At 41.8% G+C, this 144179-nt stretch overlaps 1 protein-coding gene and 1 long non-coding RNA gene across 3 annotated transcripts; one reads left to right on the top strand and one right to left on the bottom strand.

Annotated features, from left to right (window-relative positions):
* Nucleotides 1-52956: 52956 nt before the first annotated feature.
* LOC128135225 (uncharacterized) lies at nt 52957-64771 on the bottom strand. Of its 2 annotated transcripts, none has more exons than XR_008233013.1 (3): nt 64451-64771; nt 56142-56277; nt 52957-53953 (listed from the first exon to the last, which is right to left on the bottom strand). It is a non-coding gene; the product is annotated as an uncharacterized LOC128135225 (long non-coding RNA). The 2 variants fall into 2 exon arrangements; XR_008233011.1 differs by having other exon boundaries at nt 56142-56274; nt 64451-64746.
* TECRL (trans-2,3-enoyl-CoA reductase like) lies at nt 64763-130654 on the top strand. Its single transcript, XM_052773952.1, has 12 exons — nt 64763-65087; nt 78863-78914; nt 100837-100881; nt 102155-102258; nt 114299-114414; nt 117064-117169; nt 118897-118969; nt 121020-121063; nt 124807-124864; nt 126158-126243; nt 126669-126714; nt 128268-130654. The coding sequence occupies exons 1-12, from the start codon at nt 64854-64856 to the stop codon at nt 128393-128395; spliced, it is 1092 nt and encodes a 363-aa protein (XP_052629912.1). The 5' UTR covers nt 64763-64853; the 3' UTR covers nt 128396-130654.
* Nucleotides 130655-144179: the final 13525 nt, after the last annotated feature.

The following is a 144179-nucleotide window of genomic DNA, read 5'->3' as shown; positions in this document are numbered from 1 at the left end:
CACAGGAGGCCAGGTTATAAATATATTTTTCAGAGGGGGAATTTAATCACCTTATGACCGTGGTATGCAGCACGTGTTTAGGAATACTCTAAACAGTACAGCTGCACTTATCAGTGGGTTTCAGTGAAACAGTTTTGCATGGGTAAAAATACTCCTGTCAAAACACTTTGGAGGAGGGAAGGCAAACTTTTTTTGACAGATGACAAAAGCACTACTTGAATTGATGATTCAGTATTTGGAAACACCAAAAAAGTCTATGCTTAGAAGCAACCAACTCTTTAATAAAGTATCAGAACTTAAACACTTCTTGTTTTCTTCCTTTGCAGAAAGATCAAAAGTTTAATCTAATTTTGGAATTTTCTCTGAGCTCACAGAACAGATACACAATATACTTACTAACTCAGCTGTGCTTTCTGTATTAAAGGATCAACATATTTACTGTTCAGTGCAATCTCAAAGGCTGACCATGCCTTACCCAATTCTGGCAAATTTCCTGCCACTTGCATATTTTATATTAAAGGAGATTCTGATTCAGCAAGATAATTCAAACACGTACAACTAAACATATGCCAATCATTAAGCAATACAATCAATGCTAAACTTGGGTTTCAGAGTATAATCAAAATCTCTGATTTGAATCTAAAAAAAATACCCAGTCTTTAACAGGACTTCTTAGTCTTTAGTATTAGTTCTGCTCAAATACTGAATATGGATTTGTACACAACCAACAGAGCTTGCATCCTAAGTTCAGTGAGACAACACTATGTGGGATAAAGGGCATGCTGAGAGAATTTACATGCTGCACCCCTGGCCTTATCTGCTCTTCCCAGCTTTGGCTATGGCAAAACTGCACTCTAGTGGAACTGAAGCAGAAACACATGCTCTGGGCCGACTCCTTCATATCTCCTCAGCCCCTTTGCTTGCCTACAGCTCCACAGAGATGTTTCGGGTGCCTGACAGATTTTACAGGCCTGGAGGTCACTTAGAAAATGCTCCAGCCTGAGATCATCCCAAATGACACGCCTGATGTATGATTAAGAGAGAAGTTTGCACACCGTTTTTACCGCATGGCTACTCACCTCACTGGATTAGAGAGCAAAGGCATTCACAAGCTATGCTGTAGAGTCCCTAAATCTCCATGGGGTGCAATACCATTAAACCACCAGAACATCTGGGGTTGTCAAGATTATGGACAGGTTATTTTCCCAAAACATCTCAGCTCTGCAGACCCCACTGTTTTTAGTGACCACTAGTGTCTTATTATTTAAAATGTTCACAGATTTTAAGTGCCTTAATAGGACCTGAGTTCTTTATAATATCTGTCCCAAGACCACCTGACCTTGAAGCTGGTTAAATCAGCATTGATACACAAAAGTCAAGTAGTAGAGCCAAAGCTGGAGTTATTGCCAGTAACTGAGATAAAGCAAGGCTAAGATCAGTCCCTGTTATTTGAACAACACAAGATGTGCCTTGGATAATGTCCAAATCTCACCTGACAGGAAAACAGACTAGAACTAAAGGGCTTTTTGTTGCTACATATAGCCAATAGCCACCAGGAGGAACCCATTCATGTCATATTAACTTCACTTGTGTGAACTGTATGTTCTGAACCAAAGCCAAAGGTGAAATGAAAGCATAAGAGGACCAATGTAACCATACAAATGACACAGGAGATAGTATAGAGTTATTAAAAAATAAAGGAGGGAGCAAGTTTGGGGGCTCTATTTGGCTTTACAAGTACAGATACCACTGTATGTTCTGTTGCTACCTTCTTTTACAGAGGCCAGTATAGACATGCTGTCACTGAGTCGGTCTGGACTCTGGATTGCTGTGCCACAGAGCATGGTAGGCAATAAGTGAGGATGCCAAAGAAGCTTCTGTTCTCAGAGAAGCTTGTGAACACTTCTACACAATGGAAATTAACTTTGTTTCACTTTCCAAAATGAATGTAAAATTTCAGTAGAATTTGGCAAGTATTCTTGGCCTGAAAAGTCGAAATGAGGAAACATTTCTTTTTGGCTCTTTTAAAAATGAAATACTTAAAGACTTTGTGAAGTAACTTTCTGGTTACCCATTATCTTAATTTCATTTTTGAAGACTGAAAAAATAGTCAGGACAAAATATATGAATGAGAAATTGATTGTTTGACCACTGTTTTTGTAGAAGTACTCATTCTAAAGGTTATGGAGTTTGTGGCCTGTGCCATGTTTTTGTTGCTGGTAGGCCCTCACCTTTTAGATGAAGGGTGCATCAGGCAGGTCATGGTTACATCTCAGATATACCCTTGGTGTGTGCAGAGCAGAAAGCCTTTGAATCTTTCCTACTACCTGTGTGTGCCACGCAAAGCACAAGGGGACTGTGAACTTGGTTTGATGATCTAGGATTCACGCCAGTACCTCCAATAACAAAGAAACATTCATTGTGTGTATATCAAGACCACATTTTGTGCTTTACATTTTAACCTGCACACTGAATTGTAGATTTTGTGATAGAGGCAGCACTTCAAGATGCTAGTTTCAAAACTACAAAGATAATTTAAAAGCTGTTCACAACTGATTTAGAAAAAAAAAGAAACACACAAGGGACTGTATTTCCATGATAGCTGTGCCTTCATCTTGACCGTCAGCGATGTGACTCTGTCACAGGCTTTCTTTGCAAAACATCAAAATACCTCCCTTTGCAGGTGAAATGTTAGCTACCTGTTTTTGAAAAGGCATCAAGGGAATGTGTTCTTCTAACTTCAATTTCCAGAATGAGAAGCTAAGGCTGAGCTCTTCTGCTTGCACTAAAGAAAGTGACTTAATATCTTCTGTTTCAGAGAAAACTCTCCTTTTGTGCTTAATATTCCATGGTCTTGATCATTAACTCTTTTTAAAAACAAAACAAACCAAAACCAAACCAAAACAAAACAGAAAAACCCCACAACAGATCTCTTTTTTCCCCTATTACCATAAGGCTGTAGACCATACATCATCAGTCAGGTGCATGAATAAAACATTCTGAAGCAATTCTTCCATGTGCCTTGTCCTGTTTCGGTCCATGTTCAAGCTGTTGGCTTCAGGCAATAATTTGTTAATGCAGGTATCTCATGTTTTCTTGTGACTGCACAGGCTGGAAAAGTGACTTTGACTAAAGGAGAGTGGAAATTCTAAGACTGTAACAGAGCCGGGCCTAAAGGTAGGACTGTGGACTGACAGGGACTATCATCTTATAGCCATGCCTGTAGAAAGAGATGTTTTTCTTCAGAGAAGGGAGAAGATTTATTTCAGTAATTGATTGAAACACGGTAATGTATTCAGTAAAGGCAATAGTAGTAATAGGAATAAGGCTGTAGTTTCATATCTGTCTGTTGTGGCTTAACCCCAGCCGGCAACAAAGGACCACACCGCTGCTCACTCACTCCCCCCGGTGGGATGGGGGACAGAACTGGAAGGCTAAAAGTGAGAAAACTCATGGGTTGAGGTAAAGACAGTTTAATAGGTAAAGCAAAAGCTGTGCACGCAAGCAAAGCAAAACAAGGAATTCATTCACCACTTCCCATTGCCAGGCAGGTGTTCAGCCATCTCCAGGAAAGCAGGGCTCCATCATGTGTAACGGTTACTTGGGAAGACAAACGCCATCACTCTGAACGTCCCCCCCTTCCTTTTTTGTCCCCCAGTTTTATATGCTGAGCATGACATCATATGGTGTGGAATACCCTTTTGGTCAGTTGGGGTCAGCTGTCCCAGCTGTGTCCCCTCCCAACTTCTTGTGCCCCCCCAGCCTCCTCACTGGTGGGGTGGGGTGAGAGGCAGAAAAGGCCTTGGCTCTGTGTGAGCACTGCTCAGCAATAACGAAAACATCCCTGTATTATCAACACTGTTTTCAGCACAAATCCAAAACATAGCCCCATACCAGCTACTATGAAGAAAATTAACTCTATCCCAGCCAAACCCAGCACATTCTCCACCCCTTATTCCATACCATTTACATCATGCTCAGGTCCCACACTCTCCAATACATCCTCATTACCCTTCACTCCCCTTTCCATCCTTTGATATAATACACAGGTATCATTCCCTTAGTCTATGGACCACCCCTGTAAAATGTCCATAAAATGCCCAGAGATGTCCACCGAGTTCATTTAGTCCATGAGTTTGGGCTCCATCTCTTACGGTGGTCACTCAGGACAGGAGAGGTTGTGTGTTACAGGCAGTTATTGGGCACCAAAGCCAGCTCAGGTCAGGTCACTGCTGCACTTGCACTGCTTCTTGTAAGGCTTGTTGTCCATTGGCTCAGGTGGTTCCTGCTATAGTAATTCCTATAACATGCAACTCAAATCCTGCATTACAAAAGTTCAAAGGTATTTCCATTATAATCTCCACGCCTGGTTGCTTTGGGCCAGACCATAGGGTTTAACATTGCAATGAACTCCTCCCCTTGCCCCTGCTCTGGCTTGGACTTACCCATAGACTGCAGTCCCTTAGGGGAGTACCTGTTCCAAGTGGACCCTTATCCATGAGCCACAGTCTCTTCAGGGGTATACCATGCTGCAGCATGGACCTATCCACAGCCACAGGTGCTTCGAGGTCTACCTTCTCCAGGGTGGACTTATCCTTGGGCCACAATCCCTTCAGAGGTATACCTGCTGTGACACAGACATAAGCACGGCCGCAGATGCTTCGAGATGTACCTGCTCTGGTGTGGACTTATTCACAGCCACAGATGCTTTGGGGTGGCCTGCTCCTGCGTGGACTCATCCGCAGGTCACAGTCCCTTCGATTCGAGTTCACACTGGAGTTCCAGCCTGTCCAGTGCAACAGCACAGAAGCGGCAGCAGTGCCCTGGCCATCTGCCAGCCCAGGAGCATCGCCATTGCTGTTATCAAAATGTTCCCAGGCACAGAAGAGTAAAATGATAAGCAGTACAGCAAGCAGTGAAAGCAAAAAGCAGCCACCAAGAAGCACTAGACTCTAATATACAGCAAGGCAAGCAAGCCCCATGCTTGCAAGCACAGAGGCCTGTCAATTAAAAGCTAAACAGCACTAACAGCTATAGACTTGATCTAGCACATTCCAATCAAATCTGTCCTTATTTTGAACCCTTCGAGCCCCACGTTGGGTGCCAAAAAGGAGTGCCATGGTTTAGGCCCAGCCGGCAACCAAGCACCACATAGCTGCTTGCTCACTCCCCCCTGGTGGGATGGGGAAGAGAATTGGAAGGCTAAAAGTGAGAAAACTTGTGGGTTGAGATAAAGACAGTTTAATAGGTCAGGCAAACACCATGCATGCAAGCAAAGCAAAACAAGGAATTCATTCACCACTTCCCATTGCCAGGCAGGTGTTCAGCCATCTCCAGGAAAGCAGGGCTCCATCACGTGTAACGGTTACTTGGGAAGACAAACACCATCACTCTGAACGTCCCCCGCCTTCCTTTTTTGTCCCCCAGTTTTATATGCTGAGCGTGACGTCATATGGTGTGGAATATCCCTTTGGTCAGTTGGGGTCAGCTGTCCCAGCTGTGTCCCCTCCCAACTTCTTGTGCCCCCCCAGCCTCCTCGCTGGTGGGGTGGGGTGAGAGGCAGAAAAGGCCTTGGCTCTGTGTGAGCACTGCTCAGCAGAAACGAAAACATCTCGGCATTATCAACACTGTTTTCAGCACAAATCCCAAACATAGCCCCATACTAGCAACTATGAAGAAAATTAACTTTATTCCAGCCAAAACCAGCACACTGTCTTATACTCTTCTAAACATGGGCAGCTCCACTATGCTCTCACACTACCTTCCCATGGTTAGGTAGGGAGGCAGAGCAAGGAATGGATCTGGCACTTTGACAGCAAATTAATTTGTCTTAATGAGGCCATAAAACCACAGTCCAAGATACAAAGATGTCCACTTTTCCTGAGGTTTCTGGAAGGCTGAAACCTAAAGAAGGGTTTAGATATTACTGATGGATCTTCAGATGCTGATGCTGTCCTAAATTATATGTCCCTATTGCTCATTTGCTTCAAAATCTGTCATCAGCACACTTTGAATCAGGCCCTAAAGTTCTGCTTTAATCTTTTTGTAGTGAGCTTTGAGTGGGAGATGTTTGCCTCTTGCAGGAAGGAAAACTGTCGAAATAAAATAGGAGGAGAAATAGAGGGAGAATATCAAAGATATTCACATTTAAATAAAGCCTATTTTGCAGATGCTAGGGTTAAGGTGCACAACAATCAATACAGCTGACATGTTTTCCTCTAATTGTCATCCTTGTTGTTCTTTTATATCAAGCCCACATGCTATGAGAAGTAGTGAAGAGACAATTTCATATCTACTAATTATTATCATGATGTTATTAATTTAGACTGAGGATAATAATAAGATAGGGCGTGTGTAGAAAGAATTTATTATGAAATTAATTGCTCTGATTAGGGTCAACACATAAGATAAGGTTTATAAAGCATTTCAGAAACAATTAGTTTTGATGGCTATTTGGCATCCTAAGACATGTAAATCCAGAGCATGTATTTTACATTTCTCCCCCCTCCCCATTCATATGCTAAGTCCTCTGAAAAACGCTGCTTGTTCAAAAGAAAATTGAAATCAGTGGATTGAAGCAAAGCTGGATAATGAGGTATTATTGATATATTCTGTAAATGCTTCAATTATTCCTGCCTTCGGTTTTGAAATTATTTCAGAGAAACAAAAAATAAATAAAAAAATGGCTTTTTACAAAGTCAATTTTAATCTCTCCATTGCTTTTGTGGTTGTTGTCTTTTCCCCTTAATAGACACAGAAAGGGCTTGATTATAGTTATCTTTCTGAATATACTGTTGCTCTTTGTAATTCCTTTCTCTTGACTCTCAAGGGCTCTCTCACAGAATGGTGCCCCTCAGTTATGTGAAGCACCTGTTCCCAATTCATCTCTGTAAATGAAACTTAACATGGCTTTGTCTCCTTGCATCTTAAATGCACTTTCTTCTTTTCTTTCTTTCTCTCCCCTGAATTCTTAAAGAAAACAACTGACAGAAGGAGCTAGCAGAAATATCCTTAACACGAAAGAGTGACTGTGCATTCAGGATGTTCTTTACCACAAAGGTCTGCAGCAGTCTACATTCCTTCCTAATGCAGTTGAGTTTTGGCACTTGATTTCAACATGACCACACTTGGTCAATCCTGACAGCTTTCAAAGATCCTATCATAAATATCGGCTGTTTACAGCAAAGAGACAGTTTAGCTAAGCTAACTGCTTCTGGCCCAACAGTGGGCCAGAACAGTGATCTTTGTCTGCCACAACACGTGGGCTCTCAGAGGATCACCAATGTAGCTGTCCTGATACTAGATATATCTATTTTGGTTTTGCTCATCACCTTTTCTCTCTGTCCAGTCACTCAAACTAACAATGGAAGCAATCAGCTTCTCTATGCAGCAAATGAGAAGTCCTCAGGCATTCTTTTTTTAAAAGAATCAACCATCATTATCTTTATCTTTGCCGATGGGGAAACTGAGGCCCTGAGGCATTTAACTAATGTACCCAGAAGACCAAAGTGCTGCTTGGATACAGCCTATTTCTCCAGAGCCCTGGCACAGAAAGAACATTAGGGAGCTGTGGGTACATGATCGCAGCATATCTAGCTTCCTGGATTCAAGTCCCTGGGAAGCACAGGAGGGTGCAATTAGGAAGGGAACCAGAGCTTACTGAAGTCAGTGGAAATCTTTCCAATTATTTCAACAGGTATCTGGCACAAGCCCCTGATGAATCCTCTGGGGCTGCCTGTTGCCTGCTCTGCGTGGCTCATTAACATCAAAATTCATCTTGAGCACTTAACTCCTCAACTGGCAGGTTTGCAGGTATCTGTGCTTATCTTTCCATTGCAAGCAGCAGCTAACAGAAACAGGATAGAGAAGAGTATAAGAGGGGAAAGATCAGTCATAGCAATACACAAGAGGAAGCAGCTTACAGGAATGGCAGGACCTCTTGTTCCCTTTTGCCTGTCCCCCAGGAGGTTGGCAGAAACCTGACAGCTTTGTGGCAGTTAGTAGAGCAAACACCATTTCTCAGCTTATTTTCTATTGCAAAGACGAGCGGCTTAATACTGTGATTGACTGATGCTCCTAGTGAGTCAATACTCAAATCACATGCTGTAAATCCCAGGAGCAGCGCCAAAACTGCAATGACTGACTACATCTTAGCACACTGCCAAATTCTCTTTCCCCTCCCACACCAGAAAACTCACCAAGCCGATGGAGCTGGTGCGAGTCGACATCAGCACACCAGAAGCTAGAAGCTAGCTCATTTCAGTCTCTGAGACATCATCATTGGATATATAGCTCCAGGGGAAAGGTCCAGAAAATGCAGCATATTCTCTAGAAGAGAAAATAGCACTGACAGGAATTTTGGAGAGCTGCAGTAATGTAGTGCACCACACCAGGTGATATGCCACTAGGCTATTTCATGAGTCTAGTAAAATGACCAGAAAAGAAAAAAAAAACAAACCAGATTATACAACAGCAGGCAGCCCTGCTGCTCAATACAAAGTAATAAAAATCAATTGAATGATCAATAGGCTTTTCTGTCCACCAGGGCTTTGAAGATTCTGCTGTCATGCTCTCTCTACTATAATTAGCACTTGATGAACTTAAAATGTTTAATGACTGTGAAATTGCATTCCTATAGAGACAATGCACATCTGGAATAACAGCATGCAATTCAGGGGTCTATGGAGTCCCACACCATTAAACACAGAACTTCAAACAGAGTATTCACTGTGAAAATGGAGCAGGCTCTTTGACATGCTAACATCAGCTCTGGTCCCCTTGCTTCTCAAATCACCGGCATAGCAGACAAACTTCAGAGCTCAGGATATGCTTTAAAGCGACTACAGTGTTTGCTTGTTTAGGAATGAATGGGCTCTCCTGGTGATAGATGAAGAGAGCCAGACCACCCTTACCTCAATTTCACCTTCACAGTCAGAATGAAGGCAGAATGGGGTGTATCAGTCTATATACCTCTATATATATATCTCTCTAGGGAGAGAGAAAAACTCATTGACCAATGAACCCATTCCAGCTTCAGTATAAAATAAGCTGCTTTGTGATATAGATTAGAAAATAGAATCTTTTGAGGGGAGAAAAAGGAGGAAATGCATTGCAAACGTGATTGACTCCAACTGACAGTTTTGCAAGGCTGAGAACGCAATGGAGATGTACAGGAAAGTAAATGTTTTCTTCTCCAGAATCAGTATTTTTCACTGTAAGCATTTCTGCCTTGCACACTAAATGAAAACAGCACTCTCTTGCCTGAGCTGGGGGCACACACCTGAAAAGGAGAGCTGAACTGGCAAAGACAAGACAAAGGGCAAGGAGAGGCTGACGTTTTCCTTCCCAAGTTCAGCAAAAACTTGGCCATGAGCTCAGTTTTTAACTGATCCCTTCATAGGACCAGGATAACCTGGAATAATGTTTTTAGCTGTGCTATTCATTATTCATCCTGGCAACTAAAACGCTGAAAGAGAAGACCCATTGTATCAGACAGCTATTTCCAAAGAGCATACACACAAGATAAATCAGGTAGTGTCATCAACCTTGTTTTAAGGGCTAATACCAATAGATTATGAATGTGACTTTCAGAAGACGTTCACCCTGAGAAGCTGGCAGTCTCAGAATAAGGACCCCATAATATGGGAGCACTATGTGGCAGGTCGTACTGGCCTAAGATGCCTTTCACTCTATGCAAAAGTCTAAAAAAATATAAAATAAAAAAAGGAGGCCTGCAAATGGATTTTGTCCTTCTAAGGCTTTTCAGGGCCAGTGTTCAAAACCAGAACCCTGGCTTTCAAGTGTCACACTGGGCAGATATTAAAAGAAGCTGAGGCAGAGTCCCAATCAGAATTATCTCCTTTAATGCTGTCTCCTCAATCATGGAACAAAATTCTCTTCTGTCTTGCTACACCTCCCACCATTGGTCCCAGAGTCCAAGGCCACACAAACAAAAGCCTAAATATTTGTAAATATCATGATTTCACTGACTACATGTGTGTCTGCACAGAAATTCAATAGGGATTGCTGTTTATAATCTCATGCTTGATGTCTTCAATTTTTAAAAGACTTCTATGGAAGGCTTGTCATGAATTTATTGTGAAGAAAGAAAAATAAAACTGTTAGCACTATGCTAGCATTCATTATGTGGACAAGGTTCATCCATGGTAAGATATGAGGGCTGGATATGAATCTATAGGGCTTGATCTCAGAATTCAAGCTGAACTGCTTAAAGCTTTGTCTGAGCTAACACTGCCAGAATTAGCCAAGTCACTCCCATTTCTGATCTGTAAGGTTTGAAAGCTAACAGTTCTCTGCCACACAAAAATGCAATGAAGATCATATGTTGCTGAAACAGAACAGTATCTCATATTTAAAGAAACCTGCAAAAATATGCATGAATATGCATTAAAAAAACCCACAACAAAATCCCTTCATATATCACATGAGAAGTACCGGTGTGTATTTTCTGTCTGCTTTTGTAAGGTACATGTAGAACCTCTTAAAGCTAGGGGTTAAACATTCGACCTTTACTTTGAGCTTTCCCACCTCTGAAGTGTTTCCATAGATACTTAATATATAAGACAACCTGACCTTTGAAGGGTGCTCTATTGAGTTTCAAGTATTATCTGATTGTAACACTTTATCCCTAACCTGCTCTTGGCTTCTGCTTCCTATTACTACGATGAATCTCTAGTTTTCACTCTGTAGGGGCAAGGTCTTTGTTTTTTTCTTCAAACTTTAGTGGCACAGCACTGGAGCCAACCTTTTCTTCACCAATTCTTTGATCACCTGAGTTCTTACAACAGAACTGCAGCAAAACCATAAGCACTAGAAAAGCTTTGTGAATTCAAGTCCCTGCTGCTCTTAAACACCCCACATCCCCCTTTGTGGTGGGTTGACCCTGTCTGGGTGCCAGGTGCCCACCAAAGCCGCTCTATCACTCCCCCTCCTCAGCTGGACAGGGGAGAGAAAATATAACAAAAGGCTCATGGGTCAAGATAAGGACAGTTTAATAAAGTGAAAGCAAAGGTTGCGTGCGAAAGCAAAGAAAAACAAATGATGTTATTCTCTACTTCCCATCAGCAGGCAATGTCTAGCCACTTCCTGGGAAGCAGGGCTTCAGTACGCGTAGTGGTTGCTCCGGAAGACAAAAATGCCCCCCTTCCGTCTCCCTTTACTTAGCTTTTTCTATCTGAGCTGACATCATATGGTATGGAATATCTGTTTGGTTAGTTTAGGTCAGCTGTCCTGGTTATGTCCCCTCCCAAGATCTTGCCCAGCCCCAGCCTGCCATTGAGGGGGGGGCGAAACATTGGAGAGACAGCCTTGATGCTGTGCGAGCACTGCTCAGCAGTAGCCAAAACACTGGTGTGTTATCAACACCTTTCTAGCTACCGATGCAGAGCACAGCACTACGAGAGCTGCTATGGGGAGAATTAACTCCATCTCAGCCAGACCCAATACAGAATAAGTGTAGGTGTAATTAGCTGATGTTTGCCACTTCAGCCATGACAGGCAGCAAGACAGCCTGAGGATATGCCACTTCTTTTCTTGGCTAGTCCTCAACCTATTACATGGGTAGCAAAGGGCAAGCCAAATTCTTATGGTCTCCTAAGAGCATATCCCAGCACACAGCCTAGAACATTAGTTACTCATCTACTGCACCTGGGTTGTTATATTCATCTAAAATGACTGGATTATAGTTTATGTTTCAGGGAAATATCACAAGTCACAAGAGCTGGAGGAACTGGGCCATTGACCTCGATGAAGACATGATAATTTACATCAGCCAGAGTAGCAGCTTGGTGGAGCTTTGCTGATTTAAACCAGTGGAGGATTTCACCCATTACCCCTGGAAATGTTCCACAAAAATACAATGTTCCCTCTACTCCCTGTTGTCATTGTCTTAAGCAATTACTGCACTACATTCCCAAGAAAGGGTATAGCAATATATATTTTAATCTCAAGGTGACTTACTGCCTGTTTTTCCATAACAAGAGATGACTGCTTTACTTCAATAGCTTTTATTAGTGGTGAAAAAAGAAAAGGCAGTGATCAGATTTTGTAATTGAATAGAGAAGGTAATTTGCACTCCAGTCTTCTTGGAAATGAGGCTTTTTATTAGAAAAAGGAAAAGGACTGAAAGGAATAACTGTCTTTCATGCATTGTGGTACATAAAAAAAAGCCAGAGCATAGTGGTGGCTGTCCCTTTCTTCCCTTGTGTACTTTTTTCCTGCAGAGAAAACCAGAGCTAAATCCTAGCCAGGTCTCTGTGGCACTGTCCAGTTTGTTGGCTTACTATCTCTCAGGGATCCTGAACATGTGCAGCCCTTGTAATTACAGGCCTTGTCTTGCACTGACAGTACCAGAAACAGCACTGACAATACCAGAAACAGCACAGGGAAAAAGAGGGATTAGGTTCTGGAAGAGCGTGTGAAGACAGTGTGAAGACCTGCATCGTGTTTCAGGCTGTACCTAAGGAGACATCCTCTCCACATCCTACCTGCCACCAGCCCACAGGAGCCAGCACTGCAGAAATTATAGAAATGGACAGTAAATACATCCTTCATTGCTGACATATTTGAGGCAGGGATACTGCTCCTGCAAAAATCAGATGTCATGAAAAATGAGCACTGTACTCTAGCTACAGCCCAGGTGGATGTCTGAAGAAGTAGAAAGCCTCAATTTTAAATAAAAGGCTTTGAATTAAAAACAGTGTCAAGAACTTCATGAATGAGACTGAAATCAGTGGCTCAGAGAGCTATGTTTCCACTTGAGTAGACTGGAAGGTGGTTGAAAGATCAAAGACTTTTGCTTCACAAAATATAAAGTAACAGTTTTGACACCCTTTAGTAAAGTTTCTAGATAAGGCAAAAAAGCCTGCTTACAAGTCAAATTTCCATTTCTATTTCATTATGAAATAGCAATTTCTTTTCATTTCCTTATTAAAATCCAGAATGAAACACAAATGGAATGCGAAAATGCCAATTTTATTTTGGATTTCTTCGAGGAAAAAAAAGAATAGCCAAACTGCAGAAGCAGTTGAAAATAAAGACTCCACTGTCAGAAAAAAACCTGCTCATCTAATTAAGGAACAAAAGTAAGAACAGTGATTTTTTTCATGGACTTTTTTAAAGAAAGAAAATGAACTACTGTTTCCTGACTGCATTTTATTCAATGGGATGGATTTTCTCACTGTTTTCCTCTCAGACTTTGCTCTGCCTGCAGGCCATGCCACACGCCCAGAAAAAAACAGATAATGCCAGTGATACATAACTAGAGAAGAACTCACTGGAGCATGGAGGTGTGAATGGTTGAACCAGCCTTGATGGGAGCTCAAAAGAAGATGATGACTTGTTGCTCAGAGAGGCACTACATGGTTGTGTAAGATGGGGATGGCAGGATCAGCTGTGATTTCAGATTTGAATCTGTCCTGAGTCTGGAGCAACCAGAAGCTGTACGACTGCAGCAGAAGAAAAAACTTCTTAAGCAACAACTTCCCATTTAGAAATCCTGGGTCACAACCTCTACTGAGACAGTCAGCTTTCTGAGATGAACAGAGCCCAGGATTGGGCCATCTGGACTTTTTGTTCATGTTTTCAGAGCATGGGAAATTCAGCAGTAGTAGCTGCCATCAGGTGCAGCTGAACAAGTACATTTTAAGCACCATTTCTGTATATATCAAGTTTTACAGTTCAAAATCACTTGGGGGATCTTCAAGAGAGGAAGGGAAGATGAACTGTAGATTTTAATAAACTGGTGTGGCTTTTGGTTTCTGCCTCTACCTTATTTGGTTGCTAAGTCTATGGCAAGAATAAATGAAGATAGATAACCTAGGGGGAAAATAAATGCATTGCAAAAACCGTTCAGCCAAGCTTTATTTTTCCATTGGCTGAAGAAGCAGCTTCTTAAACTTAATATGACCTAGAAACTGCACATTCCCCAACAGTCCCAGCAGCCCTAATTAGTTGAAGAAACTGAGCATTTTACCACATAACCTTCAAATCATCTCTCTGAATTCACTCTTTGCCTCTAAATCTCACTGGTTTCCCAAGTGTTTCCTTGTCTCATTTCATACAGCTAATGAAACAACTCAATCAAGGAGCAGGTTTTTATATGTGAGCAGATTCTGTCTGCATTCTAAAAGGCTGAAATTTGAAATAAATTACAACTCTCTGCTTTGTTCCTTAAAGTAAAATGCCTGTCAGCATCACAACCTCTTTCTGACCCACGAATGGTTTCTCAGGTACCTCACCTCCCTCTTTACTCTCAGAAGAATACTTTCACATCTCAGGAGAAGAAGAGTTTGGGCACAAGAATCCAAAATGCTTTGTTTCTCATGTACAGCTGCTATTTGAAATGTGTAGCCCCTCTCCAGCTTTACCTTTTGAGATGGAGTATTTTGCTCTGCACCCTGTGAAAGATCTTGTGAACAGAACTCAGTTCATACTTGTCAAGACACTGATGTTTCCAGACCTGGCACATACATACAGAAATAAAATTTTATCCAGGGCAGAGGGTGACAGGGGCATCCTGTTCACAGAAGGCCCCTCTTCCAGGAACAGACCTCTAACCTAAGACATCTAACCTAAATTGACCAAAGTGGTGTGATCCCATTCCAAAGTTTTGGAATTTAACCCACACAGAGGAAGTCTTGAATTTGTGCAGCATTTCTAGAGCTGCTTCTGCCTTTCTCCTTGTTTTCTTTCACTCACTTATTTTCACTATGACTAAGTAGAACAAATACAGTTGAAATTGCTATTGGTAAATTGCTATTATTGCCATTGGTAAATCCTCTACTAGAGAAAGAAACTGTTAAGAGTTCAATCTATTTGGAATATCAAGTCAATAGAATTCAGATGGTTGAAGTGTTCACATCCTATAGGTACCTGATAACCTTCAAAATTTGGGGTCTAGTTGGCTCAGTCAGCCACCCCAGAATCCTCAACATAGTTACTGTTTGCTTCTTGTTCTCATTTTGAACTGACCATAGTTAAAAACAGGCACTTAGTCAAGTGTTTGGAGGATAGCTGGTAAGCAAAAGAAAATTAAGTCAACTAGTCTGTAAAAGAATTTTTAACACTACTTTTTTATAAAAAAATTAAACTAAAAGCTTGTTTAAAATATGAAAAAAATATCACTGGATTTTCACTAAAAACCCCAAATTTGCTCCTGCTACAGTTGTGGGTTTTTTAGAATAACTGAAGAACATTGTGTGTGTGAAAGTGTTTCAGTGAAAAAATTTGGCCAGCCCCAACAGACTCGTAGAGAACTTCTTCCTTTGTCTTACTGTTACTCACGTGGGGATAAGTACATAATGGGGTAAAGAAATTACTTATTGGCCGAGGCTCTTATCTGCCTGCTTTCTGAAACAAGCACACGTTGTATATTTGATGGCTATAAAAACTATGAGAATGCAAGCTCACGGTCTACAGCATTATAACCAATTAATGCCAAGGCATAATGAAGGGAACAAAGGAAAACAAAAGGGAAGAGATGAAAGAAAGCAGGGCATAAAAATCTCACCTCAAGAACCAGCTGGGAATTTTCCATCAGGAGGATTCCCTGATAGAAAACAACTTCCACAAAAATCCAAATTGCATTTTTTACAGTAAATATTTCAACTCCACAGTGGGGGAAATTGCAATGAAGCTACGTGATTTCAACAATTTTCAACATTTTTAAATCCTACTTTAGGTCAAAGACAAATGCTTAAAGATTGGAATAACCCTTAGGAGAAAAAAACCAGTTGTCCAGATTTGCTCACTCACTTTGACCTTCCTGGGTAAGCTTTTCTTTTGACAACCAAACTTCCATCAGATGGAAGCAAACCCAATGGTTCAGAACCAACTGAGATGTCATTTGGCTCACAGCTTTGACAGCTTCTGGCTTCCTGGATGTTCTTGGAGGAATGTTAGTCAGAGAAAGTTTGCTCCAGGTTGCAATTCCTTTCAGATACATTTCCTTTTCAGATTAACTGAGGACACAAACAGAAACTGACACCATCAATAAATGACCTATCCCTGTTGTTCTGTACCATGTTCTGACTTCTCATGATGGGGTAACAGAGTAGGTTATTTGCTGGGCCTGGTCAGTATCGCATAAACATATAATACACCTCTTCTGCTACAACTGTTATTCCTTCCCTAAGAGCGGCTCATTTTATTCACGTGCAAAATTTCACAGCTGCTTGAAAACGTGCTTTTTTCTGACAGTATTTTTGCCTAGTAAGAGATCCACTCACACAACTAACTTGGAACTTTGCAAAAAATGCAATTGATTCTGGTTTTGTGTCAAAGTTCAGTATTGTGCACCTTCCCTGACCATTATGTTGAAGAATTAGAAATAGTAACATTTAGAATTATCAGACGCTTCATTTGCATATCTACCAACCAAACTCTCTTGCAAACCTAGCTCTAACTATTATGCTGAGTTCTACCAGATGGTTAGCAGAGCACAAGACAGTTCCGTATGCCAATGAACTGGTTATGGACCTCCAGTGCTCACCTTTCTGTTACCTGGTACCGATATCTTTAAGCGAACTAAAAATATTTCTTTAAACACTGTTTCATCATGAGAAAAATTTACCCTGCAGAAACTTTCTAACCCATTTAAAATGTATCTGTAGTGTAAAGCATGACTTGTTCAAGGGCACACAGCAATGCAGCTCTGTTTCGTTCTCAAAGTCAAACCAGTTCGGATTTGCCTACCTGGCCTTCTGCAAAACGAGCCGAGCTTGTCGACCTCACCCCGAGGTGTCCAGCCCAGGGCCGGGAACTGGAAGCTGGTGTTCCTTCAGGAGGCAAGAAGAGCAGTGCTGGAGCTGGTGGACTGCTTGCACCACCTAGTGATGCCTGCGGGCTTGCACAGCTCCTCCTTCCTGCCTGAAGCACAAGTGAATCCTGGCTGAGGATGCTAGAGGTCTCTGGAGGGAAAAAGGGAAAAACAACACTTAAAACACAAATACCATTACAAGGACTAGCGTTTTCTCGTCAGCATCACTATTTTTTAATTAGCTTTTCCTCTGACACTCCATGTAACACTAAGTTAAGTACATCTGCATCCCATTTGTATGGATATCAGATGAACTACACAGGGTTTACAGGGCGGTACTCAACTGAACTGGAGAAAGCAGGATGCAGTGGGGAGTGTCAGCAACATTTCCACAGGCATTTTTCTGTAAATCCAAAGTTTTCAGACAAAAAAATTCTAGGGGGTCATTTACATTCCCCAGAAACAACACTTTCTACATTAAAGAAACTGTTTTCTGTGCAAAAGCATTTTCACTACTTTCTTCATGCTCATCTATGAAGTGACCTTTCTCTAGAGATTTTCCAGGATCCAGCTCATTGCAAGGAGGGAGCAATGTCTACATGGCTATGTGACTTTGCAAAGAGCTAAAGTGCAGTGATGTCTAGAGGATAAAAGGCTGTTCCCATTTGTATTGGGTTTGCATGGCAAGGTTTTGGTAGCAGGGGGGTTACAGGGGTGGCTTCTGTGAGAAGCTGCTAGAAGCTTCCTCTATGTCCCATGGAGCCTATGCCAGCCGGCTCCAAGACAGACCCGCTGCTGGACAAGGTTGAGCCCATCAGCAACAGTGGTAGCGCCTCTGGGGTAACATATTTAAGAAGGGGAAAAGGTTGCTGCATGACAGAACCTGCAGCTGGAGAGAGGAGTGAGAATATGTAAGAGGAACAACTCTGCAGACCCCAAGGTCAGTGAAGAAGGAGGGGAGGAGATGCTCCAGGCGCCGGAGCAGAGATTCCCCTGCAGCCTGTGGTGAAGACCATGGTGAGGCAGGCTGTTCCGCTGCAGCCCATGGAGGTCCACAGTGGAGCAGATATCCACCTGCAGCCCATGGAGGACCCCACGCCGGAGCAGGTGGATGCCCAAAGGAGGCTGTGACCCCACGGGAAGCCCATGCCGGACCAGGCTCCCAGCAGGACCTGTGGATCTGTGGAGAGAGGAGCCCACGCTGCAGCAAGTTTTCTAGCAGGACTTGTGGCCCTGTGGGGGACCCACGCTGGAGCAGTCTGTGCCTGAAGGACTGCAGCCCATGGAAAGGATCCATGCTGGAGCAGTTCATGAAGAACTGCAGCCTGTGGGAAGGACCCACGTTGGAGAATTTCGTGGAGGACTGTCTCCCGTGGGAGGGACCCCATGCTGGAGCAGGGGAAGAGTGAGGAGTCCTCCCCCTAAGGAGGAAGGAGCGGCAGAGACAAGGTGTGGGGAGCTGACCCCAACCCCCATTTTCCGTCGCCCTGCACCGCTGAGGGGAGGAGGTAGAGAAAACCAGGAGTGGAGTTGAGCCGGGAAGGATGGAGGGGTAGGGGGGAAGGTGTTCTAAGGTTTGATTCTATTTCTCATTATCCTACTCTGATTTGACTGGTAATAAATTAAATTAATTTTCCCTAAGTCGAGTCCATTTTGTCTGTGACAGTAACTGGTGAGTGATCTCTCCCTGTCCTTATCCAGCCAGGGTCAACCCACCACACTCTTGAAGCAAAATCCAAAAGATCACTGACTTAATTTGACCCAGGAATTCACGCTTACATTGCTATACACTTCGGTGGGAACAGCAGTATGTTATAAAAGGCAGGTTTTGGTGGTTCTTTTAATTAGAAGTGGGACACAGGAGTCACAAGTCTCAGGATCTGGGCTGTAAGTTAAGAAGCATTTATTTTAATTTGAATTGTATTGCCTGTCTCAGTACATCTTTGCATAAAACAGGGGTAATTTTTACCTGTATTGTCAGAGTGTTTCCAGGCTTTGCTGGCTAATGCTTGAAAAAGGCTTAGAAATCTTTGAATGAAAATTCTGTAACATAGAAATTCAGGGGACCAGAATTAAAAAGGAATGAGAGAAAGAGCAGATTTGTGTAAAAAAAAAAACCAAAACCAAAACAAAACCATTTCTCCAGTTCTGCCATGTGGAGCAGGGAAGCTATTCACCTAAAAACGAGCTTATAGACTATTGGTGGCTTTATGGGGATTGTCATTCTTTCTATCAGTTTTGAGGGCAGCGAAGATGGGAAGGGATGTGAGAAGTGAGGTACACTCCATTGTTCCTGGTACTGTGTTAAAACCCAGGTTGAATTTTGAATTTGTGTTCCCAGAGATTAACTCAAGTGCGTATTCACAGTCCAATCTTTTATTACAATTACCCAAAGAGTTCTCACCTGAAGAGTTAAGCTGCTGAGTGACATCTATATACCAGCTGATATATGCACTTTCAGAGTCTGCATCGGCCTAGTAAAGAGCCACAAGAGCTTTTTCATTGCACTTTGGGCTATGAAGATACACATTGGCTTTTCTCTGCCTGAGCATTTCTCTGATGACTAGTCACTTAATTCTATTAGCAATTAATATTAGGCATTCTCCCATCTGTGGCTGCAAAAATGAAAATGCTATTACTTCAGGCAAGCCATAGCTAATTGGGCCTGAATATGGGCAGGGGGAGGGCGTGTGTGTGTGTATTTTCCTGTTTTACTTGGTCTTTTCTGCTCTTAATTTCTTTGGTTCTGGCATTTAAAAGGGCAAGCCAGTTGAGCTTTAAATCAATCCTTTTTTATTATTAACTTGCAAATCCATTAAGGATTTCATACGTTATTTGCTTTTCAGTGAGGGCATTATTAAGAATTAAACTTAAACCCAAGAAGAGCAGACTTTTCGGGATCCTCCAGCAAACACAAACCCAGACAATATTAACACTACTCTGCTTCTCTTAATACAAAGCTATTCCACTGCTGTTTCAAACTAATTGAATGTTTATCTGAAAGCCTTCATTATGCTAATATCAATAGGATCCATCTTGATGCCAGCTTCTACCGAGATGACTCATTTTAATCTAGGTTGTTGCAGAGCTCCATTGCACAGCAATATGAATTTAATGACAGAAGGCCTCAATTAAATCTCTGAGGTTTCCAGGAACATCTTCAGCTCTTCAGAAAGTTATTATCTCCCAACCATGTTGATTGGCCAAAGATATTTTAAAAGCAACCTCCTCCCCCACCTCATTATGAAGGCCCAAGCAAAACTGACATCAAAACAAATGGCAGTTAGTGAATCAGCCTTTTTGTAGCAATAGCAAGAATTAATGGAGTTTGGACATCTTGATTTTAGTATGTCCTTTGAAATGAATCTTCTTTTTTCTCCTGACCTTGCCACTTTGATGTTTACTTTCCCTTGCTGTCATTGTTCTTGCCCTTCTTTCCTTCCCCCATACTCACACAATCACATGGGTGTTCCCTTGAAGCATGTACTCCTCACTGGTATATGTCCTAATAAGATTTTCTGCATTTGTGTAACTGCCTGAGTGGGGTCTGCAGTGACAAAAGGGGATACTTGACCCCACTCTTCTTGAGCTCCAGAGTCTGATTACTAAAGCCTCCTGCTCTTAATGCTTACCCCTCTGATTCATTGGAACAAGCAGGGGTCCTCAAGACCCATCTTCTGCTAGCATAGCTCTTGTGAAGACAGTGGAACTGTGCCACAAGAATCCAGAAGTGTTAAATATCAGGGACAATTAGGTCCTTTCATTTCACCTCCTTTACAAACTCAAGGACAGAAAAGAGCCCAAATATTCCTATAACTTAAGAACACAATGCTCAAACAGATACACATCTGATCTGAGGCCATCCAGTAATGGAGAAACCCAGCAAAGATTCTCATACATTTTCAGTTGTTAATTGGCCTCACTATTAATAGCTGATCCTTAAAGTTTTTTTATCTAGAAGTACTGTCTTCCTAACCTAAATCAAGGTGACTCCCCCCATCCAGTTATTTCTACATTATTGCCAAATCGGATCTCAATTGGCTTTGTGTTTAGCAGAACAAATTGCATTCCTTCAGTCTCCCACTTTAATGCCCTATGGATATAATTACAACATGCAAAAATAGTATTCCTTGTTAACATTTCTGTGTCAATAAAACATGAGTGTGCTTGACAACTACTGTAATTTTACATCAAGGATCTGAAACTTGCCTTGAGACTGCTATACTTGAAGATGAAGTTGGGTACAGTTTCCGCTTGACATTAGTGGGATTTGTCTTGAAGACAAAAAATTCCCAGACAAGCTCTGCTGTCTGTCACTCCCTGCCCCACACACCTTTGAATGCAACTGCCTGCATTCAAACATCAAATCCCTTATTACTGTGCTTCACAGCCTGTGGCAGATATGAGAAGTTCCACGTCAGTCAAGAGACATATGAATAAATGCCTTGTCACCATTGAAAGCCAAGCCTGATGAATTCAAATTCTTTTACAAAGGCTAGATTCATGTATAAATCAAATTGAATAAAAGATTTATCACATCTATCTGCATTATATACATATCTTCCAGGAGTTGTACTACTTCAAACATATTTGTATCAGTATTTCTGACATATGCAGGACTTTTATATCAGTGTCATGGTTTAAGCCAGCCGGTAACAAAGTACCTTGAAGCCACTCGCTCACTGCTCCCTGCTGGCCCCGGTGGGATGAGAAGAAAATATAAAGAAAAGCTCATGGGTCGAAACAAGGACAGGGAGGAATCACTCACCACTTATGGTAACAGGCAAAAGATGGGCTCAACTTGGGGAAGAAATAAAATCAATTTAATTTACTACCAATCAAATCAAAACAAAGATATTAAGAAGTAAAACCAAACCTTAGAACACCTTCCCCCAACCCCTCTCTCCTTCCCAGCTCAACTCCACTCCCAGTTCTCTCTACCTCCTCCCCCCAGCAGCACAGAGGGACGGGGAATGGGGGTTGGGGTCAGCTCCCCACACCTTGTCTCTGCCGCTCCTTCCTCCTCAGGGGGAGGACTCCTCACTTGTCCCCTGCTCCCATGTGGGGTCCCTCCCACAGGAGATGGTCCTCCACAAACTTCCCCATCATGGGTCCTTTCCACGAGCCAATCTTCAGTCACAGACTGCTCCAGCACGGCCTTTCCCATGGAGTCACGGCCATCTTCGGGGGCATCCCCCTGCTCCGGCATGGGGTCCTCCCCGGGCTGCAGGTGGGCATCTGCTCCCCTCCATGGGCTGGGGGGGGGACAGCCTGCCGTCTCACCAGGGGCTGCAGGGGCATCCCCTCCTCCGGCACACCTCCTCCCCCTCCTTCTGCACTGACCTCGGTGTCTGCAGAGGGGTTCCTCTCACATCCCACTCCTCTCTCCACTGCAGGTTTCCCTTCTTAAATCTGTTATCCCAGAGGCGCTACCACCGTCACTGATTGGGTCAGCCTTGGCCAGAGGCAGGTCCGACTTGTAGCCGGGGAAGCTTCTAGCAGCTCCTCACAGGAGCCACCCCTGTGGCCCCCTGCTACCAAAACCCCACCACACAAACACAAAACAATCAGTAACAACACCTGAGTAGCATCAGAATATCACCAAACACTTTCAAACCTGTGGATCTTTATTAGACATTGCCAGAAATAACTTGGTTTCCAAAGACATTGCAAGCATGCGGGTTTCTTTAAGTAGCTGAGTGGATTTAGCCATCCTCAGAATCAAGCTGTGTGAATACAGATGTGGCACCTTGATAGAGACATGATGGGCTTGGCTTCTGTTCAGTTCTTGGGTGGGAACTTGCACAGACTCTTCAAGTTGTATCTACTCATGTGCTTACTCAGAAGCTGAGTGGTTCCAGCTCCTTCAGTTACTGTCACAGTTCAATGGCTGTCAAATACAATCTGCATTTCCTATACACAGGCAGCAAGTGTTTTCAGGGCTGCCAGGGTTTAGAGGAGTGATGGTACTCTAAAGCTGCAGGACCAGTGCTCAGACTGTAGGTTTGGTGGTGTTTATTACCAAGAAGTCGAAGTTATGACCCAGCAGCAACTGCTCCGTCTGTACAGAAACCTTGTCTGCAAGTCTTGTCTGCCAATTGGTTTGCTTTAACACGCGGAAGAAAAGGTCCTCAAACCAAAAGCTGTGCAAGCAGTCCAGCAGCAATTCTCGTAGGCATCTTTGAAGGACCACCAATGATCTCTTTTTGCCTTTGTGAATTGGACTGGCATGGACCTGAGCATGCAGCAGGTCCTGTTCCTTTAAGGTGGTTTGAAAATGGCTGTGAAAAATTTCAGCACCCTCAAGAGCTTTGGAAGTTTCCAAATCTGTGCCTCTGGAATATTTTAAATTACTAGAGCAGTAACAGCCCTAAAAATTTCTCAGGCCAAACAGCTGCTAGCTGTCATGTTCCCGTATTTTTCAAATGGTTCTGGGGACCACATATGACCAGTGCTTTGTAGTTTGGCATGGAAAGCAGACTGTAATTTGGGAACTACTGCACCTAAGCCAACAGGCATCAGCTAGCTGCTCCATTACTTCAGCATAGACACTCTTGCTGAGCTGAAGAGCTTAATTGGGACAGAGAACAGAATATCATTGTGCTACCCACAGAGATGATTGATAGCTTTGAAAGAATGATAACTGGACCTCCCCTTATCCCTTGGAAAAGTCATGCTGGAATGCCATCAATCTGTTTTGCTAGCAATTTAAAACTGACTCTGCATAGGCAAAACCAACTTAAGCTGTGAAAGGACAACATTAGAGCAGGACTGGAGATTTTTTGCCCTGAAGTTAAAGATTCTTGGTAGCATTTAAGCCAAGACTTTCACATCTACTCAAGGTATTCGGTATTTTTCTCTGCAGCCTTAAATTCTCCTGTTACTTATTTACATTGCTTCCACAGGTGGAGATATCATGTATCCTGTGGTACAGAAAAAAAAATTCCTGCCCAACAAGCTCAGAAAGGCCTAAATTTCTGGAAGAGTCCCTAAGAAAATAAGATCCCTTCATAGTGACCAAAACTCTGCAGCCCTAAGCAAACAGCCTTTCTGCAACACTTTCTGCAACTTTGAGACAGCAGCAGATGTCTTACCACATCAATCCATCTTTCAAGAGCCACCATACCGCCAGGGCAATGGGGTATTATTGGTGCAGTTAGCAGCACTTCTTGCTTGCAGAAAAAAAATTGGTAGTTGTAAAATGAACAGCCCACAGGGCACAACTGATGCACTGCTGAACTAAACAGGGCCAGATCCATCCTTAACAGAAGCAGGAAAAGCTCACCCAGGTCTGGCTCTGGACTGGCTTTCCACAGGCACGTAAGACATCGGTCGCAGGAGCTTCTCTCTATGTCTGCAAGCAGCAGTAAATAGTCACCCTGAGCCACTGCAATTGCTACACTGTAGTTGGAGGCATAGAAAAATGAGGTCATGTGAAAGGTTCAAAGGCTGAGTCAGGCCCACCAGAGCTTCTATTTTCCAACTCTCAGTCCAGCAGAGCAGTTTACCATGTCACACAACTGATCAGGTGAAATTGTGTTGGGGAAAACCCACCTGCTCTGACAAAACACCCCTCCAGAGAGATTTCTTGGAGAAACTCTGAATCATCACTAGTGCAGTTCCTCCAGACCTCTGCAAGGCTCCCCTTTGGGTTACATTTGTGCACTCTGCAATTCAGACTCGGACTTCAATCTTTTCATCCTGGATAAGTACCCTGCGCCAATCTGAGGTTGGTCTCTTACCCTCTCCCCCAAGCGTTGAATCACAAAGCATACAAAAAGAGATTGAAGCCTCAGACTTCACAGCACAGCTTCACATCTCTTAGCACATCAAGTCACCAGCCCAAGCAGGTGCATTTTACAACACCAGCATCAACAGAACAGCCAGTTACACCAGTTACCCTGCACCATGTGCCCATGCATGCTGGCCACATCTGCCTGGATCCCACCTGCAGAGCAAGACCTACCGATTATCAACACAGCAGTTGACAATGTTGCCAAATCTCACAATTTTATCACAAATATTATGGATTCTCCCCCTCCCCTCCTCCAGGAGACTTGACATTTGATTTTATGAAAGGTAGTTAGATGGCTAATTATCATCACAACCAGGAAGAAAAGCCATTTGCTCCTGTGCAGGTTCCTGCAATTCCCACAAGCAGAGTTTCTGCTTTCTTTAAACCCATCACTTCCTCTGAGCACTTAGCTGCAGAAAGACACTTGCAAGTGGCATATGTTTACACTTAATAGTCAATGAAAAGAAACACTGGGTTTCTTTTGCCAGACAAAGCCCCCAATCTCATCATCCGACACCTTCGATGATGATTTTCAAACAGCTAGGCTGCATGACTTGTGAAGGCTGGTAGTGCAGCAATACTACCCCCAGAACAGGGAAAAGGGAAGCACACCAACTCTTCAGAGAAACTATGCTTAAACATTGGTTAGACATGCATTCCCCCCCCAAACATCACAGGGCATACTTATAAGGATGACCTGAAATGGCTGCAAAGTGCTAGACCAGTGATCACACTAGCTACAGCCTCTTCCCTTCTGAGGTACTTGGATGGCTGAGTAGACCGAAACAGCAGGAAAACATGTATTGCTGATCAGCAATTGCTACACAGAAAAAGAGTCTGTTTTGGAGGTGATATTCTTACACATTAAGGTGCTATTTGGCACACATGCTGCCCTATGCAGCAAGACCTGTCTATATACTGCTCTATTCTATATGGTAATATAATCCTTTTTATCTGATTTTTTTCAGTGCTTCTTCCCCACGCTCAAAGACAGGTGACTGTATATACATTACAGCTTTTTAGATCTTCTGACTAAATGTCATTTCCCCTCCTGAAGATATATTTGTTACAGTCAATGCCTGCCAGCCAAACAGAGAAGCAGCTGGAATTTCCTCCTTTTGCTTTCTTGTTGTCCCATGAGCCAACCTCCTGCTATAATCTAGAATAAGCACAGGCTGCAGCATCAGTTGAAATGAAGGCAGCAAACATCTCTGGGGAAGGAGTTTTGGGTATCTTCTTGCCTAAATGTTGATAGCATCCATTCCTTTTTTAAGAGCACAGTATTTGCAAAATAATTTCAAGCCTATGAAGCATTCCCATGAATGCTTGCAGCATTTTTACAACCATCAATTAGACTGTATCACAGCATTCTATGTCTTTTCCTCATGAAGGCCATAAAAGCAGTTAGGTTGCTTGTCTACGGCCAGATAGCGGATCCGTATCTGAAATGGGAATGGAGTTTCAGGACTCCTTGCAGGAAGGCATCGCTATTTTCTTCTGCCAGCTTTCTGTAAGGAAACGACACCCCCGGCTCCTGCCAGCCTTGCCACCTCCACAGCCACCGGCGAAGGGAAGGCCGGGGGGGGGGCGCCGCCGCCATTACAGCCGCCCCCCACAGCAGGCCGCCCCTCAGGCCTCGGGCCAGCCTGGAGCCAGCCAAGACCGGCTGCGGCGGGACGGCTCTCCACGCACAGCCTGGGCTGGTGACCCTGTGAGGGCCTCTCCCCCTTTTCCCCCCTCCCTCGTTCAGCGGTGTTATCCCCCGAAGGCAGCGAATGGTGGGGCTGCCGCCGAGGCGGTTCAGTGAGTTCGTTGCCCTGCCAGGCCCGCCACTGCCGGCGGGAGAGCCAGCACCCAGCTGCGCGCAGCACTCGGGCCTTCTGCGTATCTGAAGGCCCTGTGCTGCGCAGTGGCCGCGGTGAAAGGAAGGGTGGGAACTGGATCCCCAAAATGCAGGAGACCCTGATCCTTTATCGTTGCTTCTCATTCACCAGGGAATTCTGAGCACCGGCTGCCGCTACATCTTACCTTGATGTGATTAAGGTGAGATACTGTATGCTTCACATGAGAGAGGAAAGTGACTGAACTAACAAAGTGTCTTGCTGGTGCAGCAGTAAGAGCTCAGATTTTTGTCTTCTAAATACCAGAATAGATCCAGAGTGACTTCAGTGGAGGAGTACAGACTTCACAGGTGAACGTGCCAACAGAATTTGGCTAAATAGTTTAATTTCAGTTCCCCATCAAAAGCTGCTAAGGATTTATCCGCAAATCCATTAACCCTAGGGAATGCATTATACTTACCTTTTTTTCTTCTCACTAGTAAGCCAAAGCATTGGCTCAAAGGAAGCCATGGGAAGAAGAACCGCACCTTTGGCAGGGTGGGTGCAAGGGAAGCAAGTTTGACATCAAACCATCAGGAATAATGGTGCTCTTAAAGAAAATGTTGATGCAACTTCATTTTCCAAAGAGAAAATGGCCTTCCAAGCTTTCCAACTAGTCAGGATGATGGATATATTAACATTACTCACAAATAACTGCAGGCCAAGTATTTCCAATGCTTTGCCTGTCAAACAGTCATAAAAATAAAAATAGCTAATCACAGAAACTGCCATATAACTCTGAACAGTTTTTCCAGTTCAGTGTCTTCACCTTCCTCTGACTGGCTCATGGTAAAATAGAGTTGAAACAGCAGCAAAAAGGTAGAAGTGCAGAACTGACAATAATTCAAAAGATGTCACTAATCACAGACATAGGAGGGACTCTCAAATGAGACAGAGTGGCAAAAACTGCCGTTTATGGTCACTTGGTTCTCTCTATGAAACATTAGTGTACTCTGGATCAGTAGAGATACTATGAATGAAGAGGGAAGACACAAGAATGAAGCATGGAAACAAGAACTATCCAGGCCAAGGTCATTAAAAGTAAAATTGCTCCTCCTTTTGTAGTTGCTTTTTCAGAACATTAGCTATTGCCATTTATTCAATCAAAAATGACATGGTGCTTCGCATCAGCCTAAGCATCAGTATAATCAAACAGCAAAATACAAGCAGCCCCAAACATGCCTGGGTCTCAGAGGTGCTCTAGGAATGCAAATGATAGAACAGGTGCAGAAAAAAATGCATTATAAGGGGAGTTTGTCTACAAAAGGAAGAGCAGAAAGAAAGATTTAATAATGTGGCTGATGAGCAACAGGGTATATACTATGTAGGATTGTGAGCTGATTTGGTATAGCTGGTAAGTCTGATGAGAAGATACTGCTTTTGTTTTAACTTGATTCCATTTCAGGAGTGTTTTAGGATGTACGTTAACAGGTAGCAAAAAGGCTTACCAATTTCTGAGGCTAGAAAGCTGCTGGGGAGGGGCTAATTAACAGACAAAAGCAGCTAATCTCCCACAGGTCTCCAAGACCTTTTAAGTGCCTGTTCACTCATCTCTGCAGTGTGCTGTAATCTTGACTGTTACAAAAAAACAGGAGCCACCATTTTAAGTTATGGGATGTTCATGGGCAGGGTTTGAGATATGCGAAAGGGATGTTCTACAGACCTTTCAGCATTAATAGGCTATCGCAGGCTGGCCTGTGGTGGCAGAGAACTGGAATCCATAGTCAGTGTGGCCTCTCCTGGTCCTTTTTTGCTGGCAGTGATCTACACACCCAGTACCCTCTCCTGTACTATGTTAGGACTCTCAGCACATGCTTGTAACTGAACTACTACCATACTTTAAAGGGGGGAAAAGGGTTGGAGAATGGAGATATTCAGAATTAGGGTCACACCTATAAAGCAGCACAGAAAACTTGCTACTCTGAGCTCTGCCAGAGGGAGCTTGCATTGCTGGCTGTGATGCTCCCTACAACTTCCTTAAGCTGTATACTGCTACTGACATTGAGGGACCATTGTATCAGCCTGGAAATGTCATGCAAATTTCAAAACTATTTTCACTTTTTTCTAAAAAAGTCTTCAAGAGCTTTTGAGTCTCCAATCAATGCAGTAATTTTATTCTACAACACATTTCATATGAGGTCTGTGAAAGGAAATATAATCCTAACATTTGCCTTTCAAATATTTGGTGCAAGTGAAGAACATTTCTGTAATATCCACAGCAATGCCTTGTTATTAAATTCATTGAATGTGGATATATTTTAGATCTGTAGATATTTGGATAATTAGCATCCTTGATAATTACTAAGTTACAGTTAATTGTCCAATTAATAATAAGAAAATAAATTTGGAAGTTCGAGAAGCCTTACAAGTTGCCACAAGAAGACTGAAGAGCAGATGAAAGGAAAAGGTAAATTCAATTAAAACCTCATCTAAGCCAACTTCTTCATTTTTAAGACAGTAAAAAGAGGCAGGCAATTGCCATCCTACTGCTGTGAGATACCACTTCTCTGCCATTGAGATTTCCAACACCATTACCTCTGATCCTCTGAACCTTTGCACGGTAGCTCAACCTGTTACATACAGACTGTTAGTCTCACTGAACTCTGGGCCCACTTTCCCTGAGGAAGGTTTACATACATAAACAGAGATGCTTGAAAGCTGCTGTGTTTAATAATACATGTTTGGGAACTAGCTTTCCATGAATTGGAGTCTTTTCATTCATTTTTGCAGTCTTGGTGTGGGGCTTACAGCAAATATAGCTAGATCATGAGTACATACAGGATGCTGCCTGTAACACTGCCTTCAGCTTTGATGACCCTTCTTTGATACAGATCTGTTAGCAGCAAACTTCAGACCAACTTCTACAGAAAGTGAGAGCCTGGGCCAATCTGGGTGTAGAGGACTGTGCATCACACCATTATCCACATTGGGGAGAACAGAAAAGCTCGTTTAAGGTTTGCTTTTTAAAGAGGAAAGAAAGAAGTCAGGGTGTTACAATAGAAGAGCTGAAGAGCAGAGGGTGAATTGCCCTTTCCGTGAACCAGCATTGCAGTCACTTGAGCCTGACAAGACAGGACTGCTCACCATGGTGGTGGGGAGGCAGCATCTTGGAAGAGGCTGGGAAGCTCTGGTGTTCACTTTCTTTGACCACTTTAACCTGAGAAGCAGAGTCTGTGCTTTACTTTCCAAGCCTCCCATGTCTTAGCCATACCCTCACCTACCAGCAGGTTTACTTTTCCAACAGCATTTGCAGTGAGGGGAGAATAACTGAAATTTTAATAATGAACGCTTTCAGCTGTGTTTTTATTTTTAGTAAGCACTCTGTTCCTCCCTCCTTTCCTTGCTTTCCCAGGTAATTGGGTACATATCTCCTACTAAATTACCTTTCATTCTTTGCCATTGTCTTCTGATGAACTTTTCCCCGTCACTCACACTTCCTTGGTAGTTTAGAAAGTCTGTCAGTATGCAATGTTTTACTGTTTCTTTTATGATACTAATAATGAAACTCCCTTTGGTTTTTTTCCCATTTTCCTGGACTACAAATTATATAGCATGCAAATACAGTCACTTAAAATCTTTGCAAAGTTTTTCTCTAGCCATTTAACTATTGGAAGCAACGCTCATCTGTTCGACATACAGTGTATTGCCATTTCCTCTCTTCCTGTGCTTTCCTATCTGCAGCTCCATGTAAATACTGGTAATAAAGAGAACACAACACCTGGATATTTCAGCATGCCAGTATTACAGATACTCCCCAAGGAGTAAATGAGGCCCCCCTTTATGCTCCTGTGACTTTTTTGCCAGGGGAGGTTGGCTGTGGGTGAGAAGACACACACAGACAGATATCCCAGCTCAGCTGACCATGGATAACTGTATTGAATGTAAGTCTTCACAAGTAGTGAAAAAGAGGAAAGCTGGATGTTTCCTAGTGCTTTTGACAGTGAGAACAAGCTGCTTTGGAAAGGTTTGTTTTGTTCGGTTTTAGAAAATAAATGATTGTGGTCCTGATTCAAACATCTCTGTTGCTAACCACAAATTACTGATGCTTTCCAAACAGTCTTTCAGTTATTGTTCATATTTTTCTTTTTCCTTGACATTTTCCTATTCTGTTATTTCAAATGACTGCTTCAACACAGCTGTGACTACCTGTTAACCACACACTGTTTGTCTTGCGGAGTTGCACTCTAACACAATTGCATTACCTTTTTTCATCGAAGGAAGCAGGCAGTGTGGAGATGTGTTTGGCATCAGGCAATAACCAGGGAAAAATTTGTTTGAGAGTGAAGTTCAAGGTCACCATAAGAGAAATTCAGCCTGTTTTTGGAAGATAACTTTGTCTCAATAATTTTAAAGAATCTTTACCTGAATGTTAACCAAGCAGACTATTATTGTTATTCATGGTGCAGGGCTGTATTAAAATGCTGAACACTTGCTCTTTCTCAGTTTTTTCTGTTTCATTCAGCAAATACTGGAAAGTTCTAATTAAGATGGAGAAAAAAGAAATCAATGGAAATTGTGCTGCATTAATCTCAGCTGCATCAAGCAAATGCTGAAAATCTGGAACAAGTGCAATTGCCAGAAGTAGGTCTGCATAGGGTAGTATCTGCTGCTCAGCTCCACCAGAACTGAAAATGCAGTGGTAACTCATAAGTGAGATATATATATATATATCTATAAGAGGTAAAAGCAAATATATGCCAGCCTAGTCTGAAAACTAGCAGATCTGCTTTGATGCTCTTGGTCTTACCATCCACTACACCTAGGGCTAGGGAAACAGTGGGTTTGTACAATGTATGTACTTGTACATGCTAAGGCATATCGCCTAATACTGTATTTGTAAAGGTATTTAGGGGCAGTTAACTTCTAGTGATTTTACTGAGTACGGGTGCCTTAACAGCTGTTGAAGCATGACCTTTCCCTTGTATGTGCTCAAGTTACCTGGATGTAAAAAAAAAAAAAAGGCAGTAAAACATTTCCTCATAGTAACAGAGGGATTGATGCATTCAGGTTTGAGATACTGGGGTAGTTTGGTGATGGAAGGGGTGTAGGTCCCTCAGAAATCCCCAGCAAAGATTCTTCATGTCCTTAAATTAATCCCTTCATATCCCTGACCCCAATCGGACATTTCTGAGCTTAACTCATCAGCTCCAGCATAGCTGGAAGCAATGCAAGGAGGAGAATGGAGGATCTCCTGGTATCCCCACACAGGTGTACAGGTCTTTCACCAGCCAGGCACTACCAGCAGGTCCCAGATGACAGTGGCAGTTTCCCTTCTGGGCTGAATTGAGCTGCACTGAAATCAGCATCGTCTGTCTGAACAAGTCATGCTGCTCATCAGTTCCTCAGAAGGGTCGTTCAGGAGCTGCTTTGTTCTGTTATGTGGGACATACACCACGCTGTATGATAATTAGGGCCTTTGGCAGGCTTTAAAAAGGTTGGATTTTTATATAAGCCTGTTACAAGAGCCTCAAAGCCTGTTGAATTAACAGACATTTGCCCCTGTAGTTACATGCCCAGTAACCCCAGCCATAGAGCTCTTTCCCACCTAGTGTTATGTGGCATATCGATATTTGTCACTTGTTATTTATGGTTAAAAACGTGGCATTTCAGGAGACACTAGGTCTCCTGTATTTAATAGGCTTAAGCTAGAGGATCAGTTCTTGGCCAAGTTCTTTCTTGCTGTACCACTTGATGGCACTCTTGCATTAGCACACTGCAGGCTGAAGGTAGGACAAATCAAGAAGCAAATCCTGTCCAAATTTGTTCCACTTAATTTGTTTTGCATCATGAATGTACCTGTTTAATTGATTCAAGGAATCTAGCACTGTAGTATTGAATAGGAATAAGCAGGGCATACAAAATAATTACACCAAGAAAGCCCTGTATTTTACAATTTTAATCCCAGATATTGTCTGGATAATTCATTAGTTTTTCATTCTTTCAGTAAGTTTGGTAAGAAATTTGCCTTTGCATTACTGACCCTTTTCTTCCAAGGGTGGCAAATTTTCTTTGCCCGGTATTTTCTTCTTTCTCTATCAGAAGGTTTGTAGCAGTTTGTTCATTGCATGTGTTCATGCATGGTTCAAGGTTTTCTTTTGTCCTTTTGGTTCAAAAGCAATGAATTGCTACTGAAAGTAAACAATGATACCTTCTGTTTGGCTAGATGGTAAATGGAAATTAATTTATGTCCTCTGAGTAATAAAATTATGATTCAACTTCATATCAAAGGAACATTCTCCAGTGGGCTATATGTGGTTACCAAATGAGTATGAAGTGCTATCACATATGCCACTTATCTCTAGATGGTTATAAATACATCAGTGAGTGCTGCAGATGGTTACAGGCCACAGGTAGAAACAACTTGCTGGTCCATTGGATTTTATGACTTCATGAAGAATGTATTAAAACATTTGTTATCACTTTATATGCAGGATCTTAATGGCAAATGTAACTGACCAGGATCTGAAGTTAAAATGTTTCAGGGACTAGAGTGAAATCTTCAGAGGGTGGCTTACCACATCTTCTGTTCAAGGGCTGGGATTCAAGTTCTGAATGAGAACCTCCAGGGGAAAGCTGGAAGCATCTCAGTACAAATGACTGAGTGCCAGATGTTCCTTGGATTTACCAAGGCCTAAATCCCACAATCTTTTTTAAAAAAAAACTTTACCTGGTCCACAATGCAATTGCTAACAATCTTTCCTGCCCATGACTTTAACGGTGTGATCCCTTACTTTGACACTTCATCAGCTTCCCTGAGGGCTAAATTTGTGAGTGCAGACCACTTGCCTTTGTTCTGTAATTACCCTTTGTCATGTTTTAACCCCAGCTAGCAACCAAGCACCACACACGGTGGGATGGGGGACAGAATCAGAAAGGTAAGAGTGCAAAAACTCATGGGCTGAGATAAAGACAGTTGAATAGGTAAAGCAAAAGCTGCGCACCCAAGCAAAGCAAAACAAGCAATTCGTTCACCACTTCCCATTGCCAGGCAGGTGTTCAGCCATCTCCAGGAAAGCAGGGCTCCATCATGTGTAAAGGTTACTTGGGAAGACAAATGCCATCACTAAGAATGTCCCCCCCTTCCTCCTTCCCCCAGCTTTATCTGCTGAGCATGACATCATATGGTCTGGAATATCCCTTGGGTCAGTTGGGGTCAGCTGTCCCAGCTGTGTCCCCTCCCAACTTCTTGTGCCCCCCCAGCCTCCTCACTGGTGGGGTGGGGTGAGAGGCAGAAAAGGCCTTGGCTCTGTGTGAGCACTGCTCAGCAATAATGAAAACATCCTTCAATTATCAACACTGTTTTCAGCACAAATCCAAAACATAGCCCCATACTAGCTACTATGAAGAAAATTTTTATCCCAGCCAAAACCAGCACACCCTTGTTTAACATTTTGAATTTGTTCCCTTCCTCCCCCAATGCTCCTTCCCTACTCCTTCAAATGCATGGGTAGAAGATGGGCTAGAGGTTTAAACCAGGGAGAGCTCATGCTTTTTGTTCTGCCTGGAACAATAGAGGAGCAGAGTGGGAGCCTCACAAATAAGTGTCATGGGTAGGTAGCACCTGAGAGGTTTTGAAGCATATACATACTGTCCTGACTTCCTCCATTATCCGCTGGATTGCATTGGCAGCGATAATTGCAGCTTCAGGAAAAATAACTGCTAAACAATGATAGCAGTAAAGCCCTACAGCCTCAGTTAAATTAAGTGGAAACGTAGTCCTTGAGTACTACTGCTGAAACTGGCTGAGCAGAATAAGAGCAAGTGCCCTGATGGGTTGGAGGATAGTTCAGGGCAGGAGAAGGACTGCTCGCTTTGCACTGTGACCACTCTCCCTATGCCTCCATCCGAAATGTGTGGCCACCTCTGCCCTATATCTAATGCTGGCATGAGAATAAAAGCAACAGATTGCAAGTTGAATCTACTCTAACCAAGGCCATGTAAGCTGGTGAATTTAGGGGAGGGCCACTGTCATCTCTGTAGCCATCATTTCTCTTCTGGTTTTGCATCAGCAGCTTGTACTTCCACCATTATTCATGTGTCTCAGCTGCAACATCTTGATCTTTGGAGGCTATTTTGGTATTGTTAGTATACCTCATTTATTTCTACCCTTCCTGCTTATCCCAGTATTTCTGGTTTTTATCAACACCATATGCAAACGCCTTGCATTTGTTAACGGGTGTTACAAACTTTAGTCTTACAAAGTAGAACTTTTTGTCTCTATACATTCCTGTGTGAAGGGGAACTGGAGTCATTTTCAGTAACAAAAGAAATATCTTTACATTGATTTGATGTAAACTACCCAAAATGAAAGAATGAAGCAAACAAGAAAGAAATCTTTGTCATAATATTCAGAGACTCTGGGAGATTTTCTTCAAATGATATCTAAGAGCATTCATTTCAACCTTCATAAAGGAAGGGGAAGTATTCCTTAATGAACATTATTTGGGATGAAGATGGGATGGAAGGACAAGTTTTTATGGAAGAGAACAGCTTGCAAATTGATATAGCCTTTTAGCCTCTTTCTGCAGTACTTAGAAACAATAACCCAAATAAGTAGAAAGGTTGTTAGCCAGCCTTTACATAATGTAGCTCTTTTAAGGAGTGCTGTCTCAAAGTGATGCTGTCACTTTAGTACCTATTAAATGAAGACCATGCAAAAAAAAAAGTGAGATGAATTGAATATGTTTTCCATTGCCACTGAAATGGGGTTTTCTGCAGCTCAGAGTATTCACCTGTGTGTACAGTATGCAAGATAGTGTGTGGGTTTGCATTCAGTTTGAGGTGACTTGTATCAATGCAAATACCTTGAGGGAAAAGAGCAGCACATGCATTTGTAGGATAAGGAGCAGTGGCAGGGCAGAATAATAGTGACTTCTGAAGAGTCTGCTCAGCATGCTGGAGACAGAATTTATTCACATCAATCTCCAGAGGACATGGGCTCCAACTGGTGCTGGGGAAAAGAGGCTAATTTCTCCCCTCCACTTCCTCATGGCATACCTTAGTTAAGGGTCCCTACCCTGGCACACAGGCTGTCTCCAGTGGCAAGTCAGGAGTTTTTATCATAATCGCCTTTTTGTCAGGGGATAGTACTGCTTCCCTACTCATGTGCATTAGGCCTTCCATAAAGCACAGAACTGGATGGATGCATGCATCTCTCTGCTGCTCAGTGCAAAAGAGGGAAGGAGAACATGGCCTTGAACTTTCTCCCTTGGGTCAGGCAATACTTATTCACTACAGTGCAGTTCTTATGTGAAGTATCTGGGCACAGATTTCTGTATCCAAATTCTTCACAGTGCTTAGAAAAACTATCTAAAACTTTGGAAAGCAGGTAGACACAGCACATGGCTGTGACCCAAGAAAACTGGGTGCATTCACCTTTGTCTACCATCCAAAGCTTTTCCACTGAATTGAATTTGTGCCATTCTCCCCATAAGGTGACCAAGCTCTTCACAGTGTTTGGGTCTAGCCTGAAGTTTCCTTTCTCCCTTTCATTATCACTTCTTGTGCCAGTTCCCCATTGCTTTTGGTGTATTTTGAGCAGCACTTAACCCCAGCACTCTGTGACAGGCACTTTATCAGTGTAACAAAGCATCTCTGGTCTTGTGGGAAACAGAAGTCATCATCTGTCTGGAAGCGGCCAAGACTTAGTGCAGGTTGTCATGCAGAGTCAGAGGCTGAGAAGAGAGAACTTGTCAGCTTTACCTTGATAAGCCCATGAGTGTGAAAGACATGCCACATACAATTTCCATTACAGAGATCACCAGGAATCCATAAGAAGCATGAATGAGTGGAACAAGTCAGGCATGCAGAAAATTATTCAGACCAGAAGCATTGGGCAGTTCCAGGTGTGGCTGCTTTCCATAGGAATCAAGAAGATTCTCAAAATTGTCTTACAAGATCAAGAGAAGATCATCCATTACAAAGTACATCAAGATAGCAAGATAACATTTTCAGATTAACCTTCCTATATTTTTTCACCTCAAGCAAAAAAGGCAATAAATTCTCTCACAGTAGGAAAACAGGTTTAGTATCATCCAAAAAAAGTTTTAGTGCTTTTCCACTTAGTTAGGACAACCTTCCTGGTTCACTTAAGCAGCGTACTACATCCTCCTTGTCTTTCCCTGACAGTGGCAACTTCCTCCACAGGTACAAGCATCCTCTCCCTTTGTGCTGGAGGAGGGATATGGACTGTTGGTGAAGTTGGCTTTCAGAGGCTGAAAACCACAGCTGTCCTGACAATGAGAGATCAGAAACAAGGATCCTATTCCTTAGCAGCATCTCAAATTCCATAGCTGCATGAGCCACTCGCAGCAAAGGAATTGGCATGCACCATGCTGCTGTGCAGGAAGATCCCATCCAGGAGCTGACTGCAACACAGCAATGAAGAGGACCGGCCATCAGCTGGACACCTACCACTCCTTTTCCTCCCTCTGAAGCACAGCAGTGAATAATGATCTACAGTAAACACTTGCACTGTGGCACCATTGCCAAGCAGTAGCAGATGTCACATCCTTGAATTTGGGGTTTATTGGATGAGAAGCCATGATTGGAGGCATGTATTTGTACAGCAGTCTAATTCATGCTTGCACCAGCCTACAGTGGAAGCTGATTGCAGTTAAGGAAGGGAACAAGCTTTTGTTACTTGCATTCACCCCTTCACACAAAAATCTTCTGCACCTGGAAGCTGGTAACAGCACAGCATATTTGTACAAGTTAGAAATACTGTTTTGCTTTGGAAAAATAACACCCTTTTGAAAACTGCAAATAGTTGAAAAAGTGACATAATATGTATACAAGATCTTTCAGACCAATGTTACCCCCAGACAAAGTGTTTGTTCATTGATACAGTGCTAAAATAGCATCACTGCAAAAGTTCAGTAGTCTAGTTTAAAGAACTGAAGTCAGATAATGGTTACTTTTGCAAGACAAGTAGAAGCAAAGCCTGCTTGTGTCAATCAGTATGAAAATGTAATTTAATTCAGTGCAACAGAAATCAATTTTTCTCCTAGGAGCTAAGATAACTAAATATCACACAGTCAGCCTAATTAGTTTCTGATATTTGTACAACTTCACCTTTAAACTCTGGAAAAAGCACAGTTCATGTGTTTGTTCTTTGTAATTCCTTTCTGTTCTGCTTTACTGCTTAGAAGAAGGAGGCTTACAAAGCTTCACAGTAGCAATAAAATCTTACTCCAGTTCAGACTTTCTTTTGGCAACCAGGAGATGGAATCAATGCTCCATCAGGCCATCTCATTAGTGTCACTAAAGCAAGTTCAACAAAAGGAAGAACACAAAACCAGAGGTCCTTAAACATTTGAAAAAAGCCTTTTCTTATCAGTTGCCTTTCCCTAGAGAAGCAGCACCACAAACTGCACAAGACCCTCATTCAAACAGTTATCTGTTCCCCCAAAAATGTATCTGTCCGAGTCTTTTTCGGTATCAGTGGCTTCTCTGAAGCTTCTGCTCTGCCACCTTGCAGTCCAGGAGCACCCAGGTCCCCAAGTTTGGGCTAGAAGCTCTCACAAAGCAACCCAAATCTCTCTACTGCAAACAAACAAGGGTCCTGTGCCTTCATGTCGCCCTGCCCCAGGCATTCCCCAGCTGCATTTTCTGGGCTCTCACACCACACGAGGCCCTGCAAGGAGCATTAAGTTACCAATACCAGAACGAGTCTTGGTACCTGTGGCACGGGCAGACCCCCTGCCCCAAGGGGTGCTCAGCCAGTCTGACCAGTCACTGGTGCACAGGGCACTTACCTTGGAGGTAGGAGGCCAGCAGCAGGGTGCTGGAAGAACAGGGCTGCTCTGTTGAGGACGATAAACGAGGATACACAGGTTACCATGCCACAGCAACTTCATCAGTGTGGGGCACACTGCCAAGCAGCACAAGCAGAGCAGGGTTGGTGGCAATAACAAGTCCCAACAACAGCCCAGTGACCATCAGACAAAAATGCAAAGATGAAGCAAGTCCCAGGGTAAGCTAGGAAATCCAGTAAGCAAGTCAGGCTCAGCAGAGAACAAGACTAGACCCAAACCCTCTCCACAACACAGTTCACAGAAAAAGCAGAAGTTGTCAGACCTGAACTTATATAGAGCTCCTGGGCTATGGGTGGATGCTGGAGGCACCAGGAGAGGTTGATGAGGGTTAATTAGAGTCTATTAGCACCCACATGCCCTGCCAGCTGGCTCTCCTTCTCAGGCTGTTTTGAGTCAAGAATTTTACCGCTGGTCCATAAGCCACAGTAGACACTTTGGTTTCTGAAATTTGGACTGCATTTCCTCAGTTAAGAGTTTACTTATTATAAATGTTTTAAGCAGACTCCTGCACTCATTCCGCAAGATGTGGTCTGCAATAGTTGAACTAAATTGGCTCTTGCACTTGGGTTTGCACCTCTAAGCCCAAGAGAAGGGTGATTTCTGAGACCCCTGTGATGTCTCTTTTCCAGTTTGCCCTGAAACACTATGCTTTTCCCTCATAAACCCTTCTGGCTCTGTAGTAATTTTCCAGGCTCATACGCTTGCCATGAGTGCTGTCCTTGAAGAACAATCCCAGGTCCCTGAGAGTTTCACAGGCATTTGGAACAGGTGTGGTCCTGCTGTGCCTGTAACACAACCCAAACAGCCCAAGGTCACACAGGTATTATGGGATGAAGCACAGATTTCAACCCCCATATGATTAATGTCTTGTTCTCTAGACCAAAATAAGCACTTTTATAAAGCCATGCTCACTGAAGGGGACTTCACAGCATACTGTAGCTATCCAGAACTTTCTTGGCAACTGTTGGTTGGAGAGAGAGGGGATGGTTGCTTTAGCAAAGCTATGTGCTCCTTTAAGTGCAAAGTCATGATGTGATAAAATGAAAGATGGAAATCTGCATGGCTGTGCAACGTGCAGCGATAAAGATGATTATAACCTCCAGTTCTCTTTAAACTTACCAAGGGCAATGGGGTGAGAGCTTAGTTAATCAATCCTGAGGAATCCTTTCCTGCTATCTTTTCCATCAGTGAAAGAATGAAAGCACAAACGATGAAGATGATTCATACCCAGCAAACAAAGACATATGAAGCTCAAAGTGCAGTTGGCTCAATGCAGCTTAATTAAAACAGGCATTGCAGGAGACTGTTGATAATGCCCTCTCAAATCTCTTCTGTTTGAAGGTGGCTGTGTCCCAATTAGATAGGGTCTTGAGGTTAAACTCCTCTAAAACTGAAGGCAAAGAGCGTGTCACTGTTTGTCCTACCCTAACACTTAGATACGTTGGGGCAGAAGGCAGCACTAGTATTCCAGGCAGGGTACATATGTCAAAAGTTGTATTGGGATCACTGTGGTTTCGCCACACATGTAGCTGCTTGAGGCTTTCAGAGGGATTACCTGAGAAGCTGGTTATTGGCAGAAGTGGCACAGTATAAAAAACGCAATCCTGCCCTCAAAAGCTTGCTGTTCTGAGTTTCATTATTAACTCTTGGATTAGTTGTAGGATTCCAGAGGTGAAGATGTTGAGAAAGGAGTGTATGCACGTGTATGCGTGTGGACTGATTGTAGAGGGAAAGAGAAAAGCATAAAAATATTAAAATCCAGACTGGCAGGGGAAGCAAGCTGGGGTGAGGCCAAGCCTCTGCAGCACATTTGATTGCCAGTGATGGCAAGACTTCTGTGCATGGTTGAAGGTCCTCATCTTCATATTGACACTGGAGTTGATCATAACATGTAAAATGAAGTGCCTTTCTAGAATCAGGGCTCCTGTCGTTCTCTGCTAAGAAAGACACTGCCCTACCAACATGGACATTAAAAATATCATGCATGGGCATCAAAGTTGAGAAGCCTAACTTACTGTAATGAAAGCTGATACTGTAGCATTAACCACTTTACTCCAAGATGTGGATTTTTCCAGGAAACCTCAAAACCCTCAAAACTTGCAAGGTTCTTGCTTAAAATCTCTGCAGATCTGATTTAGAGCAGAGGATGATTTTGGAGAAAAAAATCAATCCTGTAGCCATAATGGGGCTTGTTATTGTGAGCAGCAGAATTAAAACAGGTTAAGTGATGGAAAACAAAGCAAAGATCCCCCTTAGGAAGGATGACTTCTCTAACAGAAAATATACTTCATTTTCCCTGTATTTCATTAGTTTAAAAATTGGCTAGTTTCAGACTGCAGCCTCTATAGTCCAGAATAATTTGCAGTGCAGTGCACCGCCTTGTCAGAACTTCTGATGAGAGCTCAGCTCAGGTCTAGGTTTGTCATTTCAGCATTACTTGCAACTTTCTCTTCTTGTAAATTGCTGGGCAAACTGCTCAAATTTCAACTCTTTCCTGTATTGACTTGGCTCTTATATCATTCATTTTTCATGTATACTGGGAACTTGGCTGTACTCTGCTATATACAGCTTCCTTTATGCTACTCAAAGGGCATGAATTCAAATCACAACTTCCATGTGGATTATCCTTGGATTACAAAGACATCCAAAGGTCTTACACGTTTCGCAGCTGGAGAAAAATGAGGCTTATGTGGGGATGAGAGATATTCATGTCAAGAGTTAACAACAGCATGAATTTCTGGATTCGCTGTGGCTGTACCCACATTTGGCATAGATCAGGGCCAACCGTTTAGTGGCTGAGAGCAGAATTGACCTTTGAGATCATTGATGGGACAAATATTATCACCCGTTGTAATATTACTAGCATCTAATAATGATGAAGAAAAAATATGCAGCCCATATGGAAGGAAGGTACAGATCATATCTGTGTGGGGCTTGCTGGTTTTCTGCACCATCTGGTACTGTCTATATTAAGATCCCATATGCATGGTTGTCCTGGGATCGGCTGGGATAAAGTTAATCTTCACAAGAAGCTGGAAGGGGGCACAGCCTGGGTAGCTGACCCGAACTAGCCAAAGGGTTATTGGATACCACATGACGTCATGCTCAGTATATAAACTGAGGAGCTGGCTGGGGGGGCGGAGAGAAGGGATCGCATCTCAGGAATGGGCTGGACATCGGGTTCCGGGAGGTGAGCATTGTGCATCACTTGCTTCCTATATTCTATTATCATTATTATTATTATTATTATTATTATTATTATTATTTCTTCTCTCCTTGTGTTGTCCTATTAAACTGTCCTTATCTCAACCCATGAATTTTTACCTTTTTCTTCTGATTCTCCTCCCCATCCCACGGAGGGGAAGAAGGGGGAGTGAGTGAGCAGCCCCGTGGTGCCCTGTTTTGATTTGATTGGTAACAAATTAAATTGATTTAATTTTTTTTCCCCAAGTCGAGTCTGCATTTTGCCCGTGACCATAATTGGTGAGTGATCCATCCTTGTCCTTGTGTCCACCCATGAGCCTTTCGTTATATTTTCTCCTCCCCATACCGCTGGGGTGAGGAGTGAGTGAGCGGCCCTGTGGTGCTTTGCTGCCGACTGGGCTTAAACCACAACATGGTTTACTGGCGGCAAGATCGCACCAACTGGGACTCCTCGATGCCTAGCCATAAGGTGATTCGCCAACTGGAGAGCCAAGGAGTGATCACCAAAACTTGCTCACCCTTTAACAGCCCCATATGGCCAGTGCGAAATTCTAATGCAGAGTGGAGGCTAATAGTAGGCTATCGTGGCCTGAATGAAGTCACGCTGCTGCTGTGCCTGATATGCTAGAACTTCAGTATGAACTGGAGTCAAAGGCAACCAAGTGGTACGCCACAATTGACATCACTAATGCATTTTTCTCAATCTCTTTGGCAGCAGAGTGCTGGCCACAATTTGCTTTCACTTGGAGGGGCGTCCAGCACACACGGAATTGACCACCCCAGGGGTGGAAACACAGCCCCACCATTTGCCATGGACTGATCCAGACTGCAGTGGTACAGGGTGAAGCTCTGGAACACCTGCAATACATTAATGACATCATCATATGGAGCAACACAGCAGAAGCTGTTTTTGAGAAAGGGAAGAAAATAATCCAAATCCTTCTGAAGGCTGGGTTTGCCATAAAAGAAAGTAAGGTCAGGGGACGTGCACAGGAGATCCAGTTTTTAGGAATAAAATGGCAAGATGGGCGTCATCAGATCCCAATGGATGTGATTAACAAAATAACAGCTATGTCTCCACTGACTAGCAAAAAGGAAACACAGGCTTTCTCAGGCATACTGGGTTTTTGGAGAATGCATATTCCAAATTACAGCATAATTGTAAACCCTCTCTATCAAGTGACCTGAAGGAAGAACAGTTTTAAATGGGGCCCTGAGCAATGACAAGCCTTTGAACAAATTAAACAGGAAATAGTTCATGCAGTAGCCCTTGGGCCAGTCCGGACAGGACAAGATGTTAAAAATGTGCTCTATACTGCAGCTGGGGAGAATGGCCCTACGTGGAGCCCCTGGCAGAAAGCACCTGGGGAGACCCGAGGCCGACCCCTGGGGTTTTGGAGTCGGGGATATAGAGGATCCAAGGCCCGCTGTACTGCAACTGAAAAAGAGATATTGGCAGCACATGAAGGAGTTCGAGCTGCCTTGGAAGTGGTTGGTACTGAAACACAGCTCCTCTTAGCACCCTGACTGCTGGATGTTCAAAGGGAGAGTCCCCTCTATGCATCATGCAACTGATGCCACGTGGAGTAAGTGGGTTGCACTGGTCACACAACAAGCTGGAATAGGAAACCCCAGTTGCCCAGGAATTTTGGAAGTGATCACGGACTGGCCAGAAGGCAAAGATTTTGGAATATTGCCAGAGGAGGAGGTGACACGTGCCGAAGAGGCCCCACTGTATAATAAACTGCCAGAAAGTGAGAAGCAATATGATGGGTCTTGTCAGATTGTGGGAAAGCATCAGAGGTGGACAGCTGCTGTATGGAGCCCTATATGACAAGTCACAGAAGCTGCTGAAGGAGAAGGTGAATCAAGCCAGTTTGCGGAAGTGAAAACCATCCAGCTAGCTTTAGACATTGCTGATCAAGGAAAATGGCCAGCAGTCTATCTCTGTATTGATTCAGGGATGGTGGCAAATGCCCTGTGGGGCTGGTTGCAGCAATGGAAGCAGAGCAACTGGCAGTGCAGAGCCCAGAGGAATTGCATTGTACATCACTTGCTTCATATATTCTATTATTATTGTTGTTGTTGTTATTTCTTCTCTCCTTGTGTTGTCCTATTAAACTGTCCTTATCTCAACCAATAAGTTTTTACCTTTTTCTTCCGATTCTCCTCCCCATCCCACTGAGGAGTGAGGGGAAGGAGTGAGCGAGCATCCACGTGGTGTTTAGTTGCCGGCTGGGCCTAAACCACGACAATGGTGTAGCTTAGAGCAACCCCAAAGCAGCTTTAAATGATAACGTGGCCAGTTCTGGTCTTGAGAATCATTGCATTGGAAGCAGCTGTCTCATAGTCTGCAGTTTCTAATGTGTTAATCAGTCTGCCTCAAGAACCTGGCAGTGTTCAGTGTGCTGTATTTGAAGGTAAAGAACAGGATTTTCTAAAGCAGTCATGGTTAATTTTGGTTATTTAATAAGACATAGCAAGGAATCGTCTAATTAGCAAATATTGTCTGATACAAATTGTCCAATACCGAACATCTGATCCCCTGTCTGATCTTTGGCGAGCATGAAGGGCTGTTTAGTGCTAGTGCTATTTCCATTGTGTCTGAGAAGACAGTTTTTGTTTCGTCAACCTGCACATAGGTAATTCTCAGATAGCCATCCTCTTGTTCCTCTGTGGGATAGATGTGTATAGCTTATGGGATGCAAAAGGTGTTCAATTTTAGCGTGGAAGGGTGAGAAGCAAACTACTGTTGTCTTTCTAGAAACTGGCAGTCACGCCACTGTCCCTTATGTTGCTGTTCTGAGGGAATGGGTAGGATGTAATTCCCTTCATCTCACACAGAAACTACTTGGCCATGTTGACATTTGCAGCCCTCTGGGATAGCCCCAGCTACTGACCTGTTTGCTAAACACTAGTTCAGCTGTGTCAGTTCTGTCGAAAACTATTTCCTGGCATTTGTGTTCAGCTCACGCTATTTTGCAGTACCCCAGCCATGATTGTTTCCTTTCTTGAGGAAAATAACCTCTCTACTTAGGCCATTGAAAACCTGGGTGTTGAATGCCTTTCATGTCTTTTATCAGCACTGTGCGCCTACCTTCTCTGTTGTGAGAAATCATTGCTGTTCATAGCATGTCCATTTGTCATGCTTCACGTCCGCAGACTGTTAGCGGCGTAGTTTCTGAGAAGCTGCGTGGCACAAAATGACCTCTGAACACTCTGGACTGTGCAAGTGCATTTATGCTTAGAAGCAAAACTCAGAAGCACCGTCCCTAGCGCAGCAGAAACAGCGACATCTGCCTTGGGCTGGGAGGGAAGCTGAGTCCTCAGAGGCACAAAAGCCTGAAGCTATTTCTTTCTGTCAGTTAGTCAACTGAAGTCATTGCAAAATAACTGAGGACAATACATCTAATTAGCAAGATCAGTTCTGCACATCATGACAGCACTATGCAGTATGCATAGTTCCTTCAGTAGCAAGCAATAAAAGTTACGCACAGGCATGCCTGCAATTCTTTGAACATACTCACACTGCAAGCAGCATAGACAAGGACTAGCTTTCTGTTTGCATAGCAGCTCTAGCACTGCTAGATAGTAATTCATATTGGAGGACAGCACTTCTACTTCCTTCCTCCAGTTCTGTACTGTAGACATCTGTAAACTCCACAGGTGTTCACCACATCTCTCCTAGTGAGCAGGTTTGGATAGGAATTATGCTATTGCATTTCAGAAGCAGCTAATCCCATACACTTAACTGGCACACACTCCGACGAGATTCATTTGGGGCTTATATTTTACTCAGTGAGATAAACAGAGCTGAGATTCTGTGATTCAACATGAGAGACAAATGCATTGGAGCAGGTAGAAACTACAACACTATACATGGAAATGAGTTAAGTTGTATTAAATTGTGTTTTTCCCAATGATTTTACTGAAAACATCCACATGTATACAGCATGGGAAGAAAATATTGAAGGAGACAGAGTCTACTATTCTGATAGTAGACCAGAATTAGACACTGGTTTGCAACCTGTTTAGAAAAAGCTAGTGGCAACCTGGGCTGCCTTTACAGAAGTACTCTGCCTCTTACAGAAGTATTCCTTTCTTGAATGCCGTGCTGAGCCTAGGCATTGTGTTGTCAGTAGGGAGAGGTCAGAGCTGAAAGAGAAAAAATTGATGAGCAGGTCATTGACTTGGAATGAACGACTTGTGCAGTATGAGAAAGATTAAAAGTACTAAAGTGATTTATGCCAGCTGAGGATCTGAGCTGGGTAGTTTAGTTTTGGCCACTAGCCAACCTAAAGGGTGAAAATGGAGCTCAGCAGTCTGCAAATAACTGAAGGCTGTTAAATACCAAGGAGGAAATGAAATGATTTAATGAAGCACACAAAGGTGTAACTAGAAGTAGTTGGAGTTAATTAAGGAAAGGAAAATTGTAAATTAGTATCCAGAAAGCTTCTTGCTAATGAAATATAATAGTCTGCAAAATCACCTTCGCCTGTGACTTTTAAAACTGGGTGTGACAGAATACAAATGTCTTCCAGGTTGAGAAAGATTCTGTGTTTATAGCATATGAATTTATAGTTACCACGGGGCTAAGCTGGCTGCTGCTTTGCAGTCTTGGGCTCATCATGTTTAATACTTCCCAACAGACATGCCAAATTAATATGTGCATCTTACCTGTTGCACGCCATCATGTATGTTTGAGAGTCATAAGCACATACCCACTATATTTTTTTGCTCCCTTTAATGTGTATCTGCTCCTTTCACTTTTGACAGAAAAAAAAAAGAGAAAAAGCAACCCTAGCTGGTAAGGCATGCTCAGCAAAGAACTGGTTTTATGGTTAAATGGAGAAAAGTGATGATGATTATGTGGAAGAGTACCCAGGATAGCCCTTGCCAAAGTTCTTGGATCAAAAGATATTTTCTGAGCTGTCTCACGATTCTTAGAAAATGTCCACCCTGCGGTGAAGGCATTGCAAAGGGACTGCCTGTGCAGTCCCAGGCAGGAGAGAGACTTGAGCTCGGCTGGAGCGTTTAGGTACCTCTATGATGCAAAGAGAAGGTATAGAATTGTTACTGCTCCCTTGACATTAAAACCAGTAGCAACAGACTGGGGGAGTGACATTTCCATTTGCGAACAAACTGTGAATCATTAGCTCAGATATTTGAGAGATGGAGATTATTCTGAATTTGCTAAAATGGCCACATCTGAATTTATTTCACAGCTCATTAGAGAGCTGTGTATAATAAATTACCCAGCATGTTATGTTCAGCTAACCTAGTAGCTCCCTGGTTTGTTTTATGCTCTGGGTTGCTGAATGTGAATAAGCGAATAGTGCCTATTCGACCGTTGTTTCTTTGTGCAAGAGACAGTGACTTGACAAAGCTTTTTTTTTTTCTTTCCATCGAACTTAAAGTGGTTTCTCACAAACCTAGAGGTTATTTCCCGCACTCTACATCCATGAGGACTGTTTCCAGTTGATAAGAAAGGATACATTAGCAGAAGGACAGAGTTACCTAAGGGTAGGAGGGTCTATTTTTCTTTCTTAATTGGTGCCCTCAGGGATGGTTTCTCTCTGCCCAGTAATTTCAACTGCCTAGTGGGCAGGATTTCCAGACAGGCTTGAGATGGCTTGTAGACCTCAAGGACATGCTGGACACAGGCTCAGCCTTGTGGTTTTGTTATTCACTTAGGGCTGTGGTTTCAAAGGCTTCACTTCAGTTTCCATCTGTAATAGCTATGTGGGGGTTTTTTTACTTGACTACGCAGTCCCAGTTTGTGTTGTGGTCCCATCTTACCATCTCTAGAGTTGTGAGAAGGCACAGTTGCTGATGTGGGGGAGAGTGGCAAAGCAGGAAGAATTCCTGTGTGTAATTTTTTTTTTTTTTTTAACCAATTCAGCTTTTCAAAGAAGGGAGGCTTTTTAATTTTTTTTTTCATAATTTGAACCTTCTTAGCAAGATCTTCTTATTTTTATTTAATCTTTTTTCCTTTTCTGTTTTACAGCTTTTACCTAAAATAGGTTTCTACAGAGTGAGAAAATGTTTCATTAACTTCTTTGATGCTTCCTAGGAAAGAATAATTCATTACTGGAACTAGTGAAATATATATATGTATCTATAATAGTATTTATGCTTCCTCATAGCAAAAGCTTTTGATGATGAACAGGGAGCTTTTGTGAGATGTTTCACTGTGGAGCGCTTCCATTTTCTGTCAGCACCGCTCATCGGTGGGACTGATTTTTTTCACAGGCTGGCTGTGCCAGGCTATAATGCTGGCTGTATGAGAATGTGTGTGGGGACAATTCCTGTTTCCTGTTTTCTGGCATGTTTGCATTAAATCTGGTCTAAACACAAAACCATACTGACTATGCAGATTTCCCAGTTGATTTCATTAAATTAGCAACATCCATGACTTTGATATGTATTTTAGATTGGAGAGTGCTTTATTCAGTGTTCTGTGAGTTGTTAAAAGGAAAAAAAAAAAAAAAAGACAAAACCCCAGACAAGTATTGGATACTCTTATCTCATATAATGAGTGCCCTGTGAAAGAAGTAAGTGTGTCTTTACTGAATCAGCTTTCAAACAGATACAGGAAGATTGGTGCTCAGATGGACTCAGATTCTTCCATAAAGTAAGTCACCATGTAGACTTTAATTTACAAGCTGGTGTTAAGGGATCAGTAGCATTCACAGGAACATGAAAGCAATATGCAGGTGTTAAGGCACCTGAAACCAGTGGCCGCATTTTTAAAACCAGCCACTTCCATCTGCTGGGACAAGGCCGAGGTTTTGTCCGCTCGTGTGGGTGTATGGCTGACCAGCTCTTGCGCTGAGCTGGCATTTGAGAACCACAGGCACCTTGCAGCAGGCAGTAGCTGTGAGCAAAACTGGAGGCAGACTGTGCCATGCCTGCCATGCCTCTGTTTCACCAGCAGCAGCCAGGGAAAAAAATTGCACTCACTTCTTTATACGTGGTGCTTTGATGACAAGTGCTCTGTTAGAGCCAGGCACTGGGGCTAGGAAAAAATGGCCTGTTTTTATTCCCCTATGCAATTGGTAACACTACTAAACCACCACCCCCTTCAGACACATACTCCCAAACAGCTCTGCAAACTTTTGATGTTTTCTGACACTGACCTGAATAGGGGGTGGAAACATCCCGCTCTGTGCAACAGAATAGAGGGGTTTCCATTTTTTACAAATCATACAGTCTACCTTAATTGCTTTCCTGTAATAATATAGTGATACAGTGTTGGCTTTGTATGAATAATTCGGGGCAGTAAAATGATAAAGTTATCAACAAAAGATGGCTTACAGTGATTATTTAATGTATTTCATAGATACTTCAAAGACAAAAAGGTATCTGCAGGTGGAATGTGAAATACTACATTGAGAATGCGTACAAATGTATTAACTCTATTACTGGGGTAGAGGAAAAATAAAAGTCAGCTGAAGATAGTGAATAAAACATTTTTATATTCCCTGAATGTATGCTATCTTCTTCTATTAAATAATGAACAAAAGATCTCTGCACAATTCGGGTAATCTCCTGTGCAATAGTACACTTTATTTTATGAAAAGGAACGGGAAGACTTGAAGACACAGGACTCTCTTCTAGTGGGCTGGTTAATGAATGTGGCAGTATGTACGCAGCAGCAATATATAAGGGGGCAGATTTTATGCGAGGGCTACACATATCAGAGGCTGCTAGGGCTTTACATTAGAAAACATGCCCTGTATGCAAAAGCTCTTTTTCCTTTGTTCCCCTCGCTCCCCCAGTCTCCATGCCCTTCATGGTGTGGGAGTGGTGACCCGAAGTAGCAACTGAAGGTAGGTTTAAAACAAAACTTGAAATGTCGCAGCTCTGAGCATTCAGGCTGCGGTAGTGTTCTGTGCTGCCGCTCTGGCCCAAGCCAGTGCTAGAACCGAAGGAACTGGGGGAAACAGCTTTTCAGAGCAAAACTCAGTGGCTACTAAAACCTCCGGGTGGCTTCAGCTGTGCTAACACGTGCTAACAAATGTGAGTGATGGCGTGAAGAGCAGCCCACATTTCCACAGGTCCTCAGTTCCCAGAGCAGAGCGGGTCTGTGCATTTTGCTCCCTGCTGGGAGCACTGGGAAGGTGGGGATGGCCGCCCGGTGTGCTGCTCTTGCAAGCTAGCCACCAGGAAAACAGGCAAACCAAGATGTTTTATCTAGGAATCCTCCTGCGTGCTGAATCCTCGCTTCTGCCCTGCCCCCCCCCCCCCCCCCAAAGAAAGGCGATTTTCCCTTTTTGTGTCCTGGTATAAGCACTTGCAGAAGCGGGGAATGCATGGATGCACACTTTGAGAATTGCCTGAGGCTCTTGGCAGTTTGCATGTTCAACCACTGCCTCTGCTGTGGAGGCTCGAAGGACTGCAGTGTATCTCTCACTGCTCCGTACAGCCCACTCAGGAGGCAGCGTGGGCACAGCCAGCCTGCTCAAGAGAGCTGCAGGCTTTGCAGCCTGGACCTTGAGGACTGCTTGACCGAAGACCACAGCTTACCAGCTGCTGTGGAGAACAAAGACTGTAAGGATGGAGGCTTTAAATTTTTAGGGACAAGTCTCAAGTCACTCTTAAGTTTGGACCACAATTTGCTTTGTGTAAATAATTTATCCATGCATGCAGTGAAGTTTTTTGTGTCTATTTACCCTTGAGAAATGCAAGCATCACTAGAGATCTGCTCCTGAAATAAGCTTGAAGATTTCTCTTGTATTAAGTAAATTGCCTGGTTAAATACATCTGCTTTTTTTTTTTACATTCCTCCCAATTTAAAGCAAGTTAAAGAGGAATCTTTACTCTTCAGTGTCAGAGAAAAAGCAAAAAAAAGGACTTGACTTAATGGTCTTGTCTCTTTTTCCTCCCCATTCTATTACCCTTTACACTATTCATTTACCTGTTCACTATTAAAATAACTATCTGATGGTGGCATTACTTGGTGAAGTGATACTGATATGCTAAGTGGAGTGTGACGGATGAATTCCATAATTTGAAAACCTGCTAGCGATGAGGTAGCAAGCACTACCTCTTTCTGTCTTTATTGACTATTAAAGCTCCATTTTGCAGCGCATACTGTTCCAGTGACATGGTTTTCCATGCAAAAAGTCTTGATTTTTTTTTCTGAAACCAAAAAAATCTTCCCTTCTGAGTTTGGGTGGGCTGTGTAATATTGGGGTCATTTATCGAGGCCAGAGAAAATACTTTGTTTTGTTAGTAAAATGGCTTTTCATTAGCTTCCTAGAATGTAATTTTTTAATAGGTAAATTAAAACCTTGCTTATTAATTACAGTGCATGCAAGTACCATTGGCATTCTTTCAGTATACCTGTGCCAAAGCAGTTGCAGGCCAGGATGTGGCAAGGCAAAGGGAGAGATCTGAGGTTGTATGAATCCATCTGGTCTGAGTGATCCTGATGGGAGATCTGACCACAAATCCCTCTTAATTCCTTTCTGTGATTGCTTTCTGCTCTAATTGCTTTGTGAAAAGACAGAATGATTGTCGTTTCAATAAGCTGACATACTTTTAGATTGAAACTGTGAAGTGTTTTCCTTCGGTGGAGGCTTCCACTTTAATGGACCGGGAGTGCTCAGTTCAGCAACAAACAGCTGAGGAGTAGCTTCATTAAACATGTGCTGCGTGGCAGGGGAACATTGCTTTGCCAAAATCTATACTTACTGTGAAGTGTGTTATTTTAAAGAGGGAAAGCTAGGATTTCGTTATACATTTATTCCCATAGTAAAGGTAATTGTATTTGTCTCTCATACAGCAACTTTTATGGACTTGAATAGACATGAATTAAACCTAACCACAAAATGATAAATATTCATCTTTAAAAATCAACTCTTAAAATAGGCTTTTATTTTATATATGTATCTGTTGTTAATTGGACTGTGAGCTGAAAATGAAAGGCTTGATCTTGATTACCCACTAAGGAATGATGATATATGTACAGGGGCTAACAGATTTGTGCAGATGTTTTCATAATAAAAGCTTGTCTGCAATGTTGGAATGGTGGCCTTGTCCTTCACTCTGTGGTGGCAGGTGTGCACTTGCACTGCTCTGAGAATGGGGTAGTAACTTGTCTTAAGTCTAGTGAGAGTCCTGTGCTACTGGGAGGCTTTTTGTAGCTGAAATCTAAGGTGCAGTTTCTGATTATCTACAGCTTGACTGGATCCCTGCCTGCCTATTCTGAGAAGTCTGCTAATCCCAAAATTCAGGCCCTGCGGTGACTAAAGCAGATCAGAAAGCAGAGCTTTCATTCCTTGCAAGTTTCTGATGGCGGACATCTAGAAGAATATTTAGAGCCCAACCTTAGGCACGCAACTCCAAGAAAAGGGAGTGTTTTTCTCCCAGGCCCGATTTAGATGCCTTGATTTACCTTCTGTCCACTGACTGTGTATGTAGGAAAGGTATGAAAACCAGTTTCCTGTGCTGGATGGTGTGAATAGCTGTATTTTATTCATTTCTAGGCTAAAATCATCTGAATGAGACGACGACTAAACTGAAATCTCTCTAAACCTTTTATCCCATAAAATGTTACTATCTTTTTTAGGTTTCAAAATATTTCATTTTTTAAGTGCTTCATTGAGATACTTTTAACCAAGGACACAAAAACATGCTGGTGTTATTCAACCAAAACCAAGCTGCTTCTGGCTGCTGCAAAGAGTTTCATTTCGGTTTGTGTTTTTTCTGAGCTCAGCCTCCAGGTCACTGTCTGCTGAGCCCCCTGAGGCCTTCAGTTTTTGGTAAGCTCCCTCTGGCCAAACACCCAGTCCATGCTAATGCACTTGCTGTGATTTTCAAAATTCTACCCAGATGGTCTTTTCCTCTGGAATAGTTTGCGATGCTCAATCTCCCGTTTTCCTCAGCGGAGAAATATATAACTTCATTTGTGGGTTTCAGAAGTCTTACTAATGACTTTCTGCTTGTTCTGTTGTTTTTAAGTAGTTACAGATGCTTCACTGGCACTTTCATATTGTCCTGTATTGTTTCCATCAGTTGTTGGATTTCAGGAGGGAGAGATGTAAACTGTACTTCAGCATCTTTGAGACAAAGCTGACAGAGCTATTGAAAATGAGGCATATATGCTGCTGCTGAAGATTTTGCCTTTTCGGGTTGCATTTTGCAAGAGAGAGATGGAAAAGGATATCCATGCGAGAAGCTACTGATACTGAAATGCTTGTCTCTCAAAGTCTAAAGAGCATCAAGTAGGAAACCCTTAACTTTTGGCTTAGAACTTGCCCTTTAGCAATACACAGAACATTATTAAAACAATCTTTAAGGATTTTGCTGGTGAAGATGTCTGACTACTTCTTTATCAGCATCTCAGCAGTGCTAACTTCAGGCATGGGCCGGAGGAGCTCAGCCTGCCTCCGGATCCGACAGGTTCACGCGTCTCTGCGCAGTGCGCCGCTGGCAGTGAGTCCAGCCTGCGGGTCAGCTACAACAGGGGACCTGCTGGGCTGTGTGTGTGGCATTTCTGGGGCCTCTACTGTTCTTAAAAGAACCTCCCGCTTTGTTTAGGAGTGTTTTAAAAAGGTGTGCTGCAGTAGTTAGCATATAATAACAAAAAGGTTAAAAGCAGAACAAGCAGCAATTATTTCAACCTTACCTTCTGGTAAGCCACGTAAAAACAAGATAGAAGGTTGCTGTGTTCCTGTTCTGACAGATTCTTTTTTACCCTTGAGTGCTACGGCTAGCTGAAAACAGAAAAGTTTTCTGGGAGAAACATCAAGAGAAACTTCTTTTTTGGCCCTATTCATTAAAGCTGTGTTTTTATTCTTGCTGAAGAACCAAGTATTTAAGTTTAAATGGGTTTTAGTCTGCTAAGGGAGTGCTCTTAAAGAAATATTTTGAGGTGGAGTTTGCAGTTCCTTCTATGTAGGTAGTCCTGCGCTTAGCTTACATCAAGCTGACACCAGTGGTCAGTCTGCTTTGCTCCAAATGCTGTGAGTTCAGAGAAAAGCTGTGAATTAAAATGTTCATTAGAAACCTGAGACTTTGCAATATGTCCATTTTTTTAATTCCTGAAACTGTATACACCAACAGTTCACATTGCAGCTAGGTGCTGTAGTAGCTAAACCTACAAAGAAAAACTGCAACAGACAGTCATCAAGTCTCTTCAGTAGTTATTTTCCGTATCTGTTCTTGGCTTTTGTGCTTTTGCATGCAAAATCAGCTTTTTTGAGAACAGAATGAAACTCCCAATTCCTCTGTATTAACAGCAGCAACAGCAAAGCAGGTTATTTATCTGTAAAGAAACTTGCAGGCACAGCCAGTTCCTCTTGGGGCTGACATGACGCCAAGAGCTCTGGCACAAAGACCGCTAAACCGAATGGATGCAGATACAGCATCTGTGGTGCTTATACGTGGTTTGCTCTCAGTGGAAAGTCACAGCAGAAAGCAAGTTGGAGCAGGGTCTTTTGTATGGCAGTGACAACCACAGTTGTCTGGAGCTCTGGAGCAAGAGAAAAAGAAACAGAGACTGTGAAGGTACAGTGTGGCTGTCACACGTGCACAGCGAGTAACCCTGGTCAACTCACACCTCCCAGTCAGCACAATAGAGCTGTATGCAAAGATTATGCTTAAGTACATCTGCAGCAGTACATGGTTTGCCAAATGTCTGGCAGCTTGAGGTGCTGGGCATATGGAAAAATAGCTGATGGTCAGGAAGGAAAAAGCAAAGCTGTACCTCATTGCTTTTCAGACAGGACACAGGACCAATTATTTGTTAAGGCTGTATAGGATGCCTAGCAACCTGGCTGATGGGAGCGGGTCCTTTCAAATGCAGACATACTCCAGTCTTCTGCTGTAAGATAGCACAGATAAGCCAGGGTTCTTGGAGAGTTTCCCTATTTGTAAAAAAAAAAAAAAAAAAAAAAAAGAATTTATGTATCTCATCAGCTTGTGGAACTAGAGATAACTGCATCAAATCCCACTAGGCAACTGTGGATTTTCCCTTTCCACTGGTAGATTTCTAGCCCTGGAAGATTGCAGATGTAATGCTGAATCTTCCTTCATTTTTTTCTTATAACTGAGCAGCACCTTCAGCCTTTTAGAGAACTTCCTACAGTTGGGTACAGAAGGAGGAGGACATTGTTTCTACCCAGGGGCTTTATTTTACAGAATTTTTGAAGCTGCCTGTGGATCTGAGTTGCGTCTGCGACAGGCAGTCCTGCTGAAGCATGCTGGTATCTTACCTGTAATCCTTCAGTGTTGCTTCCCAGAGTGTTAAATGTCAGGTCTCTCCTTGTCACATCTATCTGTATGACCTTGCCCCCAGGATGGCTATGGAAATTGCAGGAATGCTTTATAGAGACAGCTGTCAGCCTATGAACGACATCAGCTTTTTTTTTTTTTTTTTAAGCAAAGATAATTCTGACAGCTGGATGTAACCACACGGTGGTTGTCCTGACATTGTTTGCAAGCTGGTCACAGTTATTCCTGACTAGGAGCTTGTAAACTGGAACTCAGACTCCAGAGGTGTTGAGTGACATGCTGTTGTCCTAATGTGTCAAGCAACAAGTGCTATGTTTTGGCAACCTGAGCTTACATATTGGTTCCTGTCAAGGTTTTGGAGTCGTCTATGGCAACTGTCTGCTTTGGCTTTGCTTGTCTTCAGAGCCAAACTACTTCGCGCTGAGGTGTCACATGCTAACTAATATAAGGAGCAAGCCTCGCTCCTTTCTGATTTGCTACAGGGCAGGGGAAGCCTGTGCATTGCAAACTTCACAGAAATCAGTGCACTCTTCCCTGCCAACTGTGCTGTACAGAAGCAAATTTTTTACTTTAAAATGCTTCTGTGCCAATGTTGATAAAACAAAGCATGAATAAATTGGGATGTGGCAGCAACAAAGCGCCAGGTGGAAAATGCTTTCTTCACTAGGAATACAAGTGCTTCACAAGAAGCCACAAAAGCGTTTATGGAGCTAACAGTACCATTTTTCCTTGGAGCTCAAGTTTAAAACCCTGTTCTTCTCAACTTGTTCCAGGTTGCTGTGTGCTATAATACCATTACGTAGATGAAATGCACACTTGTTTGCGTCTGCACTTCTTTCTGGTGGTTAACAATGGAAGTGAGGGGAAGCCTGGAGCTCACACAGGCTCCATCCTCTTGTGTGTGGCAGGATGCTCTGACGCTGTACTGAGATTCATCAACTTTATGGCTGTGGGCAGCTCACTTCCCCTACAGGTCAGTTCTGCTTTCTTCTCAGAGTAAAAACCTGTGGCATGGAGCATGAGAGCACAGGCCAGATCCTAAAAGGGACCCAAGTGCTACAGCACTGTGCTCTGAGGCAGGTGGGTCCCGGAGAGGGGTTCAGAGTCCAGCGTTGAGCTACCAGGGCACGCTGTACCTCGTGTAGGGGAGGCAGCTGTCTCAGCATGGGGTACTTATCTGGATCTTGTCCTTTGAAGTTACACGGCGACTCAAAAGCTTGACCTGCTGGGTGTTCTCCAAGAAGAGAGAGGTAGTCAGGAGGCAGGTCCTTCTGTGCCTGGTTTCTGGAGACTTATGCTTAGGCATGAGTGAAAGGGCCAGGTTGCTCAACTAGCTTGCGAGAGAGCCAGCTCCCACGATTCAGCATGGCACATGTGGATGTCATGGCACATGTGGATGTCGGGCTCCCCACAGCGCTACTACTTACTGTGATTCTGTCAGTATCCTCCCATCTGGCTGGATTTCCTGATGAAAGGCAGGTTTTATTTCAGGGTATGTGGTGGCTCCAGGTGCTGTGAGGATGGCAGGTTTGATGAGGTGGTAATCTGGAGCATCCGATCCTGCTAAATTGGAGGTAGTAAGTCAGTGACATTTTCATCTAAACCTGCTGCAAGCAGAACTATCTGGCTGAGCACTGCTTCCCATGCTGGACCAGACCCCAGCCCTGCAGAAGAATGATCTGATCTCAGGTGAAACTTCTTTCTGCTTCTGAAGTATACCTAAAGAGTGGGTTTCTTGTAGTGCCTTAAATATGATATATTTCCTGTACTGTTTTAAACAACACTAGTGAGGAGACCCTGGTGTCTCTTGCAGCCTTGGCAGAAATAATGGTCAAAACAAGAAACAGAAGGCACTAACTAGCCCAGGACAATAGCCAAATTGGGGTAGGGTCACTTCATCAGGGTCATTACTGAGAGTGGTAGTAGTCTGGGGGCAGATAATTTAGCTGTACAGGCAGAACAGTCTAAACAGGAGAAAGAAAAAAAAAATGAGTACTTCAATCTGATGAGCATGCTTGCCTTTGTTTTTTTAATTTGCTGCATGGGAACACTTTGCCAAACATTTCAAGCTTGAAAAAAACCTGGCACTGAACAACAGTTCTAATAAAATAAATAAAATCCTCTTTTGTTCACTTGTATAACTCCAAGTTTTCAGGAATTCTGCTATTTCTCAAAATCATTCTGCTTTAAGAGAAAAATGTCACAAGAATATTTTTTAGTCACAAAATGAATGTAAAAAAAGTCTGATCATTTTTCTTTTAGCTGAAGAATAATTTTGGGGCTGAGCCTGAATATTAAAAATGTCATACTAAATGGCAACTTTTCTGAAAACTCGAAAGTTTGTGAAAGAAAGAGGTTATGCTGACAGATGTTTCAGAAACCTAATTAATGAAGCCCTGAAATGAAAAAGACTGAGAACAATCGGGCTTCTTGTATGAGAAGAAATAACACATAACATTTCAAAAGTAATAAAAGACCAATCACCCCAAGAACTTCAGACAAAAAAGAAGGATTGTAAAACAGGAGTTAGGTTTCTTTTTTGTCATTGTAAACTTTTTAAACATATCTCTGCATAGAACTGTCTGAAAGACCGTGATTATATTTTGTGACAATTACCAAGGTTTCAGGATTTTTATACATTCTACGTTAGCAAACAAAACCTTTTGAATATTTTTATGTTGAAATAGCTCTTTTAGGAATCTGTAGGTGTTCTAGTCAAGGTTGTTCTTCCCTCCTACTGGTCAGAAATTTTCAGAGAGACCAGATTGTTCTGAACATTTTTTAACCAAATGAGTAAATCTTTTTAAGTGCTTCAGCGTCAATGAAAACTGCATATTTGAACAACATTTTGTTTTCCTGAAACTATTCCAAGTGACTCCAACTTCATCTTGCACATAATAGTTTTGCACAAAAGAAAGATGCATTTAATCTCAGCTGTAAGAGCATGGATTTGCCAGTTCTGTACTGCTGCTGTTTGTGAAAAATGGCTTTGCCTTACTGTATTTCTTTTCATCGTCCTTACTTAGTGGCTGATCAGCTTCCGATAATGTGGTGACTTGATCTTACCCTGTGAAATTACAATCCATTATCTCGTCAGGATATGTTCTTGGAGGGGGATTAAAAAAATGCTGTCAGTAATACATATACTCAGTTGAAATTAAGTGAGGATGTGAAGTAAGCTTACACTGCTGCCAAGTATGGGGTATCAGCACCTGTCCTTCATTAATCCGCTCAGTCCTCTCTCTTTACACTGTGAAGTGGCATGATAACATAAAGCCACAATGAAATACATGGAAACTTTCTGTCTGTCCATGCTTTGAAGACTCTCATCCACCTAGATGTGGCCTTGTTGCTTGCTTTGCTGCTGGGCATGAGTATGGGTGCTGAAATTGTCAGGGAGCTCATCACAGCGGCTTTCCTCAAGTAAGCAATGGCACATTAGAGTGCTCAAAGCCTATTGTGAAACGCTGAAATGAAGCCAAATGTTTGGAAGCAAGTTTCTAACCTTTGTTAATTGAGGTGCCATTTTATTAGCCAGAACTGATGATGCAGTAAGGGGACATCACGCCTTATTAAGGCCAATGGATGGAAACACTTGTTGCCGTTGAGAGGCAAAGGCTGCTTAAGGAGATGCTAAAGGGTGAGTGTAATGCTGTAGGGAAAATTCTGCAGGTAAAGGTCAGTGGAATTTTCCTTAAAAGTGGTTCTTGGACAAGTGTGGGTGACATTTCTTTGTCTGCTTTCTAATACTGCTTTCTAATCTTTGCCTCAAAGAAACAATGGGGTACAAAGCATATTGTCTGCATAAGGACTTAAACACGAACAGTGTTGATCTCCCTGTCTGACTGTCTGCAAAATGGCAAGACTGGCTTAAAAATCATAAACTTTGTTTTGGGAAAAAAAAAAAAGGTATCTGTTTCTAGACCTTTTGAGGTCAAGTTTTCAGATATTCCTGTATGTTTCTAAGGGCTACGCATTTACCTAAGTGAAAAAGAATAACAAAATATATAAGTTTAAAAAAAAAAGACATTTCACATAGCATTTCACATGGTCACGTACTTCCAAATGCCATGTATTTAGGGGAAAAGACCATCATGTGCCTCAAGTAATAAGAGTTAATAACATCAGGAATAGCACCATTTGCACTGATTTAATTTAAACAAGAACTGAAAATTCTCAGCTGCATAGCTCTAAAAATGTTATTGACAGTAAATAGCATAAAAAGATTGATCTAGCATTTCACCTACAAAGATTCCTTTGGGCGTCTTCATCACAAGGAGCATCTCCTCAGGCTTCTTCTGTGCTGCAGCCCAACAGCTGTCTCTTACAATATATCCTGACTGTCATCAGATTTGAGTTCTGTATCACACTGTACTTATTTTGGTAGAGAAGTAGGTGTGTGTTTGTGTGCGACGGGGCTGGGGGTGGAGGTTTCACTTTGTACTTCTTGCAGATAGAATTACTGTGCCTGTCTGTTGGCTTTGCTTATTTCTCTTATGTCCCTTGTGGATATCTGTGGGGGATAAAATAAGCACCAGCTTTGGATTTGATTTGCACTGTGAATTTGCTTCTAATTGACACCACCCACACCAAAGTTTAAAGTCAACATTTTCAGTTTTCAAAGCCAGAAAGGTAAAGCCAGGCTACTAGAGTGGGATTTTAAACAGCTGGCAAAACTCCATTGCTGTGACAGTCAGTGGTAAAAACCTCTCCTGCAGGGACAAGGTGGTCACTAGTGATCTCTGGGCCCTGCTTGCAAGCTGCTCCCTGGACTCTCCCTTCTCACAGCCTCTGAAGGATGTGGCCTGAGGCTTGTGGCTTTTGGCCATGTAGTGTTTCCATTGTGCAGCTCACAGGGTCAGAAAGGCTGTCATCCTTTGCTGAGGAGCCCTGCCAGTATGGCTGAAGGGGAGGAACGTGGGTGTATATCCCTTTTGCCCTGTCCCTTAGCACTGATGAGGTCTAGCTCTGACTTCAGCATTATTTAAAATAGCTTTAGGATTGTTTTGTGTTACGGAGTCAGTGCACTCTCCTTCTGTGCCTTTCTATCCTGTCCATTACTTATTTGTTAAGAGATTTAGCTTCAAGAGAGAAAATTAAAGTTCCCAAGTAGTTTTAGCAGTAACACTGTGGAGCTGCTTCTAAGTGGCTTTTTTGTGTGTATGCACTTGTAGACAGAATGCTTTAAATTGATTTTGAGCCTGCTAAGGTAGGCATGTGCAGGCAAAGAAATCCCAGAGGTTTATGCAGGGTTTTTTTTGGTTGGGTTTTTGTTGGGTTTTGTTTGTTTGTTTGTTTTAACCATGCAGCCTTTATAAACAGTATTTGGGAATAACGGTATCAAATTGCACATACTATACACTGCGATCTTAGATCTACGTTCTTCATTTCTAATAGCTGGGCTCACATACTTAAGTTTCTACTACGCTTCAGAGATGCATTCTAGTTGTTACTAATATGATATGGATAACAGAATCAAACCAAATATTTAAAAGCATTAGCCCCCCAAATAATCTGGTAAACCTATTCCTAAACTCTCAGCCAGATGAAGCCAGGAGCCAGACAAACAAATTATTGTTAGTGTTTTTCCAAATGAGTTCGTTGTATCAGGTTCTCAAATCCTTCCTTGGACAGCTCAGTAAAGAGAGACTGAAAGCATGGCTACACTCTTGCCTGGCTCTGAAAACCTTAAATCCAAGACTGAAATGGGGAGACGTGGAGCAGCACTGATAGGGTCAAGCGCAGTACCGGGTGTATGGACTGCACAGCTGTGAAACGAGGGTGGTGAGGCCATGGGGCACAGTACGGACCACGTGAACGTATTGGTTCAGACCCCCTTCAGCAAGGGGATCTCACTGCTTGTTTACAACCCACTGGAGTGCTTGGTCCCAGTGTCTCCTTCCCCAGCAAAATGAATGGCAGAATCTCCAAAAATGGGATGCTGAAGTGAGCATGTGTGACCTTGGGAATCCGCTTTGCTTTAGGCTGCATGACCTGCAGTACCGAATCTCACATACTTTGGGCTCTGGGGTCTTGTGTCTTGGGGGCATTTTTCAGTTCTTTGGCATCACAAAGCCAGTGGGAAAGGAATAACCCTGCTTCCACCAAGCATTCGAAGTGGAGGGGATTAAAAAAAGTGATGTGTGAGGGGCTGCTGACAAGCATCTAGACTGACAGAGAAGACCCTCTGCTGCTAACTTAACAGTTGGCATTCTGCAGACTGAAAGGAGATGACCAGTTCTCTGGGGAAGGAGGAGTACAAAACATGAGCAAAGATGAAAAGGAACTTCTGAAGGGCCTTAAGGCCCCAGCTGAGATCTTGTGAAATCCCTTTGTGCCAGGCTGTCTGCAAAATGCACAGTGCAAGAGAGCCTCACACAGAGAAGGCGTGCAGAATGGGAAGGGAAAAGCAGGAAAAACAGCAGTTCCCTAACACTTCACAGGAAATCAGTGTCATCAGCAGAAACTGAATGCTAAGTCTTAGTCCCTGCCCAGTGCTTTGTTACCTGTTTTGTCATGACCTGCATGGGTTAATGCTTGTTTCAAGACATTGTATTAGAAGGGTGCAAAAAGTCCATTACAGGTGTCGCTTTTGTTGTGAAAACATCAGCAGCTCAGTTAATCAGAAATGATGGCCCTGCTGCACGCTTTGGGGGCAGGCATTCCCTCCCTCCTGGAAAAAGTGCCTCTCAGAAGGATGGCTTAACAAAATGCCTGCCCGTCTGCAAAATGGCTCATGTCAGCCAAGTGCCAAGTGAGGAGAGGAGGTAGAGCCACAGTTTGAGAAGAGTTATGCCCATCCTTGTGGCCCCTCAGAAATATCGGCCCCTTATATGGCAGGAAATTCAGTGTGAGTTGAAGCTGTCGGAGATGATTTAATTCTTGCTGAGTGCTCTTTGACTCCTCTCAGAGTCCCAGAATGAAGCTGAGGTCAGGGACTTGGTGACTGCTGGCTACTAGCCCTGCCACAGCTCCGGGAACAGCAGCTTGTACCCATGTAATGTAGATCAATAAATCTCATCATAGGACTGATTGGTTGTCCCCATGTGCTGGGACTCCCCATCTCCAGTGTCAGGGACTGCGATGAGGTACATGTAACTGCATTGAAAGGGAAGATGTGCCTTTTGTCCAGTAATTAATGTTTCCCTTCTATGTGCACTTCTACACAGAATGGACTGAATTACTTCACATCGAGCCAGAACATCCAAACCCGCTGATGACATTTCAAGCAAGTGCAGCATTTGTCACATTAATGGCAAAATCTCCACTGCTTTTATGCATCTCTCTTTCAGAGCTTAGGTTATCAGTGGTAACTCTATCCCTGATTATTTTTGGTAGAGTAGCTCTCACCCACCTTATATGCAAGTAATATGTTTGCTGTAGACATGGTGCTGCAGTCTAATCCTAGACCCATAATTTAATATGGCAAGGAAAGGGCCAGTCACCTTCAGGGAAGCCCTACCAGTTTATGTTAGCAAAGTATTTGGCTCTGTAAAGATTGTTTATCAAAATATTGAAATTGCATATCATTAGCTTAGATTGAAAAAATAAAAATATATTTTTGTAAGCATTTTCCTGGAATTGGTTCAGATATTCAAGTGTTCATTGGTCAGTAATAAAATTCTGATCATTTAAATGTCTGCAGTAAATCAAAAGCTTTTTTTTTCTGAAGCAGCAGCTCAGATATTATCATTTTAAATAACGTTATAAATATACCCACAGTAATGACTGCAACACCAGTTCCTTATATAAACAGAAATTAGCCATGATGATCAATATTATTCTTTATTGCTTTTGAATTGAAATAAATTTAGAAATTTATTAATATGTGCTATTACAGCTCACTGATTCATAGATTTTATGGCTAAAAGGGGATATTTTATCAGTTTGTCTCATCTCTTGTACAGCAGTTTATACAGTTTCCTTATAGTACACTTATTTGAACAGACTATCTCACACTTGGAACTTAGGACCTGTGCGTTCTGTGGTCTTTACCTGGCTGTTTTTAAGAAGCCCCTTACAGTTAGCCAATAATTTGTTACTCTCCATGTTCCGACTAGCTTATACCAAAAATTTCTGCTTGCTATATTGACTCCACCAAGGTGGTGGTTCCTTGTCCACCTTTCATCTAAACTTGGAGACAGGTGTACTTCTTTGATCACAATATAACCTTGTTCCAGTCTAGCAATTTTTTTCTTTACATGCTGACTTGTCTTCCATCAATGGCAAGACTCTAACTGATTTCAGTATAGCCAAAATTTAATCCTTATTTGTATTAGGTGACCAATATTGTTATAAATCTGCATTCCCACAGTCAGGGCTTTCCACTAACAAAGCCAGTGAAGGCATTCAAAAGCTGCATGACTGCATCAACAAGTAATAGGAACTTTTCTCTCAGACTTTCGCTACACAGAAGTTTGTCATGTCATATGGATGTAAAGCATCTTAGTTATGAGTTGGGGTTAGCCTCTTTAGTTAGAATAACTGGCTAAAGAATCGTAAATAAGTTAGCTAGTTCTTGGTATTGCAAGTATTTTGTCATTTCAAATGCCCTGTCCTGTTACCACTGAGGTCAGACCTGTTCACAAGTTTGGCCCCTGATAATTTGCTGTTTTCTTCTTTTATTCTGTAAGCAGGAAACATTTCATGTATGCAGGCTCGATTCTCTGGAACTTAAGCACATATACAACTTGATGAAGCATGGATTATTCCATCAATAGCAACTAGATAACTCATACACGTGAAGATGAGCATATCTGTGAATACTGTCAGGACAGGAGCTTTAGTTTGGAAATTGCCTTCCTTTGGGGGTCCCCCTCAGCTGGGTTTTTAATTCTTGCAACAACTTATCAATTAGTTTCTCCATTATTTCATAGAGCTTCTTGTCATGTGTTGCTAGACAAGATGTGGTGACTGCTAAATTTTCTGTAAGTTACAGCAGAATCAAAGAAGAGAGACCTGTTCTGTTCCTACCCTGCCTCCCAGACAGGGTAGTGTGTGGTCACTTTTATCTTGTGGAAGGTTTTTTTCACTTAGTTGAATTTCCTTAGTGTAACAAACCTATATGATTTTTGTAAAAGTGACTGTAGTTTCCCTGAGGTTTTACCATGTAGAAATGTATTCAGTGTCTCCACTGGAAAGAGCTGTCTGCAGAAATCAGCGGTGCCCTTCTAACACTGTAATCCTAGGCAGCCCAGGGAAATATAGGGAGAATCTCAGGATGGAAAAGTGCTGCTATTTCTATTAAATCCTGTAAAAAAATCATACAAGGAAAAATGAAGTTTAAACAAGGCTTGGGGAAGACCTTTTAGAGAAAATTTGTTGGTTTAAGTAATCCTTATTTTTACCATTAAGTCTACTTTTGTTTTGCTGCAGACTTGCATTGTGAAAATTAATTGTCAGGAAAGAATAAGAAAATAGTGAAATGATCCAAGGCCTGAATTACTGCCTTTATGGTATGATTTCTTTTACTTCAGTTAAGTTTCCCTGGCAGAGCTGCAAGGAAAGCTCTACCCCATTAAATAACAGAGAGTCCATAGTACTAAATACAAGCAGGTACAAGATCCTCTCTGTATTTGCAAGCAACCCCTACCTTTTGCTGATGAACTCCTGGCATTTTGTTAGTAAATATTTCTAGAATAGATGATATCTGACATAATTTTGCAGATACATACTAAAGGAACATACATACACACACACGCATATATAACATATATATACACACACACACACATACCTATACATATGCATATATATGGACACTTTTAAACATCTGTCTCAGTAGGTAACAGTGGAATTTGCTGCATTCATTCCTGATTCCTTTGGGGCTCTGGAATTTCAGGATCTGACTTCTTCTAATAGGGAGTCTCTAGATGTGTTGTTTCAAATGCTGGTTTAAATAAAAAGAAAAAAAAAGCAGCAGCAATACAGCACATCACAATAGCAGGTTAAATATAGACATGGATTACAGAGCCATTGTTTTCACTCCTGCTAAATAAGACAGTACTCTTAAAATGGAATGCCACTTGACCTTTCGTGTCTCATCAGTCTGTGACTGTATATAACTGATGCAGGGAGGAAACATTTTCCCCCTGAACTGTCCCCTGTTGATATGACGATCGCTACTGCTGGGTCACACCATGCACAGGAGGCAGAAACCCAGTGCTCCGGAACACAAGAGGGATCTTGCAGCTCATGGAGGAGCTCTGTCCATGTCCCACAATGACACACGCTCTTTTTTCAACTTCTCTCAGCTTGTGCTCTCTGCTGGCCATCTCAGATCACCACCAGTGCTCAAACATTCAAAAATCACTTACTTTGAAGTGGAAATTCTTGATATGCAAAGCAAGAAGCAGATCTGCATTGTGGACAAGGTGAGTGTATTATTCCAGCACGCTGGGGATGTGCCTGGTTCACACGGTGCCAGTTCAGGGAGTCTGTTTTCACTCTGTTGAGGTCTTATTCTGTAATAGAAATACTTTCATTCTTTTCTTTGGGAGATACTCAGAACTTCTCGTTAGTCACAATCCTTGGCTGTTTTTCTCCAGGAGTTTTACAAATCCAGCACTGGTTTCTTTTAGACCTCCTGGCTGCTCTGTGGACTCAAGATATGTCCTTAGGATGTCTCTTGACACTTAGATTACAGTGTTTACTTCAGAGCATGATACTTAAGTGTCTACTTCAAAATGGATATTCTGAATACATTTGTAAAGCTTAGCATCTCTGCAATGCTGTGGGTTCTTGTTGGTATCTAAACATACTCAGCTGCGCCCTACTTATCAGATTGGGCAGGAACCTGGCAATTTTTAAAAATTTTTATTTTTAAACAAAGGGTCTTAACTAAAAAAGCGGGTGGGTTTTTTGTTGTTTTTTTGGGGGGGGGTTTGGTTTTTTTTAATAATGTGAATTAAAAAAATAAACTACAGTCAAATTGTATAAGCAGGATGAGAACACAGGGTAAGAAGGAAGTTTATGACACAGTAAACAACAGCTGAAAACATGCTTCATAAATATTTTCATCACAGTTTTTGCGATTCATTGTCCCTCAGCAGAAGAGCTGGTCTCTTGCGTGCCATGAAAATAGTAGAGTTTTGAGGCTTACTGTTTTGCTAGAAGAAAAAAATAATAAAAAATTCCCTTATCCTCACTGGCAACAGCTGGAACTGGTGGATAAGTTTGCTTCAAATGTTTAATTTAATGCCTTTGAAATATGCAGGGTAGAATACTACCAGATTTCTAGTGTTCTTGATTGTTTAAAGGGTGTTTTTGCAATTTGTATGCCTAGTTAAAGCTAAATGTCTCATTTGTTTATTCTTAATGTGGCAAAATATTTTTTGAGTTTTTTTTAATCTAGCCAAAGGGGAAACATGTACAAAATGGTCAAACAAATATGATGACTATTAATACCAGTTCTAATGATAGTGTTTGCATTATTTAATTTACTGAGTGATATTTATGCAGTTATTAAAAAGGCTTTTCTAAATACTATACTGAATAAGGTTTTGATCCAAAAAAAGACAGTCTGTTTCTTATCTTAAGCTTTCCTGTAGTGTCATTAAAAGAAATATATTAACAGAAACAGAATTAGGCGAAGAGCCACATTTCAGGAATCCTTCCATGATGCATGGAAGAACTGTAGACTGCTGGGACAATAGCAGACCTGCATTTTAATCTTTATTCTGAATTTTGATGAGCCTGAACATTTTCTACACCTTCTCCAAGCCATGGATTCTGCCCCTGTAGTGGTAGAAAGAGAGTGACGAGTGGTGATTGCGAAGTACTGTCTATATAGAGATAAAATACACACAGAGGAGCAATAACTAAACTGAAAGTGTCTGTTCAGAAATCTATGTTCAATTTACATGGCCATGGCCAGCAGCGTGGACCTTTTTTACTTTTTTTTTTTTTGGCACAGTACCAAGGGATTGGTGCAAGTATAGTGCAAGGCTGAGATTTCCAAGACTGCCTAAAGAATTTGGATTTTGAATGCACGTTCACCTGGCTAAGTCCCTTAATTTGCTGTGATAATCCCTTCCTAAGGCAACCCTGAAAGTACAGAAGTTGAGTTCTGTACTTCCATGAACACTTGCTAGTATTGGTGAACTTCATTTCAGTTGGTTATTAGAGCAAACGAGAACATTTTACTGGATTATGCATAATCTTCTGCTTAATTAAATATAACATAGATATTGAGCCAACATGACACTTCTAATGCCTGTTTTCTGTTTGTAAGATAATTATGATTAGCTTCATTTCTCAGGGTTGCATGTAATAATTACTTGTCAGGACTTATAATAGGAGAGAATAGGAACCATAGATTTTAAAATGTATGTATTTACACTCTTATTGCATATTGTTAGTAGTTCAGACTATTATGATTTAGCAAATACATTTTTAATACTCTCAGATTAATAAATCTAAAGGGACAAACTATATTATGATGGCAGAGAGAAGACCCCTTCTTTCTCCACCTAATAGAAACTCAGGCAGAATGATTAGATGATTAATGCTATGTGGTTAAATGCCAGTCACTGCTTCCAGAGGGTTTGTTTCTATGAGACCTTTGCATACACATATGAATCCTATTCAGATTAGTGGGAGCTCTGTAAAGTCTGCAAAATGATGATACATCTAACTAGTTTCGGTATCTAGAAAGAAACGATGTCTTGTGCTCAATGCAGTGTCAGGGATTTAGAAGAGGTGTGTTCGGCTGTGTGATCTCAAGGAATCAATTGACATCAATAGGCTTTGGATCCAGCATAAGTAACTGTGAATTAATCCTCCATCTATAAAATGAAAATAACATTATTTCCTTTAGCTTTCTTACCCATCTTATACTTTGGGGAAGGATCAGTCACTTATATTAAGTGAACTGAGTGGTTACTATAAGGTCTTGATCGTCTTTAAGATTGTCTTAAAGGAACAGAATAAATACATATTTGCCTGGTTTTTAAGCCTGTAAGATACATTCACATCATACTGCAGGCTTTTCCACAGTCAGGAAAGGCAGAAAAAAAATATTGAAAGAAAGTAGTAGAAGAGGAACACCCCAGACATTTTGTCCCATAGTCATCCCCTCCAGGAGCTGGGTCTTGAAGAAAAATACCAAATCTTGCAAAACTTGAAGTAAATTCACAAGCATCAGCAACACTGGCAGTTCATTTTGCACATGTGTACTTTGAACATAAAATTCTTTATAGGAGTATAATTTCTTTTATTTAATATTGTCAACCTGCTCTGGGGACTTTCTCTGCTATGGATATGACATTATGCAAGTAGTTTGGTGCACACAAGCTTTTCCAGTGACTTACTTGAAGATTTTAAACGAGAAGAAATAGCAGTGTGAGATCTTTTTCCCCATAGTTGCTCTTGGTACAGAAATTAATTCTGAGGTGAGATGTCATGGGGAAGTGGCTTCAGATTTTGGGCATGGGGAGAGAAGGGAGGAAACGCAAACATGTCTCAAAATTTTTTTCCAGTTATTCTACAAAATGTCTCCAAACTACTTCTGGCAGGACAGCAGACACCAGGAATTTATAGACAAAAGGGGGCTACCTTTGACAGTTGGAAAAAGGCTTCAAAAAGGAGTTAGTAGGGAAAGCTAATTTAAGCCAAGGCTACAACAACCCCATCCATTTATCCTTAAAAGCAGTATATAAATGCTCAGAGGAGGTACCCTGGGACCGTACTCATGTGAGCAGAGGTATCCACACTGATGTGATGGCAGCCGGGGAACAAAAGGCACTGAGGTTTGGAGGAGAGGTACGAGCAGCCTCCTGCCCTGCGCACTGCCCACGAGAGGGCAAGAGTCCAGGCGTGCGGGTCAGTTTGAATGACGGAGTCCCGGGTCGTCCTTCCTTCCTTCCTTCCCCACTCCCCAGGAAGGCAGGCGCACTGCGTGGCTCGGCTGTACGCAGAGCATCTTGCCTGACCTGAGATCCCCCTACGGCCCAGGGGAGGATTTCTCAGACCAGAAAGGCGTTTACCCAAGCAGGCAAAGACCTTACAAGAGCTGGTGGCTGAAAGCCACAATTAGGCAAATTCAGCCAAGAAATTTGGCTCATGTTTTGACAGTCAGTCAAGGGGTGGTAAGTAACTGTTGGGCATCTTGTGGGTGAATCTTCAGTCTCTTCAACATGCAAATCAATACTGCATTTTTTTAAGATGTTCTGTTATTGAAACACGAGTCATACAGGTTTCTTGCTCAAGGAGCGAAAGAAGTATTCGGCAAGGAATACGTCTCTTCTTTGGCCAGTGTAGAACAGCAGGTGAGCCTAGATGATCACAAGTCCCTTTTTTCCTCACAATTTATTAATTTCTATGGATGAAATTCCCGTCTGTCTGTAAAGAGGAGAGGGCATCTAATTAGTTCCTGTTAGAAATGTTTTCAGTGAGAGAGTCCCAAAATGTCTAAGGATTTTGGCTCCCATATTACTTCCAAAAAGCTATAGAAAATGACAGAACATGCAAAATTCATCAAGTCTTAAAAATGAAAGAAAATAATTCCTTTTTGTATTTTTTAACAAATAAGCCACATTTTTCATCATCAGCCGCAACTTATGAAAAATACATAGCTACTCAAAAACTCTTTTACTGGTACATTATTCCAAAAGCCTGATGTAGGTTGGTTTTAAAGTTATCGATGTACAGTGATTTGATTTATAAATGCTGTTAAGGCAACTCATAACTGTTTCTGTTATAGCATTCGTTGTATAATATTTTTTTCTCCAAATTAACTTGTAGTAAAATGTATTTTCCCACAAACATAGTGCAATGTAATTAATTTTGCATGAGTTGCTTTTAACGCAGAAAGTGTTACACAGTATAGTTTTTACAGAATAAATCACCTTTGGGGAAAGCAGCAGAGAAAGCTTTTTCCCATCAAAAGCCTTAGAGCTCAGTAGTTTTGTGCTATATGATTTTGCAAGTTAAGCTATAAGCAGAGGTGCAAACTCAGGTTTTGGCTGCTACGCAGTGGTCCTCCTTTCCAGAAAACTTCTTAAGGCCTCCAGAAGAGAGCTTGCTTGCCTGCAGGAAACAGCCTCTTCTCTTTGTGTGCTGTAAGGATGATGGAAGCTACTTTCCTACTGTTCCTTAAGCCAGCTCTCCATGCACCCAGTGCCCTCTCCCACTGAAATCTCTTTGGAAAACCCAGTTACTGATAGTCAAATGTTTGTTTTAATGTTTCCTGCCTCTGATGCCAAAGATGCCCAAAGGGACTGAATAACCAGCTATGTCAAAGGAGGGGTCTTCCATGGTAAGATCACACGTTGATGCTGAGTCCCACAAACTAGGGATTCCCACAGCAATACTGGTGAAGGAACATGGACACAAAAACTAGCTGGACATAGGCTCCTTGCTGTGGAAGTCCCCTTTTTTACTTCCTTTTGGAACGAGGATTTCATGGTGTCTTGTGTCTTTTACTGTATGTTTTCATAGGATCCAGCACAGTGGGGATCTAGTCCCTGCTGGGAGGGGCTGCAAGAAAATACATTGCATTTACAAACATGTTATAAAGTCTATATGTTTTCTTGCCCATAAGAATTGAATCTTATGCCTACCCTGCCAGTGCTGGAGGGGATGACAGTAGTATTTTCTTCCTCAGTTATTAGTTACACCTGGTAAAGTAGGTAAACATATTCAAATTCTGTTGAAGCAATGCATTACACTCATTTTTTCCTGCTCTACTAGAAATTCACATCATTTTAATGTCAATATAGCTACAGATACTTTCAGATGAAAAGAGGCAACTAGACATATTAATTTCTACTTGCTCTTTGCCATCACTATTCTTGTTTCAATATGGCTTTTTAAATGGAATACCTGGAAAAATGGCCTTTGATTTATCTAGATGAGAGAGACTGGGGAGAGAAGAAGCTGGTAACTTTAGGGCATTTAGCATTTGTGAAGGGATAATTTAAGAATTACGGAAGATACTACAGAAGACTAATGCTTCAGCTGATACTAATTTTCAAAGCTTAGAAGTGCCTTTAAATACATCTCTTTTATACATCTCTTATTTTAGATAGAAAATTCTAAGCCTGTGGGGAAGAAAGAAAGAGTGGAATATAATAAATGATCCAAAAAATTAAAGCTTGATTCAAAGTTCAGTGAAAACAAGAGAATGAATTCTTGAGGCACCAGTGGTGCTCCAGCTCTTCATGAGCATAAGCCTTTCTGGTCAACAGTAAAAGCCAGCTATGCTCCCAGAGCAGTGAATATTGCCAAAAGTGTATCTATAGAGACAGATTCCCAGCCAGCGTGCAAATGTCCTCTCTCCAAACAAAGTTATGACATTTTACCCCAGCTGCAAGTTTGCCGTATTGCATCAAAGATAATTCACAGATTATTGCAAATTATGAGTGTACTGGAGCAATATAAGACCATAGGGAGCTGTAGGTGTTTTGTTACTCTAATAGTTAATCAGAACAACCCACGATGGAAATTTAGGTGTATGATGGCATCTCACATAGGCATTATTGTAGCATTAAAATACTGCTGCCCATGATTTATTGGTCCATCAGAACATGCTTCAGGTTCTTTCTGAAATCAGACCTGTGATTCTTCACAAGGTACCTGAGCCATGTAGTAATGGATCTACAAATATCTGGCAGTATATATTAATGTTATCATTATAACATATCTGCCTACGTTTAAACAATTTTGGATTTTAAAAAGTCCTTAACATGCAAGCTTTCCTTTTTTAATATATACAGCTCTTGTGCTACAAAAGAACAAATTGTGGCAGTCAGAGAATCTCTACCAGAAGTACAGCAAGCATCTCTTTGTTGCACTTGGTATTGTGAAAAGTACTTAGATTTCTAAGATTCTAGATTTCTGACCTGATGATGTCTAATTGTTCTCATATATCACCCTTGTTTCTTCCCATTCCTTTCTGCTTCTCAGCTTCATACTTCCCCTCATGGACCACAGGGAGCTTGCTGTCTCTCCATCTTTCCCTGCCTGCTCTCCCCAACATAACTTTGGACCTACTGGCCAAATTTAAATACATCTGGAAGGGAGGGAGGGAGGAAAAAAGGCTCAAAAGATTACTTAGTTCCAGCTTGTCTAATGGAAACTGGTGACTGGGTAGGGTAGTGTTTCAGAGCAGGGAGCACGGGCAGAGCGCAGCCTTCACCCCTGCTGTATGCCAGTAGCCAGCTGTCAACTCAACATGCACATTCTGACTGGGCAATCAGTAAGTGCTTGGCAGCAAAACATGTTTCTTGCCCAGTGGAAACACCATAGGAGACAGGGAAGGGATATGGGGTAGCTGGAAAAGGCTTTAAGGTCCTTTATTAGTAGAAAGTAAGGCTTTATTAGCCCTGCTACTCATAGAACCTCTCGTTTTGCCAATACATGTTCTCCTGTGAATTTTCTTTGGAGCTGGTTGATCTCACTCTTGCTTTTTGTTTTCATACAGTCCCCCAAATAGTTTGTGACCATCCTGTGCTAAGTATTGGTTGAGTTTCTTGGGTGCACTGCTTGATTTTAAATGTTAGCAGCCTGCATAAGTATAAAAAAGCAAACATAAACCTCTACAGCCATTTGCTAGAAAAGGGAAGACAAATTCAGCGAGATTTCACAGCTAAGCTGTATATTTAATCTGTGCTAGGACTGGCAATCAAACTCCAAACAAAGCCCTAAACCTCACTTTCTTCCCGCAAGGAACTGGTCAAAATTAATTATTTTTTTTTAAAGTGCATATCCCAAATGTTGTTTTCTTTCCAAATTACAGTGCAAAAAAAAATGAGTCTTGAATTTTTGATGAGGTAGAATTTGGGAAAGATTGTATTACAAATTAATTTTGGAATATTTCAATCTGTTATGACACTATAGATATTTTGAGTGCAATTTATTTTACAATTTAATAGTGATTTAAATACATATTATTTCCTATTGGGTTATTTTCCATGGCATGAGAGCCACGTGTTATATTATTTTACACTATCATGATTGATGTGTCATAAAATAATGCAAAAGTAATGAAAGTTCCATACCAATGAGAAATAAAAAGAAATGGAAATAACACAATGAAATGAATTTTCAGCATGTTCCTGAAGCAGGATTTAAAAAAAAAAAAACAAAAACATTTTCTATTTCATTTTTTAAGTTTGAAGTCAATACAAATTTACACAACCAGAGTTTTGCCAGAACAATTCCATTTCCCTGGTAGAAGAGTTTTGTGACAGAGGCTTCCTGACTGGTTCTGCTGTTAAGCTCTCAAGGTGAATATGGCAACCTTACTCAGTTCCCTTTAACAAAAGGTCAGAAGGCACGGAAGCGTACCAAGTCTAATCAGATTTGCTCAGAAATAGGTGAACGTGGTGAATTCTGTAAATTGAGGGATAGCCTGCATGTCTTCTGTCTGCTAATGGATTGCATTCTCTTTGCTTCCACTCTCATCTTTAGCAGAGGGAGAAAAAGCTCTTTCTGGTGTCTGACATTTTTTCTGAAAATTTCTTGCAAAGGGAGAGGATTTTTTTTTTTTTTTAATAAGTACTCAGCAAGCAGTACAAAAACAATATAACATCTTTAGAGACAAACTTGGCTAGTGTAAATTGACATGACTGCACCCGGCAAGCATGTGGTTATGTGTATTCTTAGATAATTTGACCCATAGTCACTGGAAGTATTAGTCAGTTGGATTGTCTCATATGCCAAAGTTCATGTGACCACATAATAATCTAGGAGACTGCTAAGTGATATGGCCCTCTGCTCACATATACTGGAACCAACTTGAGCTAAAACCATAGTTCTGAATATATCCAGTTTCTGGAAAAACTGGCTTGAGATCAGAGCTAGCTGTTTGGTAGGCAGTTCATTGCAGTCTACAGAGTAAAATATTAAATTCTGTGTAAAGCCTTTGTGTAGCTGCTGACAACATTTGTCTGTATGTAGTTACTTCTATGTCATCTCCACAGTGAGCTCATCTATTTATATCTCTTCGGACATGACCAGCACACTGGTTCACCAAGCTAACAAGAGAACAGTGTGGGACACACTGAGGAAGGTTACAGTAAAACAGTACCTGATTTTTAATACTGTCTTTGAAAATTAACAATAAGAAAAAGTAATCTGATCTAAAAGCCAAATTCACAAAACACAGAGATCAATTAGAACAGGTGTTTTCCTGATTAACTTTCTGTGAAAAGCTGCTGATTTCTAATAATACAGCATGGTCCCAAAGCAAGGACAGGATGCAAAAGCAGTAATCATGAAGTATTTGTTGAGTGCTGAATTTGGAAATTACCTGGCTTTCCCATTAGCTGGTTATCTGTTTTGGAGTCAGATCCTCAGCTGCAATAAGCTGATGTCACCCTTTTGAACAAATTTACCCAGGCTGAAGATGGAGCTGTCTGTGGTTAATGAGCAGCTGGAGTGGCAGAATTTCTGAATTCCTGCAATTACAGAAAATGACTGCCTGTTGGAAAGTAGGTGACTCAGCAGTGCAGTGGTACTGACATGTCACAAAAAGAAAAAATATTCAAAGGGAAATATTGAATGAAAGATCACTTGTTTGCTAAAACTCTATTATTCAAATTCTTATTGATATTCTGCTAACCTCTAACCCCTAAAATAATTCCTTAGTGCAAGAACTGTGTGATGCAATTACATACAAAGCACCAGATTTGTTATAATTCCTTAACTTACAAATGTGAAAGAGGTATGAAAGTGGATAACTACCTGATTAACTTGCACCCACAAAAGGCAGTATTAAGTTCCCATAATATCTTCCACTTAGTGCTCTTCCTTGAGTCATAGCCTAAGTAACTAATACAGTATTTTAAATCTTAAGAAGAAATGTGATGCTTTGTGCACTGCTGCATAAAGGAAGGATAGAACTGGAATGGATGACCCAGAAGGTCCTTTCATTCTTGAATTCCTAAGAAATGAAAAGTTGCCTCGAATGGAAAAGTAAAAGTATTTTTGCTATGAAGGTGCAGGAAAAACAGGATTTGAGGTTTTTAAATTATCCTTTTCTCAATGAGAAGTGTAATGAACGCAACCCACACCTGTAAAATCTGCATTTCTTCATAACATTTTTTCTGCGGAGAAAAAGTAGTCTTGAACCTTATACATGCTAGAAACTTACCAGAAAGTTAACTATATTTAAAATCTGGTGTTAGACTACAAGTTAAGAAGTTGGAGGGAAAACTGGTTTGACCATCAAACATAGAAGATATGTGCCAAGTAAGAGGTGTTTTTACAATGAAATCTGTCTTGTTTTAAATAAACTAAGGGTGGTCTTTCACTCTGTTTTCCCTTGAAAAGGGAAAAGTTGAAAAGTGCTGAAATAGAGGAAAAGGAAGGTTAGAACACTTTCAGAAATAATTTAAAAGAATAAAAGGAGAGTAAGACTAATAATTACAGTGAAATGTTCCAGGGTGTTTTATTCAGTTAGTACAAAGGGTAATAAGAGCAGATGCTGTTCCAGTCCTTACAATTCTTTAGCTTGTATTGATGCACAATGAAAAGAACAAAAGATAATTAATGGTCTACGAAGAGGACACTCTTAGTAGTAAGCTGATGTCTCAGCATCCATCTTCACATTGATCAATATTAGAAACTATAACTTCACTGGTTGTTTTATGAGGCCTTTAAAAAAAAAGGACACAGAATTATCAAGATCATAAAAAAATGTATTTCATTCTTTTGTGGCTATAGCCTCATTATTCTGCCTGGGAAAGGACACTGCGATTCCTTTATGTCATAGCCCATTCTGAAGCGGAAGGTATTTGTGTTATTTTTCAACTTGCTATCTGTGTAGCTTGTCTCAAGTGGAAGGCTCCTTCTCTAAGCCAGCTGGCCCATAAAACAAATGTCTTCCTGCCCTCCGGGCTGGATGTGTGCTCCAGGCCTTCCCTGGGCAGATGCAGCCCGGACAGCGTGGTGCCATGCAGAGCTGCCAGACTGCGACTAACCGACCGAGTATGTGCTCTGCCTGGGCCTGAGCTGGCAGGATTTAAACCAGCTCTAGCCTAAAGCAGCTTGGATGTACTCTGGCTCAGCAGTGCTCTTGCTAATGCGCTCTGCCTCTCTCAAAGGTGCGGTACAGAGCACAGTCCCCCAGCTGCAGCTACGCGGTTCAAGCACCAGCTTTGGAGGTCGGGGAGGTGGTGTCTGGTGGTTCACGTCACACCACGTGGATATGCTTGTTGGCATGGCTCACTCATTGTAAGCACAGATCCTGGCAGGTGCTTTGTAACTTTTAAACACCTGAGGCATGTGAATGGTTCTATAGGTAGACCTAAAACACAAGCTTATAATAATTTTTTGACAGCTAAATTTAGGTGATATCAATCCCATGGCTGGCATAGCAGGATTTGGAGGGGAGAAAGAACTGAAAGCCTCAGGTTGAAAAATGGGAGAGGGATGTAAAGGTAAAGTTGCTAAGAAGGGCCTGACTAGAAATTTTGCACTGATTGAAGGCAGCGTTGCCCTGAAGTCAACACATACTCAGGAGTGCAGGAGATGGAGACCATGGGCTCTGTTTTGAGCTAGCACTGCTCTGTGAGTGTGCTAAGCTTAACAGTCTTTCAGCTTCCCTTGACTTAATCAGATGATCAGCTCTCCAGAGCATGGGTTGGCCCTGCATACTCCTTCCCAGAACCCGGCATGGTGAGATACTGATCTCCTGTAGGGATGCAGGCCCTGCAGTAATGCGGCTTATATTGTATTTAGAAAGCCAGATCATCCTCCATCACGTTGGAAAAGACCATCCCTGTCCTTGAGCTGCCAATGCCATCTCTGAAAACCTGTACGCCTGCCCTGCGCTAGGACACGTGACAGATTTTGGTCTGCAGTCTTGTGTGCCATGTAGTTGTTGCCAGCTAACAGCATTTGCATCCATATCTGATGGATTCTGGGCTCCAGACCTCACAGGTGTGAGAAAGCAATTTCAGATATTTTTAGAGGTTTTGAAAACGTAACCCCTCCGTCTCCTGTATTCAAGTGCACAGCGGTTATGCACGTTGCAAGAAAAGGCACATGTAGACTATGGGAGATGTGCTGTTCTACTGGATGTTATGTGGAATGGCTTAAGTGCAACGAATACAAACAAAATATTTTCTTTCCTGTTTGAACTGAGAAAGGTAAGATGGCTTCTTCTATTGTTCCCTGTAGCCAGGAAGAAAAGGGACCCAGCTGGCATCAGGAACTCAAAGGGCAATGTCCCTTTACTGGCCCAGTACTGTTCAACATAGTTTGGGTGCAACACAGACCTTGGTATGTTGGTAAGGGGGAAAGGGTACATCCTTGGTTTCAAGGGGCCCAGCCTTTGATTTGGGTGGAGTTGGCATCGCTCAGCAGGCACATCAGAGAGACAAATCAGGGTTTAAGTAGATGTTCACTTACAGCAGTTTCTGCAAATAAGGACCTTTCCAATGCCCAGTAAAACCCTCTGTAACTGTGGAAAAGAAAGGGTTCTCATCAAAACCCAAAGGAAAAGCTAGGAAAAAATCTGAACTTTACATATCATTTAGCACAGGTATCATTTTACAGCTTTAGATCATTGAAATCTGTATTGAGCTCTCTGCCAGTTCATATTATTACTGGAAACAAGTTGGCTTATTCCTAAGCACTAGTGGCACATATATTGTATATTTGCATGGGGTGTCAAATTATATAAGAGCAAAACTTTTCTGTCTGTACTGATTTGTTGCTTTTGAGTCAGCAGTTTTATTTTCTTACATCAGTATTTCTCCAAACTCAGTCTTTTCAACAAAACAACGTACGTTAAGGTGCTGGCTGATCTCTAGTAGCAGGATTTCTTATGTTCTTCTCTATTTTTTTCATGGTTATTGTCACAGTTCACTAATATCACTAGTAAGTAAAACGGATATATAGATAAACATCACTAATCCCACTTGGAAGAACTGGGGCTACAGGCTAAAGATGGTGCCAAGAACTAAGCAAGGCTCAGTAAGTTGATTAATGCTTAAGTGTATGAGTTCTAACTAGTGCAATGAAACAGGGATTGGATTGCCCAGCAAACCCCATAGAAATCTTTAGGTGGGAAGAGACAGACAAGCTTCTGCAGAGCAGAACTGTTGTGTTCCTGTGTAACTGCCAAGGAGGCTATGTCAGAAAACTGCCACATTCTGGTTAGACCGAGGGAAGCTGGAGATGAGGTAAATGAGGTAATGAGTGCCTAGCCAGGGAAAATGGTGCCATGGCTGTTTCTTTACCTCAACCCAAAGAAATTCTGCTGCTCCTCAAGATTTTGCTATATGTCACCACCACTTCATACTGGTATTAGCCTATGCTGCACAGGTGCCTAAAGTCTCCAGGGAAGGTGTTTTTCTGCATTCTGCTGTCTGACTGCAGCAATGAGGTCTCTTGCTAGAGCCAAAGCAGATCCCTATAATTAAGACACAGTTCAATTTACTTCTCAGGCTCTGTGCTTAAATGAACAATATAGAATATTAAATCGGTGTCAACTGCAAAGGGATGGTCTTGTTAAAGACCAGACCCCCTTACCTCTTGCCACCTCAATCTCAAGCTCAACATATTACTTCCTGAAGTGTTCCATTGCCTTTTCTTGTAAATGTAAGGTACTTCTAAGTCTTTTGCTCTAGTAAATTCTGTGTTTCTCAGATACTTTGTACAAAGTGTATTAAGAAATCAATATACATAATAAAATAGAGCCTAAAAGGCCTCCAGACTGCCATCTAACACTGTGACACCTGAATTGCTTCAGTGCACATCGACCACAGCATGCAGAAGCAAACTTATTTCAGGCAGAAAGGACAGAACCTGCCCCTCAGAAAAACCCTTTCATGTCTCTAAGAGATGCGCCCCAGCATGCTTGAACCTAACTTTAAAGCTAACCCTTCAAGTTGTCCCACTGGTTTGATCTTGGGGGCAGTTATTGCCTCAAGCAGGGCCAGCAGCTTTCCTTCTTGACCCTTGGGATTTTACCCTTCCATTGGCCAAGTGGAGGTGGTCCAGGTAATGTATAAATCAAATGTGGACAATCCTTAATAACATATCAACATGTGGAGAGCAAATTTGCTGATTTGCTTCATTATTGCCTAAGGAACTTGTAGACAAATTGAATCATCTTGTCATTTGAAGAAGGGAGAAGGGATCCTCCAGTGAAGAAGACAGAAAAACTAATCTGCATGCATTTTGTTTTCTTTTCCAGGTACCTCCATCATCTACCCTTCTTGATGTGAAACACAAATTTCACAAAGCATGTAAGTACTATGGCTAGCAGGCTGGAGGCATGGTTAGAGGCCTTTCAGCTTGGAGAAATTGACAAATTTATTTTTCATGAAATCTCGCATGAAAGCTGAGACTGGCTTGACAGCTCCAGTGCTAAATAAGAACAGTGTTTGGACTAAGTTTCTACTGTAGCTATCACAGATGTGAGAGGCTGGAAGGAGAGGACTGCATAATTTATCACTGCCAGCCCATGAGCGGCAATACTTTTCTACCCTCTTTTTAACATTACTCAGTGTCAATTCAAGACCACAACTGCATTTGCCCTCCCAGTGTTATATTAGATAAGCTTCGATAACATTAGACTGTTTCAAGCTGGCCATAAACAGACCATGTAGACCAAACAACTACTGTAGGGGGGAACTCGAGCGCAGAGCGATTAAATGACTTACCTGGGATCATGCAGGCAATCTGACAGACTTCTCAACTGACTCAGCCATGTCCAGTTCCTCAATGGTCAGGACAACCTCCCTGTCTTCTAGTACCACTTTTTTTTGTTTTTCATATCCATGAGGAGGGGAGAAAATAGTGGAGGAGAGGGTGATTTTTGCACGTAGACTGCAGATACAGACCTTGTACATGAGAAGAGATGAGAGCAATCATTCTCAAAAATCCCTCTTTTCTTCCTGCCAGGGAACAGAGCAGTTTTAGTGGATGCTTCCTTTCTGCCTCCTTCTCACCACACGCCTCCAGCCCTTACTAGAGGGAGGTGATTGAAAAAGTGGGAGAAAGAGCCAAGTGCCAAAGTTTGATAGCATTTAGCTTTATCCACTGAATTGCTGGCCAGGATTTTGGGGAGTGGGGCCAAATGTACCTGAAACCTACAGGATGTATATGTGTGTATAGTATGCCTTGAGTTCTGAAATGAAAAAGTACTGCTGTATTTGTGTTTCCAGAGATCCTAACTGTGCCACCCTTGTTCCTACACTGAGAAATGTTTCTCTCACTTCTGCCTGTGGGAAGTAAGGTGCTACTTGTGATGAGGACTGGTAACCTTGAGTGTCACTCATGTTTGAGATGTGCAGGTCTATGCAAGGCCTATTAACTTGAACTGGACTTCTTAGAACTGCAGAGGTATTTAGTTGAGCAGAAAAAGGTGCAACAGGAATTGAGGGTTGGAAGTGAAGGCCAGAGAAACTCAAATTGGGAATGAGGTATTTGGTTCCAAGAGGCAGGACGGTTTACTCTTGGAGTAAGCATCTTAGATGATGGGCTTTCATTATTTTTACAAAAAAAGGGTGCATTCAACTAAAGGCTAGATGCCTTTTGCAAAAAAAAGGTTTAGTCAGACACTAATACTCTGAGTTCAGAGTAGGGTAAGTAGAAGAAATATTATGCTCTTCCTCTGTCTTTACAATTTTATAAAAAACTAAAGCTGAAGGCTTCTGTGGCTGCACAAAGGTTCAGTTGATAAAGCAAAAGGCTGTTAACCTGACTGCTGTAAAACTACTTGTTTTCACTTCCTGTATGGGCTTGTAAAATGCAAAATGGTAAAAGTTCAAAAATCCCACAGCTGCATATGAAAAGACTGAGCGCATAAGTTTTAATATTTCCATAAGAGTATGTCCTCCCATCAGTTTGTGAAATGCAGTGCATTTCTGCCTAGACTCTCTTAAATCAATTGAAACTGGATTTGTATTGATGCAGCTTAAATCAGTTGAAGATCACTGGCACAAATGTTTATGCCAATTTAACTGTAATGAGGTTTTTAATAGATTTGGGCTAAAATGGTGCAAGTCTGTGTATAAGACATTTTAATGGTGCCTGTTTTCATATTTAGAGGCATCTTACTCCTCAAATACTCCCAGTGATGTAAGTGGAGCTGAGTATAAAGGAAGACAGTAAGCAATACAACAAAGCATGATACAAACCGTGAACTGCAACTCTGACAGTACAGCGTTTTATAGCACATGGAAGGGCTGGCCTGTGCATTCAACGCTTTTTCAGTTCTCAGTTTTTTATGCCAATTCCTCCCATTCCCAGGAGTACACCATATCAGTGTCCCATGTCCTTTCTTCCCATTCCAGCTCTTTGCTTTGATCTCTCTTTTCCAGTTCAGCCTGGATATTGTTGTCTCATGAGGTTCTCCACTCCTACTCCTTTCCCACTTGCGAAGAACAAACCTTCACTGTTTTCTCTTCATATAGTTTGGAGGATGACAGCTAATAGGATACAGTTCTTTTAGACAAGAGCTGAGAAGGGGCTGAAGCTGCTCTGTGGATGCCTTTGGTTAGCATGCTATTTTGTACTAGCTCATGCATTCATTTCTGTCATTTCACGTGTGCCAGATTCACATGTTCCCCTATAATCTCTTGCTAAAACACTCTCCTACGCACACCCCCTTACAGTCTCCCTGTCTTCTTACATTCTCCTTTGATCACCCATGCAATTAAGCTTTCTCCTCAGCTGGTATCTTGTCAGCCCTTCAGTGAGAGGAAGCCCTGTGCAGCAATTTCACAAGCATCATGTCTGTCACTGATCAGTGTTCACCGCCTGATTCAAGAAAGGAGGAAAAAGTCTGCATTATGAATTGCAGCACAGGAGGCTGTTAATCATTAAAATAAAAGAAATGGGATGCAAGTGACAGATAACATGTTACTGTTAAGTAGTTTCTAAGTCAGTCAAACATTAGTTTGGATCTGTGTTTATATGAAAGGCAGAATATGGACTTAGAAGGCCAGGAACAAATACTGAAATACTCCTCAGCCCTCACTTCAGCAAAACTGTCTCTACTGAAACAACCCTGGCAAAGCCTAACCCTGTGCTTTCTGTGGCACTGAGTTCAGGGGCGCAATCCCAGTTTTATCAGTGGAGATTTGGGGATCTATGAGCTCTTAGTGGAGAATAACCATTTAAGAAAAACTGCCATTTTCATGGGAATTCAAAGGCTTTCTCCAGACCGAAGACTGCTGTTTTGAACTGGCCCCCAGTCGCTGTAGCCACTGCCCCTGGCAGGGACTGGCAACACCAACCAGGGTCGGCAGAGAACAGCAGTTTCCCTGTTGCAGCCTTCCAACCATCAGCTCTACAGGAGCTTTCTGTAACAGATGTTAGATCCAGGCTGTCATGCTTAATAGCAAACATCACACCTGCCCACCATGAATCTGTCTAATCCTTTTTAAACCTACTTACAGTTTTGACCTCAGCAAAATCCTCTGGGAAGGAGCTCCACAGTATAAGTATGTTGTGGACAGATATCTACACTTCTACTGCTTGATGTTTTCTGCCTGAAATTGAGTGGCAGCTGAGTGCCTGGGTGTTACTGGCCATCACACCGTATTATGTAAGGTATGATCAAAGAAGCCTCACTCAAATTGGTGCTGTGCACTAGGTGACTTTACTACTGTTTTCCTCATTTCTTTGGCTAGCTGGCAGAGGTGAAACCAAGCCAAAACCTAAGTGTCTAAGAAGGAAGCCTCTTGTCCCATTTTCTCAGTTGCTTATAATGAATTAGGTACCTGGCATTTTCTTTATCTAGAAAGATTATGTTTTCAATGGAGAGAGAAATACCTTGTAGGCTAAACTTCGCGAGCTCTTGTCCTTGGCAATAACTCTTCACCTTTAATTTATTTTTATCTTTGCAAAATGTATTGGACTAGTGGGGGAGGAAATCTTACAGATAGAAAATGAAAAACTGTAATAATAATGCTAATTCAAGTATCACATAACTAAAATAAAATACCTCTAGAACAGGTAATATAGTGGAGTCAGTGATCATTAAATATTTTCAAGGTTACTGCACAAAAGTTGCTGAAAAAGCTCTTGAAAGAAGAGGAAGAACAGAAAGGAGAGTGTGAAATAAGATCTCAGCAATACTGTAACAAACTCATGGATGCAACCTCCTGCACAAGGAAGTAGCACAACTAGAGCTACTCTTTGAAATCAGGAGAGTGAGCTTAGGGAGGCCAGAGATTGCTCTCTAGGTGGAAGGAGCAGGCAGGGAAGGAAGTGCAGATGGGAGGAAGCCTGGTGATAGGTGGAAGGAAAAAGGGAAGTTGAAGAGAGAACTGAAAACATCATGTGCAGAGTATCCTGGTCTGCAGAGGGGAATGAGGCGCTCAAGGAATAAGGAACATTACAAGCTGCTGGCTGTCTCAATAAAATACTAACTCCTAAACTTTCAGCTCCAAAATTGCAGGTCCCTCCATCTAAGCTAACAGATGTTACATAGGGCTTTTAAAATAAGCAATGTCAATGGAAGTAAATCATTAAGAAAGAAATTGTCAGTAGATGGCACTCAAGAATAAACAGCATCATTTCTGGACACTATGAAACTTCAGAATTCTGCTATGCCATCTTACAACTGCTTCTTACAGGTATTTCTACAGTGATCCTAAGAGCTATGTTTCCTGGAAAACCACTGAAATATTTTCTGTTGCTTTCCTCTCGAGAGAGGACAAGGAGAAAGACAGTGCAATTCCTTCTTCGTGGTGGGGACCAATCTCTCTTTTAGCCTGCTCCTTACAGGCTGTAGGGCAGTGTGTTGGGATGCATTAATGTGCCAGGTTTCACCTACTGCTTTCATCCTGCATGTTGCCCAGAAGCCATAGGAGAACAGGCAGCCCCTTAGATGTCATCACCCTCCAGACCACCTGGTCAGAGCTTACCCCATCTGACTCCCTGCACAAAAGCAAGATCAGAGGCTTCTGTGCAGGCCCTTCCAACATGCCATTTCACCGAGTCTAACACTCCCACTGACTTCCAAGTGCCTTGAATAAGATCTTTATCACCTAATGCAAGGACTTACGTTACCATCTCAGAGGACAAACATAAGCAGAAGTACTATAGCACACAATTCTTTTCCAGCTGCATGGGAGGCCTGTGCATATTCTCCCTCCTTCCCTTTTCAAGATGATCTGTTACTGCCTCCAGCTCACTTCTCCCCCCAGTTGCCTGTCAGTAGTGCTCAGCTCAGCCAGTGCTGAGCAGCTGGAGGGAGAGCAGCGTTTTAAAGCCAACAGGTTCTTGTTCACCCAAAACTGTGAAGCAGCTCTTCAAAACACAGAACAGTGGAAGCCAAGCTAGCCTGGTGAAGAGCAAGGAGAAGAATCTTTCATTACTTAGAAATCACAAGACAAGCCTTGTGAGAGGAGCTTAAGGCACATGAGGTATGAAAACTAATTCTTTAGTGGAGGAGGTCCTCTTTCTTTTCTCCTTTCCAAAAAGTCTGCTAAGGGTTTTCGCGCTCTGAATCTGCAACTTTCCTGTTTTTAATGACATCTGAGAGCTAGTAGCATAATTCCAAGAGTAAGGGCTTAAGGAATAACTCCATATTTTGCCAGACCTGTGCTAAAACACAACAGCTGGATGCAGAGCTGTTGCTGAAAACGACGACTGTTCATACTGCATCACGTAACTCCCTTCTAGAGGCTGGCTGCAATGTTAAACTGCAAGGCTCAGAGAGGTGAGAAAGGATGCTCTGGGAATTAGTCATTAAGAGCAGTACCAGGGAGAATGGTGACTGCTAAGCCAGTGCCTTGCCTACCAGCTCTCTATAATCAGGACTGTCTGATAACACAGTCTTGCTGAGAACCTGCAGTTCCTCTGATTTCTCCACACTGTCTATTACAGCTGGATTCTCAGGTTGAAGAAAGTTAATGAAATCTGTCAATTCTGATGCCTGGAGAGACTCATGTGCCCGATGAATACACCTGCTGGGGAGTTGGAGAAGCTGAATTATGCTATTTATGGCTCTCCCAAGCTGACTTCAGTCTTGGCCTGTCAATCAACCAGGAGCCCTTCATGCGTCTCATAAACTGAAGAGACCCAAATAAGTTATATCTAGGGCATGGAGCCTTCCAGAGGGATCTTTCTTCTGTCCTATATTAGGAGATCAGGCTTTGAAAAAGCCAAAATTTTTGAAAGAGGGCCGCAATCTGATCCTGCCGTGAGTTGCCTTGAGCTGGATGCACTCCCTGGACAGAAAGGCAGCTACAAAGTCTATGGCTTTTAACAAATCTCAAACTCCTTCCTCCCCATTTTTATCCTAAGTAGTTCACACTAGCCCAGAGTAACAGCTCAAATCTGTATATGAATGAGTTTTCAAAGGGACAGGCAATATCCTGCTGTGCAGACTGTCTGCAGAGCTCATAGGCCCAGCATTATGTCCCCCGCGCAGATTTGCAGAGCACATTGGGTTGGCAGTCACATCCAACTATTGTTTTCAATAAATTTTCCCCTCTCTGCATTCATAACAACTCAATTGGAAAGTAACAATGAAGGCAAATCACTAGGGATGGGCAGTTATTGCAAATGGGCACTAAGAAGTACAGTGATTTCATCTGGGTAAATTGCTCATTCATCTGTGTTGACTTTGTAAATGAAAATGACTAGATTAGGAGGAAACATGATATTTATTTCATCTTGTATTTATAATTTATTTTTCTTTTGTCTTAGTCACACAACAGATAGCAATAGATGACTAGCTTATGATGAATTTCAGTATCCCTCAAATGACACAGTTCTAAGCTCTTTTTACTTCTCTATGCCTGTCAACACAACTCAGTTTATTAGAAACTCCTTGAATTTCTTGTTACTGCCACAGTGAGGCTTGTATATACTCAAATTCTTTACTGTTTTGCAAGCCTAAGCACAAAATAAGCAACAGCTCCTGCCACAAAACTCAAACCAGTCACTACCATCTTCCTCCCCAGCTCACAATTGGAGATCTAATCCGTGAGTAGATTGCTTCTTGCCTCTGCAGCGTGTGCATGTCAGAACAGAGACCTAAATTCTTGCCTTGGCATGCTGCTTTAGCCATGAGGCCAGCCTGTCCAGTAGGCTTCATTTCTGATCTGTGCAGGAAGAAGTATCAGGAAGATGACCTCCTCTCAGCTTATTTGTAGCATATCTGTGCAAATCTCTCTATACAAAATGCAAGACTCTGTCTGCTGGCACAGATTTGTGTGACTTGCATTTATGGCTTAGCTGTCAAAATAATTGAAGCACACCTGTGAAAGCTAGGAATACTTTCACTTCTTTTGTAATACCAGTCAGGAAATGCGAATGGCGTCATTGACCTAACACAGTTAAAAGAAAGAAGAAGCCAAAGTGACTTACTTAGCCTCATGACTTTCTTCTTCAAAGTGACTAAAAAGTTACCTTGAACTTAGACTCCAAAACCTATTCCCCCCCCATTCTGTGTTGGATTTACAGAAAACCAATTCTGCCCAGTTTTCAAAAGGGACAGACAATGCATGGAGTGCTCCAGCTGAAATCGCAGTGGTGTAGCCATCAGGTAGCCCTCCAGAAGGTGCTGTGCACTTCACAAACACTATTTTGCATCCCGAGCTGTGGCTGTAACCCTCCCGTTTGAGCCCTGTCTCATGTGTCTCTTGTTGACACCGCTAAAGCCCAGAACTTGCATTCGGACATTTCTAACTGGGACGCTGACATACGGCTTCTTGCTCCCAACTTAATTGGACTTAATAATGAGAGCAAGCTTACGATGACTAAGCACCTGCAGTTCACTTTTGCTGAGCACTTGAATCTCATTATAAGTTGTGGAGAAAGAGATATTAAATCAGTCTGAAAAGCATCTGATCAGATATCCCTGGAGTTTTGCTTTCTGAAATGTACATGTGGTTACAAAGAATATTTTCATTATGAATTGAATTAGGAAACTATGGCTGAGGTTTGGCTCACCCAGCTGGTTTAGAAGCAGTGCACTTAGTAACATAGGACCTTAAGCAAAAATTTTAGGGTCACATTTTTAAAACATTTTGGTCTTCTAAAGATAACAATAAAAGCCAGGGGGCCAGCTGGGCTTTTTGAAGTCTCCTGATTCACACTGAAATGAATGTGATGTTTAAGACTTAGGTCTTTAAGACTTGATTCAAAACCAATGGGAGTCATGCTATTGACTGGGGTGAGTTGTGTGCTAGACACTTTCTCCCTTTCAAGCTTCATTTTCTCATCCATAAAATAAGAATAATTAACCTGCCTTTCATCCACCTTGGGATCTTTTGTCTGTTTTGGCTGTGGTCCCGTAAGAAACATCTGGGACAAAGAGTGACTTAAATATATGCTTAATGACCTATTGAACCAGAGGGAGTAAAATATCTAAAACACAAAAGCCAGGCTATCCATTAAATGCTCATAGAAATAAGATGACCTTCAGAAAAAACAGCAATTTTTAAACCAGCAATGGAAAAAGTGAAGATCAACTCGAAAACTTTAATGGAAATTCACATTCTTCCTCTTTTTTTGGCAGCTGCTGCATCTGATGTTATTGCATTTCATTAGCAGGATTACAGATATCATTTCAGATGAGTATCGTAATAAAAGAAAAGGCAGCGAATCTATTGAGACGTAGCTTGAAGCAGAGCTGGCCCTCTCTGCTCTCTGGGATATTGTTCCCAGCTGAGATTTACAGGGCTCTAACAATGCATCACAAATGACATCCTATGTAAACAATCGGAGAACAAATGTGAGATGCTATTTAAATGCCTCATTAAGAAAAGGAAATTTCATAGCTAGATTCTTTGCTTTTCTTGCCTTTGCAGTAGATTTAATTGACAGATCTAGATGAGAAACAACAAAATTTGTTTACCAGAATTGCCTATTATTAGTTACAATGTGTCTTATATTAGTACCTATGGCTCAACTGAGAAAAGGACAGTGCAAGTCCCTATAGAAGTAATCCAGGCCCTACAGAATATCTCGTCTCAGGTAAAATGAAGAATTAAAGCCTACTGAACTATTAATAGAAGATGCCAAAGCAGTTTTGGTTTTTAAACAGCTCCTACATCAATTTAAACTCGGGTATTATGGTTTTTGTCTGAAGAACAGATAGACTTCCAGCATTAACCTGGTGTTCACCAGCACATTCATGAGGGCTTAATGTTCATTCAAGGAACTCAAGATACTAAAAGCCCCAGTGGGTCTTCAAGATTGTGAAAAGAATCTCATATCCATTAATAAGACAGATGCCTGTTGATTATGGCAGGGTCAAGATCACTTCACGCCTTTAAACGTGGTCTGCATCTACATCAGGGTTTTCATAGGAGTCTCTGTGCTTTTGGACACCAGAGCTGGGCAGATGGCTTTACAGAAAGATCCAACAGTTTCTCGTATGAGGAGCTGCATGGAATGAGTCTGTGTGAAATGTCCCAGGGACTTCTTGTGAAAGAGAGCCAACAGGCACTGGATAACAGAAGAGGAAGAGAATCTCCCATGCCAGAATGAAAGGAACCTACCTCCTTCTTGGAAAACTCTGGGAGAGCATGAGAAAAAAATGACAGGGTCCATGGTGTCACCTCTGCTAGACAGGTTGGAGAAGAGGCAGCTGCTTCAGCTGCTAAGTTCAGACTTTCCCCCAGGTCTTCTCTGCCTCATGGCTTCCCTTTCTGTGCTTCTGCAGCCCCCAGCTTCCACAGGGCCAAGAGGAGGTGTGGCATAACAAGTAGCTGCAATTCTGGGGTAGGGTCAGGTGAGCAGGACAAGAGCAAGGGAGGCTGTTCAGACCTGAATGTGAAGGATGTCACCCTGTGATGGCGACTTGTTTTGCATTTGTTTACACACACACTCTCTCTCATATTTGTAGCCTGTTTTTTTATTTCTTTTCCTGTTTGGGCATGGGGGGAAGGAAACCCTAAGAAAACCAAAATAAGAAATCTTTCAAACAAAACTTGATATTTGCCACTGTTTCAAGTTAATGAAAGCAATGCATCAAAGACAAGAAGCTGAACAAACGATTCACAATAAAAATAATGTAGTAGAGGGGAGTTCTGCCTCTTTCTAAATTGTCCCCAAATTGCAATGATGTTGAATATATTTGCTGTTGGAAATTATTTACCATTTAAATAATTGATGTGTGAGTTATACTGGATCTGCAGCTTATGCACAAGCTGTGCTGATGTAAAATGGGCTGGCCTTGCCCACTGTCTGGCTCTCATTGCTACTAATGGGTGTTAGGTGCCTTTGCTCATCTACCTCTGTATTCCAGTCTAGCATTTAGTTACTTCCAGTCCCCCAAGCATGTTCTACCAACTGACGCTAGACTGAAACTAATTCCTATCCCCACCAGTTAGTCTCAAAGTTTTCAGTGAAGGACCCAAACACCTCATCTTGTATCTGGGAAAACAGGGGCACAGGCACCTCTCGATCTCTCAAAAGACTCTGGAAAAAGAAGCTAGTCTCTGAGGCTACCTGGTGTCTCAACTACTACCTTCCCTTTCTCATTATTTTCATCTCTTTTTTGAATGTTTGAAAACAAGGAAACACATACACAAATAGATGGGGCTTCTGAAAGTGTGGAAAGCTTAGCAATGTCTAGCTAAAAGCAGATGGGGACTTCTCTGGAATATGCTTATCTTTAGGAGATCAAGCCATTTTTTCCTGAAGATAACCCCAGTATCCATTCGGTAAAAGCAGTGGTTGCCATATTCCCATGTAGAAAGCTGACAACATGTTGTTTAGTTTGACCATTGCCAAGAACTGTCTTAATTTACACTGAGATGACTGCATGGCAGCACCTTTGTTGAAGGAACATTTCTGACCCCTAAAAAAAATGACGCTGTTCTTGAGGTTTTGAAGATCTGTCATAAACTTTCCATTTCTAACTGAGTAGCTGTGTGACTCCAAATGCCCTGGATTCACTACTGGCTAGATGCCTTGATATGAGGCAAGCTTTGAATGTTGCAAAGTATAACCACATTTCCTGTACGATCCGAACAAGATTTACCACATAAAGGTACAGGCATTTGAGCCCAGGGGAAAGGTGGGTATTTCTGTATATATTTGGGGTTTAGATAAACTATTTAATTATTTAGCATATATCTTGGAAAGTCTTAACTTTTCCTTTACCTCTTTTGTTGTTGCTGTTGTGATGACATATATTGGATGTGGGTTTAAGGGTGCAATCTAGACACTAGACTGTTTTCAATGCAGACTTACATTTTGACTTGTTTTTTGGATAATATGGCTCATACTTTTTATTTTCCATCGAAATTAATATAGGAGGTACCATGCTTTCCAATCAAGATTTCCAGCTCAGAAAGCTAAGTCATGCCTAGCATCAGTTAGCAAGACTGGATTTTCTTCTTAAGGCAGGCAAACTTAACTTCATAGCCTGCCAGCCAGAAGTTACCAAAACTTCAGTCAAAGAAAAGAAAGTTTATAGTCTAAATTATTCCATAAATTAAGTTAGAAAGAAAATCTGGAGGTAGAAAAAGCAAAAAGAGAACTGTACATGGAAAATCAGAGGCTGAAAAAGAACCAGTAAGACAGTCACCAAACACAAGATTAGGGTTTTTTTCTGGGTTTGAAATATACAGCCTTACTTTCCTCATAAACAACTCTGAATTCTAAAAGAAAAGCTGTGCTTCTACAGCATCAAAAATATTTCTGAAAAGTTTCAACTAATTCTGCCTGCAAATAAGAAGGCCAGCTCCAAGAATTGTTACTGAATGGCACCGAAATACAACAAACAGAAGGTTATGCCAGTGGTTTATTTGCTTCGAACAACGTATATTGCTCTCGTTTAAATACATACTAACGGGAAGGCATTTTTTTTTTTTTATATTCTGCCATTAGAGTGCACGTTCAGAGTTCACAAGCAGTCTAGATGAGACGTGACTATAACATTTACAGAGGAAAATCAGTAGAGGTCTTCAAAGGCCATTAAGTGTTTGCCATATAGATCGGGATGAAACGTCATCCCACAAGTATGAGAATGAACATACCAAGCAGTACCACCTTAATCAAGTCCTTCATGGGCTGTGTCTGTATAACTGTAGAAAAGCAGTTTGCTGGTCAATTTTAAGCATGTTACACTTCGTTCTACATGGCTGCCTCGTGGTTGATGTGCAGACAGCCTGCCTAAGCTTATTTCCTGCTGGGAGAGCTTGGGATGGCGGGTCCTGTTCTCTCCATGTGGGCTAGAGCATCACTCACAGCGTGCACAGGAGGCGACCCGGAATCAACCATGTTTGCAGTTAATACAACGTCTCTATTCACTGGGAAGGTACTATAGCCTCGTTTCACAGCAGGGGAACTGCAGTATGCAGAGGGAAAATTATTTGTCCTGTGTGTAGAGCTGAGATGGGAAAAGCAGTTTCCCAAGCCTTGTGGCAGTGCTTCCGAGGCACTGAAGCCTCTGCTCAACCTAATTAAGGTGGTGGGATGGGGGAATTAAACCAGCCCAAATAAACTTCTCCCAGGAAGGACATGGGAACATGACTGAGCCTCTGGCTCGCATGCTAGTGTCTGATCTGCTGCCAAAGCAGGGCAGATCTGTGCTGCCTTTTCCTCATGGAGAAACTACAATTTAGCCCTGTTACTAGTGGGGATTAATTTTCAATGCGGTGAATTTACCAATGGATTTATGAGAAATTAATTTGCACTAAGGAAGAAATCATGTCACTTCAAATGTGTTCAGTTAATTGTTGATGGCATTGGTGTGGCCATTAGATAGGAAAAATGCATTGCTATTAGGGGTTAGATTAGAGGCTGGAGAGAGCGCTATCCCCTGGACAGTCAAATATTGAAAGAAAATTATACTTCATTAGCATATTTTATTAGCTAATTGACTAAGGAATGGTTTTAAAGAAACGTAGCGAGAGCCTGGGGTAGGACTCTCCTCTGCTCAGTACATCTGAGGTGGCGGCACAAATGAGCTTTTGAGCTATCTCCGCTGTATCAGCTGTGATTGTTGGACTGCTGGGTACTTTCTGATGCTGGAACGTAAATCAGCAGGGCCCCAAGCCCACTGTAACATGCACCGGCACCATATCACATTCAGACAGCGTGCAAGCACCGCGGGGTAAAACAGCAACCTCGCTGGTTCTCTGCTCTCTGCCCCTCATGCAGCTCTGCAGAGAGCTGCTACCTAAATGTACTTAGCAGTTGTGCTGATTGCAGCAGTATCCGAACTAGAGCTTTCTGAAGTGAGGAGGCAATGACCTGTGTTATCAGTGTCCTGAAACACAGCATATCTGTAACATTGCAAGGCACAACACTGTTTGTTCTCTCAGAACCTGGCATAGGCTGAACATGAACAAAGGTTTTAAAAGAAATGACGTTTTAAAACAGGCCTTTATATCTTATTGCTTGTGTTTTCTGAGACCACGAGGATAGTCAGATACCTGTGTTTAAATGCTCTGCTTTTCTGCCTGTGAAACCCTTGGCTGGGTTGGCTACTGCCGTGCCAGTAAAGGTATTTGAGCAGTTAAGGATTCAGATAGACAGCAACTGATTTCATAAACCACCAAACACTAAGCCACATTTTTAAAAATCCCGCATTAGAATATGGACAGGCAGATAGAGAAGGAAGGGTATTTTTAGTCCCTGAAACACATACTTAGTTTGGCAAATGCATGTTCCTTGACATGCAGTTTCTCATGTTTGGGTCACCCTTTGTATGAAGGCTTCACTGGTAGAGTTTATACTGAGGAAGCGAATCCTGCTCGAGTTGTCACATCCCCTGATACCTCAACAATTATCTTTGTTACCCTTTCCAAACTTGTAGAGACAGGAGAATCAAAGACAAAGACAACTGCCAGAATACAAATTCTCGACTGGCATAAATTACTCATTTCTCTTTTAATTGGGGTTGGCATTTCAGAGCCAGAACACAACCGTCTGCAGATGTGAAGCAAACTCAGTGCTATTTTAGTGCATGGATCACAAGACGCAGTCCTCCCTGGGGGTCCCTGGTCAAAAGACTCCCCAAACCCATTACGCTGAGTCCAGCTTCACTGACCGACCTGCCCACCACCACCCCGCAGCGACAGTGGACGCCTCTGTGCAGTGGCTGTGTGTCACACAGGCACTAAAGGCAGCACGAAGCCCACGCGAGGGGAGCCAGCCCTGCAGGCACAGGCACGCTGCTCTGGGCCAGGCAGAGCGTGTGTCACACTGCTGCAGCTGTGCCCTGCAGCAGCGCGATGCACTCAGCACCTCCTCACCTCCTTGCACCGCTTAAAGGCAGTCCCTTATGGGAACGTTGCTTCAAGCTCCAGGCTCGTCAGAGTATCTGTTTTCTTGTTTCTCTGTATTCTGTTCCATGGTTGTTATTAGTGAAATGAAAGGTGAGCCTCATTCCCTTTCCCTTTCCTTGCCCACGCACATTAATTTAAATGCAAATCCACACAGAAAGATCAAAATTAATTATACTTTCTGCAGCAGGCTACATGGAAAATTGAAATGCAGAGGGCTGGCTTTTCTTTTATCTTTTTTTTTTTTTGGAAGTGGAAAGAAGAAACAATGTAGCAAAAATATTAAAAAACACATCTAAATGTTGCATGTTTGCTTGCTTTTAGTTTGTGATGCTTTTTGCTTGTCTGAATTTCCACAGTTGCTTTCAGCGCCAAGCTGTTTCAGAAAGAAAATTGAAAGCTTAATCTGCTAGTGACATAAATTGACCTCTAAATGACAAATGATATTCTGTTTACCACTAATAACAATTGATCTTCGTTAAGAAAAACTATGCTGACTCTTAAGAAATTTGTCCATTATTGCCTGATCAGAATATAGCTAAAGTCTGAGATTTTTTTTCAGGGAAAAAAAGGGTGGTGGGGAGAGAATCGTTCTGTTCCTCAAGGAGTTCAGGCATTTATATAAGTTTTTTCAATGAAAATGCAATCAGGTGAATTTGTGACCCAAGGTGCAGTGCAGAGTCTCACAGGCTAGAATCCCACATCTGGGCACAGTCGCAGCAAATTAACTGCTTCCAGGAACCAATGTATGGACAGGGCTATCATGTTTGCCAGATCCTGGGCAAGAAAAGCAAAATTCTGACACTTTTTAAGGGGAATGGCTGCAGGCATTGTATGCAATATAATACTCTCTGCTATAGAGGCATTAGGTATGCTCTGAAAAACCTTCTGGATCAGGCTCTGTGGGGCTTCAGTGGAGGTGCCAGTGTGCCAGTTACATGACTTTATGTAGGAAAAATAGATGCTCAGATTTTAAGCATTTAAGGCCAGTGGGAATAATCAATGGGCAGCCAAAAAGGAAGCATTTAGCCAGACACTTCGTGGGGCTTGGGCTTACTTGCTTAGTACTCTGTGGGAAGTGCATGCTGTTCTGCCCCTTGGCCAGACCCTGTCCTTAGCACTGTTGGTCTTAGCCAATGTCTGGAGACATCGATTCAGCCAGCTCACTGCTTGCTCTCCCTGTGCAAGCAGTATGGTTATAGCTAGATGCATTCATGTATTACAAAAAAACAGAAGAAAGAAATGGACGCTTATGATCAAATAGCTCCTTTTTCAAATTCCACATGTCATTAAGAAAGTGGTTATTTGTGTCCCCATAGCAACTAGAGGTCAAGGTGCCTTTGTAAAACACATGGCCACAGATCTTCCCTGAAAAGCTTACAAATTAAACAAATCAGAGAAAATACTCAGAGAAAAAAGCTGACAAAGAGAAGAGATTTATCCCTGGGTATGGAGCCATTAAAAACAACATCCATTTCAGTACCCTACTGAGATTTTACTGAACAGCACACACTGGAGCTGCTCTTTCCACTGACTTCCCATAAAAACATGGATCTAGTTCAAGACCTCGCTCCCACTCTTTAAATATTCTGATACACCATAGCAAAGGTCCTTCTACAAGAAAAACACAACCTAGCTGAATAATCCCGGATCCAGCAAGTGCCTTCTCAAGGCCAGCCCTGTGCCCTAAAGACTTAGCGAGAGGTGGCGGCAGGGTACAGTTAGTAGCCCAGCCGGGCTCAGGATGGTGCCAGGCCAGTGCAGCTGAGTGGTACCTGGAGCAGGGCGGGGGGGCTGGCTTTCTGCACTAGCCCTGGAAAAAAACCCCCAGGTGATTGTGCTGCCATTTAGCAGGTCAAAGCAGCAAAACATCTTTTGGTCTGTGGCCAAAGAGGGCCTTTCAAATGGGGCCATGTGAAGAGACACTGGGGCCTTGCTTGCCCCAGGCTTGCTGCCAAGAGCTGCAGTTCTTCAAGTGGGCTGGTCGTTCAGGTAGCAGTACTCAGTGGCTGTCATTTATTACAGTGAAGGCAAGCATAGTAAGTAATAGCTTCAGACACCTTCTTTCTTGGTCTTGTGGCCCAGCTTAGTTTTACTGTGGTTTCTTAGGTGTGCTTTGCTTACTGCTGTCGTGCTCGGGAATCACTCAAGTGCAATGTTAGCACAATAAATCCTGCAGCCTTTTCTTCCAAATAAAAGCAAAAAGCAACAGTTTCAAGTCACTTCAGCATCCCGCTTTCCTGCTGTCAGCTCAGTGAAGCAAGGGTATGCAAACTTCAGTCCAGCAAAGGCTGCAACTGTCAGCATGGTGATATCTCTATCCATTCCTCTTTTCTCAGAAGCGTTCCTGAGAACGCTCAGACGTGCCTGCTGCAACCAAGGGAAACAACACTTATGACCATTGCTCTTTAAGGTTGCGGACATGGAACAACTGTATTTGTTCAGAGTTTACTTGTCAAGGAAAAGACCTCAGCAAGTTTTCAGATAATCTGTGTGTCGGTATGTCTGTCTCTACATATTATGCACAAAACCACCATCCCCACACATACTAATATGTGAATCTTTCCTAGCTATCTCTTCTCATTGCTACAAAGATATCAAAACTATTGTCTGGTTAAGGTGGTGGAATGCATTTCAGCGGTGCTCAGTTCACATGAGCAAGTGCTGTTACATTTCTCAGCTAATGTGTAACATTTTATGATCATATAAAGGGATATTGGTGCTGCAGTGGTCCCAAGAATTTCCTGTATTTCTGCAAATTTAAACAACATGCTGCTGCTGATTGATTACAGTAATTTTGTTGTTCATATCATCCTATTCATAGCACAGCAGGTATTGCTTGTAATTATTAAGACTATTTGTTATTAGAAATGCATGGGTGGTGAAATACAATGAGAAGCAAACAATTTAACTGATAATAAAATTAGCTGATCATGGAAAGTCAATCTGCTAATTATCTCCAAACTGTGTCCGTCAGCTCTGTTTTACATTTCTTAGACTTCTCACTCCCCAGCGGAACAGCTTTTGCAGGGCTGCGTTCTAAGGAACACACCGAATTTCCCAGCAAGAGAGGTTTTCCTCACGTTACACCTTTGCTCTCATACAGGTTCACGTAACTTCATAAATACTTTGTGACAAATAGACATTTGATTGTGTAATTTACTACAGAACAGGCAGCGCACTAAAGAATTTTTATGGAATGATCTTTATGAAACTTAATAAAAATTAGACTGACCCCTTCAATTTCATAACCATTGGAAAGTACCTAGTACTTAGATTTCTTAGGTGTGAAATTTTTGAAACCTCTTGTGGTATTTAAGTGGTGGAGCACATATTAAGGTCAATTTTAATCATGTGGATAGAGTGTACCTTTGGACACTTTTAAAACTGCATATAGGCTTTTAAAATTGTCCTCAGTTCCTGTGATTGACAGCTGAATCATTTACTGAAATTCTAGTATAAATGAAGTGAAAGAACAAACTGTGTGAACAGTGGGATCAGTAGAACTTGGGGTTTTGTGCATCTTTGCATAGTAGTATTGGCAGCTGGGCATGGCACTGAGGCTGTCATTTTAGCAAGCATTTGTATGGTTGTTTGATAGCACTACATCTCCTTTTTATATCCAGTGTTAATAGGTGGTTTCATAGTTGGGGATGGTCAAATTAAAGGTGGCTGTCAGTTTTTATATATCCTGTCAGTTTGCTTATGTTTTAATTTTTGTTTTAAATACTGGAAGGTACAACAAATAACCCATCCAAAATTAAATATTTTTCCTCACGTCCATTTTTTTAAAATAGATTATTAAAAGTAAACATTGAGTCACTTTCCAAGAAAATACCATCCTGTGTTGAAAAATTATGATGCTTTAAAGATAATAGCATTAAAATATTTTAACTGTTTTTAAATAAATGTATGGATTTTTTCCACAAATTTGGAACAGATTCCTGACAGAGAAGATGGAATAAGGTAAAAGGCTTAAGTCTCATCATGAATTGCTTACACTCCCAGAAGCCTGTACACATAGAAGGAACATTATCTGAATCATAACAGAATGAATCATAGAATTGTAGAACGGTTTGGGTTGGAAGGGATGTTCAAAGATCATCTAGTCCAGTCCCCCTGACATGGGCAGGGACATCTTTCACTAGATCAGGTTGCTCAGTGAAGAAGAATGATGTTGTGATGTCACTTAAAATCAAGGAGTTTGTGAATAACCTTTCAGCTGAGGAATGGGCAAAGCTTTCAGGTGCCTATGCGCGTGCAATTGTGGGGTGACCGTATTAAAGACTGAGACATCCTTCAATAGACGGATAAGTCAGGAGGGTAGAAATAATCAAATAGGAGATGGAAAACCAGGAAGACATTTCAATAGCTGTCCAAACACGCTGCGAAGAAAGGAACCAAAGATGTTCTACATAAATGCTAGAAATCTAAGAATTGTGATGGACAAACCACAATATTGGCTAGATATCAGAGGATATAATATTGGCTAAATAGAACTGTGGTTTGAACCATGATGGCCATTCTTATTTTCTGGTCAGTCTTTCCAAGTCAAAACTTGAAAATGCGTGTGAAATGTGTAGCCAAAACCATAACCCTGCATAAGGGAGCTGAACAGCTCTGTGGATCACAAGGAATATACAGGGACTGTGACGTACCATGTGGCTGAGCTCTGATGCACCATCACAATGTCAGAAAGTAAATAATAATACATGCCTGATCTGAGATGCAACAGGAGTTACAAGATAAACTTCAGTCACCCATGCTCTTGGATTGCCATTAATCTCTGCAGGAGGCACCAATGGAAAGTGTTAATAAGAATAAACTGGGACGTAAACCCTACTAAAAAAAACCCAAACCAAAAACAACCCTGGAAAAGAGGAATCCGCCAGCTTTAGACTGGAAGAGAGGGGAGCTTTGCCAGGTGTGGGAGCGCAGAGAGGCTTTCGAGTGCTGCACACAGCTGCAGATGTGTCTCTGTCTTTAGTGAGTGCTTGTTTACTCTGTCTGGGAGCATGCACTCTCAACATGCACTTCTGAACTCCTGCTGATGGCAGGTGAAGCTAATCTGCCAGACAGTACTGGCTCTAGGTATCCAAGAGAGCCATCAACCCCTTGTTCTGACAGGCAGTAGCAAGAATTAATACAGGTGCTAATTAGTCACTGCGTTTGGCTTCTTTTCACTATTAAAAGAAAGGAGAGCTCTTCTCCTATAGGAATGACATGAATGTGTGTTTGCCAGAGCCAGGCTGGATTGGAATGGCTTCCCACATTGCCAAATAGAAATCCAGAGCTGTCCTAGTGAGAGCTCTGGAGGAACCCCGTGGAAAACACTCAGTCACAGGAAGAAGGCAGGTAAATGGTGACAAGTGGGGCCAGGGTCCCCTTGGCTGACTGGTACCAAGTGTTGAGCAGACAAGACTCTGATGCTTAGGAATGTGTGGGGTTTCCTCTCTCTGAAATGAGTCTCATCAGGCTGGGAGAGCAGACCAGCCAGACCTCTGAAACCTCCTGAGGAATAAAGTGGGGTCACACTTCTCTCCAGAAAGCAACGCTGGTTTTTGCAGGACCCTGGGCAGCTAAGACTTTGGAACAGCCTTGCGAAAGTCTGCTGCCAGTGAAGATTGAAAGTGGGAAACATTCATGTTGAGACTAAACCCAACATACTTACAAATAGAGATGTTTGGACTTTGTCCCCCACTCCATTTGCATAGCATTTCTACTTGACATTAACTAGTGGCCACCCCCCCTATAGTAAGAGCTGGGAAGGAACATCCCAACAGCTAATTCCAGGTCCCTCCAGCAAAATACACACAGCACCCCAAGGATGGTCTGGAAACCAGAGGCACACAGTGGTGTGATAACAAGGTCACTGCCGACAAGCAGCAGCAAAGGCACACTTCCATCTGTCTAAATCTTTGAGTATGTTTGAAGAGAGTGGTGTACCGAGGCTAAAGGACTGGAAATGTGGGATGACGTGCTTAAATGCACAACCTCTGTCTGCCCTTGTGAAGATTATGAGCCATACCTAAAAGTGCATTGCCACAGGATCAGGTAAATTGGCTTTTATTGAAACATACTGTAATATGGGGAGGGGGAGCTGGGGGGAAGATTCCAATTTAACGCAAGTACATTGCATTTCAGGCTCCCAAATAACTATTGATAATCTGCTGTCCTGGAGCAAATCATATCTTTCTTGACAAGTCAGACAGCTGCTCCTTCTCTATCTTCCTTTTGTTATCTTTAATAGCCACGGATTGTTGTGGTACCTTGAAAAAAATGTTTGCGACTTACTTGATGGATGTCTCACCTCCTGCTATTAGCCCTGGTTCATGGGTTCATCTAATGCCTGTTCTTGCCAACAAAACTCAGACCAAGTGCTTTTGAAATGAGAATGTGCTGGGTGCCATTGCACAGTGGGTGCAGTGCACACTGTGTACAGCTCCCCTTCCCCTCCGGCTGGCAGCTGGTGGGGCGAACAAGATCTCCTGATCATCCTCAAATACGGTTAAGGTAGCAGCAACCTCTGGAGCTCATCTGGTCCAGGCTTCTGCTCAGAGCAGGGCTAACTTTCAAGTCCTGTAAGATTGCTCAGGGTCTTCCCTAGCTGAGGCCTGACTATCTCCAGGGTAGTAGATCCCACAGCTTCTCAGGGCAAATGTTTCCACGTTTGATCACAGTCATTCTGAAGAATCTTTTTCCATTTGTTTAAGGTACAGGAATACTGGTGTCTTAAATACGGGAATACTAACAATTGTAAGATAGGTCGAAAGAAAACCATGGCTGTATTTGACCAATTTCACCGAGACTTTGAATTGAAAAGACAAAGCAAATCTCTTTCAGGCTATCAGCTGTCCTAAGGTGTGCCAAAGGAAATAAAGACAAATGCGGTAGAAATGGCTGGGGGTGGTGATAGTGCAGCTGTTCCCTCTGTCAGACTTTGCTGCCCCCAAATCTCAGTCAACACCATGGACTGTGTAAGGTCTCCCCAGACTGCTCCAGGTCAGCCCGAAAACCCTTCAACAGCAAACCAAAGTGTGTGTGTGGGGTTAAGCGAAGTTCTGTGTCTTTGTGATGCAATGGAAGAGTGCTTATATTGTCCAGTCAGCCAGCACAGCTGTAGGGGCACAACGTTCTGCATACAGACACTACAAGGAGCTGGACAAGTTAACAATTTGAACAGCCATGATCTCTTTTGCAGTCTTTCTCTGGCAGTTACCCACTTGCCCTGACAGTGAGAGAAACAAATGCAGCTGGAGACCTGTACCTGTTTGAACAAACTGACAAGTCTCTGTCCAAAATCATCAAAGGGCACCTAATAACAACTGCCAACTGCTATTGTGCATTTAGGAGGAACCTTTAAACTAGAGCATTTAAAAATCTGCTTCTAGGGAACATCCTTAAGTTGATGGGTATCATGGAAATCATACGTTACCCAGTATTAGCTACGCGGGTGCCTCTGCTTTTTGTGTCTCCATTTGCCTGATTAATCCGTGATTAAGAACTAGTGCTAGCTGCACATCCCTAGTCAGGTTTTATATTCCTAAATGGTAAAAAACAAGCCCTTTGGACCAGACTGTAGAACAAGCATCATTTTGGAGGGAGGGGCAAGACTGACACACTTAGTATAGAGTTTCAGCAAATATAGTAATAAACATCATCCTCTTTATACTTCCCAGTGGTGCGTGCACACGCCCATTTTTCGTGCGCTGATGGAGCAATTCAGCATTGAGATTGGCCCTTGCAATACTCAAGTGGGGAGAAGGGATCTCTGTTTTAATGCGTGTATTGTGTGCTCCTGCTAGCTCTCTTGTATTCTCCTTGTATAGCTGAGACTGAAAGAGAGGATTTTTTTTTTTAATCTCACATTTGTATCTATCAGCTAAAAAGAATACTAACAGAAAGAGAAATTTAGATCCTCCACCATGAAATTAACAACCATGCTTTGTGATTTGGACAGGTCCCCAGTGGTACCCTTCGCGTGTTGGCCTGCAACTAGAACGCAGTAAGTATTCGTATGGTTGAATACAGTCACCTAACGTATTACTAATCCTCTTGTAAGTTCTCCTCCTAACAGTATTGCTCTCTCCATATGTGTTATTGGGTGAATTGTTAGCACTTTTTCATTAATTGTTATCAGTGATTAACTTATTAGCTTTCTCATTAATAAAGGAATCTAATGGTTTTTATAACCACTGAATAAAAATGTTTCAGAATACAGTATATGATCAAATAATGAAGACAAGGCAGTTTTAAAACCATTCACTCACTTTCCTTACTCACTGCATTATCCATTTTAATACTTGCTCACAGCCTCATCAGAAGATGCAACTGGCTGCAGGAGGCAGCCTCTTTTTTTTGTGCCAGTACACCAGTTCTTGGTGGACATGGCAGTGGCAGATGAAGCTGCCACGGGCTGTGTGGCATTTGGTCTGTGGACATGTAGCACTGCAGAACCCTAGAAAATGAGGGCTCAGCACCTGGTGGAATTTAGCACCCTCACTGACTTAAACAGTCAACAAACATATATTGAAAGGGAGACAAAATACATAAAGTGGAAAAGAGAAAAGAAGTGTTGCAGCCATGACAACACCCCATGCCAGTGGCTGTTGGGGTTTCCTAATATCCAGCTCACTGCCTCTATAAAAAAAAAGGGAACCAGATACTGCCATTTTATGTCTCTGCCTGTACACTCTAGACCCATCAGGACTGGAAGCAGATGCCTCAGAATACTGTGAAAAGTAATGTAATGCTCAGATATACCTGGTCTGCCTAGGTCAGACAGCTTACAAAGAAATCTTGGACTGTGCGCCTTTGCCCAAGAAGTTGTGTTCATCATGATGGTTCCACCTATTGTAAAATAGTCTGAGAATAAAAACACTTCAGCAAAAGATATCAGTGAGGGAGACACTGCATAACATTGACTTTCCCAGTAGTCTTGCAAGACAGAACAAAAAGTGCTCTTTGAAATTGTCTGTGTGATTGCATGGCATGTCTCTAATGGTCTAGATTAACAGAGATAGCACCATAACAACTGCTATGCATTGCCACCCAGTGTCACGTCAGCCTAATGCTTTTGTTAAAATGAGAGGAGAATAACTCTCATAGAAATGCTCTAAGTTGCTAACCTGGAGAATAAGTACCAAGTCACCAAAATAAATCAGAATACAATTGGGCCTACACCTTGAGCATTAGCAGGGCAGCCTATGCGTTATGCTGAGCCTCTGAGAGGATGACTCTTGTTCATGCCATTTCCTCTTCCCCTTTTGTTATTACAGATGGGCCCTATTTGAAGGATTCCATTAACATTCAAAGCCTTGCTGTTTCCTCTATCATTACACTGTATTTTACAGACCTGGGCCAGCAGGTTGGTTGGACCACAGTAAGTATGTCCTTGTAACAATCAACATGATATATCTTAATGTACAATGTGTTTTAGCATCAAATTACACCAACTTACTCAGCCTGTCCTTCCCTATGTCAAATGGTGTAATTACTTTATCATCAGTTGAAGCAGAATTAAATGAATAGTGAGCAAAGTTATCAATGTGCTAACTCTGACATCCAATTAAAGATTAGAAGGTGGACATAACAATATTGCCTGATGAAAAAAAAGTCAATTTTTAAAAACAGTTTTAGCTTATCTAGGGTTTATATGCCTGTGCAGGATCCTGTAGCCAAATACATTCATTTGCTGCAAGGCTCTTCAGCTTTGAAAGTGGGAGGATATTAAAAAGAAAAAATGGATTTCTGGTAATCCTGTTACTAATACAGGAAAATTATTGGATAGAAATATCTTACACTCTGTTCACCCGATGAACTGTTCTGAGAGAGTGGCGAGGCCAAGGATTCCAGGCAGAAGATGCCCAGCCAGGCTTAGGAGTCACAAAACTTCTGAATCTCTTTGTAAAACAAAAGCAATCACCACAAGCAACAATACCTGTATTACGCTGTAGGTAGAACCATGGTCTGTTTTTACTTCTGGTCTCAGTTTGACTTCAGTTATTTTCCTGTAAGCAGCTGTTGGAAGTTCAGGGTGGTGGGAGAGAGGCAATATGTTCCACCCAAATGGGATTGTGGGGAACTCTAACCTTGCAGGCTCGTCTGTGCAAGGAGGAAGTAAAAGATTCAATTCTTTCACAGCCCAAAGTCAGAAGACAGCAGAAGGGCTTGAAAGGACAGGGAAGGAATGGAAGGTGAAGAGACCTTTCCAACGCCCTGTGGCAGGCATAGGTGGCAGAGCTGAAAGTGGTCTTACTGCTACTGATAGTCTCACTGACATAGCTTTTGCTGTACTTTGCATATACTGCATTAGCTGGAATAACACACAGCCCACATCTGTATATTGGGTAATGAGATTCCCAATTTCTGCAGTGAGAAACATGAGTAAGGCAGAACTAGAGTTTCTGAAAACCATAAAAGTGATGATCAGACTATTCATAGCAATGGAAAACAAACTGCCAATTGCTTGCAATTCCTTTAATGAAACCAGTGAGTTTTTGCTAACTGGCATCATGGCTGTAGGCCAAATTATCAGATTCTTATCTCAGGCAGCCCACAGATCCTACCCTGCTCACCTGGGGTGACTACAAGACCCACTGACAAGCCACTGTTCTTCCTTGGCTGTGCTTATATGGACAGAGCTTGTGAGTGTCAGGTCATTAAGCAACTTGCAGATGATAGTACCTGTTCCTCTTTCCAATAGGTCACTATGGGCTAGGAAGCATTACTACATGACACTTAGAATGGACATGCTATTTTACAGCTCCTTACCTGTTAAACAGTACACTCAAGGTGGATGTTACTGCCAGAACTGCCCTTGACTTTGAGAAGAATCAACTTCTGGATCAGCACTGTAAGGTCACATTATCATCTCACCTGCTCAAGCTCATGTGCATTTCTCTCCAGGGAAGCAGATAGCCCCTAGCAGCACAAACTCTGGCAGGTTTTAGCCCCTGTGAACAAGAACATGACTTATATCTATCTTTCCCAGTTCTGACAACAGGATCCAAATCCCCAGATGGTGACAAGCAGTTTACTTCAGTGGAGTTAGAGCAGTTTGCACTGTGTGACCTACCCGTTTCCGTAGAGATCTGCAAGTTTACCAAGGCTGAGGCTTTACCCCACTGATTCCCATGCTGATTAATAGCCTAGTGGGGCCATACTGATTAATGTTAGTTGGGGTCCTGTTTCTCCCCCAACCCATCCCACTGCCTCTCGACCATGGAATTTCCTTGCAAAGCAAAATTATGAGTAGTGCAGCTTCCTGTTTGCTACAACTAAGTAATCTGCAAGAACCTTATTTATTCTCTCCTTTCCTCATGGTTTATGTAGCCTGAGACAGTAACATAACTAAAGCTTAATATCCCATTATAAATAGTGCAGTTATGACTAGGTGTTGATACTGCAGGCAGTGGCATTTTTTTATGATTTAATCTGTGTGTGCAGAAAGTTGACTCTATGAGTTTCTGAATATTCATCTTATCCTATTCTGTTCCATATTCTAAATTGTCTCTATTCTCAGTGGGAGAAATCTTCCTAGCAACGTCATTTAAACAGTCAAGAGATTTTTATATTATAGCTAGTCTATAGCAATAGAGAAAAAGTTCATAGAAGATTGTATTCTAACAATAGCAATTAAGAATGCATTTGTACACAGGATGTATAGTTTTACTGCCATTTTTACTGTGCTTAGAGCTCCCATTCTCCCATCGCCCTTGATGCTCTATCAGATTTATGCACACAGTGAGGGATGCTTCTGATTTAAAGGGTTGACATTTAAATAAACAAGGCATAGAATAAAAATATACTTATCAGCAAAATGATAGCTGAGGTACAAAGGGCCACATTCAGGTCTGGACTCCAAAAATAGACACAGAAGCACGTGGAGATATGTTGGTGCTCCTGAGGTCGATGCATTGGGCATGGATCTGTCTAGGGGAAAACCAAGCATGGAGGTGGGTCTTCTGGGACTTTGTCACCTCATTGGAGATCACACTTGAGATGCCCACTTGAACACTAAGACCCCCAATGCTGGGGATTTACACCAGGACAATGACTTGTGCTTTTTAAAAGGGGAAAGCGGTACCCACCTCCACCTCCTGGGAGCAGTATTCTCTCCAGGCATGTTGTAAAATAAAAGATGATGCTGTTGTCTGTTCCCAAACAATCAGTTTGGGTCTCTAGGTCTAGGAGCATATTTCTGAACCAAGAAACCTCAGCTTCCCTCTTGCAGCATGCACAGTCTCTGATTAACAGTTCTTGTCACACTCTACCGTGGTGGCTCAAGAGTTTATCGTCTCCTGTTGTCTACTCCGTCCCTCTGACAAAGGCTGCCACTTGTAGGAAGGATGTTTCCTTTTCATCCTCAGCCTTCTTAAAACATGGTTGCACAGTGACCAAAATATTTTTGGTGTTTTGTGCTGTGAAAGGCCAGACATCCCCTGGGCTCAGGTTACACTACAGCTCTGAGATTGTTTGACCAGATTTCAACAAGTTCTAGAGGCTGGCTTGCTCTGAGGGAGGACAAACTGGGGTGAGGGATTTGCAGTTCTCCTCCACTGGAGCAAATACATGTCAATGTCTTTTGAGAATGAGGCCCTTTCCTGGGATAATGTGGATAGAAATCCAACCTCAGCTGGCTCTTTTAGAAGAAAGGAGGCCCTCAAAGCTCATTTCCAGAAAGCAATTCAGGGAGAAACCAAAACCTGTTTCTTAGTATCATGGATTTTGTTAGAACTCGCTCTCTACTCTGCCTTCTTTTTTATAAAACAAATATTACCTGAAACACATAATTTACTTCTGCACAAGATTTACCAATTCCTTTACCCTACCTGGAGGGGATAGTTGAGGTTTTTCTGACTGATGCTGCAGAGATACTAACGGGAGCTGAGTTTACAGATCTTTTCTGTATGCCTCCTGCAAAGATTATACCCCCAGGCATGTTTGAAATTCCCACCACTGGAGTGATGGGTTTTATTTTTAATCTCTGTCCGATTTTGGGCCTAAGCATGTTTGACAGAGGCCTCTTTTTACATATTGCAATGTGGCATGTGACTTTTTGAAATGTGGCTGGTACTTTACCTCTAAGAATGCATACTGCTGCTGTAGACAAAAGGAAAAAAAAGCATTCTTCCTGCTCAAATTCAGACTTCTGTTAAAGCTTCCCTCATTTGAGCAGTGATGGCAATTTCTGATTTATCAGCTTCTGTTGTCTAGTTGCTACCCGGGCAGGCTACCAGAAGGATCAAAATATAACTGAGAAAACAGCACAGAACTGTGAAAAACATATTTTACCTCCAAGTCTGTGAATTTCATAAGATTAACCCTAAAACACAGTATTTTTTGTAACTGTGATTTAAAATTAGGGATTGCTTAAATACTTTGACTCCTGAGAGCCTTAAAATACTGAGACTGCCAGCAGAACTGCTCCATTTCAAATTTTCCAATGAAAAAAAGATTCTGCTCAATTTAGAAATGTAGAGACTAATACTTATTTAAACCCAAGAACATCTTTGAAATCTGAAAATCCACACTGTCACTAATTGGTCTGTTCCTTTCTGGCTGGCAAGCAAAATTATCACCAAGTTAGGCATTGTGGAAAACGAACAAGAAGCCAAGAGATCTATGTCTGAAGCTTTGTGTTAATGTATAGCAGGTGTATAGCATGGGGAAGTGCATGCTGTGCTGAATAGTGAGGTGTGCCTGTTCTCTCAGGAGGGAAGGCAGTGTTTTGGTCAGTGTGGTTCTCTCCTCTTACTCTCACAGTGCATGTGTACCAAAGTTTTTCTGTCCTGTGGGTGTGGGTGGGTGGTGAATAGGGGAGGAACAGTTTGCACTGACTGTGGCTGGCAGAGCTCGCTCAGTTCGTCCTGTAAATGTGGAACAATCCCATGAAGTCTGTGGGATGAGTGTGATATGAAGCAATTTATGAGTATTGATGGGTTTGAAAGAGGCAGCCAAAGTGCTGCAAACTCATTTTCTCCACCTTCTCCATACTGAGATCAGCTTTGGGCTTTCCATGGGGAACAACTTAAGAAGTTTTCCCTAATTTGGGAATGGAAGAAGACACTTCAATAAGGTTTATAACTTCTCAATGGGATGTAGTAGTACAGACAATTTTAATAGAAGAAAAAAGACAGGATCTGAGGAATTTGAAGGAGTGGGAGGGCTGGGAGTCCCAACAAACTAGTGGGCCAGTGTGATGAAGATAAATGTAAGAAAACTCACATGATCATTGCTTAGGAAGGCATTTGAGATCAAGGTAAGAGAGAGAGCTGAGGATCTGTAGGATGTATCAGTGGAGAATGTCACTGAATATATTTCTCAGCAGATACGTATCAGAGCTTGCATATTTTGTGGCCAATTCAAACACAAGTAGCTGTGGGACAGGACTCTACAAATCGAATAACACTTTCAGGGAATTGTGGGTACCAGGAGAACTTAGCAGCAGTGCCAAATAAACAGAATGTGTGATTCTGTGTAAATCTGTGGGTGGCTTAAGAACGACTACAACAAAGTGCCAAAGAGAGAGAAATCCCCAAACGGTTTTTCATTGCTAAGCCTCTTGGATCAATAGATAATTTGGTCATGGAAGATGATCTCCAGGAAAAAAAGAAGTCACTATTTCCTCTACAGCACCTTTTCCAACTACAATTATTTGTAACACAAAGCACCTTCATTTTACAGCTAACAGTTTGTACTTGGCAGAGGTTTCTGCTGGAACACACAGTAAGTGTTGCTCTACCTTGGTACAGCTAGCCAAGTCTTGAGCTGATCCCAGTCAAACGCTATGAACTTTCAAAACACTGTAACCTTTCACAAAGGCAAACTACACATACAAGATTGGTCTTATTTTTCATTTAATTAAGTCTAATAATTTTCCACCTCCAGGGTTATCAGGAGAGAACAGCTTGCATTTGCCTGATTTCTTGCCATGGTTTTATATTGGTTGTGCCTTTCCTTGGGCCACATATACTTTTGGCTCTTTGTTACTGCCCAGTGGCAGCATGAAGTCAACTGATAAGGGAAGAGGAGACCTCTCAAACTGCCCAGCAGCGAGGTTCCTCAGACGCTGTGTCTAATAAGGCAAACAGTGCTGCAATAATTTCTCTTGGTCCCAGCAACAAATACCACAAGCTCACAATGAACCATGCCAGCGTGTCAATTTTTTCAGGTGCTAAAGGGAGTTAGGGAGCTACTAGGAAAATCAGTTTTGAGGGGTAAACATTTTAGTTGCTCTTAAGCACAGTACAGGCTGAAGAACCTGTGCATAAGTGTTTATAGTCGTACCCTTAAGTTTTCACTGCTTCAAGTGCAAAAAGAAGGTAGAGGGAATTCAGTAAGCATAGACAGAACAAACTGTTTCTTTCAGTTATACACAGCTTTATGGTTAAACCCTTCCTGCTACTTAAGGAACAAAGAGCTACTTGATGTATGGTGCTGATAAATGTAGACCCTTTCCTATTTGTATTCAGAGTAACGAGAGAGGTTGATAATTTGTCAATCTATGCAAAGTTGAGAAGTTTTAGTCCCTCTAGAATGCATAAGCCTGGCAAAATTATTTTGTATGGGGAATTTTTGCCCAACCCCATACTGGGGGTGAGGAGAGCACAAAGAGGAAAGTGAACCGGAGAGTGAACCAGTGTTTGAGAGGACCATGTGCCCACCTTGTCTGGTGACCTTGACAAGTCACTGAATTTCTCTGTATCTCAGTTTCCAGATCTGCGGCAAGAAAGTAACAGTATTTTCCTCTTTGCAAAGTGCTTTGAGGCTTCTAGATGAAAAGCACTGTGCAAGAGCTAGTTGAGGTTATTAGTAATAGCCAGGTGTTAAAAAGCACTATTTCATATAGGTATCTACATAGCAGACAATAGATATACATTTTAAAATGATACACATTGTATGGCAGATTTCAAAATGCTGTCAAAGGCCTGTAAAGATTTGGCAGAAAATCTGAACTCACATTGGTGTTTGGTTACAAACAGAACTTGAGTGCTTTGCTGAATATGTATAGGTACAAACATATATAACATGCATATATGTGTGTGTATAAAAGCATTTGTTAATTTGCAGTAATTTTCCATTTTGAATAAGAAACAAGCAAAGGCTTGTACTCTCAGGGAAGAATCCTGACCAGAGTATGAAGTGATCTGATGCCAAACCAGTGGTTCCGGACAGCTCAGTCTTAGGAGAAAAGACAGGAGGAAGCTGGGATTATACCTCCCTTTTCCCACAGAGGGAGCACAGGCCTGGCTCAGGGACAAACAGCACCCATCACACTGTTTACTCTCCAGCTCCTGAAGCTGGCCTGAGTCAGCTGCAATTTGCCTACAAAATCCTACAGCAAATCCATCCCTATCTCAGGTGTTTGCAGTAAATATTGAGCTGCAGCCTGAAATACTCTCAGACACCGAGTCACTGAAAAGTCTGCCCAGGCAAGGGAAGTTTCAGGTGCCCCTGCATGCGCTATTTAAGTTTTGTGGAACAAAAATCATTGAATATTCAAACTGCTGCTGCTGCTGCGGATTTTTGCAAACATGAAAATACAAAAATTTTTAAAAAGTGAAGATTTAGAGATGCTGCTAAAATTATGCCATTATCATCCCCAGGTAACTATACGGCCTTTAATGAGGTAGAAAAGCATATGAAGTAGAAATTCGTCCAGAAATTAATAATGTTTCTTAATGATCATTAGCTCAAGAGTACTTAGGGCTGGGATTGTAAAAGGAGTCCAAGGTAGTTAGATGCTAAGTTTAATGTGATTTGAGGACTTGGGGGGGTTCAACTGCCTGTTTCTCTTGGGTTTCTCAGAAATCCCAGCTGCGCTCTGTACCCTCGCACATAGTAATGGTCTGTCTGTCTCGTATCAGTAGATCCTCCTCTTTATGCGGTACATACTGTCTCAGGCTGACCCTGGCTCAGACCTGTAACTAGTGACTTTGTCTCACATTTATCAGAGAAACTAAGCTCTGTCCATTAGATAATTTATGTACTGCAGCTGCTTTTCCATCAAAGTTACTCAGGACGTGCTTAAATTATTTTGTAGCCCTTGCTGTGCTGAGAATTTCAGGCAATGACCCAAAGCCATTGTCCTGGTTGCAGGTATTATCCTCATACCATACCCTCCACTTCCCCTGCTTGAACCCCGACATCCCATTGGCAGTGGAAGAGAAAACATCATGACCAGCACCGATGAACTGGGGAAGTGCCCCTACATGGCATGGAAAGAGCTGCAGGGAAGGGATCAGTATGGAAATGGCCTTTCCTCAGCTCTGCTCTGCAGCTTGTCATACATGAGATAGTGTGAGACTATGCCAAAAGGCAACATGATACAAGATAGGGTGTGTTGTGTGATATTAGAGAAAGGGCATGTCGTAAACATTACAGAGAGGAATTAGCTGATGCCCTCATGTGAAGATTGCTAATCTGTGGGCTGTTCATTTATAAAGATTCTGTTGGACTTTTTTCAGACTATCTCCACTCCACCCCCTCTGTTTATAGCTTCCTTTTGTCCTTTTCTGCCTTTTCCCAACCAGTACACATGGTATTATTAACTCAAACCAAAAACCTTTCCATTCCCTGTAGTAGACCTGTTGGGATGGTGTCAGGCACTATGCCAGCTGCTCCTACCAGCCAGAAAATTCACCTCACATTCCCTCAAATAACTTTAAAGAGCTCCTTTCACCTTTGCTGCATTCGTATCTCCCTAAATATACCCTCTGCCTCTTAGGGTATGGAATTGTAATTCCTGACCTGGTTGTTACTCAGTTCAACAAGGTGTTACTGGCATGATCATCTCAACAGAGATAAAAGAAGCAGATACAATCTGGCTCATGCAAGATGAGAAGCCTTGCTGGTTTGTGAATTAGCTATCCTGTATTGTTTTCCCATTTGTCTCATCATCTCTTGAATGATGGAGACTCCTACCTTAGCTCTCTTTTGACATATTTCAGATCTCAGTTTTGTTGTTTATGTAGTAAATGTTTCCAGTTTAGGTATTACTGAATCAGGTCTCCAAGGACCTGATAATTGAGACAGTTAAAGAAGCTTGAGTTTAGCACCCTGTATGGTGCTCATGTCTGGAAGAGGTTTGATTCAACAGCAGCACTGAGAATAAGAGGTATATAGAGTATATAATGCCAGGCACTGAAGAGGAGAGAAGGAAGGTAAGAGAACTGGACACTGTACAAGATATAAAAGAGAGTGTACAGATGTGGGGAAAAAAGGGGCAATCTCTTGTTTTCTTTCTTCAGGGAGTTAATGATGAGCTCAACAGTTAAATTCTGTTGAGCTATGCACATTGTAATAGAGATGTAATGCTCCTCCAGGAAAAGATCTTTGTGTTTACTATGGACCACCATACTTGGCTGCACCAAACACATCAAAATAATCTAGGCAGGCCCACAAGATGGTAAAGAAAAAGTAATTTTCTTCTAAATACTGGATTTTTTTACATTTCTACAGAAGAAAAATGCTCTGTGTTTTAAATGATCAGTTTTTTGTTTTTTACAAAGTAGTATTTCTTTTGTCTAGAAACTACAAGCTATGATGTTATCATTTTCAGGGTTTTGTTTAAAATTTGACTATTATTTTTGCAAGATATGTCAGCCTGAACTAGTATCTTAGTAATTTTGTAGGTTTTTTGAGCATCTGTAGAAACGATAGCTTGAACTGATCCTTAACACAACTAATAACTCCCCAAGCCCAGCAATTAGTCAGCTATAGGATGAATATGAAGATATTAGGCAGGCTTAATTGCATACATTCATTGAGACTTAATAGTAAAAGAATGGTGCTTTCCTTTGATTGCCAATGGTTAGAACCAATTGTAATTTTGTGTTAATTTAAGACTACTTTCCCTTCCACCTGCTTGAACTCGTGGGATTTTTAGCAGAGTGTCTCTGCCTGCCTTTCTGGAACTCACTTTTCCTTTCCACTGAATTTAAAATCAGTGGGCCAAAGAAGGAGAGCAGAGGTTGCAGCATGGGAGATGTAACAGAGGAAAGCAGACTGAAACTCACCCAAAATGTAAAAAATACCCCAAAACCGCTACAGCAAATGGAACCTCATCCTCTAAAACAGGATGCTACTGATCTTAATTATGTTCCAGCAGTGTGATGCAGTTATGACAAAGGCAAATACAGTCCTGCCTGACAGACAATACCTACTTTGATTGCAAATCTCACAGCTGACCCTGGACTGCCTGCCTCCGCATGGGCAATTAACACTTTGTGTCGGATGTCACTGACACACAGACAAGATGGGACCTTGTCTACAGCTTGTAAAGCACCCTGAGCATGCTGATACTGCTCACCTCCACAAACCCCAATGCAAGAGCTGCTGTTGATGCTCTCAGATGCTTCTCTGATTGCTCTGATGGGAGGCTCTGCATCCCCCTTCTACATCAAAAACATGTCTTCACCCAGTTACAGGGATTCAGGTATCACATGGGTGGTAGCTTTGGCTGTTAAATAGAGACTGGATTTTTTACTAAATCCTGAAGCTTTCCTTCTCCTTGCAGCATCTGAAATCAGCCAGGGGGTAAGGGGGTAACACTTGGTGCAGTGACAAGTAACCACAACTTGGTGCTAAATCCTGCCAAAATTTTCCTGGCAGCTTTGTAATATGCTCATGCCAAACAGATGATAAAAGCTGGCAGTTATGGGTGTATTTTGTGGTGCAACTCATGGCTGACAGAAAAAGCTACACTGAAGAAAGCAGCTTATTCCAAGCTCTTACACTGACCTGCCCAGACCAGATTACCTGCACCTCTGTCTCCTATACCACCATTGTCTATATTTAGTCTATTAGGTTTCAATAGCAGAGGCTGTCTCTTACAGTGTTTGCAGAGTGCCTAACACAGTGGGCTCACAGTTAGGAAGAGACCCATACAACTGCTATTAGGACAAAACTCTAATAAGCCCTTGGGCTGTGGTGTGTTCCACAACAATGTGGGCTCTTAGACACTCGATTAAATGTTTTCATACACACACACACACACTTGGGATCATGCAGAGTCTAAATGGAGCACAGAAATCATGGTGTCACGTGGAACAAAAGAGAATTTGACATTTCTCTGGTAGCGAGTGCTGAAGTCTGTTACTTTTGGAGACAGTCCTGCTATGAAAGGCTGAAATTTCAAAAAGTTTCCACCCATAATAGAGGAAAAGAAATGGTACTGGGGGACCCAAATGAAGGAAACCTAATTGCAGAATATTTCTGCAGGAAAATCTTTCTGTTTCAAAGCTCTTCTGAAGAGGGATTAGAATAACAGCCCACTGGGGTTCGGACTACCTGCCAAATACTACTTTTGAGAAAGGTAGTCTAAATTCAGTGTTGCTTTCTTAAGCCACAGGTATTTATCCATTACAATTCTATAGCAGTGCAAATAGCCACCTTAAAGCCAAATGGACCATTAGTTATGAATCTTCATCCCTTAAGCAATACTATGCACTTGAATTATGATTTGCCAGTTGCTGGTCCTTGTAAACATGGACCACACCATTTCCATTTTATTTTGAGATTCATTCCAGTGGGGACAGATGATCAAATTCAGACCTCACATCACTCTAACCATGTTTTACTTCCTCCAGCTGTTTGTAGCTTAAGAGTGTGCCCTGACAAAAGGCAATACAGGCTGTACCAAACCAAAGCCAGAACGTAAAACTGAGAGAGGCTCATGGCAGTGCTATAACTCTGCCTTCTCTCCCTGTGCCCATATGTCCTCTCTGCTCTCTGTGACTAGCAGGGGTGTCAGTGGGGAGATGAAATTATTTCTTTCTGTTTTACAGGGTAACTTACTTGTCCAATCTGCCCACCACAGGCTACTTCTGCTGATGCCTGCACAGGGAGGAGTCCCGCTTGGTCACTGAACAAAGGCTCAAAGCACCATACACCAGGCAGGCAGGTCCTGCTCTTCCACCCACCACCAAATTCCAAGCAATGATCCCTCCTTCCAGATGACTCTGCTAGCAACCAGGATTCAAAGCTATGTTTGTTTCTATGATGCTTGGTTGGCTTTCAACTGATATATCACTTAATTGCAAAAAACACTGGCAGAAAGCAAGCTGCCTTCAGCTTTTGGGCCTTGATTTTCAGTGTTATTTAGATTCTAAATAGGCATCTGATGGCACAGCCAAAAGTATAAAGAGGAGATAACTGTGATTTTGACCACCTTCCATGAAGCATTCCTGATTGGGCTAATGTTCTGCCCAGAAACCTCTCTCTCATTTCCTAGATGGATTTTACTCCTTTGCTAAAGAGACAGCAGAAAAACCCTATGTGTCATTTAAGTCCTCAAAATGAAGCCAAAATGGCATTTGAAGGATGAATAGGTGTTGTGGATAGGGGCATTCTTTTTCTCATGCCTTTATTGGTACAATTTCCTACTCCTATACAGCTATTTTCTTTTTCATTTCTAGTTTTTTCTAACAGAATACACCGGGCCTCTTCTAATATATCTGCTCTTTTACATTCGCCTTTCAACTATTTATGATCAAGTGGAAAGTACGAAGAACTTCCGCCACCCAGTGGTTCAGTAAGTGACACTTGTGTGAACTGTTTTCCTGGAGAACAGGGAGCCAGACGGATGGAGATCTCATTTCCAGGGCTGAGAAGGTTACAAGGGGTGTGAGGCTGCATGCCTGGTCTCAGAGTCAGTGGGACTTTCAGATTGTTCTTATCAATAGCGGTTTGGCATTTTAGCAGCGCTCGTAAGCCTGACCAAAAATGGGATCCCAGTTGCAATGGTCACTGCACCTGGTCAAAATGGGACATGTAGTATTTTCCCCAAATAGTTTGCACTCTAGACAGCCTGAACAGAAGGTGAAATAATAAACACAGTGGGTAGTAACCCAAAGGCATGCTTGACAGAGAAGAGAGGACAAGACATCAGGTGTCCTGCTCCCAGTCTCTTTACAGTGCATTCCCACTCGTAAGATGAGTAGCATCAGCATCCAGCACAGAAGATAACTACACCCACACCGGCTCTCACCTAAGCACAAGGAGGAATTTCAAGAGGTCTGCATGTCATGAGTCAGGTCAAGAACAACAGAGAAATTCAAAATAAGCACCATAGAAATTCAGAACTGGTAATCTGATTTTTGAAACTAACGTCTTCAAACTGTAATTGTTCCCCAGGGCCATATGCAACATATTTGAGTTCTGAAAGACTTTTAAGAAGTAAAACACTTAAGTGACAAACAAAAATAAGAGCTCAGCCACTGTTATAGACCAGTGAAGAGCACAGGTTGTATCTAGCTGTACAGAAACAAATCAGAGGAGCTCATATTTAAGCATAAACCAGATAGTTTTGCTTCTCTCCATCACTGGAACAGTGCTGCTAAAAAGGAAAATTAAACAGCTCTGATATAATACAGTAGGAGCTGACCACAAGGAAATGCAACCTGCTTAGTCTGCTAGAACTCAAGAGCATGCTAAAAAGCAATGAAGAGAGGACAGCCAAACAAGATAGCTTTTAACGACCTTTGACAGCCCCTGCCATTCCCAAGCCTTTTGAAGGACTCTGGAAGAAACAAAGCAGACCTGATCAATGGGAGGGATTAAGAACTGTTACAGACAAGAAAGTGGCAAGCAGCTATACACAATAACGCCAGGGAGGCTGAAGGCACTGCCACCACCAACCATACCCCTCCACAGGATAGTGGTTAATGCACCAGGGAGGCTGGGAAATTTCACAGTTAAGGAACTTCTCTTCAGTGTGATTGTCCCCATTCTGGGGGATTAGTGCCTGGCAGAGGGGTGGAGCATGATCAAGGAAAGCCTGTTTGCTGCATAAGTTGGAGCACTGGGAGTGGGAAGGCACACAGGGAACTAGTAGCCTCAAGGAACTGTACAGCTTTTCCACAGCACTTTTTGCACACTATGATTGCAGAATCAAAGGAGCTGGTATACAGCAGAGAAACACAGTGAGTAATAATACCATTTACAGATGGAGGAACAGAGACTTGGAGAGACATTAAGGGAGTTAGTGGAGCTGGGAATGAGAACACAGACTAGTTGAATTCAAACCCATAGCTGCAACAGGCTTGCCTTCCTTCTCTTGCTCATACACTTAAAAGGAGAGAGTTTCTGGAAGCACAGAAGAGCCAGCAATACCTTTACCCTGTTTTAAGTGGGCAAGGGGTGTGCAGAATCCTTCCAGTGACCACTCCTTAATGGGTTCATCTGAGGTCCCCATCCTTAGCCAAATTAATTTTAAAATTCCCAGCAAAGCTGGAAGTTTGCTCTAGAATTTGGAGAAGTTGTTAATTGTTTGAAATTTCCTTAGCTCAACTCTCTCTGGTTTAATTACTTTGAAATTGTTTAATCTTTGACTCTGGCTACCGTACAAGGTGCATAATAAAAGTATTTGAGATTTCACATGCTGAAAACCACTTTTTGTTTACGTCTTGTAATTGGTTTGCAGTGAGACAGGCTCTGGTAGTATGGTAAATGTAACCAAGATAAAATGACACCAGGAATCACTCTTGACATTTGTTTCTGAAACTCAATCTCTACGAGCTGCAACTCATTCTCGGAAGCAAATCAGCAATGCCCATTATTGTTTCATAATATTCCTCAAAAGAGAATCAGTATAATAATTTCTACAACAATTACCTCATTTCTTTATAACGGGTAACAAAAAAGCCATCAGAATGGATTAACTTTGCAACAAAATCTCATTTTGCGTCCACAAGGAAATGAAATACAAACTACCTCCATGCAGCTACTTGAGTTGGCAAAGGACGAGGAAACCATTCAGAAGAGATTCAGAATGTTTTTAAATGTCAGGCACATCCTACAGGAGCATTAAGGTGGCCTTAAAATGTGGGAGACGTCTTTTGGAAAAGCACAGCAGGCGCCTGCTTGTATACACAGCTGTCCTGTTTTAATGTCTTGTCAGGGCTATGTATCACATTCAGAGCTCGAGGAGCTCTTTTTAATTCATGGCTAGTAAAAATAAGTTGCTTCCCTGCAAAATGAAAGCAACTTTGTATAACACTGAAAATGATTCCATTAATCTTTGGTTCCAGATGCTTCAATTAAGACAATATCTTAAATCCCACGATTTCAGTGTGACTGCAGTTTTGCAATATTAGTCCTTATTCCTTTTGTGACATTAAACTGTGAAGTAATAAAAAGCAATCTTTCACTTACCTTAATTTCCTTTCTTTTTTTCTTCCAGTTTGGCCTGCTTCTGCCATTGTTTACACTACATCAGACATCTTCTGGAGACGTTATTTGTTCACAAGTTTTCGGGAGGGCACACTCCTCTGAAAAATATGATGAAGGTGACAATATGTTTATCATTTTGTGTAAGAGAGAATATCCTTATATCAAAGCAGTCCTTGGGAGAAGATAGGAAAATAAAAAAATAATTTATTTTCTAGCTCCAGGAATTATGATTAGTCAAAATACAAATATAGGAAGAATTTCAGGGCCATGTCCCCAAGGACACGAATTGAAATCAATGTCCATTTTAGCTCCTGCATGTCAATGTCCACTTTGACTCATCCACCCAAGGGGCTGATTGTCATGTCCAGGACATTTTTCAGGCTGAATGCTATTTTATTATGAGATATACTGCTGCAACATCTAGCAATGCTGACAGAAATCACACTCCACTTCCTCGGTGCAATATAAATACAGAGCAAGAGACAGGCCTTGCATCAGGAAGCGAAAATCAAATTACAAGTAGGAAAAAAAAATATATTTTCCTTCTATAGATGGAGGCCTCAGGAAGATACTGAGCTGGCCTAAAGTCTTCTGTCTCCCAAAGCCTCCCAAATTTCAACTGTGTGTCATTACTTATAGGCTCTCCTTTCTTTTATTTCACATACTCAATCTCAGTCATTTTGTATCACCCCCCCCATCCCATTCAGTGTGATGTAAAGACCGTCCCTTTGCAATACATTTAAGATTTTAGTGAAGAAGATAAATGTATGGCCATGATAGGGGGCTAGACTCGATTCCAGTCAGAAAGGAGCTAATGAGATGCGCAGCTAGAGATGTTGTTTTACAATCCAGAGTGTTTAAAAAAAAAAAAAAAAAAAAAGAGGAATATAAGCTGAACGGCTTTGGAACCAGAGTGCCATTTCCAAAGTGATTCATGCATGTGGGAGTTAGACCAACAGTTACTGTTATTCCCTTGTGTACCACAATGGCATTGCATAAAAAGATTAAAAAGAGAAATCCTGACTTGCAACCCTACTTATTGGATGGAGCTGTAGCCAGTTGCAGCACACTGCTCTTCCCGAGCATGGGACCCTTAACCTAGACATGTAGAAAGGCTTTATCCAGTCTCCAGGGTGGTTTCGGTTGTTTGGCTGGTGGGTTTTGTTTTTTCCTTGTACAAAGGATGGGAGCAGTGACCCCTACAAAGGGCAAGAACATGATTGCATTATCTCTGTTTGGGCTTTCCCAAGCCCACGGCTTCAGTCACCAAGCAAAGGCAGCTGGGGTGCTGCTTTTTAACAAGAGTATGAAGTGGGGCTGAATCCATGGGAGTAGATGCAGTGTGTGACTCAAATATCTTTATAGGAACTGTGTGCCTTTTTTTTGCCAGGGTTAAACCAGGCCTACTCAGTTTTACTCTTTATTGTCTCAGCTGGTTTAGTGTTCTGTTTGGCTAGCTCTATCTTGCCTGGAAATGCTGAGTTTAAGGTATAGTAACAGCTCAGCTGTGTTAACCAGCCCTAGACTTTTAATAGTACAACTCAGAGAAAAGTGCTCTTCAGCAATAGAGTCAAATAAGGAGAAAACAAATGTCAATTCCTACAACAGGCATAAAACGCATTCAACGCAGCCCAAAAAATCTACACTGTATGTCCTTTTATATTTTTTTTAAGTGGCTTCATAGCATCTTGAAAAGTTCTGTATTCTGTCTCAAGAAGCCACTGCAAAGTCTTTCAATGGTCATTTGGGTTTTGCACTTACCAGAATTTATATTTATAAAGTTACAGTTTGTACTTGCTTATCGCCCTTTCTAACAAAAAAAAGTATCTTTCGTCCCTTCCAGGGCTGTGCCTTTTACTGGGGATTCACTTCCTGGATTGCATACTACATCAACCATCCACGATATACGCCACCATGTATGTATAAGTAGAGCACAAAACTGACCTTGGTTTTAAAAAGTTTTTGGTATGCAACCTTAAGACCTCCAAAATCAATAGATGGCTCCCACATGAGATCATATGACTCATCTAGCCAGAGATTAGCCTTTACTCCCTGTCAGAAGGAAGACTGTTGTGCAGGAGGCACTCCTGCTGTGCCATTGCATGTACATTCCTGTTCAGTGACGGTCAATCGCTGTCCAGTTTTATGAACTGGAAATATTGGCCCAGTGGAGAAAACACAAAGATTGATATATTTTGCTCATCTTCACAATATTTGTATTAAGAATGCAGGAGAGAACTAGAGCTGGCTGCATTTTCTTGGAGGAAATATTTATTTGCTAAAGATACATCCTTTTCATGAAAATTAAGATTTTTAATTTTTTTTGGTGAGAAACCAGTAAAAGTCAAGCAGATACTGCTGATAATAATGAAAAAAATCCTATGCTTTTTGCTTCCAGATTTCATTCATCATTTTGTTCCCTCTCATTATTTTTATTGTTGCACTGCTGTTTCTTCGCAATTTTTTTTCTTCTTATTTACTCTTCGAGGTTTTGCTTCTTTTGAGCATAATTGGCATAAGTTTTGTTTCCTGCTACTTTACTTTCTTGCGACACCTTAATCTTTCTTTTTCTCTGCATCTTATAGTTATCTATGAGCTTTGGGAACAAAGAGTTTGCTTTGCCTTTTTTATTTACACTTGGTTAAATTACTAATTTTTTTTTTTAATTTCTCCTACTTGGCATTTGCTTTCCTTTCAAAGTAGTACAAAATTTCTGTTCCAAAATGATGTGATTCATTGAAAGACAGTTAAATTTGGTGTGGCTTTAACAGTAATGCTGCGAACAACGTTGAAACCTCCCTAGACACACTTTTTAGCAGTCTGGGCCATCAAATCAGTAGGTGCAGCTTCTTTATAGAGGAAACCATTTGTTCAAGACAGCTTTCCAACAGAGAAAGCATTCAGAAGAAGTACTTCTAATTGCTTGCCACTGCCTTAAAATGAGAGTTATAGGTACATGGGTCTAATGCTGGGGATCACCAGCCCTCTGGCATAGTTAGCTGGATCAGTAAGACATTGATGGTTTATTTGGATGCAGGAGAGGGTGACCTCCACAGCCATATCCAGAGATGGCTGGTTTGGGGACAGGTAAGGAAAGGCAAGCAGGTAGTTGCAGAATGCTATGCAGGAGTGGTAAATTAAACCAGGCTGACAAAGGACCCATGAAGAACATCTGCTTAGCCACTACATACCCACAAGTTGACATGTGCTGGTTATTCTGAGCAGGAGTTTTAGCACATGCCCTTGGCACCGCAGAGGAGTCGTGTGCCAGCCAGAGAAAAAGGGTTCTCAAAAGTAAAGGCTCGATGAGACTTGGTCAGGGAAGTGAGGTACATACACGTGGTTTGTGTCCCTCAACCATAACCGAGGTTTACTTGGGAACTGTAAACCTTTGGAGATGAACATGATACAGCACTACAGTGATCTGGGGACAACGGAAAAAAGGAGAGGGCAGGCAAAGGGCAGGTAAAAATTGCAAAGGCTAAATATTTTTCTTGCATGGTGAGACTGTGTAGCAGACAGTGGCTATATAGTAAAGCCTCATTCCTAAAAAAAAAAGGAAAAAGTAATGGATAGGTTATATCTTGGGTTCTCTGCTCATGGAGATACAAGGGCCTGTGATTCCTGGCCTGGTTCAGCCACTGACCTTCACTTCATCCCTCCTTGTGCCTTTCCAAGGAATTTAACACCACCAGCTGGTTTGACAAAGCACTTGGATATGTGAAGCTGACAAATACTAGAAAAAGTTAGGTGAAAACTGCCTTGAGATCAGTGGTGAAGAGACTGGCATTTCAGAGTGTTGTTACTATTTGCATTGTCTTCATATTGTGTGTGATAATATCAATTCTTTCTGCAGAGCCTGTCAGGAAAGAAGTATTTCTGCTCCTCAGCACTAGATTAATTTCACCCATAGCAAACCATGTGCATACCATAAAATGCAATTTATAATTTTGTTCTGTTTTCTAGCATTTGGCCACAGACAAGTTTCTTTTGCTGCCCTTGCTTTTCTGGTACGTACAAAAATAAAGTTTTATTAATTACTGTGGAATAGGAGTAACTCCAGATTTAGCAAAATACAGTAAGGCTGCTATGCATTTGTGTGTATATATATATATATATATATGCCAATGCCCATAGCCCTGTGTCCTTTGACTGGATTTAGTGATAATCTATTACGGTTTCTAGGCCAGGAGGTCTCCTAGTACTGTTTACCTATACAAAGCTTAATGTGAAGGACTGTATCTGAGAGGCATGAAAACATCATCAGCATTATTACTACTCATAATTGTGTAAAAACACAGATACTTAGACTGGAACTTGCCATTTTTATAACACTGAAGAATTACATCCTAAGCAGACTTTGCGATAGTACTGCATGCCCTGAATAACTTAACCTCAACAGCTATTAAAAACAATAAAAACAATCCCTGCCAAAGTGGGTTAAGCCAAGGGAAAGCGGAAGCGACAAAGGATGGCTGAGACTACTGAACCTGATATTTGAATGAACAGAACCATATAGTGAGACAGAGGCTCAGTAAGAAATTCTCACATGGAAATGTATATTCTCTTCCATCCTCTGTGAGCATTGCAGTTGGAAATGCTGTGTATTGACTTTCCCAAGCAAGCATGGGTCAGTAGCCAAAACAGTCAGCCTCTTTGAAAATCAGATACAAGTCAGTTTCCAGAAATATAACAAGAAGATGAGACAGTAACTTGTCTAGGCTTCTTCAGGCAAACACTATTCAGAAAAGCATTCAAACAACTCCTTGCAATATTTAAATGCTTTTGTAAATTCGGGACCCTTAAAGATCCCAGTTTTGGCAGTGTTTGTCTCTGGGGTTGGCCATGCAGTTCTCAGCTTTTCCTGCTCTAATAAAGTATAGCAAAGACAAGTAAAATACTCATATGAAGAAGTTCATGCACTCAATGAGGCTCTACAGCCAAAAGCAATAATCCTGTACTGTGGAGACAGGAGGTTGTGACAGCGGTAGGCAGTGGTGCGCCCAGAACCTTACTGTCTGCGCCCTTCCCAAGCTCAGGGGTTACTTGAAAAGCAACCGCTTGTCTGAATATTCACTGCTACCAGTAAAACTAGCCCTCATCAAAATCTCTGCATAGAAAAAGCCTCCTTTTCTAATGAAAAATCCTTCCTCGCCTCAATATAACAGGCCCTGCTATAGCTTTTATGGAAAACGCTGCCATCAAGCAAAGAGATGAGTCCTGTTGGGGGTATTTGCTATAAAACATGGCCAACCCCTTCAGATCTGCATCAGCACCTGGTCTGTGGTCTGAATTCTTGCAGCTCTTTTGAGAACTTCCTACCCATGGAAACTCAAAACCTTTCCCTTTCAGACCTTGTTCTGGCAGGTTCTCAGACAATGAATTTAAAACAGCAACATACAAAATAAAATAACATGAATCTGTTTTCACAGGTTTCTAAAACATACAAATAAAATATTTGGAAGATTTCTTTTCTTTTCCTCTTTTAACACTTGTCTTTGTTACATATCCTGATTTAAGTGTATACATCTGCAGCTGCTGTAAACAACAGTACTGAATAATTTGAAGAGTGTCAGCAGGCCCTTCTGATTCTCATATTTAGAAAATTACTCTAAGCTTTGCAGGGATATTTTTCTCATAGGGTCACATGGAATATAAAGAGGGGGAACAGTACGTAGATTTCAATATTTTATCAGCATAAATATGGTAAGCCTTTTTCCTGCTCTTCCCCACTGCCCCATATTTTATATCTGAGACACTGACTAAGGAATAACTTACATTTAGCAGTACTTCTCAATATAGAGCATTAGCAGCCACATTTATAAAGAGGGACATAACAGCTAATTACAGCAGAATGCAGCTGCAGAGTCAAAGGTAAGCCAATAAAAATCCTTGCAGAAATGCCCTTTGCTTGCTTTACTTAGAATTGATTATAGAATTAGTAGGTGTTAACTACAGTGTGTGAATCTCTCTTGCTTCACAATAGTATGGGCATTGCATATTTCAGTATGTATAGTGTTTCACAAAAACACTTTTAACTTTGAAACTTTTTTCTTTAAAATAATAGTAATCAGAAAAAATCATGCTCCTAGCTCATAATTGGAAGTACGTAAATTAAAACTACTTCTATTGGTATGGCTAGAATTATAGCTTCTGATACGGTATTTTATAATAGAATTTCTTTTCTGGCTATTTAGTGTTTTACATCTGGTGTTTATGATAGATAACAGCCAGTTAGTTGTAATCAAAAAACATAAAAGGACTGCAGGATTTGACCCATGACTACATATCCATGCAGAATAACAGCTTTGCTGATAGAACTGATTTAAACTTTCCTGACAAAACCCACAGAAATCTCTCTGCCAAAAAGGGGAAAATTCTTCAGCAATGCTATCTACAATGTTCTTTCAGAAAATGGCACATTTCAATACAAAATGAAGTTACATATTCCTTTCAATTAGTTGTAATTGAAGTTTGTTATGGATGACTTTCAGAATTGGCTTTAAAAAATTACAATTGTATTTCTTTTTTTCTGTATTAATTTTGTGACTTTACACTTTTAATGTCTCTAGGTTTTAGCACTCTTCCTTTTTATTTTAATTTCTTAATTTTTACCAGGCTTGTAAAATTTAGAATGACAAATTATATAAGAAAACACAACTTTTTAACACTGCATTTTTTCAATTTGAGAGGAGAAATCAGTCTTCAAACCCAGAAATGAATAAAAAAGTTCAATTCAGTCCAAGATTGAAATGTATACAGTGTTTTGGTTTTCTTCACAAAGCTGGGGAAAAATTAAAAAAATAAAATTAGATTGCTGTACTGACAGGCTTTCTTTTCAAGGAATCGAAACTGGTTTTCCTACCAGTTCTCACATTAAATATAGGCAGTGATTGGGTTTGATTCTACAGTAGTTGTAATTGATGAAGTACTGAAAGCCACAAGCAAATCTGAAATACCTTGTACTACATGCTATATAACCAAGTGGGGAGACATGGTACCTCTTCCAAAGATTTAAACCATCTAAATATTAAAGACCAGGTTTGAGAGGTTGGTTAGGGCTGGAAATGGCATAACCAGAGAGTAGCAGAACCAGGAATAATACTGGCTCCCTTCATTTTTCAATTCCCAACTACTATCTATTCAACTAGTCTGCCCTTCAGAGAACCGCTACCTTTTTATTCACCCTGGTTTTCCTTCCTCTGACTTACCTAAAGAACCAGTTACCATACTCTGTAACTGGCATAACAAAGGTGTTACGCTGAACACCTTTCAAAGTGTGTGTAGGAAGAGGGTAGGCACATTAACTCATGGCATCTTTACACAACCAGTGGTCAACTTTTCACCTGCTTCTTTGCAGCCTGGATTAAATCCAAATCCTGACAATGATGTTCAGTTCAGAAAAGTATCTTGCTAAATTCCTTAGACCCCAGGGAGCCTCTCCGATCTCCCCAGACCAAAGCATGTTGCACATGCTGGGCATGAGAACCACACCAAAGGCGTGCCTGCACTGAGCTCTGTGGAGCTGAAACATGGGCTTTCATCCCCAGGCTGTGCCCGCGGTGCTCACTAGACACTTGTGTGTTTGACAAAGATCACAGAATGTATTTCCTGTGGGAGAGTCATTTCAGAGTACATATTTTCTAGATACAGAGACTAGAGTTGTAACGGGGGGATTCTGGTTATGCACTGCAATGGAGTTACCGCAGCATTTTAGGGATACAACTGAAAATATGTTTTTAATGTCTTGCAGATGTGTGAAGCTGGAAATCACTTTATCAACGTAACTTTAGCTCACCAGAGTCATTCAGGTCTGTCTTTGTTGTCTGTTTGTCTATTTAAGACTGAAGTGTGCTTAACCTATCCATCTTCTGCTGGTATACAGTAATTTATGTATCCACATCCACAGAATAAAGAAAGTTGAAGTAGGTACCATGCCATTGGTATAACATCTTTAAAATAAATGTGGCGACAAGGAAACATTAGCAACACTGTTGTTGCTTCAAAGCTTATAGCAAACTTATCTTAATTAGACACAGCTGCGATTTAAATATGGATTTAAGCATGGAAGTTCTCTAAAGCATCCTGTTGACTGACAACAGAGGATTCCATTTTAAATATGTTTGAAAAACTTTTAAACTAGGTTGCAGAGTTTTTAGGTACATGCATCTCATGCAAAAATACACACACACATATAGATATAAATACACAAAGATAGACTCATGAATACCTACACAGGCATCAAAGTATATATATGCTCTTAAAAGGCTGCTCCAAGCATAGGTTTTCAGGATCTTTTGTACCATGAGAATAAAAGTTATATACTAGAAAGTAAAATATATTTTCAGATAATAATAGTATAATTCCCACTATAACACTGTATTTAAGAAAATACTTTACCACAGTATGATCAACTTCACACACTGATGTCAGTTTCTAGTCTGGAAAACTTTTGATGTGCTGTGGTTAGGCAGGTCCTTATGTTCTTTGTTGCAAGGGGCCTAATTCAGTTTAAAAACAGCAAGACCCAAATAATTCATCTACACTCTCAGTGCCTACAAGTATTAAAGATAACGTTGTTGCCAGAACTTAAAAACGAAGTGTTGCGTATATGGCATTTTGTGAGTTTTATCTGTGGCTGTAGAGAGTCATCCTGTTAGCTTTGGAGTTGTTTTCCTGTTCTACCCTGGGATGAAGGATGAAGATGCGAGAGGGGACAGGTTCACGTTCCTGAGTCAGGTTGAATAAGATACAGCTGCATCCTTTACATCCCAGAAGAGTGCCCTTAGCCCTCACCTGCTGGCTAGCCCGCATTAAACTACTTGTCTCTCTTCCTCTGAACAAAGGTCGCATCCTTTGGACATGCCAGACCTTCCTGTAAAAACTGATACATGGCCCACTAAGCAGCATTCTCACTAGGATAAATACAGCTTTTGCTGTCTCAAAAGACTTCACTGAAACTTTTCTAACAAGTGGTACTCTGGGAGGATTGGCCAAGGGGATGGCTGTTACACAGGCAAGTTATAAGGCTCAGTTCCCCTCCCTGTATTGAAACTGGTTTTGTCTGTTTGGTTTTTTTTTCCTTCTTTTTTCCTTTCATAAAGGAAGTAAAGCCTGTTTTCCAAGTCCAACTTACAACCCCTTCACGTGGCTCTTCTTGCTGGTATCCTGTCCCAACTATACATACGAGGTACATGACTTTCTTCTGCTTACATGCAAAGGGTAGGTGGTTACTGTGTTACAGCCTTTGCCTGCAGAAAATCTGCAATGCCTCCACGCAGTTCCCTCTGCTCATCAATCATTATGTTCTGTACATCAGAGTCTCCTTGCTCGCACAAATGTTTCGCCACCAGACCCTTCTTTTCCCTCACATCAATATCATGACTCTTGTGTATATTCCCTTCCACTACAGACTCCCCAGTGATCCAAGGATTTACCACCCATCTCCTCACCCCATCCAGCACACTGCAGGGTTCCTTTCTAGCTATTTTTCCTCTTCCATTTCCAGTACAAGTATCACGCTCTTCTTCCAGGAGGAGCTTTCGAAAACTTGCCCTTTTGCTTTACATAAAGTTTACAATTAACAGATTAACAGTGCTTTTTTCTTTGCAACAGGTTGGGTCTTGGATTAGTTTCACAGTGATGACACAAACCCTGCCAGGTAGGTTTGAAACAGAATGAAGGTAGCCTCTAAATAATGGAAGTAAATTCTGAAAATCTAAAATTTGCCAAAAAATTTATAGCATGTGAAATATTGCCATTGAATCCCCCTTGTGACATGACTGTATAAACTTTCAAAGTCCTACCCTCAGAAAGCTGCAGAGAGCATGAACACTACTGCAACACCTTCTTTTGATCAAAACCAGCTCTCTGCTTTTTGTGAAATATTTTTCTTCTGTTTCCACAGTGAAAGCAGACATTGAAATTTAGGGAAAAAAAAAAAGTCAGTATTCTTCATTTACAGTCAATCATTTTTGATATAGGAAAATTTCTTTGTATTGTAAACCTGGAATAATACTTCTAATAGGGAGAAGAAAACAGATGAACTTAGTATTTCAAAAGAGGAAAGACACATGTTCCTGGTAGCATTTCACTGTTTGCTTATATCAGGCAGCCAGCTTGTAACAGAAGCCTGCTTAGTAGCATTCACAACTCTTGCTCAGTACTTTCCTGCATCCTTAGAGACCTAAATACCCATACAAATATGGTCCCTGAGACTGAGGTCTCCAAAATATTAACTTTTTAATTATTTTTCTATTCCAAAATAGAAACCTATAAAAGCTACTTGCAAAAAGTAGCCCCACATGGTTTACAAATGAAAAAGAAAGGAATTTCAAAAGTGGATTAACCTGCTTCATGCAAAAATCACACTTTTCATTTTTTTTTTAAAGATACAACATTTTTTGTGCCTTAGGCTCTGGTATGGAAATGACCTGAAAGTTTGAGGACATTGTAGGGCTGCGTTGATGAGGACAGGGAGCAGCAACATATGCAGTACACTCATCCTTGCTGTAACTGTCCCAAAGATAACTTGACCAGATGCCAAATGAATGTTTCTGATCCCCCAGCTCATTTTAAGGAAGAAAGAATAATGAATTTGCAAAAAGCACCTGTAAAAGCATTCCCCATTCAGTGCCACTCAGCCTGAAGGGAGAGGTACCTGAGAGACCACTTACTGGCTCCTGACAACCGCAGCAGGGGCCTGGGCATCTATAGTTGTTAGGCTTTGTGAGACCTCGCTGCCAGGCAGCTATATCTATTTGTGCACCTATTGCCTACTTGCTCCAGGGCCAAGCTCTCCCTCCATGCAACAGGAAGTTCAGCACAGCTCCCTGTTATGGTTGGGAGCCAGAGGTAAAAACAAAGAAGTGTTATAGGCCAAAAGCAAACCAGAAAAATAGTTGAGAGAGGCCATGGGTAATTCTGTGTTGAGACAGCACCATGCCCAAGGAGGCCTTGTGATTTATGGCAGTCATAGGTGATACAGGGCGTGTCTAAGAGATGTGAACATCATCTGTGTGAATTCTGATGTGGAGGCTGAGCCTCAGGCTACGGTATATCAGCAACTGCAAGGCTGAGAGCAAGGGCAGAGTTAACTTGTCTCTGCCCACAGAAGAGACTACAGACTTTTCCATGAACCCTCTTGTATTCACAGAAACAGACACTGAAAGAAAACACATGATCCTTTTTTCTTTTCCTCTTTTTCCTTGGTAGTTGGAATTTTTGCTTTCCTGATGGTCATCCAGATGTCTCTCTGGGCCCAAAAGAAACACAAGCTGTACCTGAAGAGATTTTATCCAGAGGTGCGGAGAAAAGCAGCTATGATTCCTATCATCTTCTAAGCTCTTCACAAGAGTTGGAGCCTATGTGTACAGTTCAAGAGCTAACTCAGAGCAAATGAGCCATTTCATTCAGTAACCAAAGTGGATCAGAGGAAGAACTATTGGATATCTTTTTCAGAAAATTAACAGTTCAAGATGAAGAGCTTTTAATTAAGTGAAAAAATGTAGCTCTTGAAGCCTTGGTTCCTGCTAAAAGATATGATTTAATTAGATTTTCTGTAATGGAGCTAATTGGGAAGGGACAAGAAAATTGCTTATATTGAATGTTAGGCTAGATATTTAGCTGGTGTAAATGGGCACAGATGCTGTTAAAATTAACAAATACAGCTCATCTGCATGCATTCAGGTCTGGTGATTTTAAGGTTCAGTGTTAGATGTTGATGAGAGTCTTGGATTCTTTGCATCAGAAGATGTTTCACAGCCTTATTTTTATTAAACTGCACAGAAACAGCACGTTCTGCCTCAGCTCCTCTAAAGCATCACATCAAAGAATGACTGCTACACTGTTAACACAGTTTAGTCTAGCTTTACAAGGTTTTTCTTTCTTTCTTTCTTTTTTAAAATTGACTCTCATAGCAAATTATTCAATACAAATTGGCTTAAATTGATCACTGCAGAGAGGTCTGCCTTTCTTTTATTTTCAGGTAGGCAGATCAGCCCCATGATCCCAGGAGGGGACTGTTTGTGAGGTGTTTCCCATCTTGCTACTAATTTGCAGCATGACCTTGGGAACATCATTTAAGTCCATCCCCCTTTCTTACACTGAACAGTTTTGGAAATAGCAGAAGACTTTTCTGGACTAACAAGCATGTTAAGATCCCCTTGTTCAGTGCCCAGCTGCATCAAACACCATTCACCTTACTTGTATCAAGCACTGTGAAATCCTTGGGCTCAAGGTGAACCAGAGTACAGCTCGTTATAGAAAAGGAAAGGGATCCTGCCAAATGCATTTCAGTCCATATCTGAACTGCCTCAGGTGGACACTGCTGAAAGGCTTCAGCTCCCCTTCAGTTTGGTTACTATCTGTTACTTTGCTTTCCAGGACATTATTTTTTAAGGGATTCTCTGGGCTTGTTATTTCAAGTCCTGAAAACACTTATTTGGCTCCATTTACAAATCAGTGGTATACATGTCAGGAAGAAGCACGATTTCAGTTACAGAGAGCAAAAGAACCAGAACTGCTTCAGGAAGTATTAAGATATGGAGCGTTAGGGCATTAAGTCCAGTTTTCATTCTATTTCTGTTGCACATTTATCGGTGTCTTTTGGCTCCCTCAGGCTGGTGAAAAATCTTGCCTAAAGAACTTTAATCATTAGAGAAACACTGGAGTACACAAGCAAGGCAGGCAGTTTGTCTCCTAAAGGCGCTGTTATCTTTGCACCAGCTCAAGTCTTCTAACAAAGTTAATTTGCCCAGTAAATCGGGTTCATATCCCTCTTCTAATGTCTAACTTGCAACACTTATCCTATTAGCCACCGTAACTCAATTTCGTCTTGGTAATGTAAATAAATCACTTTCTGTAGTTTTTTAACTTGTAACCTGTGAACAACTAGAATTTTTTATTCCTGTCAATGGAAAACTCGAGTCACAGTGAACATCCAGTCCTCTAACCCAGACTGCTATGAAGACCTATTTTTGAAAAATTATTTTCTGTACTCTTTAGTCACTTATATCTAGCAACAATATTTTTGAAACCCATTTTTTTCCAGCCAGTGATAGATTCATGAGTCAAGACTGTTGACTGTTTTTTTTTTAATCCAGCTACTAGGATTGTTTTCATTTCATGTTTACGAAAAGTCTCATTTTAGCAATCTTCAAGTTTAAAATAGTTCATGTGGGAGGGTAACTTGCCAAAATTACTTCCTTACCTGTTAATCTCTTGATTACAATGGCTGCAGCTTTAAGTCTGTTCAAGGCTTGTTTCCAGAGTGATTCCAATTGCTATGAGCAGGGTTCCTGTTCAACAGTTAGCTTAGCCAAAGGAAGTACTTCGGGAATTGTTTACCTCCCTGCTTATTAGTTGGTCATTCAGCACATGGAGCAGAGGGGTGGGGAGATGGGTTTTGTCTCCTGTAGTAAATGACTAAAGTTTTAAAATGGGGGTAAGAGCAAACACTAGGTAAGAACAAATGAAGATATGTCACAGAAGGCTGTCTCAGATAAACATGGCAGATATTTTGAGATTCACCAATGAGGTGTTGACCAGCTAAAATTGCTCTGAACAGTGTTAAATGGCTTCACAGATAGCAATAAATCCAACTTCCTGCACCTTCACAGATCTTTCTGTATTACTCTGTCCTCTCTGATTTCAGAGCAAGTTCCATGTGGCTAGAGCAGGTAAGTTAACTTCCTGGCATGGGGGACACATTTTGCTTTAAAACAAAAAGTATGTAAGAATGGTCAGTCTTTGTTTTGATAAGTGTTTTGGGGGCCTTGCTTTTGAAAAAAAAAGAAAAAAAAGAAAAAAACCACAAAAACCCCCAAGCAAACAAAAAAACCCAGGCAAAGTAAGTATCACTATATAAAAAGTTGTGATCGACAGTGATTTTACCCACAAGTATAATGCACCTTTTGAATCAAAACAGTTGTCTCCACACAAACATTTTCATGGGAAAGTTTGTCATGACTGTGGTGATTACCTGGGGAAAAAAATGCCTTACCGAGCTCTAAATATACTGGTATTTCTTGTATTAGGGGCTGATGAGGAAGTAAATGGGTAACTGCAAATTCCTTTGGCAATATTTTCTCTTAAGCACAGACCTAACTTTTTCAGAGCCATCAGTAGAAGGAAGGCAGGGGCAAGGCCACACTACTACCAGAATTTCATCGTGTTTCAGGGTCAAAGGGAAGGAGTCAACCTTCAGTATGAGCCATCAGATGCAGCTCGGGTAGTTGCTCCCCACTTTGGCCACTCTTAATACGGAGCCGCTTCACAGGCATTGCTGAGGATGTCACCATTCCAGTGCACTGGATGCACTGGTGTCCATGGAAAAGGGAAAATAATCAGGACAGTATGAATTACATTTTGCAATCCCGCTTCTCCATGAGGGCCATGAAATCCACTACTTGCAACAAAACCCAATTTGTCCCTTTGAGCGAAATCCCTTTCTGATGCCGTTCTCCTCAGTTTTTGCATCTGGAAAGGTGACAGGCTGCAGGGCAGTGAATCCACTCCCAGTGGTGCCCTGCCCTTGCCTTCGCTCCCAGGGCCAGCCCGAGCTGCCCTGTGGCTTCTGTCAGCCCCAAAGCTTTCCTAACAGCTCATAGAGACAGATTACAGCATTTGTCAGAAAAGGCAAGAGGCAGCAGCACCGTACAGCAGAAAAATCGAGTGGTTGAAGTTGGAGACGCATTCAGGTTAGATATGAGGAGCCGGTGCAGTCACTGGCACAGTTAGGCCCCCAGGTATAGGGGTGATTCCTGCTCAACGCTCCTCAGAAACTAAGCCGTCTGAGCCAGGGGACCACAAATAAAGCAAGATACAGAGGCACTGGGCCTAGTAGACAACAGTTTTGGCAGGGGCTGTGTAAAAATAAATCAGAAGTGCCAATGGGTCCTTCCTGGCCTGCCCACAAGGACTGTGCGAACAGCATTGCTCGGCCTGTGGACTCAACGTGTGTCTCAAAATAAATGCTTCCTGGTCCACCTGAAGAGACTGCTTAACATCCAGGTCCCTCTGTGTTCACCCTGCAGCTTGCAGCTGGGTTTCTGCTGTGATCTTTCAGGCGGGCGAGTCCCATCTTTCCCAAAGCATTCCCAAGACTTTCAAATTCAGAAGCCTAAAGCTAAGCCTTCATATATGCAGCTCTGCATTTTTGTGGCCTGCTCTTGCCATGAAACACCAGCCTGGAAAAGAGCAGGCACCAGCTCAGGCTTCCTGGTGGCGCAGGGAGACGTTGTGATGGGGAACCAAAGTGGCAGATGCTCCTGTACACAACTTGGCAGCCTGTATTTGGAACCTCAGTTTGAAAAAGCCCTTAAACCCCAGCCATATGCTTGCCTTATAGGACGGTTACCACATCTTTGCAGCTGACAGGACTGAAAATTATCTCAATGATTTCATCTTTCCATAGGGAAAGTAGAGCTTGAAAGGACACTGAAAGCAGAAGTGAATGAAGGCAGATGGTCATCCTTTTTTAAAGATGCTATTATCAGCAAAATATCTTGTACTTTACATTGTTTTGTATAAAGAAAGTGACTCTACATTGGCTTTTATCACACTAGGAACTGAGATAAAGCAGCCTGATACCAAAGTAGTTCTCTGAAAGAGAGCCTGCAGTGATAGCTAAATACAATAAAATAAAAATCACTGAATGTGAAGACTTCTAAAGCACACTATAAGAGGAAGAAAGCTGTAGGAAAGCAAGAGACTATTTATCTATTTATAGTTTTAACAAGTGCTGCTGAACTAAAAATTAATTCAAACCGTAAAGAGTTTTCCAGCAAGCTAATATTTTCCACATGATGCTTTATTGGCTTCCCTTTTCTGTATTTTCCTAGGCACAAGTTTTGTGTTCAAGCAATATGCCCTGTCATTAACATTCATGGAAGCTTTTAGAGAAATGCACTGTATGCCTGTTCCAGTGTTCCACAGATAAACGTAAATGAAGTGCTGTGCTGTCACTGCACACAGATTAGTATCTACATGAATAATACTTTATTATGAAAAGCCTGGTTTATCACAGATGAGTGTATAAAGGCTGCTGTATAGCTACGATTAAAGGCAATTTTCACATCATACATGTTTAGCACCACGGAAGAATGTTTATTTTAATGGTCTCTGCATATCTTCAGCCATATGTGACTCAAACATACAACTCTCTCTGCAGGTATCAGAACCAAGAGCTGAGCTGTCCTGAGCCTTTATCATGGTCCCAGTGTTTGCTTATTTATTTGTCTAGCACACCAGAGACTGGCTCTCATGCGGCTCTGCCCTGTGAGGATATCTGAGAAAACATCTCCTTGCCCACCTTGTCTGACTGGACAAGCAGTTGCCCAGGTGAGGAGCGTCAGTCACTGTGTGACTGAAATAATGCACACTGAATTTCCTTGCATTATAATAGTCAGTCTAAACCCCCTTTACCAAAGCAAAAGTCAAGTCAATGGGTCCTGAAATATGTGCGCTTAGTTTAAAAAAAACCTATCACGTATTAACACCTCCACAATACCCAGGCTTCTAACGTATACCTGCTTTTATCTAACTTCTAAAGCCTTTGAAGACTGAGGAACCAAGTAAGAGGAAATCATTGATAGTTAAAAGAAATATAAGAGTATTCAATACTACTAATAAATTCCTTATTTCAAAAAGCAAACTTCACATCTTTTGTCAAAGAAATCGTATTGTTAGCCAGCTTCCTCCTAATACACAATATTATTCCTGTGAAAAATAATATAGCTCTACCAGTGATCCCTTTTGTTCCGAGTACCCAGCCATACTCAATAAGGAAGGCTTTTGTTTTAAAATTACACGTTTCACCATTTGGGGGCTCTTTTAAAGCACTGCAGGACAGGCTCCAAAGAAAACAGACCACATCAAACTTTATTTTCCTCTTATTCGTACTGAAAAGTTGATGAGTTTTCAGTTGACTGGTGAAGCACTGTGACACTAAGTTACAAATCAAACAAATATTTATAAAGGTGTCCCTCTCCTCAAGACAAGAATAGAAAAAAAAGGTACTTTTTTTCACTTCTACTAATAATATGAGGCCATTTCCCAGGTTCAAGGGCATCCTTGCAGAAGCACACATTGATTAGAGAGTTGGAAGGACCAGAATGCGGTCGCAGTGTGCTTTTAGGGATTAGCAGCTATGTCTTTTTGGAAAGAAATTTCAGTCTTTCTGACAACTGAGCTTGACAGAAATGGATTAAAGATGACACATCTCCAATATCGTATCTAATGAAAAACAAAGTACCTATTCTTAAACCAACAGGGAATATTTGTCACATACACAAACACTGTATTCTTCCACCCTCTGGTTTACATCATCTCTTTGCAGAAGGTGCTTTGCATTTGGACTTTCATTCTAACTCTTAATTACTTACCTATTAGAGCTTTGATATAGGCACTGATGTCACAGGAAAAACAGCTGTTGATTTCAAAACATTAAGGATGAAGAATCTGTTTGTACACTGTTAACCAATTTCAGCCCTGTTGCCCCACACATACATGATTATTTTGCTGCCATTTTTAGCTATCCTTCCAATAGCCACGTGAAGCACGATGCCATGTTCAGCGACTTGCTAAACATCCCACCTTAATCCAGTTGCAGAACACAGAGCTGAATCTCAAAGCAGTGAATTGCAATACTCTGCAGTACCTGAGCCCTAACTTCAAAATGACTGTCCTTGCTTCCTTTGCTCCTAACCTCTGCATGGTTGAAGCTATTCAGGGACTTCTGTCTGCAAAAATATATGTATAATTCTTCCAGGTTTGCAACAGTATCTTACTATTAAACCATAAATCTGTAACAATAGAAGCTGCAACACTCTCATGTACATGTTTGACATGTTTTCTTATTCAGAGGGCCCTAGCAGGTAAAAGGAAGATGGATATTTTGCTTATATGGATACAGAAACAAAGTGAACAGGGCTGCAGCAATCTGAGAGCTGGCGTCTACGCAGGGTCTCAGTGCCTTGGGCACCTACCCCAGGAGACAGCAGTGCAATAAAGCTTTACTGCAATCTAATAAAGGCAATGCTGATCTTGATTATGGATCTGAAATTAAATAAACAGGTAATCTATTTTGATCACATGCAAATATTTGCTGGAAGCTGTACCTCAGACATTTGTGCAATTGGTTTGGAAATACACGTTTTAGAATAATTCTCACTCACAAACTATAAGCACATGACAGACTTGCACAGATTAACGCAAGTTACACGGGAATTACTGCATGCCCTGTTATTATATATAGCTACTTGTCTTCATTTTTTTCTCAGGGAAATTGAGTTCCTACCAGAGAAGTGGTGGCAAATTTTCCTGCCCTTACAAACTGCAATACCAAATCCTTAGGGCAGACACAAGGCTTTGACTGAGTGTGTCAAAGTGTGTGAGCTTCACAGAGGGAGTTCAGGAGTCATTCACATATAGGAGATAACAGTCTCCACAGACTGCCCTGCTCCAGTGCTGATGAGCCTAAGTCCACAATGGACCAAAGCCCATCTCAGCCACTGCTTCTCCCTCTCAGACTCCCTTTGCCCATGGGCCATGGCCCCGGCCAGCAGTTTCAGCGCACAAGTCCTCTTTGAACTGCTCGAGAGCTGAAGTGTCACAAGCTGGCCACAGCTGTGCTAGGAGATGTGCTGCAGGTGCAAGGCCAGGATGCTGAAGCCAGATGCAAGATGGGCTTAGCCATCTAAATAAGCAGTCCACCAAACAGCTTTTCATCCTTGAGCAAGATGTTTGCTTCTCATCCCTTAGGCAACTCTCGTGGTCCTTCCCAGCCCAAGCTTTGTTAAGGCACACATCTGACTTGCTCTCAGTGGCAAAGGACTGTCCAGACCAACAGAAACGAGCATAGCAGCCATTGCCATCAAACACTTAGAAAAATGACTACTTTTATTTACTGGCAAACCGTTTGTATAAGAGCACTAAATCTGGGCACGTGCAACAGGTAATATGGGTCAATCTTGCCTACTGCAGTCCTGGGGCTTTGGGACTGCAGATGCATATATCATCCAAAAAGAATATCTAAGCAAGCAGAAGGAAATACCTCATGTAATCACATTGTCGTGTTGTAATTATAGGCGAATAATGCATTATAAAACATGTTGACAAGATCCTCACTTCTCCGCAGCCCTTCGAGCAGTCACTTTTCAGATATCATTGAGCAAACAGAAATAAAATCAAATCCTTCAGCACCCACAAATGTACGGTTGACATACACAATCAATAGGCAGTTACAAAGAGAGAAAAACTGCAGGCGTTTTCTGATTGAAGTTAAGGAGTGGGGGGAGAAACTATGTTTCCCCCCCCACGTTCAGCAGAGAAAATAAAATTGATTCGTTGGTTACAGTGCAAGGAGATGAGCATCTCCAGCAGAAATTAAGGGCACAAACAAGGTCATGATACATAAAAATTTCAAGCAGCAGCAGGCAGGACTGGCTAAACTGACTGCCATTTTAACTGCAATTGTCGATAAAACAGTCACATTAAGAGGCAAGCTGAAGGATGGTCAAAAGGTTAAGCCAGGCAGGCTGGTAGAGAAAACATAAAAAATGTCCTTTGCCACAAGAAATATCTGCAGACGGGACTTCTCCTGCTGCTGTTCTGATGGGGAGAAGGATTGAAACTCAGGGCAAGTAGGGGTCCTGACGCCTTGATCTCAGGCAAGCCCTGTAAGACTTGCCAGTTAAAGCCAACAAAGGCTAGTGGCACCAAAAATCATGCCTGGTATTTCTATTACTTCTAGAGCTTCTAATGAATTTCCCTGCAATGTTTTCTCTCCATCTCAATTTCCTTCATCCCCAGAGGATATACTATATGCCTTTATGTTGCAGCAAAATACTCTACAGCCCCAAGAAATGAAAGCCATCTGTTCTTTGAAAGTAAAGTGTCTCATCTAGGATTTTTTTGGTAGGGTTTTTTTTTTTTCCCTTTTTTCTAATTAATACAACTAATCTATCAGTTTGCTTGCATTTCACACAGAGCTGAAATACTAAGCATTTCAGCATAAGCTACGAGAGAAAAAGTTCAATCAATCCAAAATCACTGGGTTTTTTTCCTTCCAATTTTTGATTTACATAAAGTGTTGAATATTTATGTTTACACCAGGAATCAAAATGTACTACTTCCCACTGGGGACCCCCCTCTTCAATTCTCCTTTTTAGGAACGAGTTACTCACAGTGTTTCTTTCCCTCAAACCAAGCATCACTTCATTGCTAATTACTGTAAATTACAAGTGGAAGGGACAGCATTCCCTTGTTTTCAGAGAAAGATCCAGCTGGGCTGAACAGTGCAAACTGGAAAACATAGTGTTTGATTTCCCCAGCAGAGACATCCTCTGACTGCTCTGTACATGGGAGTCTGACACAGCTTGAACTGCAAGTGAACCAAACCTGATGCTTCAGACCACTGAAAAGTCAAAAGCAGGAGCAGGAAGATTCAGCATGTTGTCAAGGGGGAAACAAATGTAGCTGGAAAGCTCTGACCTTTTCTTTAACAAATGTAACATGGGGTAAGAGTATGAGGGGAAAAAGACTGTACCATAACTGAGACTTACCGTACACCCAAATTTTTGCTCTGAAAATGGACTACCCTTATACTTGAAATGGAAATGTAGACATGGGGCCAGTGTCCAGGTTGCTCCATCCATGGGATGGATGCGGGAGAGAAACGCATGAGAAACAGGCTGCCTCTCTCCTTACCCCCAGCTGATGCAATGGAGTTTGCCACTAGCATGGGCTCACTGTCCAAGGGCCAGGAGGAAGCAGAGGGTCTGACGGAGCAGAGGGTCTCTGAGGCCCACTGGATCCCAGGGATAACTGGCTGGTGGATGGGTCACGCATTTCCCCATGCTTTGCTTGGGGCTCCAGCCCCAAGAGGCTTCTCGTAGTATCACCAGTCTGCACAGCTCCAGGGCAAGAAGGGTCAAAGTCACCAGAGACACCAAAGTGTCCCTTTACCAGCCTCTCAGCAAGCCTTACCGCTCCGAGTGAGCTAATAGCCTTTGAAGCTCTGCCCTGTCCCTCACATTCCTCTGCCCTCGGTGGTGCCATTCCTCCAAAACAAAAGCTGCCCACAGTTGCAGATGGCCATTGTAATCTCCCTGAGCAACATAAATGAAATAGATGGATGCAAGCAGACTAATGATCTACTCTAGGATGCTTGGTTATGATGCATTGAAAAGAACAGCTGGTTGTCAGCAACATATTTACCAGGAATTTAAAAGACAACAACAGCCATATAATCCAGAGGATTTAATGACAGAGTGGAATGAATGCTGAATAAATGCTCCTTTTGATAAACTCACAAACATTTGGGGAATGCAACAGTGATTTATATTCTTCTGGGAGAAATAAACAAATTAAAGATTTCACGGCCTTGTGGAGACCAGATTTTGTAAATGTGAATTTCTGTGTGCTTTCAAGATTAACCTTTTCTCTCTTGGTATTAGAGGGAAACAAACCACGGAATTTTCAACTTGCAAGAAGCTCCAGACTTTTGGTGTTCAGTTCACTTGTTATTCTGCCCTCCCTAAATCAAGTGAGAAAAATTTGTTGCACACTCAAAATGTGTTGTGGAACAGAATTTTGAACCTGGTCTATAGTGAAACCATGAAATGACCATAGAAAAATTTTACCTTTGTGGATGTCAAAAATGTTTGAGTAAAAAGTTTAGTTTTCATAGTGTCAAAATGTTTCCTTGCAACATGATAAAATCGCTGCAATTCACAGTGCGGAGTACAACAGCTGCATTTAAAAATTACTTGTCATCCAAACTAATACAAATAGGCAGTACTATTGATGGGTAAAATGAAACTATTAAAAAAAAAAATGCTCTGTCTTAATTCAGCTGTTGGATATCTTCCTACAGAATTTTCAGATGTCAAAACAGAGTATTTTCCAACAAAAGTCATTCTAGAAAATGGCTTTGGCCAGCTCCAAGGAATGTGCCGATAACTGAAGGTACAAAGCGCATGAGTGTCTGGCCCTACCTGCTCTTGAGCGTCAGACCTCTTGCATCTCTTCTCCCCAGTTCTTGTATTTCTGTACTGTTCAAAGACACAGCGACAGGCAGCACGACACAGCCTCTCCTGGCTGCAGCAGCAGCAATGCACAGACACCTGTCAGTTCTCAGCTCATGAAACCCAAGCATGCAGAAGTTGCTTCTTCCGTGTGTGCCCTCCAGTAATGCAAACCATGAAGTTTGAGACTGGAAAGAAGCACCTTGGTAAATCAGCTGTTTAGGGAGCGAGTGATGTGTTGTGAATCATGGCCATCACGTTCAGCATGCTCCAAGCCAGAAGCAAGAGATCTCTTTCTTGTCCCACCCTGTGGGTGCTGGCAGGATTTGAAGCACAACCTATATGGATCCCCTGAGCAGATCAGGCTCTCGGGAGAATTTCTCCTCCTGCATGTGTGACTGTGGGGGGGACAGCACTGCCCATACAGCTCTCAGCAGCCTATTAGGGGGCAGGAAGCACTAGGTACATAACACCACAGATCAGACATTGTCAAAATCCTGGCAGGACTCTCAGACATGATCAATAGGTAGAGGTTCCTGCTATCTACTGGCAAAATCTCTTTTTTACTTCTTAGCATAAGAAGATGTTGCTGTCTTTTGCTGAAGTCCTCACTGAAATGCAACTTATTTCATCCTGCCTCATCATCAGACACAAACCTTCAGCTGTAAACATGCAGCATTTTTACTCTGCTGTCACTGCTACCACTGTGCTGAAGGTAGTTATTCTGTACCCTAACTGCTACCAGCATTGTTATTAATCTGCATTACACGAGTGTTCAGAGCTCTCTGGTTGCTATCCTGAGCCAAGACATAGGCACATACTTAACCTCAAGTAGCCTGCAAGCCCCACACAAATCAATAGGCCAAGACTTCTGCAGCCCTCAGTACCTGACATTTAACACTGAAAGCAGTATTAAAACTCTTCCCCTGCCCACGGTATTCAGCTATGTGAAAAGGCCATTTGTTTAGCATTGGCAAAAAGTTCATGAATTCAGCAGGGGAACAGTGTTTCAAGTTCACCAGGATGCCTATTTCTCTTTCTGTTGGCTGCTGAAGGAAGCAATGATCCATATTTCCTACTACGTGCTCTGTTCCCCCAGACAGCTCACAGCCTCCTCCTGTTTCCCGTACTTGGATCTGTTGTTGCTTATTAGTTGCTACATTAGTACCTGAAGCAAACATCAAGACATCGTTGTGCTAGAATGCTGTAAGCAAAACTAAAAAGGAAAACAATCCCTACTCCCATCTGAGCATGATGGGAGGGAACAAATACAACAAGGTATGAGGGTGATAAGTCTTGTGTTATGGAGAATGATGTGGAAAGAAAAAAATCCTTCTAGATTTTCATTACCAAACTCATTTGAGATAAACTGGAAGAATGATAATTTCTTGGAGGGGAAACGAACTTCATACAGTTAAGTCTGTGCTGCCAAAAGCAAAAGATAAGAATGACCTTTGCTTCTAATGTATTTGTCTTTCCATATCCTTTCATAGACAATGAACCCAGCCTATTAGCACCATTGGTCTAACACTAAAAGTCAATTTGATTTAACCATACTTGCTGGCACTGCAAACTGCCTGACTATCACTCAATTAGAAAACAGACATTAGCTCAGGTGTTGCCTAGAATCTAGCTGCTCCCTCACCTTTGTAATGTACCCGGAATTCTGCTTTAATTCAATGTTCTGTAATCACCTGAGTTTAAATCAATCCAGGGTTGTCAAAAGCATATGGGATCAAATGAAAATGTGAAATTTAAAATACAAATAACCATTGAAGGTAGATTTTAACTGCTAACGCTGTATCATTACGGCAAAGTTGATGTCATTTACAGCAACATTAAAGCAAGTGTTATTAAGAGAAAATGAGGCATTTGTCAATGAGTGTTTTTAGTGTCATTGAAGGTCTCAGAATTAACACACTTGCAATATTTTGACTAAGACAAACTAATTCAAAGGCTCTTTCTAGCACATTAGCATCTCGTTAGACTTTGGGGATGTTTCAGATTTTCCTTCCTTAAGTAAAGGAAGAAATTAAATTCCAGTAAGAATAGTATAAAACTGTGGAAGTGTATTATTTGCTGTTGCATGTGCACTTTGAGATAAAAGTACTCAGAATAGAAAGATCAGCCTTTTTTGCCACAAAGTATAAAACTTAATTTCCATGGTCCCAAAAGGATATATGAACCAAAATCTGATATCCCCAGCCATTACTGAAGAATTTTTGATTATATTAATTACCCATTACGTTTTATAGGGCTATTTCTTCAGTGAGAATGCACCCGCTGAGATTAGAGGTCTGTCTCCAGCATCATAAAGTTAAAACAAGCTGCTAGCGAGTATCACAGATGGGTAGATATTTATTGTGAGAGCATTTTTCGAATATTCAATTGCAGAAGAAAACTTCTGAGAACCAATCTGAGTTGTTTGCAGAGTCCTTTAAAAAAATATATTCCTCTGTCTCTTCTCCTCCAAACACCTACATAGTGTATCGTACATACGGATATCTCAGTACAGAAATACACATGGGAAACCCCACCTACTGCACACTATACCAAGACGGACAGACAGATTTCCCCCTGCACAGACAGACATATGGATTATGCTCCCAAATGCTGGTGCATCACAAGCACCCTTCCTGGACCCTCCTGTTTTCTCCTCTACTGCCTCCCCTCTGCCTCCCAGCCCAAATCCTTGCATTTCCCACCCTCTTCTGGACACAGCTGCCTCAAAAAGATGTCATTTCTGCAGTACTCTGCAGGGTGACTTTCTTACCACAGAAAAGCAGGCTTAAAAATTAATGTCTAGTTCTGGCTGCTCATGTTTTGGTGTTCCTACTAAAAGCCCGTGTTACACCCAGACTACGTCCCTGCTAAACCTTACAAATGGAAATGTGAGGATGTCAGGGAAAGGCTCATGAGCACACGAAAGCTTTGGCGCACAGCTGTGGGCAGCCTGGTCCGGAGCAGAGCACAAGGCTGTGACCGCGCTGCATCACATGAAAGGTCCATCTGACCTGGCATCTTGTCTTCAAAAGCATCCAGAAAGGATGGCAGAGGAGGAACACAATGACAAAGCGATTGCATATGCCTCAGGACTGTGTCTCAGCAGGTGTATCTACGTGGGCAGAAGCAGACAGGCTCAGTGTACAATCCAAAGAGCCACAGCCAAAATATTTCTGGTGCAGAAAATACATAACAGCAATAGCACATACGCTCAGACAAATACACCCTGCTTAAAAGATCTGCATCTTGCAGGCTACAATTAGCATACATCTGTCCAGTTCAGAGCACAGTAAGAGAAACAAACTGTGGTCTTATCTGGGGTCTTGCACCTATCTACCTGGTGTTAACCAAGATATACACACCTAACCATTGTATACATTCATTAGAATACAAAGCCCCCCTCCTACTATGCTGACATGTGTGAGAAGGAACTAGAGGTTTCTTTCACAAATGGTTTGCACTCGTGCTAAGTTATATTTACAGGTCCTAAGTGGCTTGTGCCAAGTAAACAGGGCTGGTATCCTCATTTATTGAGGTCCACATGCGATGAGATACAGAGAGGCTGTGAGAGTGCCCTTCCAGATGACTTACAGACAGGGCGAAATAAAAGAAAAATGCATGAAGACTCAGGTAATAAGAAAAAATGCTTTAAGTTATAAAACACTGTGATATAAATACAATTGTGCTGAAATGCACATTGAGCAGGCTCTACCTTGCCACTGCTCAGTGCCATCCCTTTCAGCTGAGGAAGGTCTGGTTCTGTGGCTTATTACTCAATTATAAAGTTAATCAAAGAACTAATTGAGCTTGGTCAGCTTGGTCTTTTGAGCCTTTTCTTATGGATTAACTTTTATTAGAGCTAACAGAGGACATGAGGAAGGCTGTAAAGGGCAAGGAGGTGATAAAGCCTGGTATGTGAGAGAAATGATAGTTGTATGGCATATTTGTGAAGACAAAATTGGGTTCTAGGAAGGAATATAACAGAGCCATATACCTTTTAAAGCCCTATAACCCACAAGGCATTAGAGATCTTTCCTGCAGTGTTTTGCCATCTCTACTGTTCATTTCTCTAACTGTGCCTCTAGCTTTTCTAGCATGTTTGCAACAAACCAGTGCCCCACGGGAATGAGACATTGTATCTGTCTGTAACTGCAACTAAAGACTATACCTCTTTTCTTAGAACAAAATGATCTTGAGAAAACATAGGTATCCACGCAATATTAAAAATCTGCATACATAATAGCATTTACATGAAGAAAAAATATGACAGAAAGGGCCCAGCTATAATAAAGGCTGTGCAGAAGAAGGATGATGTATTGAAGATGCCGTTAAAAGTGAACATGCATTATTGGATGTGGGCTTTGAAATTAAGGCACATGATTAAGTTATGTGGAAAACCAGCAATGAGTTACAGTTCCTGACACTTTTGTGCTATTTTTTCTCTGAGACTAATACGGAGAAAAAAAATTGTTATATACTTCAGAGCAATTAGAATATTTTATCCTTTAAAATCATTTTGGAGAGCACACATTCTGCAAATGTCTTAGCTCATAGTAGATAATGATGAGCAAGCTAAACAGAATTTCATGCTTTCTAAAATGTAAATATAAGGAGGCGCTCTTTTCTCTTTCCAGTGACCATCCTATGCTACAATTGCCTTCCTTTTGGCTGTCTAAATAATATTCTCTTGACGAAAAGGAACGTGCTCATTGGAACTTCCATCACATAGTTACAGAGGAAGAAACTATGTTATTTAATGCACAGCAGCCAGGATTCAAAGGGAAAATACCAAAACTGAAGGTGCTCCCTGGCTATACGATTTTTGCTCATCTCTGGTCTGGCGTGAGACGAGAGCTACTGACTGGGAAATACATGGCTACTGTAAATTTCAGAGTCAGGTGTTCGGGTACACACATTCCCTTCTGAAGGCTGATGCAAAACAGGCCGCTTCGGTGACCCCGATTCCCTCCTCCCAGGAGAGGAGAATATCATTTGCCACATAAGACAACCTGGGGAGACCCTGACTGAAATTCAGGGGACAGTTTTTGCCAGCTGTGTGCAAAAATATAAACCCAACAGGGCATAGGTGCAGGAT

This window comes from Harpia harpyja, chromosome 2 (genome assembly GCF_026419915.1).
Source record: "Harpia harpyja isolate bHarHar1 chromosome 2, bHarHar1 primary haplotype, whole genome shotgun sequence".
NCBI lineage: Eukaryota > Metazoa > Chordata > Aves > Accipitriformes > Accipitridae > Harpia > Harpia harpyja.
Note: the sequence above shows the minus strand (reverse complement) of the source record. Positions and strands in the feature narration are given on the sequence as shown.

Coding starts and splice junctions, on each gene's coding strand:
- TECRL (XM_052773952.1), top strand. CDS start 64,854: ATGCACAGGAGGCAGAAACCCAGTGCTCCGGAACACAAGAGGGATCTT. Junction 78,915..100,836: donor ACACAAATTTCACAAAGCAT/GTAAGTACTATG, acceptor TGATTTGGACAG/GTCCCCAGTGGTACCCTTCG. Junction 124,865..126,157: donor AGCTCACCAGAGTCATTCAG/GTCTGTCTTTGT, acceptor CCTTTCATAAAG/GAAGTAAAGCCTGTTTTCCA.